This window comes from Homalodisca vitripennis, chromosome 8 (assembly GCF_021130785.1).
Source record: "Homalodisca vitripennis isolate AUS2020 chromosome 8, UT_GWSS_2.1, whole genome shotgun sequence".
Taxonomy (NCBI): Eukaryota; Metazoa; Arthropoda; class Insecta; order Hemiptera; family Cicadellidae; genus Homalodisca; species Homalodisca vitripennis.
In genome coordinates, this window is record NC_060214.1 from 13,833,040 (window position 1) to 13,960,709 (window position 127,670).

The following is a 127,670-nucleotide window of genomic DNA, read 5'->3' on the forward strand; positions in this document are numbered from 1 at the left end:
ACACTGGTATTATGAAGGATAAATGATAAATACAAATGAAGATAGTAAAATAAAGAGCAGTATTATGACAATGTTTTATCGTGTTTTTAATAATAACCAGACTATATTACAAAGATTACAAAATATTATCAAAACTGATTGACTTTTGCACTAACTGAGATATTTGCATTATTGCAACACTGTTATGCTCAAATAGCCATATCTTAAGGTTCTTGCAAGACTTTGCTAAGCTGTGGATAATTTTAAGATGCTGGTGCAATTTATCAAAACACTTGGGTCCAGCATACTGGAAGGAATGTCTTGGGGATAATTTAAATATCCGTTGTCGAGAAATTCTAATGTCATGAGGAATATTTGTGTTACCCCTATTGCCACTGCTTAAATAAAATAACCGCAGTACTTTGTACACGTACAAGTGTTTTATTCGTAAAATGTTCAAGAAGCAAAAAAGAGGAAATGAACTGTCCAGCATTCTTGTATGTAACATTTGATTGAAGAGTACACCACACTGGCGAGTATGGAATGTATCTGAGCATAAATAAAATATTTAAACACCTTTTATAAAGGAGAAGCCGATCCCCTTTTAAGCCTTACTCTGCCCGTCCTCATGGGCCACTGGCCTGTGCGAGGATCTTATCAAACAGAATAAGGGGGAGAGTCGATACAGTACAAGGGCGATGGTACTGATAAAAAGTGCAACGGTCACAGACAGAATTCGACCCTCCGCTATCTCTAACTCTGACTCAAAGTCCAACGTCTTAGACCGCTCGGCATCGGCACGCCCGAGTTTACAGGTTCAACAAATATTATGCGCATGATTTATAAATCTTTTTTGGGATTGTAAGAGGTTCTATCTCCTCCCCCCTCCACCCATAGATACGCACTGCGATCAAATTCGCCGTCAGGATTTTACAAATACGCAACTCTACAAACAGCTTTGACCGAAAAGGAATACAAAAGTTCTTCGAAGTTATGCAGGAACGCATCAAAGTCCCATCAAAGCCGAGCATAAGCTGATAATGTAACATACCCGGCAATACGGACGAGACTGTAACAGATTTTATGCGATGTACGCGTTATACCGTGATCCATTCCGTCATTCCGAGTCCAATTTTAGTGCACATCAGAGGAACGTTCCGTGTGGTCTGGACGGCATCGTTGATTGTAATAATCATCGTGTACACCGTGCATGATGCGACTTGTCGTGAACTCTTTTCCTTTCTCTCTGATCCTGTCTTGGTTTGGTCACATCTGGAAATTTTTAGTGAGAGATTTCATTTGATTACGATAAGAATCTTTATGTTGGTTCAGGTTTTTTAAGAACCGTAACTGTTGTAAACCGAATTTAGTGTTATTTCAAAGTCTTTTGTTGATATTCTTCTAAATCTGTCGGAACGGCGTGGTATTTCCTGGAACTCCCTCGTAGTAAATCTTGTTCTGTCCATTGCGTCCCTCCCCTTCATATTTTGCCGTTTACTACCGAATTGTCTTGACTTTTACTACCATTACCGCATCACCAATATCACGTTATGACTTTTACTACCACATTCGCCGACTTGTCTTCTATTCATTCGATACCATCCAGTGCATAAACATTGATATTGCAGTAAGAGTTTTCATCCTCTTCTTGGGTTTGGAAAGTTTTTCGTCGATATAGTGGTGGATACTCGAACACCCTGCATGGCGTGTGACTTGTTGGATTTTACATTTTTTGTTGCAAAAGTACAGTCTCTTCTTGGGAAAAACCTCTTGCAAAAACCTAATTTCCAAAAAAGAAATACTGGCTTCTTCAGAGTTTTTAAGGGATTTCTTCCTCATAACTCCCTTTCATCCTCAACTTTAATTGCTCATGATGGGTATAATCAATCAACGCAAAATTATTTACACAAATTAAAGAGTCGCACACTAGTGAGATTAGTGGATGAAGCACAAATTAAGACTTTGGATCGGATATGGGCTAAGAACGAAATATTTTTGCTCGTTTGTAAAATTTTACAGGGTCACAATTTTGCATTTCGTGTAAATTTAATGTATATTTTATTTCTTATAAATTTTTTCTGTGTAATTCTTAAAACCTAGAATGCCAAGTCGTAAGCGGGAATGAGATGGAACTCAATTAAATCGAAGGTTTCTTCGATGGGAATGATCAGTATGGATGATCGTATGCCACTGATCAGGATCAGGAATATTCCTACAGTTTAACCTAAGGCCGGTTTACACGCTCTAGTACGGTGAAACGATCTCATTGTACAGATTACATTTGTGGGAAAGATTCATTATACTCTGCCGTTTACACGCCACATGTCATTTCAAACCTTATATTTGAACTGAAACTCGATTTGCAACATCCTGTACCTAGTTGTGATTAATCGATCAGCACAAGGAAGTACTGTTGTAGTCTGTCTATGAGGTTTGTTTACCAAGAACAGTTTAGCGGAATGTACGGAACTCAAGAACTAGGTTACTATTCGGTGCGGGAACAGAGTGAAAGATGCAAATAGCAGTTTTGCGAAACAAAAAGACAAATTTAGAAAAGAAAATGCAACTGGATTTAGAGTAATATTTTGATGCAATATGCTGTTGTTTGTACCTATTATTGTGGGAGTATAAAGAAACAAAACAGGAAGCTTATAGTTTTTACAGACAGTAAACTTATTCCAGAATGGATTTCAACACGGCTTTTCACGGCTGAGAAACCTTATTCTTTCTTGTTTTGTCCGACGGATGACGCGTTTTTGCGTCCTACTGTTGAAGGTAAATGGTAACAGTAAGTTTATTGCCTTGTATAATTGGTCTCCATTGTATTAGGGGTCTAAATGCACCAGTTAGAGCAGCGCGTTTCCGGTAAACATTTGTGCCGATTCGGTCCACCAAGGCCGGATGTTTTAATCGCAGTTTTGTAAACAATCGTTTACGTTCATGTTTTAGTTTCTTTCAGTGTTCGTTCCGTGTTTCTGTGGTTTGTAATGTTCCAATTTTGTAAACTGCGCATTAAAAATAAAGCTCTTTGTATAAATATGAACTTGAATTTGGTATGTTTTGGTCATCTAAGATTTTGGTTTTTTAGGTGTATCTGCAAACTGGAGAATATATATTTATTTCTTTTTACATTATAATTTTAAGTGGATAAAATCATATGCATATAAATACGATAAAAAGTGAAAGTATAACAATGTAGATATTTTTTCAGTTGCTTTGTCTAAGAGCTTATTGAGCAAAATTTTATTTTACATCTCTCGGTGGAACGTAGCTGTGGTGGGAACGGTTGATTCAATGTGAATGTTGAGTTCAGCTCCAGTTCACCTTCCTCTTAGTGCAGCGTCTGGAATCTGACGCTGTCACAAATTTGACTCCTGGAATCTGGAGTCATGTTCGTCTGAAGAGATCCTAAAAAAGTCGGCGACGAAGATGCTCAAAAGGAACTCTTTACTTCGTTTCGAGATCAGACCTAGGAGTCAAGTCTGCGACAGCGTCAGATTTTAGACGCTGCACTAAGAGGAAGGTGAAGTAGAGCTAACCTCAACATACACATCGATTGGCAGGTAGTAGTATCAGTATTTATATATATATATATATATATATATATATATATATATATTATATATATATATATTCTCATCTCTAATTGTAGTTGAAATCAGGTCTTTGCCATATTTATATCATAAACTGGAATATCCAATCTTGCCATTTCTACCGTCAAAAGTTTCGGTAGCGTCTGCAACAAAGACGTCACGGACTAATGCGTCAGCTCATAAACCATAAGCCTCGACTCCACCTTATCTACTTGACGAATGAGATTTATCTGCGGTCCGTGTCACAATCGAGTCATCGGCTTAGTGTCATCTGTGGACTTCCTGCTCGGCGTTATCACCAACTATCGGGAAGGGCAGAGATCGTCACGTCAGGTCTAAGATTTTGGAAACGTTCGTGACTCTTCGATTTCCTAATGCCTCTGCTAATGCGCAAGGAGAATTCCCACTTATCATTTTCAGAATAGATTAGATCCCCAGTTGAAAACAAAATTTTCTTTTTGATATCCTTACTAAGGATGATCGCTGAACCTCTTTGAAAATAAATATTTACTGAAAATTAAAAATTATTGTTTAAGTTGGAATAAAAATGTTTTGCCCATTATAACAGTACAAGTCACGAGCATATCGTAAGCTAAATGGAGTCGCGAACACAGTATTGGACAGGTTTGCCAATCCTCCGAGGAGAGTGAAGGTTAGCATATACATGACTGGGTCTCCTTGACTCGAAAGACAATCCAGTTAATGTTATGATTCACTTTATTGTAAATAAGTTTATATCGTTCCATTGTTTTGTCGTGATCAAAATATCCTTTGCAGTGTTAAATTGTGATTCCCAATACTGTAAGTCGGTGTATGAAAGTTGACCTCAAGTCCACACTTTGTGTACAAGTTCCCGTCTCGTATTGTGATGCTTATAACAAGCCTCTCCAATTAGGTAGCTGCACAATACTGCAAAGTAAAGTCGGAAAATCTTTAAAAGGTAGTTATAGATTCATTCTTCGTGGGCCATTCGAATATACTGTACTTGTTATCTGCATTTAACATCGCTATATCATTTGCAATTTAAATTCCACGTACTTGTACTCACGTCAAGGGCTCACATTTTTAAAACTTTTTTATATTTGAGTGTAACACATTTACTATGGTGGACGCAGCTTACTACTATTCCTGCCGTCCTAAAGTTGGTAAATGACTCGTGTAGCAGTGAAGATGTCAGGTATTGTTTTCAGCTAGACTGCAAAAACAATTTAAGTAGGCTTACCATTTTGAGATTGTAGTAGATAACCTTTAAAGTAAATAAGGTTCATGATCCAAGACCCATAGGTCTGTGACAGGAATCACGATTTGGACTCTGAATTTGGGTTAAGATAATAAAAGGTCAAAATTGATATAATCTTGTTTTTATGATTTTTAGAGTGGTTTCCCGGGTGCTAGAAGGCACTAAATTGTCTGTTTGAGTTAAATTCACCCTACCGTTTACCCGAGCTTCTACCTTATGGCACTTTCCACCTCGTATTGTCCAGCCTGTACTTCTATGATGAATCCCTGAAATAGTCCGTACAAAAATGAAATCGGTCTAAAATTGAAAAGGTCTCTTTACGATAGATAAATCTCCGTTGTTGATTACGATGTGCGTGTTATCCGCAAATCTATGATAGTCTGGCGTTACACAAGTACAATTATGAAAGCGCTCGGATCGGTATCGCTACAGGTATTCGGCTAACGGGAAATAGGGAAAGTGTGAGACAATAGCGGACCCAGTAGTGCACCTTGTGGCACACCATTCCTCTACCGTTATGCGATGATAGCCGTCGTAGCTTCCGTCGCCAGGTGACGTGCTACCCCCCCCCCCCCCCGTCATTCTCATTAGACTCCAGCGGCTCCCACTGTGACGTTGCGCAAGCCGTCCACAATTAGCTTCCCTTCCGTGTAATAATGGCGTAATCGGCGTTAAATCCAATCCCGTCACAATCCAACGAGGCGCTCTGTCGGTGTCTGTGTTAATTGTCCTCCTGTTGCTGTCAATTCTCCTGTCGCTGTCCCGAGGACGTTCACCCGCGCGATAATTGAACGGCCAACTCCAAGTTGGGGATTGAAATCACGCACTGTCAGATTTCCTTATTCGGCCGTTTCAACTAGGAACACGGCGTTAGGATCTTCTGAGCACGCAGTTAAAGGGTTCCAGTGTTTGAAAGGAGCAATGTCAGGAAAACAACTAACACCCAATAAGTTTTAGACCACAGGCCCCATTTTAAGGGTCAATTGGTGGGATGGTTTCAACTACTGTATAGCGGTAGCTATCACCGATACAGGAGTGCAGGCAAGTACTTCACAGAATGTAACCGCCGGGGTTTCCACAAAAGAAGTCAGAGATCATCTGCAACAACTGTGGATACTCAATCCGCACGCTAGCTGCCAAAAGAATTGTTGTTCCTATACACCACCTGAGAATTTGTAAAACCTCTCCGATTCGGAAAGATACAAGGGCGATAATCGTTGGTTGAATCTGGAGTTTTATTAACATCAAGCTGAGTGAAGGTTGATGTAAAATTCAGAAAGATAGTTCGATTGTAAACAAATCAGCTCAGTGTTCTTATCTAGCGAATTACCACTACACTGTAAGGGAAACACAATCCTTTACAATATTGCACTTAACCTATTGAGTCTTAAATTCTTAAGATTCCAGTAAATTATAACAAAAGCTTCTGACACGTCACTTCGATTGGTCTGGCAGCTTTCGTATGCAATGTTTTACCATTACTTGACATTGTGTTTTCCAGAAGTTCTAGGAGTATGTTACCTGTGATTTGGATGGTATTGCATCTACTAAAGACTTCGTAGACCGTCTTTAGAACCTGTTTTTAGTATGTTCATTCCATTTCAATTGTCCGTCGAGGTACGGATAGTCCATGGTATCAAGTCCTGACTCCTAAATTAATCATAATTAGTAACTGTTTTAATTATTCTCTATTCTTTACTCAAAAGGAGAATTGTGGTCCTGTCCATTCAGCTCATCCTTGTTGGTTTGAATTGTACGCATAGTAGTCGAGTTAAGGTGCCAGAAGAATCTACTGGGTTATGGCATCATCACTAGATAACATTTGGGAATTCCGGAATATAACTACTTGTAGGATCTTTTACCGTAAACCGTACACTATGCGTATCTAAATTTAGTGCCAGAGAGGGATTCACATAGTTTGCTCTCTGATCTAGAGTAGATCTAGGTCAAGGCCAGGTCTGACTCATGTAAGCAGTTACCAGGTCTGCGTAAGCTATTTCGAAAGAGCGAACATGTTTATCGGCGATCGAAGAAGGAAATTTCTCCCACGTAACTGTGACGGTAGGATTTATCTTGCATATGGAGGTGACTCATGTCTATAAGACAAACATATGTGGATTTACAGCTGATGCAGGTTTTTACCACAACTGTTTTACATTGCTTTTATTATGTAGAAGGCACAACGCACAATGGTCATGCAAGGTCGCGAAGGATCATTGTTGTTTTTATATAATTTATTGTTTTAAGGATTTTGCTATAACAAATCGTAACTTCCGAAATATATTTTGACCAAAAACATAAATATAATAATTAAACTATGTACACTCTTATAATTAGAAAAATTATCAGAAATATTTCAGAATATGTAATATAATATTTAATATTTCCTTTTCTTTCTTGATGTACACTTCACATTTTTAAGTTAATATGTATTATTTGATTAATCCTATTACATGATCATATAATATAAGGTATAACAGCTTTTGCTTATCTAGGACTGTTAAAGTAGAGTATTAACTACCAACTTTATATAATACATTTTAGATTTTTATTTATTTTTTTTCTCGCTGACCTCATTACTTCTAAAAGAGATCAGTGTATTTTTCATATCATTGTTGAGTTAATTTACTTTTGTAAGTTTATAGGAAGTAAATAATTTATTCAGAATAACTTCCATTTTGAGGGCTGATATTTTTTTAAACCTAATTTCCATATACCGGAACCTCAAATCAGGCCTAGCCTTTGAGGCCCTACATTTTTTTATCTAACTGTAAAAATATGTGAAATTTAGTGATAATATTTTAGTTTTATTATATGTTGTATATTTCAATTTTAAATCAATATTTATGTTAACCATTTATAAATAGACGATTTGGGATATTTAGTCTATTTATTGTAATGTACAATATCCGATGTGTGTTTTATTGAGACTCTTAGCTTTGTGTTGTGTCGGAGTGAGAAAATAAATTCTTGCTTTCAATTGAATTGATTCGAGGGAACGATACAAATGGTTATAAAAGATTATAAAATTTCTGAGAAGAGCCGTCCGTCCATTTCCAAGAAGTCGTCGACGATAAAATACAGTTCAGCAATTCTCAGAATTTGTATAAATCAAACGCCGAATCACCCCCTAGATCCATCACGGTATTTGTAGAACCCTCCCCGGCTGGGAGAGTGTAAGGGGGGTGGGTCGGCAATCATCAATCTCCGAACTGAAGAGGGCAGCGGATCCGCCGTACGAAAGGGCGGGGATGAAATATAATCCAGCGGCAGCTCCTGTCGTGGGAAAGGACCTGGCGGCGCAGCGGGACCTGATCCTTGTGGACTTGTTTGTGCCCTCTTTATCTTAATTAGTTGCGCCCGGTTCGGGGAATTATTTTGACATAGATAATTTAGATCGTAATAAAGTAGTGTCGTCCATTTTCTGTCCTTTTGTCAAGTGTTTCAGGTTGAATATAGCCCGCATCATGGAACGGGCTGGATTTAAATTACTTTATTATATGTTCAATCTATTCAGCCTGACGTAGGGTTACCTAAAGATCAGCATCATTTAAAGACCAAGTTCAGGATTGCTTTAGTTGCTCAGGCTTTTGGAAGTGCCGATGGCCGAGCGGTCTAAGATGTTGGACTTTGAGTCTGAGTTAGAGACAGCGCAGGTTCGAATCCTGTCTGTGACCGTTGCACCTTTTATCAGTACCATCGGCCTTGTACTGTATCGACTCTCTCCCTTATTCTGTTTGATAAGATCCTCGCACAGGCCAGTGGCCCATGAGGACAGAATAAGGCCTAAACGGAGATCGGCTTCTCCTTAAAAAATGTAGTTTTTAAATTCAGACAAATTTCAACGGAGCGGTTTCACTCCATTTTACACGATTAAGAAACTGAGGGGAAAACGAGAGCAACACGATTGAATCGATTCAATTCTCGGTTTTATTGCACAAAAACAACATAAATTGCATCGCAGTCGTCATGACATTTACGAGTAAAAGCTAATATTTTGCATTCATCATTCATTACAGTGGCTTTCGTTCAGACCTACAGTTTTTCATTCACCCAAATTCTCATGCATTACATAATTTTCCCACTCTAATCACCTAATCAGTCAATTAGGCGGTCTCCCAGTCGTTTGCCATGAACTCGTCTGTACTATAAAGAGCTTCCGAGATCAACGCGGTTTTCAGACGAGTTAGGTGTTGTGGCATTTTTGATCGAATTTGGCAATTTGTTGACGACCTGGACTCCTGCCTGCGAAGGCAATCGTTCATAAGCCACCGTCCTGTGTCTTCCAGTACGGTAGTTATTCCTGCCTCTAGTGCCACAAGAGTGTACGTCACTACCTCTTATGACCTAGCATTTTGATTTGACAAAAAGATATGTTCCCAGAATATAGCGGCAGTGAAGCGTCAACAGTTTGAGATCTTCGAATACTCACCTGCACGACTCCAGTTGGAGTTTTCCAATTATTCTAACTGCTTTTTTCTGCAGGGTGAACATTCTATGAAATTGTATGTTTGCACTACCTCCCCAGAAGATCACTCCGTACGAGAGATGTGGGTAGATTATTCTATAATACGCAGTCATCAGTACCTGAATTGGGCAGTATCACTTGTAAACAAATCTTTATCCTCATGCGAACATATGTCGTCAATCTGAAAGTGGTTCAGTCAACTCCAAAGGAATTGTTGCATCATATTGTGGCGATAGATGAGGTTTGGATGGATCCATTACACGCCTGAAACAAAACAGCAATCAAGACAATTGAACACATCTCGAGAATGGACTCCAAAAAAGGGCGAAAAGAGTTCCATTCACTGGACAGGTGATGGCATCAGTGATTTGCGCCTCGAAAGTACTTCTCCTAATTGACCTCTTTCTTGAAAGTGAACCCCCATTATCGGTAAACACTACGCTTTTCTTTTAGACAAAATGAAGGCATCAATACTAAAGCAATAGTTAGGAATGGTAAAAAATTGTTTTCTTCATAGACCGCACCAAAGCATTCAATCAAACTGGATTGTCAAACTGGCCGACCTTCATGATTTATTCTAACTTCTCCAGATTTGGCATCCTCTGGTTTATCATATCGTCCCGAAACTTTGCAGGCAGTAAGAATATTTCTGTCGGATGAGGAGTTTGTACAGAGTGAAAAGATCTTTTGGAAGCCTGGAGAAAATTCGCGTTCACGAAGGAATCGCAAAGGTGAAGAAGAAACATCAGCAAAAGGCTACTTAATTTCAACAAATTATTCATCAAATATGCCTAGAATTCTTGAATACCCCTACATGCTGCAAAGTTGTTCACCATCATGGGAATAGAGGCAGGGACAACTTTCGAGGCCAACAACACAGAACAAATGCTTTCAGAAATTTGCCTTCTCAAGTTGGTGTCAGACTAATCAACAGTTTCCCTGAAGATATTAAACAAACAAAAAATTAAAAGCTCAGTTGAAAACTATTTTGTGTCAAAGGCATTTTACTCTGTTGACGAGTTTATGATGAATCGCTGGGACATTTAAGAGCATCATCACCATCACAAAATCGTATTGCCGGACCTGTAAACTGTAAGAGAGAAATTTGAATGAGGTCAGGTATGTTTGAGTGGGTAGTTGTCAGCGAGAATGGTTAGGTTAGATTAAGAACGGTTGTGATACAATGTTTGTATTGTCTTTTCACAATAAATGATATTATTATTATTAATAAGTTAAAAAATTCTACATCTTTGGAAGCCTATAAAGTGGAAACACTCCAATCTGAATTTTACTGTGCTCTTTAGCTTGTGAACGATGCTTCATTGATAATTTCACTACTGTTATAACAGAACTGCTTCTAGTATTCAATATAGTCGGAAAGGGGCAAATCGAATGTTTCCACTCAGATACATTTGTACATCCGCACTATGTAGGAAGTTGATTTTGCTGTTGAAGAAATTGTTCTGGATCTGTGTTAATCCGGGCGGTTGAAAATCGGCTCAATAAATAAATCGCAACGCACTGTTGTGTTTGGTCTGCCTGTGACGTCTACCACGTCAGTTGTACGTAAACGTTGCTATTGTTAACACAACAAACGTGATTTACTCGAGAAGTTGTGTTTACTTGAGCACTTATTTGTGTTTCACACTCAAGGTGGCTGTTAGCAGAAGGCTGGTGTATATCTCAACTGATGACGCAGGCCTTGGACACGCCGTTGGTCATGTGCTTGTTATGAGATCATGTGGAATCATTTAACAGTTCATGCAGTCATTTAATTACATTTGAACATGAATTCCAATCAGAATCAATCTGATTCATTTAGTTCGGAGTAGTTGAAAATGTTACAATGGCAATTTTAGTTCCTATCTTCATTCTAATAATATTTCTTCTAAATGTAACCGGACGTTTGGCTCATCAGGGCTAAATTATGAGACTCTGATCGGTCAATGTGAGTTGGCTGAGCGGTAGCGAAGCTTATCACTCAAGAGACTGGCAAAAATTCTTTTCTGACCGTCCATAGGATTTCTTGAGAGCAAATTGAGCAATAGACTTGTCTACGATAATTTTTCTCATATTTTGGTCCTTGTTTAATGCCAATAAAAGTGGCAGTTTTAGATCCAGAATAGTTTTCAGAAATGTATCTCTTATCTCAACGTCTCATGTTTATTTTTCTTTATTTAAGTCTACAAGACTATGGGTAATTTGGAAGTAGGCATAAACAGGAATTTGGGAGTTTTTCACAGATACATGGCATAATCATTGAACACAACGTTTCGAAAACTGGAATCTTTCCTCTTCTTCAGGTATCAAAAGCTGCACTTAAAACGTTTTTAACACCCGAAAAAAGGGACAGATTCAGTAGACGTAAATTTTTATAAAACATAGCGGAATGAATGTTAGACTATGTGTAAGGTGCATGTAACAGTCAAATGGAAGTTTTTACTATAACAAATGCTAATACAAATTTGTAAACAAGGGATAAAGCCTATTTGTAATATTTATTTTAGCCTAATCAGTACCTTATAAAGACACGTACGCTCTGCCCAGGGATGAAACTACGAGAGCCATTCAGAAACTAGATTACGTTTTTATATAAACAAAAAACGAAGTACAAGAAACAAATTGTATCATATACATTTGAATGTAACACTAAAATACTATGTTTTAACATAGTCTCGATACAAATTCAGGTACTTATCATAGCGAAGAAGTAGTTTTTAAATTCCAGCGTTATACAATTCTGCCGCCGGAGATTTCAACCAGGTAGTCTCACCCTCCCGCAGTTCCATGTCGTCATTAAAGCGCTGCGTCGCAAGGCAGGCCTCATGTCCCCCCACCCCCCCCCCCCCCCACCCCCCCCCCCCCCCACCCCCCCCCCCCCCCACCCCCCCCCCCCCCCACCCCCCCCCCCCCCCACCCCCCCCCCCCAGAGGACGGGCAGAATAAAGCTTAAAAGGGGATCGGCTTCTCCCTTAAAAAAAAAAACAAAAAAAATCACCTCTTACTATTTTATTATTGAGGAAAGTAAATTTTACTGTCTTGTAAATATTCAAAATATACAATGTAAATTTCTTAAATTCAGAAAATATCTGTTTAAAAACGGAATCGTCTTTTCTCAAATTAAATATAATCCTTAATACCCATTTTTGCTGCTACTATTTTGAATGTCTTCAGACAAATATGACTCCAGTTCTGGGAGTAAAGTCTTTGGCAGCGTCAGATGCATTAAGAGGAATGTGAACTGGAAGTAAACTCAACATTCACCTTTATTCAATCATTCCCCACCACAGCTCCACTATGCACAAAGAATTACTTTGCTTTTTTCATACTTTTTTTATTTTCATAGTATATAATAAAACTGTCTATTATCACACTAAAAATGACTCACCCTGTTCGAACTTGTCGCGTATGGTCTGCTCCAGTTTGACCCCCTGGCGCTCCAGTCCCTGCTGCTTGATCTCAATGTCGGCCAGTTCCTGGCGCACACTGGCCAGTGGCATCGGCTGTAACCGCCCGGCGCACCGGTACGGGTCTCGCTGGCGCCGGTCCCTTCTTGCGCTTCCACTGACCGTACATACTCTTGTGTGGCGTGTAGCTACTGATCGTCCCGATCGACGATGTTTCTGACACGACTGTTGGAACACCACAGACTGTATTACTAACAGTGCAATGTAGCCTACTGATACAATATTCAATATCTGCAGCCGAAGAAAGAAAACACAATTTTTACTTCCAACATTCAAAATTTCAGAATATTATGTATTTATTATAATTATTTGTAGTATAATAAATGTAATGAATTCCCTTAAACAGATAAATTTGTTGATGTTGTAAACACTGCAGTAGACGAGTTAAGCATTTAATTAACTCAATATATTTGCTCTGGAATTATATTTCTGAAACAGCTGTGAGCCAAAATCTCTTATTTTTTATATAATAATTTTTTTTAAAAAAACAAAATAAATATCCTTTCAGATTACTAATTATTTTGAAGTTTTTTCACTGTTTTTGGTTCAGTAGAAATACACAATTTGGAAGGCAGTGACGTATCAAACAAATACGTTACGGAAAAATATTTCCAAAACCTTTATTTTTGAAGACATTTACATGGTTTCTTTACTCTAATTGTGTGAAAATACGTATATTTTCTTACAACACTAATAGTGTTCTTAAAATATTTTGTTTACCCTAGTTTTTAACAACTAAATATAAAAATCTCAAAAAAAAAAAATACTAATACATTGAAAGAAAAAAAATGTTTCATTATTTACTTAAACATTTTTACTTTTATACATAATTCTAAGTAAAAAAAAAAAAAAAAAAAAAACCATTAAGATACTACTTATAGATGATTTTCACAAGTTGTTGTATGAGTGTGACAAAAGTTCCATTTTGGCTGGCCTTTTTATCAAGTAAACTGGATTTAATGGCTGAGGTGCTTAGAACTAACTAAATTTAAGGCCTGGCCCTCAAAGGGTTAAATAAAATCAAAACATTTTCATTTATTAATAACTATTAGTATTTCCACTTTTTTAGATTTATCATAACTAAAAAGGCTTTAATTACGTTCATCCAATACTTGATTACAAGAATAATGGAAATACATGAAATTAAACCTGAGATTAATGTGATAACTTGGAAATCGAGTGAATTCCACTGTGATCCTAAGGATGGTATAATTTAAGAACAGAACTTAATACGTACAATAAAATTGTTATATTCTGTTTTTGAAAAACTGCGGCATACGTATTAGCCTTACTTGAATTCTGCCTCTGACGGTTGAAGAACTGCTTGTCATCATGAGGGAGAGGGGAGGCTGGACGTGAGGTGGGGGGTGAGGAGGTGGGGAGTGGTGGAGGGGAGGGGGTTACAGTGCGAGGATGGTGAGGAGGGCGAGGCGCTGAGTACGACTTGCGGCTGCCAGGGGTTCCAAGGGTCTGAAACAAAGAATTATAAATTGAAAACATGAATTGTGTAAATTGAAATAATTGTATGCATATTATGAGGTAAGGCTACCATCTATCACCAATACGCATTTTCCAAGCAGGTTTGTTTGTGATAGTAGTAATATATTTAATTTAAATCACAATAATTGTACTGTGTTTAAAACGTCTACAAGGAGAAATTTTAATATTACAATATACAGAGATGTTGTGAAATAAACTTTTTGCAATTTAATTAATATCAAATCATGTATGAGACCTATATTAATTAAATTAAAAAATTGAATTATACCTAGCTCAGTTCAAGAGCCATCTAATAAAACATTACTAAATAAACCCATACAGAATGTAACCAAAGAATTATGGCACTGATGGCAGACAGACAGACAGACAGACTGCCCTTTAACCTTTCGACCCCAAAATCAATAAGATTTTTTCTTGTATCAAGAACATGAACTTAAATACAAAGTTTCAAGTGGCTACAAGTTAGAAAGAAAGATTGAAAGACAAATTGGCAATGATACGGCTATAGGAAGGCCATGTCAGGTTCTTATTCAAAGTATTATGTACGAGTATAGACCAATTAATTATATACTGATCTATATAATAATGAATTTTGAATGAAAAAAAAACACATTCTGCACAGGAGCAGGATAGTACAATTGGAAATTGTTATCAATGTGGTTTAATAGTCCTGAATATATTCTTATAAGAATTCATTAGACAAAATATTCCTTGTTAAATAGCACTAACAAAACGAAGAATCCACCTAAACTTTAGATGCATTTCCTTTGTTTTCAGAAATATAACAAACCACTTAATACGAACCTTACACAATGTTCTCCACATTCATATTTATCATAATATTTTTAAACAGTGAAGTAAATATTTCTCAGGCAAAACATGGTATAGTAGCCAATAAACTTATCTTGGAATCCCCTCAGGATCATGGTACAGGTTCGGAAAAGGTCCACACAAAATTTCTGACAGACGCAAAAACTTACATGCCAGTTGGGGGGTAGTGGAGCCGGCTTCTTCTTCCGGGAGGCGATGGAGGAGGAGGAGCCCAGACTGCCTGTGGCTGATCTCAGTCTGCGGGGCTGCGGACTCGGCTCTGGGCTGGGCTTGGGCGTTCGCAGCTTCCTGCAACAGTGGCCAACAATTAATTAATCATATTGATGTGGCTCAAACCAAGTTCGCTTACAGTATACGTTTTTAAACCTCTTAAAAGTGTTATTTTTGAGACCATCTGTTTCAACCGAAACTACTACAATAACAGTATTACGCTGCCACACAGGAGTATCCTGTGAAAATGCATTTAGCTAAATACATACAATATGATAAAAGTGTCCATATCTTGCTGCGTTAAACATTGTCATGTTTTATTTATGTACATATTGTTTGATGTGGACAAATTCTTGGAATTTATATACTATTACAAATCTCGGTTAGTTAGCTTAGATTGTAAAATAACTACTCAAACTGCAGTGAAATTATGTTTTAGTTTGCTATTTTGTTGTGAAGGTTCCATAGGACACTTAGAACAGAAACACAACCGGTCTGTTCATTTGTCTTTTCCTGTGTATGATAATCCTTAGAAAATTCACAACAATACAATGGTAGAAGTTAGTGTTGCTATTATATTATGTCTAACTTACTGATAAAACTGTGTCTTACAACAGAATTAGAAGAATGCAATTTAGAGAATAACCGAAATCAATGATTTTACCTTGGTTTCGGGATAGGTGTAGTGTTTTCTTCTTCTTCTTCTTCATCACCACTCCAAAAGGGATTCAGGTTGATTTTGGGAGCGGGTACTACCTTTCGGGCAGCAGGTTTTGGAACGTTCTCTTCTTTTCTCAGTGAACTATCCTCTTCTTCCTCTTCGTCAGATGAGCCAAAGGGATTCGTACTGGCTGGTTTTTCTTTTAACTCATTATTATCATCATCATCACCAAACGGATTCAGTTCTTCGGGGTAATCCTCGAGTGGTTTCTTCTTCTCTTCCTTTGGCATGACGAGTGCTCTGCTCACTTTCCTAGCTTGAGGGGTGGGAGGTTTGTGCTTGACAACCCTCTCTGATGGTGTCGGTACCTTCGGCTCACTGACATCTCTCTTCTCTTCACTTTCCAACATTTCACTAACACTTTCATCTTTCGCAATAACTGTTTCTCCTTTCTCATCACTTGAGTTGATCACATCTTCATTCTTAGCTTCAATCACGAGCTGCTCAATGTTGTGCGTCAAACTAGTGAATTCATCTACATTTTCCGTGATCTCATCTGGAGCATCCTTCAAACTCCCACTTTCAGCATGGCTTAATAGGCCTTCAGTTTCATTATTAACAGACTTAACCTCAACTTTTTCAGTCTCTTCTGGAATCGTGTCCGATCTAGTCTCTAATGTGTTATTTTCGATAGATTCCTTCGATTCTACCAGCTTGTTGTACTCGATTTCATCATCTGAATTGTTGATCACCTCATTCTTTGCCTGTACGACTGACAAGTCGCTGGAGCACGAGTTCGGCTCAAGATCACTGTCCACATCTAATTTCTGGACACTAACCACGTCTGCGTTTTCCGCCTCGACTATCCTCAAGTCCGTAGTTACGTTTAAACTAGAAAACCCGTCTTTCTCATCTACTTCGGTGGTCACAACTATACCATCCTCTTCTGGGGTATGGTGGGATATGACGAGCTTAGGCCTAGAACTATCACTTGAAGTGTGACTAACTGGATCCGAATCACATTGAAAATCACTTCCAATTTCAGTTTTATGACTAACAGAATCACTTTTCACAATTTCACGATTACTGGCGACCGTACCGCTGTCACCTTTCATGATCTTAGAATCACTTAACCTATGAGAACTGTTTCTGTTGAACTCAACAGGTCTTTTAGCGCTAAAGTTTAATTTATTTGGTTCCACTACAACGTCACTCTTTCCTCGTCCCGGCAGCTTCTCGTCGTCCGTGTGGCTGATGTTCTCGAACATCATACGCCGCAGGCCGACCAGTGACGCTGTCCGGGAGGTGGCCAGAGGAGGAGGTTCTGCTAGTCGGAGACCCAGTGGCGGGGGTGACGGTGACGGCAGTGGCGGGGGCTCCGGTTCGCTCGCCCCGGCCATCTCCTCGTCGGGGCAGGTCTCACAGCAGTAGGCTCCGTCCTGTGTCTCGTACCAGTTTCCCTGCGTGAGCTGCGCCGTGCACCGCGCACAACGGAAGCAAGTTCGGTGATAGAGGCGGCCGCCGACTAGCAATCGCTGGGCTAAGAAGACGGGAAGGCCACAAGCGAAACAAGGTTCCCGTCTTCTACCCTCCTGTGAACAGAAATAAAACAATTATTACGATATGAATACTTTGAGTATATGTTATAAACAAAATAACATCTAAGTCCTACAGGAAATTAGACAAAAATACCACGTCATCACAAGAATTGCTTAACTTTCACTAAAGATATTTTGAATTCATAAGCAGAACATATTTAATACTCAAAGTTCTTTCTATTCTATTGAAATGCAGCATACAAAACTCTTAAGCAATATTCATAGTTACATTAGTACTACTAATACGGTTATCCTAAGTTTTATACATATAAATATCATTGAAAATGCTAGTTATGCTTTTGTAACAAATGGAAGAACAATAGGAATTCTAGGTTTGTACTGCAAAATCCATTTTCACTCTGTTGAACAAAATAGAAATTAATTTGTAATTTTAATCTCTAGAATAAATCATTTAAAATTGCCTATCTGTTCAAATACATCACTTCTCTTACAATAAAAACATTAGAATTGTAACAAAATATTGGTTTTAAAAAGAACCCATTGATATAAGAATAGAAATAAAGAAATTGCAAAAATATGTAACAACAATGACTGCATCTGCACAAATAAACACTAATTATAACAATGAAAATCAAAATGAAGAAACCCTACAACAGTAATGGACACAGAACAAGAGAGAAGCTGCAGAGCTTGACAACAATAGATGAGCAGCAGACAGATGTAAAAAGAACAATGAGCTGAGCAAACACTATTATCACTACCACTGACCTTTGAACTGTTTCACAACAGTGTGAAGACAATAAAAAAGGTGACATTCACAAAGCAGTGGGAATTGAAGCAAAACTGAGACTGTCAGACAGTGGAGTGAGTCAGTAGATAAATATAAGGTGGACTGGGATGACAGAGGTATGCACCTGAGTGAGAGAGACAGAGACAGAGTTACCAACCTACTGACACTGACTAAGCAAAAACTGAGGCCCCACACACACACTCACTGAATGGCATCATGGCACTGGACTCTGAAACCTCCCAAGTGTGACTAAGAAACTCAATATCTCTCTGCGACCTTGGTTTCTTATCTAACCAAATTTCCTTTGAACTGACTGATAACATTCATAAACATGTCAGCAAAGCTCAGTCAAAATGAAAAATATTTAAATGTAACATCTCTTTAAATTAGTGAAAAAAAAAAAAAATTATAGTCAAAAATGTTTCAGGAGATTTTAAAATAGTTACTTTTTAAGTCGAAAAGAGTTTAAACATACTGTGACCAGACACAGAATTATCAATTCATAATAATCAAATTTGCATTCTTAGTGTAGAGATTGTTCTAGAGAATGTGATGTGAAAAATAACATTGATTTCTAGTAGTACTTTTAAGTGTATAAGATTTAAGATTATAACTGTCTTAATTTAAGCAAATTATTGATAGATTTGTACATGTTCAAAGTACAGTACAAAGTATTGAAGTATTAATTTTATGGCTGTTTTATAATTTAACAACATTATACATCTTTAATTCATGCATTTGACCTTGATGATGTTTGATAACTGACAATAATATTTTAAGTTCTGTTTATACCTTGACAGTGCCACCTGTTCTGCCAGCTGTGCTGGTTTAAAAGAACGTATACTTTGTGACAATAAAGAAATTGAATAATTACTGTATTTTTTACATAAAATTTTGTTTGCAAATTGTATAAAATCTGTTTCAGAAGGTTCCAGAAACTAATAAAATGAGATTTCTTCAATGTCTGTCTGTATGCATATAATATACAAGTAGATGTTAAGACTTACGAAGGAAGAAAATTTTGCTCGCATTTGGGCTGTATGTCTGTATGTATGACCTGCTAATACAACCAATCCATTTTTCATTTATAATTTTAAAAGTCATATTAATGAAACAAACTTTTACCCAGCAAATTCTGATATATTATTAAAGAAAATCACTACAATAACGTAAAGTTAATTTCCAATAAAAATATTTTTTTACAATTGAGTGTTGTATAATCAGTACCAACGAAAATGCATTGAACCCTTTTTTTGGAGGGGAGGGGTTTGGTTTAACATTTCTTGAGTAAAGATGGTGCTCCATGGGACTGAAATATCTTAAGTTAAAAAAAAAAAAAAAATAGGGTACTTAGATGTTAGTGATATTACCAGATATTTAAGCTTATGGGCTAAAAAATCCAATAGTAAATTCAATTTGTTTTGTTTTTATTGATATGACAATTACATTCACTTTTAAATTTAGATTTCACTACAGTTTCACATTTTAATTTTACTTTAAAAATATTTAAATATTCTTCTAGTAATTATATTCGTATTACAATATATGAGAATGTTACAAATGCATTGTTATTCTTTTGTCCTTGAAGTAAAATACATACCTATACATACGGACAGACATTTTTTTCTAAAAACCTTTTTTTAATAGAGTAGTCCCAAAACAGATGTTTCTACTAAAAATAAAACTTGGATTTAATCATAATTCTTCCCCTGAGGGGAGAAAGTAAAGACAACAATATACAGAAATGTAATACCTGTTCAAATCTTTAAATTTTTACAGCTCAATCAGTTGACACAACAATAATTTATTACATTTTAGCTGCATAATCCGGAAAATACCGGTTAAAAAACCAAATCACGTGCAACAAGTTTTCTAAGAAAACCTTATTACTTTTAATATTTACTTCAAGTGACTGATAAACTAAATACAGCGTTACCTCATCTTATTGTCGGATGTCGACAGCAGTGCGTTTAATAGTACCCATTATTTGTTATTAATTAAAAAATAAAATAATGTTTCATACAAAAAAGGCAGACCAATAAATACTAGTTAAATGGTTAGCAAGATTTTATCTATAAAAAACTGTGCTACACAAATTCAACGTCTGGTCACTTACAAGTGAAATGGTTCATACCAAACACACCTTCCTTGACTACGCACAGACAGTTCGGTACTGAACCGAAGTAGTAATGAAAGTGTTTTCTCATCGTGATAGATCTGAATAAAATGGAAAGTGAGGTGAGGTTGGTAATTGCTCTCATTAGACGATTGCAAGCTTCCCTGTAGCGTAATAATTGCCGACTGCCGGCATTCTTGATCAATTCGATAGATTTCAAAGTGGTGAAGCTTTACTTTTACGCCCGAAAAGCTATTCTCGATAACGACAATAGAAATTAATAGCACCTTAATTATTCGTGTCAGGTTATTGGAATTTATTGTGACATTCCAATATTGCGTTCGTTATTGTCATTTCAAAACAACTGTGGGCGTTCACAAGATTGTCGGTTTACAATAGTGGATTTATTATTCTGAATGTCATGATGACACAAAAAAAAAAAAAAAAAAAAAAAAAAAAAAAAAAAAAAAAAAAAAAAAAACAGAACTCAGCTGGGTAAGATATTTTATTTTAACACCCTTGTGATCAAGACTGTTACAGCAGTCACAACGAGGGTGGCACTGGTAAATAGGATGTTATTTGATCTTAATATACACACCAAGTTTTTTATACACAACTTCTTCATAATATTTTCAAATAGTTTTAATTAGTGCAATGTTTTTAAGCGTTTAACTGACTTATACGTGTTTATGACCAATGATATTTGTCTACAATTCAATGACATGTTGACCATTTAAAATTTTAACAAAATGTTCAGAACCCTATAAAATTCAGTTAGGAATTAGGTTTAATTCAGTTAAAATCTTTTTGACTTTCCTGTCTAAAGGTAATTAGGATTAAATAAAACAGCAAAGTTTTACTAAAAGTACAATTATTAAAGAAAAATATTAAGGCTCACTGCTGGCAATCAACACTTTCCTGAACTTCTATTGAGCATAACATAAAAACGAAAAATGTTTGTTTGCATTTTCGTTTATTCAACAAAATTGCTTGAATTAACCACGAGAACCTTCCAAGACGAGTTGTTTCTTGAACGTACAATTTTCAGACACTAACATGTCTTTTAGTACATGAAATTTAATCATAGATAAACTAATAAGCGCACCAGTTATATCACGTAAAGCACTTGTTGAATAAAACATTAGTTGGCCAACGCTCAATTCGACACTTATCCCAACCTTACGTAATATAGTTACCATAAAGCAACCAATGGATAAACTAAACTTCTAAAAGTTTTTATGACCTTTGAGCACAAAATTTAATAGTGTTCTTTCTTGAAACAAGGGAACATATGTACGAAGTTTCATGTCCTTCTTTCAAAAGTTATCACACAACTGGACAGTCAGACGATAGATTTTATAAAGGCTCGCTCGGGTTCTTAATAATTAGATGAAATTAATCCAATAAGAACAGAGGTGCTTTAATACTGTATCACCAAATTTAGAAACCACAAGAGTATGTAACGGTGGTAAATCTGTATGTAAAAACTTGTGGCTAGACTTCAGTAATTTGCTATTGTAGCAAAGACTTCTATGTTTGCATCAGCACATTCTTTAGAAACCTTCTTCTCGCTCCACTTCTCTTTAGGAAACTATTTATCCCAGTTACATATTGAACTGAATAAAATTGCTAATCATCCTAACTGATCATATGATTTTATGATCAAATTTTGGTAATTTCACTCTAATATTGAAATTTATCTCTGTGGTGAGTGTATATATATAATATATATTTATCATGAGGTTGAGTGGTGGAGAGGGCTTGACAGCCCTAACTCCGCCTCTTTAATAAAGGCATTTTCCATTACATTTCATATCACAAAATATTGTTCCAAACCGCATGGTGTAATAATTAATTTAATGTCACAAATTGCTGCCAGTCTACGAGCAAGTGTAGCAGTGAAAGTCAGGGAATGTGATCCTCTCACAAAATCAATAAAACAATTTATTATTGTTTCAGAATGGACAGTTGGCGATTCCAATTAAACTGGTTTACCCAAAGATTTAATTTCGCAAGAAAACTGTAACTTAAAATTGTATGCCATTTCCTTGTGAGCCATATCTTTGGGGGTGTAATTCTCCCCTCATAGTTTTACCATGTTTCATCCGGTCACATGAAGACATTTACTGTTCAACGCGGTATTGATAAGTAGTTTTTTTTTTTTCAATTATTGAAAGCTAGTCTATTTTTTCCATTGATATCTTCAGACTATCAGTATGTATTCACGAAAATACATTTTCAGTGCAGTATTTTAATATCGATTGATAATTATTGCTGAGTAGTATTAAGATCACCTGAATAAATTTGCTTTAATCATCAAATTTTTTTAATAGATGTTGGGTTCAAATAGGGTAAAACTCAAGTTATAACTGTATAATTTTGCTTTGATCATCAAAATCGTTTAAGTAGATGTTGTGTTCAAATAAGGTAAAACTCAAGCTATAACTGTATGAATTTGCTTTGATCATCAAAATCGTTTAAGTAGATGTTGCGTTCAAGGGTAAAACTCAAGCTATAACTTTATGAATATGTTTTGACCATCAAAATCGTTTAAGTAGATGTTGCGTTCAAATAGGGTAAAACTCAAGCTATAACTTTATCAATATGTTTTGATCATCAAAATCATTTAAGTAAATGTTGAGTTCAAATAGGGTAAAATTCAAGCTATAACTGCATAAATTTGTTTTGATTATTATGCCGTAATATTACATATCATAATATTGTTCCTTTTTTATTCTGTTGTCAGCTGTAATATTTTGCAAGAAGCATTCCTATAACAACCGCGTGTCATGCAAGTAGTTCTGGCATTTTCTACTGTCATCACTTCCTTGGTACTCTGTCATGAGTGTTTGCACCTTGATGACAGTGCAGACAGCTGTTGCATGTCACCCGTCCTGGAGTATTTTTAATGGTTTTATTCAACATAAAAACATACGATTAGCTTCGATTGCGTTATGATCACATGAACACAGATAGTGAAAATGCCTTGGTGCAAAATACATAAAAAATAACGGTTTGACAAAAAAAACACTAAAAAAATTATAAATCTAAACTCAAAAAATCTGTCTCCTTAAAAAAAAATTCAGCAAACAACATAGTAGAAAACCGTTAAGGGGTTAACTCTTGATACTCGGGGTGACAAAATCCCTAGGTACACCCCTGTATATAATAATAGTGTAGCCTTAGATGGAAGAGTTCAGTACAGAACCACGGCAATACTACACGGACTACGACTACTCACATGTGCACCGCTCGACAGTCCAATGGTGTGTGTTCTGCGGCAGGAAATTGACAGGAAGTGAGCCAATTGGCAGGAAACAGCTGATGGTAATGGTCAAATCAAGGTGATATGTCCTGAATACCCCAGCCTCATCATAAAGTCCACAGACCGGAAGGGTATGCATGAACTGATTCAATCATTGTTTTCACTTTGCCCCATACAAGGAAAGGTGAAACCAGTGCTCTTCGGTGAGCTGCTGGCCTTCGCAAATTGAAAAGTTCATTAGCTTTATTTATTTCCAGGTCAGCATATCACTTTGCCAACAGCTGTGTGAAGACAAAAACTAGTATATTTCACCGTATTTCAAAAATACAAGAGTTGAGAACCAGACATTGAATGATAATTTTAGAAATGGTAAAGATTGCGATCGATAGATTAAGCTCAATAATTTCTTTAGCCCTTTGTAAGGTTGCAAAAAAATAAATATGAAATGTCAAACACAGAATCTTTTGCTCTTAGAAGGAATTCGGAAGTGCTAGTATAGCTCCGTTATGAATTGTCCGAATAGAATAGGTAAATTTCCACTAAGCATGTGTCACATCACTGGAATAAAACATTTTAATTTTACACCAGAAAAACATTTAGATTTTTAGTTTTAGTAAGCAGATATCCTCTGTACATGGATCAATTGGCATGACCAATTTTTTTATACATTTGTGAATGTTACACTAGTGCATCAAAGAATGAAATATTTCCTTATAGATCATCTATTTGACAAAACAAAATGTGTGTGGCATAAAATTCCGTGACATTTACTTAATAAGTAGATTAAGAGATTTCAGTATCTACACAAACTAAATACAATAAAGTTGAGTTTTGAATTTGTGGAGATAATTTAGCAATTTTTAGTACCAACACTAATTTCTAATCTTAGCACTACGTAACCTTCAAGATAGCATTAAAAGACATGTATTTATTACTAAATCTATACAATTGTTATTTTAATATTCCCTGAGTATAATGCTGATTTTTTGAAAGAAATAAATACATCGTGTTATTGTGCTGTGCCTGCTCTCTAAAGATATGCAATTGGCACTACAGAGTTACAAGATGTTGCCTATCTACTCAGTGCAGGCAAACAATTAAATGTTTAATAATGCCAACAAATTGTGTCGAAAACAAAAACACCTGCTTTTTTAAGTAACAAAATATCTTAATACAAGTAAATGTAATGTGATAATATAAAACAGTGACAACCTATTGAATCAATATTCGACTTATCTTTTGTATAGCAGTATCGAATCAAATGATTGTAAGAAAATATGTTTATTTAAAATGTTGTAAAGCAGTCTATAGCTAGAATGAAATGTCTAGATCTCTTATAAACCCTCAGAAGTAACAATAGATTAAATATCATAACCAACACTGTCTAGAACCAAACCAACAATTAAAATTAATAAATATCAATAACATTTTTTTATGTCAATCGTGAATAGATCACAGATTAGAATTGTCAGTGCGAAATAGCTTGAGAGAAAATGTTTGAAAATAAAAGAAGTCAGACTCCATACATTAGTTTTTGTCTTTGGATTGAAGAGAATACTATAAATAACCAAAAATGAAATAATGATGGTGGATGAAATGATTAATTTTTACTGCTTGAATTATATTGGTTCTGATTCCGGGCCAATAATAGAACACGAAAGTAATACTTAATCCAACTCTACTTCTGCAAGGTTTACACCTCCACCTTGAAGTAAGAGAGAAACAGAAGTCAATAAAGTAGAAGGGAGCCCAACAAACACTCCAGGATCTCATTTAAATCTCATCAAGAGACGATGACTCATGACTCATGTGTCTTAGCGAAGGGGAGACACCTTGTGGAACAACCGGTTGTCAGCTGATACACTGCTGTAATGTGAGACAGATGTGACCTTGAGTAGGTACTAGCTGGTCAGCTGGAAACTATTTGGCAATCAGCTGATCAATTAATTAACACAACTTTTGTCAAAAAAAATTGTTTCAAGTTACACTTTACCTGTCTATAGATTCATGCATCCCAATACATGTTTTTAGTATATTTATGAACTGTAGTTTAAAAACGATCGGTTAGTTTGTCACAAGATGACAACAGACTGAATATTGCACCAATTTCATGGTAAGTTATGTATGCCAGCCATAATACCTGTACACACTGGTTTTATTGAGTCTGTTAATTGTAGAAAATTCAGTATCCTTCATTGGATAACTGTTTAGTAGCTTATTATAATATTTCTAAAGTTCAAATCCTCGCATGAAAAGTTTGTAATAATAATGAAAATAGTTGTAAATTTCATTTTCACGTTTAAGATGGAATTTCAATATTGTTTAAACCAGGATCCACAATATTTTTCATTTAAATTAGCTTGTGTAGGTCTACCCATTAATATTGAAAGATGCAGACAAATACTAAAGAGTTTTGTGATATTGGGCATATAGTTAGTAAATTCTAAGACAGTTCCTGTTTTTTTTTATCAATCCATTAATTAATGATAGTTTCCTCTTATATGCCTCTGAAATGCTATATGTAAGAATGACTTGAAAAATGTGCAGAATGAATAAAGTGAAAGATATGTAGGATGTAAAGGAGACAAAAGGAGAAGAAACAGATGAACTTCTAGGAGATAGGAATGTGGTGAAAGATGTGTAGGATGTATATGACATGAAAGATGTACAGAACGTAAGACAGAGATGAAACCTGTATAAGGTAAGAATGAGATAAAGGATTTGTAGAATGTAAGAATGAAATAGAAACAGAAATAAAAAATGTACGAATGATTAAAATATTGTTGTCAAAGTAGAATAAGTAGTTTTAACATGGATTGCTAATCAACTTGGCATTTGTCTCATTAAACTGACTAATTTAAAATGTTGACTCACATACCAGTTCTGCAGAGGACAAGAGACAGACAATAGTATTAATAATAAAATTAATCCCAGCATAGTTTTTACTGGACTCATTTTCCTTGTCCATTTTTAGAATAATAAAAGGTACATGGTACTTTGCTATTATATGAGACCACTATTTTTGAAAGAGTTTTTCTTACCTGAGACCTAGAAAGAACAGCCTTATTTTTACTTCTGTGAAAATTATATACCATTATGACGATTGGTTCTCTTTGTTTGCCTCTCAAAAGGAAGCGATGTCAGCAAGAAGTAGGCCACTCTGTCACTATTTACTATTTGTTATTAGGCCATATAAATAGATTTAGGTTAGGTTATCATAAATAAATTACTAGTAATACCAAAGTTAAAGATAATATCTATGAGCGCTCTCATGATCTGAGCTTGAAATTGGGTATTATCTCGAGGAAAAACATATCTTCTTTTGCCAAAAGTGTGGGGTAGCCAGGAGCACTTCAGATCGGCACTATCCCAACCTTAAATCACATCCCAGATCGTCCAACTTTTACAAAGTCACATCACGTTGGAAGATCTGGCACTTCTGGCGAAAAACAAAACAACATTCCTGGAGATGGTACCTAAATTCAGGCTCAGATCATGTAAACACTTGCTAACTTTTTATATTTATAATATGTATGTATTTATCTAATTATATACTCTAATAACAACAAATGGTGGATAAGGATAGAATGGTCTCCTTTTTTGGGAGGCAGAAAACAAAACTCATCATCATAATGACATGTAATTTTCAAAGTAAGTAAAATAAAACCTGTTCTTTCTAATAATTTACTTTTTTTATGTCCCAGGTGCGAAAAACTCTTCCAAATGTAACGACCTCCGGATATTACCAAAGTACGAATAAAACTAGACAAAGGTCCATACTGACCTTGAAGAAAAACCGCTGACCAATGGAGAGAATCATTGCTTCAGTCATAACCACTTGTGTATGATTCACCCACTATCGTCCCTATCTGGTCATGCGTTTCATTCGACAAAACCTAGACCCATTCAACTATGCCCATTGGTTTCGACTTCTTCATTGTATATTGGGTGAATACTATTGCAGTGAACAACAGATAATTTTAAAATGATCAGCCCATCTCAATTACCCTACTTACTCTAAAGTATCAAAAGGGCCGATTAAAAACATCATCCAGTTAATCTGAACTGATTTCTTAACTAAATCAACATCAGCATGGATTCTTATAAGATGTCAACCATTAAAATCTTTACTGCCCTAGTGGAATTTTTCACCAAAGAGACAAACAACACAAGGTTACCTCCTTCTGAACATCAGGTGGTACCTAACTAAATCAGTCATACATGAAATGACTCTTCATCGATTATCTTATAAGCAAATATGACTAATTCAACCGATTCCGGGGAAAAAATATTCAAATGATAGTGGCCTATAACAGTGAGATACAACAGAACCATTCTGTCCATAATAGTGAATGTACATTCAAAGAGTATTCATCCTTAAATTATATTCCAAAAGTTTTAAAACTTACAGTATGTCTCTTCAATAGATTACAATTAGTTCTTTGAGCATTATATAAAATTTTAACATCTACTAGAACATTTGCATTTTAAATAAATAATTTACCTAACTAAGTAAAATTGTGTAGTAATTTGTCAAAATCTAGACAAGGCCGCAAATCAGCATTGAACAATGAATTGGTTTGAATTTTACTGAGGTCTGGAGAGTTTATTAAAATTATGCTGATATTTTGAAACCAGCAACCCTTGAGAAAAACCTTTCTGGACTATACAGACATTGGAAATAACAACTCCAGCCAGCCTTGACTAGTGCTACGGTTATTTTCATCAAGAAAACATTCCATGTTGACTGAATGTGTAGCTCTATAAACAACAAAGAACACAACAGACTGTGGGAACTCATGTGAAAAGACATACACAAATTCTTATTAAGAAGAAACCTTCTTTAGTACAACTTTTTATCATGTGATAAGCCAATGATCCTCAGTGATAAGGTCTAGTGTTAAAATTTATAATTAAGTTAATAGTAAATTTGTGTTCAATTTATTAGTATATCTTGTTTAATCATACTGCACAAACAACAGCGTTTTAATACTTTAGTTGGTCCATAAAGTGATTAAATAAAGTTTATTTTTTCATTACCTTATGATAGAGATCAGCAAAATCAGCTCATAATTAAAGTTTTTCAATGCCCTAACCTCAAACTTTGTTATTGTTTTAATACAAGTAAATACACAAAAACACAGCTGTTTTTTTATATGTAAACTTGACAGTATAACTATGTTGACATATAAGGTTAAATTTTGTTTTCCGTTTGATAAAAACTGTTGTTCACCGCACGGAACAAAAGTGTCTTTAGGCGCTTAACTGTATTTCTGACCTCAGCTTCGTCTTTTTCATAAAATAAAATTGTGCATCAAAAACAACCACTTTTGATCCCAGTGATAAAAACCACCATTAAAGCTTGTTTATGTCCTCCTCCATAGACTAATGGTTATAGTCTCGGCTCTCTAACCGAGAGATCACGGGATCAAATCCCAGGGAGGTCCAAAAATGTAATAATTTAAACAAAAAAAAAAAACAGTGCACTTTGAAGCCGGTATAGCTGACAGCTGACGCTGAGGCTTAAATGAGAAAAAAAAGCTTGTTTATATACCATTATAGTTTGGTATGACTCAACAACATACTTCAAAAACTTACTGCGTTTACTCAATAATAAAATGTGCTACACTAAAAATAATTTCCAAAAATGTTACTATAATTATTTCCTGTGTTTTTTAAATATTTAATAATCGTAATGACCCAAGAACACAGAACAGAGTACGAAACTCTGTTGCAGACAGCCAATCGTTAAAAAAAAATGTCACCTAAAGAACGATTTCTAGTCCAGTCTGGTTGACATAACAACCTGTTGTTTAGTAGGGAATTTCATCGAAGGCAAGTGACACTTTATTCACTAATACCATATTAACTCAGAAAATGTTTTGATAACTATATGTTAATTTTACAATTATTCTGCAAATTGCACAGTACAACAGATGCTGTACTGTCTGAAGATTGGTCATTAGATATGTACAGACTCAATCAATTTTTAAAATAAATATCTTCTGGTTTTAATTAAAAGTCAACTGTTTTGAAATGACCGTTAAACGTCAATCACTTTTATGTGCTATAAATTTTAAAGATACAAAATGCTTTACAGTTTTTCTTTTAAAATTGTATACTTTTCAGTAGTCAAACAATGAAGAAAATAAAATCTGGATAAAATATCAATCATCTTTTTGAAATGGGACAGCTCTCATAATTGTGGAACAAAAAGTTCTATCGTAAAAGTGTTCAAGTTTAATACTGTTCTTTTGGAGCTAAAACCAAGATGGCCACATGTACAGCCCTTTTGTAATATATACAGGTTGTCCTGTAACTCTCTGGACAAAGGTATACCATGGTATTGCTCAGGTCAAGACAAACATATTTCATCATAATGTTATAAACAAGTGTCTCAGATGCTTAGTCTCCCATCTGTCTGTCTGTATGTGTGTTTTATAAAAAATTAATATCTTAAAAACTAATAAATTTAAAATCATACCAAATTTGGCTCAAATGTTTATGATAAAATATAGAAGTTACTAATAAAATATGAAATTATCTTTAGTATTTTCAAAATGGTGGCCATTAAACCTTTCAAACTTTGAATATCTTAAAAAACTGTAATTTTTCTCAAAAATTACAAGAATAACAGTTATTAGAGAATTTTATCACAAATCCAATCATAAAAAAAATATTTAAATCTAATAATAAGTACGGCCCACATTGAGAGCCGCCATTTATTCAGTTTTTGTATTTTGTCTATTTACTGAGAACCTCAATGTGGGCCATGTCTTGTCACAGTAAATCTGCTCTAAATCAATGCTATTTATTATGCAATTTAAATAATATTTGTGTCATTAGATTTTTGATAAAGCCCTCTAAAAACTGTTATTCCTATAATTCTTAAAATAATTGCAGGTTTTTAAGATATTCTAAGTTTAAAAGTTTTTATGGCCACCATTTTGAAAATACTAAGATAATTTCATGATCATTTTTTCAGTAACTGGCCTTGTTATTATAAACATGTTTGGCTTACAATTGGGTATTATTTAATTCATTAGTTTTTAAAATGTTATAAACTTTTTTATAAAAAAAATGCGTACAGACAGACAGATGGGAAATTTAGCATCGGAGACCCATGTTCATATGGTGAAATATGTTTGTCTTGACCTGAGCAATAACGTGGTATACCTTTGTCCAGAGAGTTACGGGACACCCTGTATAGAAATCATTCCCGTCTCAGATAATACAACAACTTGGATAAGGACTGTAAGTTTGAACGACTATGTTGAAATAAAATATTGACTGATTCACTGGAACATATTTATACGTAAGCGTAATGCTCACCCTGCATTGAGATGATGAACCATGCAGTGAATCACTACACTAATGTTGCAATGTTGAGTGAGCTGCATCTCTTATACTACAATGGAACTATCAGTTTGAGCAACCTCAAAGTTTCTCAATTAAGTAATATCATTTGAATAATAATTACCACACGGATCAACAAATTGTGGAAGAAAACAAATAAATTTGCTTGACATCTTTGTTTAACAAGAAATGAACAGGCATTCTGTGTTTCTATATGTATTTTATAATCACCGTTTAAGAAGTAAAAAAATCTTGTATTCTCTTTGTTGTAACAAATCAAATATTGAATTAGTTGAACACAGTTGTTATTTTGTACAAGCAGCGATAACGTTAATAAACGGAAGGGAACAATTTGATTATTACTCCGTAGCTAACTATCACAACTTAGGTGACATTTTGTATTTGCCAATTTGAATCGCAGTCCGTTCCCATTCATTTGTAACAGCACATCAACCTGAGCATATTTGCAAAACAGAACATTCCACAGTCTATTCGCAACTATCTACAAAAAGTGAGCAGATTTAAAATTTTATGACTCATATTTCTATTTCCTTATCTAGAAGATTTATGAGATGATAAAGAAGAGCGAGTCTACTGGCTGCCTCAGTTTTATTACACCACAAACTGCTTCTACAATGTTTATATAGTCTTTGGAACAACTGAATACTGAATAAATCTTGCAATAGATAAAACAAGAGCTTGAAATAAGAAAATCTTAGATAAGAAACTTAACAAGTGGTGTAAGTGGTTCTAAGCTTTGCCAATGCCTTGCACCAAACAGGTGCTAGCTTTGTTTACTTTGGCAAGTACTGGGAATTTTACACATACCGTTTATTTTTTTCCAGACGCCACAACAATATTTTTTGTAGCTATTGTTTGAGTTTGTTAATACTTTGTTATAGTTGACTACTTAAACGATACAGAAAGGCGAAAATGCAACATCTTAGCACTACTTTTCTTGGTAACTTACCAATTTTTTTAAAAATTTAATTTAAAATAAAGCTAATAATTTACTAAAAAAATAAGTGTATAAGAAAAAAGGTATTTAACATAAATAAATTTGTCTGATAATACTAAAACCCTTTTAAACTGCAGATCCATTTGCAGAAAAATAAACACAACTTTAAAAGTAAAATAGTTTATATCCATTAACATCTCTCAACTACATTATTGAATTACTAAACGTACAAGTAGACCACTACAGTTGGTTGCAATGTAATATCAAGCCAAAATCCAAATAACAAACCAGCTTATTGTTCTACAGTGACTAACAATACGTAACTCTACTTATCTGGATAAGAGAATACCGACAAAATCTAGAATTAAATCACATGCACAATCGGATAGAAAGAGATGAAGGGAAGAGACCAGACTGAGCCCACTACAGCGGGTGTTACTCACCAAGCGCAAACACAACAAAAGCGAGAAAACCAAGCAAACACAACACTGGAGGACGCGGGTACCTGGAGAAACGGTGGTGGAGAAGGGGGCGAAAGCGGGAAAGTGAAAAAGCCGGCGAAACAGTTGATAAAGAGAGGTGAAAAGCTGATTTTAGAAGGAAAGGCCGGCAAGGTGAACGGGCAAGCCATTGTGATCGAGCGGTTACTGAGCTATAAATACAGAGCGGAGTGGAGTGGAGTGGAGTGGAGAGAAGAGGAGACATGCACGGCGCAAGCTGACTGTTGTTACCTTCTAGCAGAATATTTCAGGTTTGTATTGGCCCATTAGGTCCAGGCTGTCCTCCTGGGGAAAAACACACCAGTTAGCGAACCATCTGACAGTCACACTTACCTTCAGAGACAAGCGAAAATTTGCTACACTACTACTGACAATCGGAGAGCTGAAATATTACAAAATGTCAAAAATTTACTACCGTTTTACAACACTGATTTCAATGTTATATAATACCATTAATCTTATTCTTGTTTGAATAATTTTTTTAACAGTGTAAAATATGAAATATAGTTTGTTTAAACAATTATAAAAGTACAATTATTCCAACTCGGTAAAATTTGTTAAAAACAACAAAAAGTTATTAACTTAACATTGTGTAATTAAAAAAATAATTTGTTATATACAACAGTTAACGGTTATACAACTTAATTAGTTTTAGTTGTAGTCAGTTTCGTTACTAACGTGCACACGACTGTTACACTCTTGTCAATTCATGCTTTAGGAAGTAAATTGTTAACTATTAGTGGATTAATACAATATAGGAAAAAACTGGTAAACATAATTCACATCATTTTACTAATCGATCATTATAATTTAAAACATTAATTATTTCCCTAAAAGCTGAAATAAATCTCAATCCATACAACTGTATAGAATTTTATTCAATTACATAATAATCTACACAAAATGCGGATTTTATCCACAAGTAACGCTTATCAAATACAAAAGAAACTAATTATTCAAGTACAGTGACTAATTCACAAACTAGTAATTATAATACTACAACTATGTTGTAAAACAAAACAGTAGCAAAAGCACTCTTCTATTTTTTAATAGTTTTCTCTACTTAATTTAATTAATATAAAACAAGAGTCCCATTTCTCATTTATATTCTTACGGTTTGAATTTGAAGCAAATTTATCTCTGACTGTTATTAACCTTTGGATCAGTTACTACAATTACAGGTTTCTCTCTGATTGTAACATTGAAACTTTTTCAAAATTACATGCAAAAGATACTATCTTAAAAATAACAAGTCTCAAAACCAAGCAAAAAACATTTCAAATATTTGTTCTACTCAAAAACACAATGTCAAATAAAATCGGGATACATTTACAGAAGGCCAGTCACTCACTGATAACAATACAATGGCCAAGCCAAATAAACAAAGCCTGTTTTTCAATCAAGTCAAGCATCTTCAATTGATTGCACTGCCTGTCTGGCCTTGTCAATACATGGCCTTCCTTGATCTGACAATCACTGAAATTGGCCTGTTTCTCTCATTGTTATTTTTCTCAATCATTGTAACTAAGTCCAGTCTGATAATGATGAAAATCTCTACTGGTTTTCAATACTACTCGCTATCTTTATTTTCAAATGAAATAACTTTTCATAATATTAAAATAAAATGAAATAACATTTTTCTTTGATACAAAGCTTGATGTTTAGGTTTACATTTATGCAGTGATTGGACACATAAATATATACAACTCAAAGATAAAGATTACTTGCATATTTATTTCAGGTTTTTCAACAGTGCCTTCAAATAATGTTAGCTACTCATTGGATCTGACCCTACAACTTAGGTTCAAAATACTTTAAAAAATTTAATGAATCAATATTTTAGTTAGAATCAAACATTAAATTTCAAAACTAATAACAATATATTTGTCAACAGAATGGCTGCAGTTGTTTCTACGATAATGATTTAATAGCATCTATTTCAATACTTCTTTGCTTTGATACTATGTGATCAATCAATGCCAGTGTCGGCCCAACTGTGCAAGGAGGCAATTTACGTACTTTACGATCTGTGACGTTGAGCAAACGTTTGTCTACGCTGCAGAGTCCTTGCACAGAATGTACGTAACTGCACGTAACAGTGCCACCCATAAATCCAATTAAAGGCCAGCTCTCACTGAGCCACATTAGTTTTGTTACTACAGATCTCATCAATCAGTTTGCAACCATTGCAGGCACTATCTAGATCAAGATCTGCTGCTCGAGTCATGTGACTTTCCCTAGTCAACTTGTTCATTATAAGTTTCCATGCCAGCAAAGGCACTAACTATTTGCACCCTATCCTCCACTAGATGTAAAATACCTGAACATATCTTGACTCGAAAAAACTATATTGTACAATTATAACTCCTTAACAATAACCGATTAAGTCAAAAAAATTAGGGATGTGAAAATTTTTAGGTAAAAACTATCTACAATAAAACAAAAGTAGCAGTGAAAGGCCAAATTCTTGAACGAGTAGAAAACATGTTGTAACATCTTCATTTTGTTTTATACCTCCCTCTGTTCTTCAGTGTTTCTACTTATCAGTTACAAGTGACATTATCTTTCACACCATCTTTCTATAACTATCATTTTCCCAGCTTATTTACAACTGTCCCCACTTATCAGATATAGACAGAACAGAAACATTACTAATCACCACGTTTGCTACGGTGTGAAATCCACTTTGATTCGATATTCCAGTAGTTTTATCAATAAAAATTTGATTTTCACTCCAAATATACTTTCTATTACAATAATTAATTGTAAATCTCACTTTCAAGCAAAAATAATAAATTTTGCAAAAGATGTTAACTCGCCACATCGCTTTAATACATAATTGTATCGCGTAGGCTATCCAACAACTATTGGGCTACATACATAATTTGTACAGGCCTGCCTAGATACAAACTAAACCAAAGACTAACAAGCAGATCACAGAAGGACAGCTGGATTGGAAAGCACATCAAGCAAAAAAAGCTGAAGGTTAGTATCACACTTGTTTTAGTCTAGGTTAGTAACACACTCCTACCCCTTCTTTCTCATTTAATACTTCTTGGGTGCTGTTCAGTTATACACCAATATATATAAAATAAGTTGAATTTTCAGTTTGTTTGAAACATCTGACTGAATATTTCATTTAATTCAGGCAACGCATTTTAACTATGACTGTCAAACAAAACTGCTTAGCGAATTTTAAGGTTAAAAACCTGTAATTCAACTGTTTACAGGTCATTTACACTGTGATGACCATATTATTGATTCATTAAGAATCATTTCTCACCTTAATGTTTTTATGTATCCTATTTCAATATGCATATTTAGACTTCAAATGTGAAATTCCTTTATTGTCCCTGGTAGATATAAAAATAACAGTGTTTACAGAACCTTTCTTAAATTTTTACACCATTAGTGCTCTGCTTTTAGGTTAGTTTGAATACATGTAAAAAGCAAATGTTGGCTGATGAAAGGTTAGAAGTTAGGGTATCTTCACACTACACAAAAAGCCACTGCACCTGCAGAAATATAACAACCCATAAGCAAGAACTATTTATTTTGAAAGAACTATATCTAAAAGCGCAAAACCCAATAGTCTTATTCCAGACTGTGTTGAGATTTTTCAGAGTTCTCTAATTTAAATATTTTAAACTCTTGCACTAATCCCCCTTTTAAAAATGTCCCTTACCGAGAAATAATATAAATAAACCTATATATATATATATATATATATATATATATATATATATATATATATATAGAGTTCCTTTTTTACATGGCTAGGGCCAAAACGAAAACTCAAAGCTGTGCTACGAATTAAAACATTCAAACAATTTATGATGAAATTATCAATAGAGAAAATGAGCACACCCGGTCGCCTAAAAACTCGGAATTATCCGTTGGAAAGGTTTATCACGATGTCCGCTAGAAAACTGTGATAGGCCTATTAGAGTGGGACAGAGGTAAATCGTAAAAGTAGCGACTAGTGGGACCTCTTTACAAACTGGTTCCAGTGGATTAAGTAGGCAGTGTGACTGGATAGGCGATAGATAGGCTCCTCCGGTGACCCTGATCCGGTGATAAACAATCGGATGGAGGATCAATCTGTCACACACGTCAACCAATCGATTGTTGTTGGAAGTCGGACAGCCCTGAAGGTGATAAGTGATAATTACAGAGCGAGTGCAGCGAGTGAGTGAGAGGCAGGCAGGTTGAGGTTGAATGACCTTGTGAAAGCTGCAGAATCAGCTGACCTACAAACGGCCAACAGGTGAGATGCTCATCAGCTGACTGTCAAGGCCACTAACCACTGCCAACTGAACATAACCTCAAACTGCCCGCTCTGCTCCGATGGCCTTCTAGATCTAAATAAAGATCTTTTATCTTCAGCAATTCTAGTCAATTATTTATGCTAATTTTATGGAAACCCATTGTTTTTCATTACTCTCTTAGTTTATATCTAGTATGTGAGTGTAAAACTTTGGAATCATTTTATACAAAAGTACCTACCAAATGGGAACAAACATTCCATGCTAAACTAAACCTTCTACATATTTTCTAATCCTCATATAGAAATGTGAGTATTGGTATGTAAATATTATATTACTCCATATTATTCTTCAGACAAATATTGTTTATTGAGTTTACTATTTTAATAAACTTCAAAACAAAAATATTTCTATGATTACAAAAGATAAAATACAACCTGAACCTAAATGAAATTTGAAATTGTTAGAGCCACACAAAGTAGAAATTAATATCCCAATTTTAAAGTTCAGGTAAATTACTGGTTTCTTATATTCATATTTCTTACACTACAAAAACTTCTCACAAATTTATAAAAGTTATTTTTTATGACATACCATAATTTTAAAACAGAGTTTAATTTCCCTACCATTAAAATATTTAATTCTACTTTTATTTTGAATTTGATCCAAAATTATGTGTAGTAATGATTGTGTATTTTCAACCAAGAAAAAGAATGAATGATTTTATAAAATGAGACTACTCACGACTTTTTACATATCATCAAATTATCATATAAAATATCAAAATTTAGAATATTCAGAACTGACTTAATAAGTTCGAGGTGGACATTTCACACAAGATTTCCTTCTATATATACAAAAAATACATAGTAAGTATTCTTGCTATTACGTTTAATTTTTGGTCAATTCCTGACAATAATGCGTTAAAAGATGATTCCACAATATAGCTCTAAAAATACCTTTTTAAATACGAGAGATTATTTAGTAAGTTTTAATAAGAACTTTTAATAATTGCCACTATTTAGGTAAACATTTAACTTGATATACTTAGTATACCATTTCCTTTGAAAGAAGTATTACAGTATAAGCATAAAGGTTATTTCCCCTAATATTTTATATAGATTAATCTGTTTGCAATTAAGACTACTTACAATAGCATACTCGGTCATTAGTTTAGTTTGTTGTTTACATAATAATTTACCATTCGCCACTGAGATATATGTCTTCAGATATCAAACTAATTATCATCGTTTGAATATTTCCATTGGAATATTTTAAACCTTTACTCGTTAACTCTATCTTATACATTTTGGCTTATTCTTCCTAGGATGAACGAACTTGTATAATCCTGGAGACAGTGATAGGTAGGTAATTTCCCGTCACATTGTTAAAGCCCGGTTCACAGCCTGTCACTGTTGTTGGCCAATCAGACCCTATGTTTCCACACAATGCCAATTGTGCCACTGTGAACTGGACTAATCTGGCTCCGGGACATTATGCGGAAACCTAATTAACAGTCTTTTCAATTGTTCCTCGATGACTCACCAACCATAGTACTACTGTACACATAGTATTGTTCCAGGCATGGGTGGATCTACAAGGGCACCGGTGGAGGGGGGACTCTAATTGTATATTATTATATGTAAGTTTTTTTCTCAGGAAAGGTAGATTAGGATTATCTTGAATAACATAATAAATACGATCTTTAAAAAATTGTTCACGCAAGATAAACAGTTTGTTTTCTAATTTCACATAAAGATTCTTTTTTCTAGCATTATTTAAGTATCATCATAAATGTTTTGAAGTAAATCCAATACACACAAAAATTCAGTCAATTTTCATAAGGAATATAGGGATATAAATAATTTTGTAATGTGAGGAAGAAACTCTCTATGAATTAAGCATAGCGGTTTAATTTTAAAACTTTCTTCGTTTTACTTTACTAACTAAGAACACATTATTGCATCCTAGCTAGTGAAATCTCACTAGTACACAAATAAACGGACTTTCCATTCAGAAAATTGATAACATTATGAAGAAATGTCATCGACACGTCACATGTTGATGCGACAGATTGCGGTACCGTCGCATCAGCATATGAGTGTCAATGTGACAGATCTAGGGTTTAATTGTAACACCTCCCAAACACACACACGTCTTATCGGCAAACCCACACCATAAAGCAGAGGTTAGTAACAAACGGTCTGAATTTCATCTCGCCTTACCTTGGGCGGGGGAGTGGAGACCGACGGAGACAGCACCAATGAGCAGTCTGTACTGTCGGGGGACCGCTTGATCGGTGATGAGGCTGTAAACACACCATCACACATTACAAATACTGAGACTATCAGCTAGTTTCGGTGGAGGTCGAAATAGGATGTTACCAAAAGGGTTAAAATATCAGAAATATCAGACAACTATGACATACTTAAAACTAACTGTCAGAAAGGTAAATAAATGTTAATAAATCAGCATCAGCAAACCTTACACTAAAGCCCTATTCTTTTCGGCACAGATTTACAAATAATGAGAAACCAAATACACTAAGAGTTTTTGATTTCAAGTACAAAGACACTGGTACACTAACTAGACAGGTTGTCAAGAGTTACTCTACTGATGTTCACAGCTTGGTGTGAAACTAACAGGTAACTCGTTGTGTGAATACAAAACAAGTTTCCTATCTCCATAATGGTACCGTGTTGCAAAAAAATTTGTTACCACATTTTGTGCAACGCCCAACTGGATATTTTGCGGCTTAAAGGGGTTACATTTTTTGTTTTCGATTTTGTAAGCTTCTTTTAATGTCTGATTATTTTTTATCATTGAAGAACCAACAGGTCCTTAAAATCGTGTCGCCTGCGTGATAATTCTTGATAGAAAAGTGCTATAAAATTGAAACTTGATACATAGAGGCGTATTGGGCTAACAAGGCAAAGAAGAACCCTATTGATTTTGAAATCAAAAGGTCAAGAGCAATTTTACATTGATCAGGGTAGAAGTTACAGTAAGTTCAGTAAACACTTTTGTTCAATTCTGTCAGATCCTTTGATCTTTCATTGTATCGGGTTATTAAAACTAAAAAAAGACAAACTTTATACGTTTTGCCAATTTATTTGGTAAGAATAGAAATGTTTTAAAGCCCCTAATGAAAATTTATACAGTATTATCTTGAAAGGTTAAAGTAAATTTAAATATTTCGCCGTCACATTCAATGTGACAAACAATACAATGTTTTCTCTCAATGAATGTCCCTAATAAGTGTTAGCTGCTACTGGCACCTATTTCTTGCACGTGACACGATAACGTGTTGCAACCACCGCGATGAACAGTTATAACACATGGATTTCTCCTTTCTATTTTCGAACCCGTCCACTTATAGTTCAAGTGGTGGTGGGCCATTGCTCGACTTGAGTTAAGCGTTGATTGACAATTAAGTGGCACTCCAGCACTAGTGGTTGTACTGGGGGCCACACCATCACTTTCCCTTCACCAGCACAGCCACTGCCACCGCCGCCACCGATTGTCGGTGAAAGTATTGGCCACATTTAACTTGTACTTTCTGCATTGTCCTGTGACTACTGTCACAAATGTAGAAAGGAGATTTCCTGCACTTTCCACCCGGCTACTGCTGGATCATGCACGGTGAGAATGAAGTGTGAAGTGTTCGCTCAACAAAGGTGTATCCTTGATTCCATCCGACGTGCAATATGCAATACTTCCCGTGATGTAACATTTCCCATGAATCAGCCGAATAAAACTATATTCCTTTCACATTCATGGTACGATTCAATTCTGACAATATTTTAGATCTCACAATTTTAACAAAGATTTACAGTTTACACTGGTTTTCCTGAATCCATCCAATCAGTTCAGGGTCACCCAGTATAATTTCTTATTGTGTAACCGCTGATTAACTTCTTTAAAAATAGCAAGCAGGAGAACAACAACAGAAATTGTTATGCAATGTGATGGCAATCCAATAAGAAAACAACAACAAATCAAGGCTTGGCAATGAATGGATGATCAAGTCCACTGGATTTGCAGTGCAAGAGAAATATTCTTCCTACTAGGTTACTTTACAAGTTGGGTTCGTCTCAGAATCTCTCTTTAACAAGTCTTAAGGATCTCCTAAGAAAATAGAAGATTGGATTTTGATTTGTGTCATTATCAGTTGTGTTACTTTAACTAAACATAATTTTTAATCTAAAAATAGTTTACTATTCTGTATTTATTACAAAATTCTGATGATTAGTAATATTATTAGATGAGCAGTGCAGTGTTCAATAGAAGAGGTGTCAAATAACGGTTTAATATATTTTATTACAAACTATTGGGAATGTACATAAACATATTGAAATAATATTATATAGAACACTTTTGAAATGAAAATTTAGCAACTTTAGAAAATTTCCTTAACTTCGCTAAAAATATAAATTTTAAACAATGAGATTGGCTGTGTTTTGATCAGAGAAAAAAGCATTTACATTATAGGTCTAATAGACAACTGTTCAGTGTTCACAGCAATTAAATAATAGTGAGTTCTATTATTGTTCCTAATTAGTAATCTCAGAGTGGAGTTCTGTTACTGTTCCTAATTACTACTCTCAGAGTGGAGTTCTGTTGCTGATCCTAATTACTAATCTCAGAGTGCTTGTACATTAGATTGACAGATTTTGACTATTTAAATGTAAAAAAGTATATTACAGGCTACTCTAGAATTGTATTTGGTGTGAAATGTTTGAGCAAATCCACATTTTTCAGGTTGCTGTACAGAATTTTCTTGTCTCAAACACGGCTACTAGGGGAAGTACGAGGAATATTTATAATAGAAGAATGACAACTACTTTCCAACACGTTTAACTGTTTGCTGCGGTGGACGCACTCAGCTACCTTGAGATCGTACGACTACGGGTGAGAGAGTTACAGCACTTAGTGAGTTACAATCGTTTGGAAATTCTCACGAAGAGGCTGCTTGCTGACAATGAGTACTAAAAGCAACAATCAGGCCAACTCACGGTGGGAGGCGAAGGTCTGGTAGAACTGCGACAGGTATGTGAGTATGGACAACCTGTCCGGGACTTCGTACTCGACCATGTCTTCGGCGTCGAGCAGCGCGGGGATCCCCAGGTGTCTCTCGGCCGTGCGGAACGCCAGCTCGTTGTTCCCGTAGATGTTGTTCTTCTTGAGGCTCGAGAAGTCTCTGGAAAAAAACGAGGGCAGTGGTCAATCGACAAGAAGCCGCAATAAAATCCATTCCACGTTATCGAGGAAGAGCGGACTGAGGGGGGAAGTGGAATAGTTGATATTCCACGAGTAGGAGTTGAATACTCTAGATTAGCATTGTAGAGGAGGAAGTGGTGGGCAAGCAAGTGGAACGAGCCGTCCTGTGGTGGTGTGTAAAAACGGTTCCTGGGTGGGAGGGCAGTCTCATCTTAGTCAGGTTCCCATCGTTCACTCTATCTCCGTTCCGCTAATTATCCAGGTTCGGGTGGCTGACTAATTGTCTAGGAGCGGAGAGCCAATTTGTATTGTATAGGCACACAGCCTGAGTGTTATCGACAGAGATATTTCCCTGGGAAAGAAAATGATCACCAGCCACGCTAAACAGGTGGAGGTCAAATTTGAGGGTTCAATGGATCTGGCGATTGCTTTTAAGTGTCTAAACAAAATATGATCCAAGAAAAAAAAACATAGTTTCATATTTTTAACCCTTTTGATACCTAGCAATTTTGACCCCCACCAAAACTAGCATGGCTGATCAGTTCTTTCTTAGGAAACGTATCTCAATCTATTTCAAGGTAAACTAAACTGTGTGCTTTATACAGTGCAAATTGGGTTTTTGGCTCTCAGACCTTAAGAGTTTCATAACTCTACCATGTCGGATTTACAGACATTCTACGTTAACCAGGTGAATAATTATGGTTTAGAGGTGCAGAGAATTTGGGTTCAGTAAGAGACCTTTCAAATTACCCCCCCCCCCCCCCCCCAAATATTCATTCGCATTTTCGGACACACACACACCTTACTTCCATTGTGATGAAAACCAATTATCTCGGAATTTATGAGTGCCGATGAATTGCTTATCTACTCGGTACCCCAACTTGCCCAACAAGGCAAATGTCAGCGCCCGGGCATTGTTTTACCACTGATAGAGACAATGGCGCGGTTTGACGCAATGCAACGCAACGGCCGTGATGGAGAAAGCCGTTTCAAGCTCGTAAAGGCAGCGCCTCTGGGATCAACACACGTACCACACACACCCTGGCTCGGGTCAGAATCAGAGGTGATGAACGTAACACGCCCATTGTTCTGCGGATTAGCAGATAACTGTCGGCAAACCCTTCACGAGTTCCGCAATCTATGATCCTAACCTCAAAATTGGAGAGCGTTATCGGAAACGTATTCTTCCACGATGGCTTGAGTTCCAACCGACCTTAAGTTTTTTTCCTATAAGAACAGCGTTAAACCTCATGCACTTATAAGCATTAAGGGAGATAGCTCGTTTTAAATAAATAATTAATACTCATCCAAACGTCTTTTTCTTTCTTTGTTGTTGTTGTAAAGTCCTATACTTTTTAAATATTTCAATGATGAAGTAGAAATAAATCGAGATTTGTTTCTGATTAACGAATAAAAATATGTGAAAAAAGCATTTGTACGCGTAGGAACTATACATTTAAAAAGAGATGTATCTCATTTTACTACGATTAAAAATAGGAACGTAACACTGCATGAAATTTAGGATTGTTCTTGAGTTACCTTTCCTTATTTCGGATACCTTTCCGTTAACTTTTAAGGTTAGGATCCGTGCTATCCATTTTTGAGGTTAGGGTAATACATTGCAGAAACACAAGCGGTTGGGACTGCACTCAAGATGGCCGCCAGAGTACAGTCGGTTCTAAACACTGAGTCTTCGACAATTTGTAAAAGGTCTGAAACACATTTACCAAAGGCGGAGGTACACCATTGACGTAACACAGGTTCTACGATAAGTAAAACCGTAACAGTACGAAGCAGATAAAGATCGAGGGGTACATTTCTCATAGTCACGATAAAACGAACGACCGTGTAATTCCTGAAATAACGAAACCGACCTGGCAGTGTTGGCACCGAGGTCGCCACCGAAACCAGCAGTTCGGTTCCGGTTGCGACGGCGAGGTAATGGCGCGAGGGAGCAGGTTGGTTGCGCCATCTGGCGCTTGGTTGCGCGGCGTTTAATTGCGCTCCGTAATTAACCGGAACCATAAATCCGCGGCCACAACAAACTTGTCACTTCGGTGCAACGATTAATGGCCGTACTTGGACACAGTCCGTACTTCGATGCGAAATAACCTAAATCTTGTTCACATTCGGGACTGCAGTATGGTCGGATAAGGAAAATGTCGGTTAAACGAAATTACGATTACAAAACCCCTAAGCTATAAAATACAATGAAACTATTGTTATTTATAGCCATTAATGTTCGTTTCATAATCACTACAACGCGTTTTCGTTGCACCCGTTCTTTGTATGAATCAATTGTAGGAGTACAAAATACAATAGACTACTACACTAACAAATGAGATTTACTCAACGACAAACCATAAGTAATAATGTGCACAAATAATTGTACTGCACAAGAGATAACGACCAGGTGCCTGTAGTGACTCGTTATCGAACTGAGTGCGGCTAAAAATAGATTTCCCGGAACGGCGGCGACGGATAAGCCAATGAACGGTTAATCCGAAAGCGGTTAAAAGGGAGCTTAATATAACGATGATTGTGGTAACAACCAATCGCTGACGACTGTATCGAAGGGGAGTGATCTCGGCGGTGACAAATTAGGAATCACACATATTTTTGACGTAGTCACAAGAACAATCCTTAATATCAACTGACTTCTATGGTCTCTTTTTCGCACTTTGTCAACGTCCATATCACTTCATTACTGACTCCCAAAGTCTTTCTCTGTATACTCCTGTTACGAATTTGAATCAACCCTAGTTCACACGACACGAAAGCAAAATTTTTACTCCATTGACTGCTAGTTTGTTTGCCACGAAAATTTGCCTTCACCTCCAGAATTTACCAATTCATAATAAATTCGTACCTCTCACACCTGAATAGCAAAAACTATGATTGACCTTAACAATCTAAACTTCTAGCCAAATTGATCGATTCAGTGAGGTGACGATGGGTTTTGTTATTTAACTCAACCTACAGATTCTTTAAAAAAAATGGTACCTAGTTAATGCTGATGAAGCCATTAAACTTTGTTCTGTTGGATGGAAGAGAAACAATTGCAAAATTGCACTTCTGTTGCATCCTCTCCGACCCCCAAAGAAGCGGAAGAGAAAGCGATCACCGATTTTCCCGGGCGACCGGTAAAAGACTGTAACTGTAGTCCGACATTGGAAGGTAGGCCCCGAGAAGAGGAACAATCGTCTGGAAAGTGATGCCAAACGTCTGCCCGAGCGACCTTGAACTGAGGTCAAATGGCCGACCTGCCCGCCACGGCTACAGCTGCAGGCTCCAAAGGTTCAGATCCCGGAACGAGAGGCAGAAATCCCCAACTAGATGAGTCAGGGACAGTCCCGTGATATTCGACCGCTAATCGGATTATTGTCATGTCTCTGAAACGGAATACACTTCTTCCAATTACTTTAACAATCTAAGACATCTCGTTTATTTACACTTCTTCTTCCGCAACTGCTCAGTGTTGGAATAAATTCGATACTCTTAATTTGCCGAAGTTGACCGTGAATCACACACGCACCCATTTGTTTGGTTACAACAAACATAACGGTGTCAAGAATGAATAACACTTATTCTACATAAATAAACTCACGTTGTTATGCAAACCAATAAAGTATCATACAACACATACGTCTCAATAATTTATAAATCTGCCGAGAATGTCAAAAATTCTCCGACGCTGTGATGGCATCAGCTTGAAAGCAACTTTTTTAATGTTCTTCCCAAAAGAACTTGGTTATTTTCAACCTCAACGTTCTCCAGCAGTGCATTGTAAAGCTTGGCACCGTTAAACGATGACGATTACGTTACTTTCTACGAAGGTTGCAATGACTTTTTGGAGGAATGAATTTGACAGATATTTTACGTACCTATCTGAAAACGTAAAAGCTGTGAACGTTGAAGATACTATGCTATTGAAAGAAAAGATTGCAGGAAGAAAGAATGCTACCTTCGGGAAGCTAAAAATAAACTTAGTCCATACGCAATCATGATCCTAAATCTCAACTGCACAGGTTAAAATGGGTATATTATTCCATAATATGCCGTAAAATTTACAACCAACTTTGACAACTCAGCCAGACGTTTTAAAACAGAAATTCCACTTCTTAGTACCTCACGAATACTGTCAATGTGCTTGCAGGATGAAATAAAACGTAAAACAATAAATATGCACGATTTCGTCGATTACACATTAACGACGTGCTCTTTTATTGAGCGATTGAGTAACTATGATAAAGAAAGGCCACCAGACGCTAGTCAACGTCTTCCAAGAATATCTCGTCACGACATTTGACGGATAAGAGAATTTAAGAACGGGTTCGTCATTCTGTCAGAGGGAAACGGATGATTACTTCTATTACAGTTTCTACCATCACCGACTAAGACCGCCGCGCCATATCGGAGGCGCGGGCAGCGATCGTCGATTGTGCAGGCCAGCGCACTGTGCGGCCGGCGGTGGGGGTCACAGACCCAAATATTGATCACGGCTTTATTTCAATCGGAACCGGTTTTAAAGTCGGGTAAAAATCTGTGAAAAACGTGAGAGCGGACCCCAAGGCCGCGTGACTCACAGAACTGGGTGGCCGGACGGTCGCTGCGACGTTGCCGGACCGTGCACGCGCAACGGGTGCAATCTGGCAACACTGCATCCCGCGGTTGGCACATTTATAGCACGATGGATATCTCTGTACGAGGCACATTAAGTTAGACGTACTGTCCAAGTACAACAATAACACCGATGTTTAGATCTCAACAAAATGTAGATCAAATCTTCGGTTCAAAAAACATCTGATGCACACAGACATATAAACCTCTGCGATAAAAAAGTGACGGGACTCGCAGCTACAGCTGCAACATATATCATTGTTGGTGTTCAATCTAGAACACAAAGAAAAGTCCATCAGAGAAAGTATATTTGGCCGAAAATACCTATTTTTGGGATGCTACAGTATTTACTATAAACAAAACGGAGATGATGGTTTTTGGCATCTTCAGTCTCATTAGAATGAAATGAATGATTGAATGAGCGGTCCAATTCGTTGAACTTTAGGTCTGAATTGGAGATAGCGCAGGTTTAAATCCTGTCTGTGACCGTTCCACTTTTTATCACTACAATCGACCTTGTACTGTATCGACTCTCCCCCTTGTTCTGTTTGATAAAATCTTCGCACAGGCCAGTGGCCCATGAGGACGAGCAGAATAAGGCTTAAAAGGGGATCGGCAAAGAACATATGTACCTTATATTTTTAACGTCTACCAATACGAATAGGAATACCACATCGCGTTTGTGCTGGATTTTGAGCTATACCAAGAATTTTGTGCTGCCCTCTCCTCCTTTGAATTATCTGAATCGACAGACAATTTACTTGTGATGACAGATAATTTGAACGACTTAAATTACAACTTGAAGAATGGAAATCGAAGGATCGTTCATCCCTACTACGAATGTCATGTGAGCAAATATTGTCATCAATATTTTCCGTATACTGCCCGATGTTCTTTTCTTCTCCACCTCCTGCTTTCGTTTGCGTAGCCGGCAAGGGAAGAGTATTGGTCGACCCCGTACACCATCGTTGTCAGCTCGTGCAGTAGATCCTCCGGGAGGACAAAAGAATTAGAGGATTGTACCTCCCAGTGTGTCCTGGGCGGCGGCGGCGGCGGCAGCGGCGCGCTGGCGTGTGATGATCGGGATCAGACAAACTGGTCCTGGCCGCGGGTGAGGTAACAGCCTGTAAGTGATGGGCTCGGGCTCTTCCAGTCAAGGTCAGTGGAGCAACCACCTCTGCCGCGGCCCGGCGAGAGGATCCTAGCTGCAGGTCTTCTGGAGAGAGCAAAGGAAACACTCCCACTCCTAGTAGCCGCGGTACACTCCAGCTGACAAGCTAGGACGAGGCTTTCCTACATGATAAGTAGCATAATGATTCCACAACTATATTTAAACTTCTAAACCAAAACTCTTTGTATATTCCTAGGTTGGGCGACGCGGACACCTATTCAAGGAGTTTAGAAAGATTTTTATTGACACCGATTTATACAGATTTTGTTGATCATGATATTTAAGGGCTCCTGATTTAAGGGCTCCGGAAACGTACTTTCAGTAAAAATGTTACTGAACCATCCAATAGAAAGGGTCAAAGAGTGGCTACTTTAAAAAAATTAAAGCATTCGGATCAAGTTGTCGAAAAACACAACTTGGGTGGAGGGAATTCGTAGGATTGGTTTAGGCGTAGAAGAGATGACAGGGATAAAAAATATGGATCTAATTTCCAAAAATGGCAACTGGAATTGATTTGAAGGAGAAGGAATGGAGGCACGGTTTTGTATTTGGGTGGGATAAATGGAACCGAACCGATTCCAGTAATTTGTTTCCACCTTGAGTCAAATCAGTGACCTGCAGGGCCGGGTACGATTTCTCAACTCCAGAATTACCACCGACCCTCACGGTACGTCATGACCGATCAATTCTCCCATCCGGTGGCGAACCGGGCGACAAAGAAAGGTCTCGGAGATGTCAAGGCAACAGCAGCAGGCAGCAGATTCGGCAGACAGAGTGAGCACTGGAGGAGATTCGGCATGCGCATTCAGCGATGGAGCGTCAGATTGGGGAAATAATGGGGGCCGATTTCACGGCAGTGGTATTGCCAGTGGCGCTGTCTCTACTGCGATATGGGTTAGAAGGTCGCCTGGTATGACACAATGTCACTTCTTCCTCCGAACTGGCGCATCCCGTAAAACAGCAAGAGTGGACAAAAAACATAACTACCCTAATAACAGCACTCGGGTTTGAAACGGTGATCTCTATCTCGCGAGAAGTGGGACGCTCCCAACAGCTCGGCGACACTCGACAATGGATTCCGGCACCTCACAGACAAAGAGCACAAGAGGCGGTATTGTCTTGTCGCCGCTAACAAAGAAGAGACCACGACTAATTCTGTGAACTGGCTTCTAATCTATGATCGTTCCAGTTATGCGCTTCTTTAGAGCAAGCCGCCGCCGCGCAGCCCAGTGCCGTGCGCAATCTTAATGAGTCAGTGAGGAGAGTACACTTGTCTATTGTTCACCCACGTGAGGGGCCACACCCCATACTCTAAGCGTACATCTTCAGTGGATTGTGTTCTGTAGAAGAGGGACACACCTGGAAAAACTGATTCACAGATGCCTAAAGACAGTTGCCAAGGATGGCACACTCTACATATGAGCCTGATACCTCATGTTCTTGTATAATGAATGCCCCGTACACCAACATTTTGAGAAATGTACGTCCTGGAAGGATAACAACAGTTCCTACACAAAAAACTTAATACAAGAAGCAATTTTCTCTACGGAATTTCAATGTACTTCTCTTGATTTTAGGCTCAACTCGTATTTTGGTCTGATTAGAAGAGTTCTACAACACAGTATTGGCTATTGCTAACATATTCAATCCATGTACTGCGGGCGACCATTGTAAAGTCACCATGTGTCACGTCCAGCAGTTGATACGTCCAAGAGCCTCTTAGAATACCTAGATCTTCATGAGTCTTAACCATTCCAACATCCAGCATTGAATACGTCCAATAGCCACATTGAATAGTACCTAGATCTTCATGAACTGTAACCATTCCAACATCCAGCAGTGGATACGTCCAAGAGCCACATTGAATATCTAGATCTTCATGAGTTGTAACCATTCCAACATCCAGCAGTGGATGCGTCCAAGAGCCACATTGAATATCTAGATCTTCATGAGTTGTAACCATTCCAACATCCAGCAGTGGATACGTCCAAGAGCCACATTGAATACCTAGATCTTCATGAGTTGTAACCATTCCAACATCCAGCAGTGGATACGTCCAAGAGCCACATTGAATATCTAGATCCTCATGAGTTGTAACCATTCCAGTATCCCCCGAGTCGTAAAACCCTCGGACTTCTTCAAGATCGCTCGGTTATCTCCACACCCATGGCCTGGTGGGCTGTCTAGCCGGGACCGCCACTGCAGAGTTCATTACGCCATTGTGTCGCGGAGTCCCGTTACCGGCAGATTACCCGCGCACTCGCGCCCGTTACACTCGTATACCGACCGGGACCGCTGCGCCGATTTGCGGTGCTCTGAGAAAATTTCATGCTTCAACCGTTTCTCAGTCTCATACAGTGTATTTAAGGATTATTTTACACTTGAGGATTATTGTTCCTGGTTGAGTTCATCCTAGCTCCCTGCATCAAGTGACATGTAAATACGCCGTCATACTTGAATAATTGATCTGACAGCTCCTGCTTAAAATCGCATCGTCTGTCTGCGCGATAACTCTTGATGGAAAGATCCTAGAGAAGTGAAACTTAGCACACAGGTACCTCTTAGTCCATTTGGAAGAAATCTACTGATTTTGGAGTAAGAAGACAAAAGTCAGCGGAAAGTTACAAATCCGTGAGAAAATTAGGTAGCCTATTACGGTAAAGACATTCCTACGATACTCCGGTAAATATAGAAATCAGTTTACTTTAGCTCGTTTACAGGTAACAATACACGCCAGACTTCTGTTCTGAGAACTGATCTAGTAGTACAATCTCAATTTGAACAATTCACCACATCACGTTCGTCTACGGATCATTAAAAAAAGATTACATTAAATCTGTTCAACTCTTTAGTTATATTTTGGAACGCAGGACACACCTGATCTTATCATTTAACAGGTAACCGCTGTAAGAATTACCAACATAAATGAACTATCACATGGACACATCAGACAGAAAGTAGTCGCTCTGGTTTATGTAATACCTTCACTCACTAGATTACCTGCATCACCTAGAATCAAGGAGATTGAAACCACCGAGGAGGGACCAATTCCAAATCTTTCCGGGGGGACTCACCGCAAAGTTTTCCCCTATCAAATAAAATCTCTTAGTTATTTCTGGTGGATTGACTCAATTGAATTGTCTAATTCTGAATGAAATTACTTCAAACGCGTGTTAAGAGGAATGGGAATTTAAACTAAAGAATACATTTGATTCAATACTACATTTAAATTATAGAATACCATACAATAATACTTAGGTATACAATTACCAGGACAATTAAGTGTTAGGTAATCCATCGAATTTAAAACTAGCTAATTCCGTTTTATCTTATTCTCTTCTAATAAATAGTCTTTATTGGTAAAAACGAACATCATGTGTTTATATTTCCAAAAAGGCAAGTTTCACTAAACAACGTAGCAGGGCAGATTTGTAAATATTTATTTTCAAGTTCATTGAATATCTATTGGGTTTCTTGTTCCTAGATTATTCATTCTTAAATCTATAGTGATTTTCGTTCCTGTGCTCATTAAATTGATGGTGTTATAAGCAATCTTAATGCCATCAACTCTTACTGAACGAAGAACTTACGACATTTAAGTGCACAAAGACTTTGCTAACTTTGTGTATTTACTAGATGAAGTTGTTTGGAATACCATAGGGATCATTACCCATTGTTGTTTCCTGTTTTTACATTTTCCAAAGACTACGACATTTAAGTCCACAAAGACTTGGCTAACTTTGTCTATTTACTAGATGAATTTGTTTGGAGTACCACAGGGATCATTACTGGGGCCAATATTGTTCCCTGTTTTTACATTTTCCAAAGAATACGACATTTAAGTGCACAAAGACTCAGCTAACTTTGTCTATTTACTAAACGAAGTTGTTTGGACTACCACAGGGATCATTACTGGGGCCAGTTTTGTTTCCTGTTTTTACAGTTTCCAGAGCAGCTGCGACAGACTCAGTCTGTTGCGCCCGTGTCTCTCCACTTCCAGCGGCAGGTGTTCGTGTCGGACTTTCCCCCGTTATTAATGTTTGTTTACGGCGCGGCCCGCTGAGCGTAACGACAAGACGCTGTAATACTCCAGGAGGCCGCCTCGCCCTCGTAGCCACAGACCGACACTACTACAGCCGGCAGGTGGTCCCTGGCATAGCGACCCGAGCTGTAACCCTACACCGTCTGTGGACGTTATGTATCCATCTTGTAATCAGCAACTTTTACTTATTGTTGTAGCTTTCTCTTTCTGATGTATGGGACAAACAATTCATCAACCCACAAGCCTTAAGAATATTCTGAGGTAAGAACGTAGCCAGGAAAAAACATTCTGGGGGGTCTAGACAACTGATATTTTCCCGTATTGGAGTAACACCCCATTTTGTTCCTTAAAAAGTTCTTGGCCCGTTTCTTTATTGAGAACGGATATTTAGCAGTACATGCCAGTAATTCTGAATTATTAAAATAATAACAATCGTTTACTGAAAAAGTTATTTAAAATTTGGGGGAACTCTTATACCCCCTCGCTGGCTAATACCTTGTTCTGAGGTCAAAGTAACCCTTTTGAATGTACTGTACGAATGAGAACAATACATCCAAGAAATGTTCATGAGTACTTGGAAAATTGTATCGAATACCAGTTTCGAATTATAAATCCACATAACTGAAGATTTCAATTATGACAAATGTTAAAATCAATTTAGACTATGCCATTTAAAAGCATTTTTTACAAAGTTTGGTACAAGTAAAGACAGTGAGGGGGAAAATATATTCTACTTCAATTCGGACTGTCTCTATTTTACAACCAAACTATAATCGACACAATCAGTTAGTTACAACAGCACAGTTTAGAGGGGATACAACCCATTAAATTCCAGTTCCATCAGAATCGTCTCCACTGAAGAAGTCATTCTACATTACAACATAATTGGGTTGTCTGACAGAGAACTACCATTATCACACAACCGCAGGATTAGGCTATTGGATATTCAATCAAAACTATAAATGCTGCACTACAGCCTTTTGAAGGACTGACAAGATCTGAGTATAGTAGTAACTGCAATACTTCATTCTATGGTTTTATTTTACCTTGAGCACTAGTTCCAATTCTACAGGCTCAATTTTTCGGGTGTAGAAGTCCTGTGACTGCGAATAACATCTGTTTACAGTGGATCGATTGCAGATGCTTTCATAAGAACTTAAGGTTGAGCTTGCAACACTATAGCAAACTCTGACCGCTAGGTCGCATGAACATCATCGTTTCCTGTTTTCTGCAATAAGCAGCTTGCCGGTCCATTCCACATTCACTCCACTACAAGTATCGGGAATTAGTTATCTGTCCCATCTCTTTCTCTCTCTCCCTCTCCCTCATTACGTAATATTAACGTGTTAAAAACAAGTTATTGGTGTTCCACATCCAGACCGAATTTCACTCTCAAAACCTTCTCTTCCCGAAGTCCAGTTCAAAGATTGTTGTTGAATCTTCTAAAGAGTTTCCATACACCTCAAATTCTTCGGTTTTTAGAGCTTTAAAAATAAAACACGAATGAAAACTTTGATATAACTACTCTTTTCTCAAATTGTGAATAGCCGTCAACTTTCCAGCGTAAGATTTATCGAAAAGTGTTAAGTATACAAAACTTATTACGCAATAATAATGTGTTTTTAAAAACTCATTATTGGTGCTCCATATCCAGACCGAGTTTCACTCTCAAAACCTACTCTTCCCGAAGTCCAGTTCAAAATTGTTGTTGAATCTTCTAAGGATTTCCATACACCTTAAATTCTTGTTAAGATAAAAGGCTTTCCCGGATCCGCTGAATCTTCTTCATTTTTTATTGGATATCCGCCAGTAACACAAACCTCAGTCATCGATAACCGTGTGCCCGGCCGGAAGAGGCACGTCTCCATCGCCTGCGGTTGCGGTCTCGACTACGGTCGCGGTCTCGACTCCGGTCGCAGTCGGTCTAGTTATCGGTTTATTATTTACGCCGCATCGGCGATGGTGTCGGTGATCACGTGATCGACCAGAGACCGCAGTTGCATCACCGGATACAGTGTCGGATCCGATTACCGAGCTGATTTACTTTCCCACAAGCCGGGGGAAAGTGATAGCCTACGACTTGTTATTGATGCGGATGGTACTTGTACATCTTCCACTCTGGGTTGGCAACTAAACACAGCCAGACTACTGAAGGTTCCAGTCGTTTACTAACAAAAAAACTGCAGTTATTGTAGTTAACTGAAGGCAAACGGAAAGTTCAGGAAATTCTTCAATATCAAAAAAGGTTCTGATCCAAAGAGAATTTGTTTGAAAAATGTATACTTACTTCGGCTACTGCAATCACTACTGAAAAGTTTTTATGAACTCATTTGGAGGATAAATACACCTTTATCTAATGTTTTGTCCCATACTTGTAGATAGATGCTTTCATAATAATTTAAGGTGTTCCATATCTAAACCGAGTTTTACTCTCCTACACCTTTCTTCCCGATGCCCAGTTCAAGATTGTAGTCGAATCTTTTAAAAAGTTCCCATATACATCAAATTCTTGTCTAGACAAAAGGCTTTCCTAGTTACGCTTAAGCTTCTTCTTTTGTTTTTGCTGGACCCAAGTAAATAAATCCGCCAGTAACACAAACCTCAGTCATCGATAACTCATCCACATTCTGACTTGTTACTTTTATTTCTGTTAAAGAATTAATGGGTTTCAAGATTTATTTCATTTAAGAGGACTGTACTGGCGACAATCTTAATTATCTCTTTAACGCCATTGTTACATTTCAATTTTTTACCACCCTTACTTTTAGTTGTACGATCATGGAAGATGTCTCATTTTCAAGGTAAGATTATTACGTATCTAAGCAATTTTTACCATTTTAGATATTTTAATTGGTTATTCAAAAAACAAATCTTACACGGTTTTGATTTGTCATTTTTTAAGAGAATCCAATCCCCTTTAAAGCCTTATTCTGCCCGTCCTCGTGGGCCACTGGCCTGTGTGAGGATCTAACCAAACAGAATAAGGGGGAGAGTCGATACAGTACAAGGTCGATGGTACTGATAAAAAGTGCAAGGGCTACAAACAGGATTCCAACCTGCGCTGTCTTTAACTCAGACCCAAAGCCCGGCACTCCCAAAATATATAAATATCTAAAAAATATAAATTATAAAAGGCAAACTGATACTCTATTGCATGCGGATTAATTACATCTTCAAAATAAGAAATCGCTCATAATTTTGACTGCAGGAAAACTGGTTTGTTGCCATTGTGGAGAACGCAGATTGTAATTTTTCTCTAGCCCTTCCAAGTTCACAAGTCCCTGAGTAAATGGATGGCTACAAGGAACTCAAGGAATGAAATACTCACATGAGGTCGGGTCTGAAGTGGTGGATGAGTGCACAGAACGCCAGCCCGTCTCTCCAGGAGGTGGTCATGTTCTCCACCTTGACCCCAGGGTAACCGTCTGTCACTCTCTTACACCATAGCTCCAGTGCTTTCATCCCTCTCTTCTCACCCATCGTGATCTTCTCGTTCTGAAACACACAAACTCTGTTATAAATCTGCCAACATAGCATATTCTCTAAATCTAATCCAATTTTTCTTATTTGCTTAAACGCACATTTTAGTGTTTTGGACTTCTCACGCAACCAAAGCACAGTTCTACAAAGAATGTTCTAGACTTATAAGGAGAAGTCCTGCAATTATTTCGTATAGCAATTTTATTAAAGACTACCTATGTTTAAAATTAAAGGCTATTAAATCCAGGGAGAACATTTAACTATAGGGCAAACCTTCTTAGATCTGCAGGGAAAGGCAATGACATTTTGAATTAACAGGAGTAGTAGGAATTTCATCAGAATGTTGAAAAATAATACAAATTAAGTGGACCATTTAAAAATGCTTATTTTACAATTCCCTTAAAGTTTACGTAAATCACGTTAAGGTACTGTGTCTTAACAACTTGTAACAAAGCGAGGCAAGACTCGAATTCTGTTTTTTAAACGTCGGCGTCTGCATCGAATGAACAGGTTAGATAAGGAATAGAAACCTACATGGTAGATGTCAACTCTGCGGAAGGATCTAGGTTTCTGGGTGGGCCTGGCCGAAAGAGAGTTGATCTTTTCAATGAATCCCAGGCTGTACAGCGCTTCTCCGGTATAACAGAAGAGCTTACCCTCATGACCCACTTGCGACCCGTTTCCTGCACCCCTCCTTCTACGGTAAACGTATGAAAGCATGGGAACTTGAAGAAGTCCTACTTGACTAAATGCAAGATAAAAAGCTCTCATTTTCCCAATGACTACTGCGAAGCTTACGATTACGGAGAGTTGTACTTGATCAATTATGAAGAAGTTCAAGAAGACCACCTTGTATAGATCAAACCGCATAGCTAGGTCAAAAGTCCTCTAGATGTCTTAAGCAATTACACATTATGTATCAATTGGAACCGGACCCAGCCACACACAAGATTTCATCGGACCATCAATTAGTGATAACAGGAGATCATTAATCTCACAATTGACGTGGTACCGGCGGTATGTTATTCAAAGATCTTATCGCGTTCTCTCGCACATTCAAGATTGCAAATCACACGTTACTACAATATTGTTTGACAGGCAAATTGAATCAACATTCCATTCTGAATAGATCGATTCAAATTGTTGACGTAAAGCGTGAACAAGACTGGTCCCAGGATAGACCTCTGAGGGACTCCATGAAATATTTTTTTAATTTTTTTCAAAAGGAGACCTTGGAGAACTGCTGAAGACGATACTCTGCTTTCTTTATTTAGTTTCCTTTGGAATAAACGGTGACAACATAAAGAACATGAACTCTTGTACTCTCCAACAAATTCATTACAGGATTATTCTTTCGAGGTTAAGAGGTGTAATAATCTATTTTACGATTTTTATTGAAAGATCCTTCCATACTCCGAAGATACTCGTATATAGTATTCTGCGTGTATACAGTAGTAGTAAAGAATGAACCATCTCGATCGCCATGACTAAAAATTATATTTTGAGCGTTAGTCCTGGCCTGTAAAAAGTGCTCATTCATTGATTTGCCTTTTTAACTAGTATTGCCATAATATTTCCACAAAAGATTAGCTAACTTTAAAATAACGAGACCGTTATAGGGTGCGTCATAAAGCAAGATACACGTGTAAGGGCGAAGGGACACGTTTTTACATAAGCTGCTGAGCGGTACTTAGCCGAAGGGTTGTTATCCTAGCCCTTCCAGCTAATGAGTGCAGCAAGCTGGAGGGTGCGAAGAAAACCTACAAGAACTTTGGTCCCCGTACCGGATTACCTAGGACATCAACCCCATTCTTACAACTGATCCACTACACGTGTACGTTCTGCTTGTATATACAGCTGTAGTGGTCTGTCCCTTTTCTATAGATCCTATCCCCAACTGATGATACTTAAAAACACAACATCTAGAACTCAATGATTCAATGTATTCTATTGACACATTCAAAATTTAAATTTATAAGTACTTTATACCTCTATTAGAATAGTTCGTAAGAGCTTAAGGACAGGAAAAGTTAGGGAGTAGAGTAAGGGTTTCCCATTTTGATGACGAGTTGCTGGTGGCATGACCAAGGAATATTCCCATTGGAAATTCCAGTCTAAATGGGAACTAATTAAAAATTTCAGTTTTTTACTATTCTTGAGTATACGCTCTTATCTGTACGTATTACAATAACCCAAAAAATGAATTTAAAAAAAATAAATTATTCAAATTACAAAACGTATCACAGAAAAGCAAACTAATAATAATGTCAAGAAAACAAAAAAAGGAGTTTAATAAATAATTTAACTTTTCCACAAACTTAGGAGAATGTTATTTATTCTTATTACACGAGGTTTAATTTAATAATGTAGGGGAAATAATAGTTTTTATTAGTAAACATAGTGTTTTAAGTTTTTTAAATTTGTATTTAACATTTTGGAACTTAACATTAATGTGTGAAGTTTCATATATATTTATATTTAATATTTTTAATAAAGAAAAGTTAAAAATATTAAAATTTCCATGGCAAAATGTAGTTAAACATCATACGTAGAATTTTGTTTTTGTAAGCCTTTGATAGATATTTTACGTACTAATTTCCAAGTTACAAGAAAAGTATATAAATAGTCTGTTTAATACCACTGATTACATAATATTTATTGATAACAGTTTTAGCAATACAGCTAACACGTTCCCAGTACGTTGGCGACATTTCTGCAATGGGCAAGTTTATGGGCATATGTGAGTCCAACATTGCTGGCATTGGCAACTGAAGATCTCCACAAAACTCATTGAGTTCTCAGAAATACAGATGAATACTTTGTTTAAGAATACTGAGCGGTACAGATCACACAAGTCTGTTATCAATAAATGATAGTGGGAAAATTCCGCACAGCAGTCATTTACACGTGATCCTGCACAATCAGACTACTTGTGCTCCACGCTTGAGAAAACGTGCAGATTGTGGTGACTAAATTTCGACACAAGAAATGTATATTGGCCAGCTGGCCATCAGTACAAATTAATCGAGAAAAGGGCCCCTTAGATTTCAGAGCATTTTACTTGAACAGTTGATATTGCCGGTTTCACTCCTTCCACGGTGCGTGTGCCCTGACGTTTCTCTGGGACTTTGCACAATGTGGCAACACAGCGGCTTGCAATCTTGTCCCGCCTCGCCTGTCAGATATATCCCATCTAGCGATGTCACACTATTAGAGAAAACCGCTAAATCGATGTATTTTACTACATTTGAAATATGGAAAGAAATAAAGTTATCTTTGAAAAAATTAAAAACTAATGTTTTTGACAGACAAGAATGTAGCCAGGTAAACATTTGTAGGGAGGGAGGGTCCAGACAACTGATATTTTCCCGTTGGGGACACACCCCGGAGTAAGGCCCCATATTGTTCCTTAAAAGATCTTGACCCGTTTTTGTATTTTTATTCTTTACTATTTATAATTTTAAAATTTTGGGAGGAGGGCCTCTTGGCTACGTCCATGTTGATAGATCCTCTTTCAATAATCAATTCACTTGGGGAGTCCAAGAAAAGACAGACCCACACTAGACAGTCTCCCCCACCTGACGAAGAGGATAGATTCCAATCCTCGAAACGTTGTGTTATAGAATTTGTAACATATAACGATGGCAAATGTCCGAAATCGTGTTATGCTCTTAAACCTCCCCTCGTCAATAGCAAACTTTAAACAAAAAAATACTTTTATTGCTTCAATTCATTTTCTAATTATGAAATAAAAACAATGTCAAACCTTAAAAATGTGCGGTGCCCGAAACAATCAAAGGTTAGCTGTTCAAAAGTGAATATTTTCAGCCATTCCTAGAAACTAGAGGTTGTCGGTGATGTACTGCGGCCAAGCAGACGCCAAACTGTATCGATGCAACTCCTCCATCTCGTTTGGCGCCCGACCCTGGCGCCATCCATCAACACCGCTCTTGGCTTCCGACATCCATTCGCAACACAGTTCCTGGTACTTTGGACATTTGTGTTGCGGAACTTCCACATTCCTGTGTTGGTTCTACAGTGTACTCCATTTGTCACAGTAAACACGAACGATTTCTCCAGTCATGACAAACTCTTTTGTGAAATATTCTGGCAATATTAGTAAAAAAAGACGAATCAGTGAATGAGCACTTTTTACAGGCCAGGAATAACGCTCAAAATATAATTTTTTGGCGATCGAGATGGTTCATTCTTTACTACTGTATACACGCAGAACACTATATAGCTTCGAAGTATGGAAGGACTCTTTCAATAAAAATCGTAAAATAGATTGTTACACCTCTTAACCTCGAAAGAATAATCCTGTAATGAATTTGTTGGAGAGTACAAGAGTTCATGTTCTTTATGTTGTCACCGTTTATTCCAAAGGAAACTAAATAAAGAAAGCACAGAGTATCGTCTTGATCAGTTCTTCAAGGTCTCCTTTTGAAAAAAATTAAAAAAAAAAAATTAAAAAATATTTATGGAGTCCCTCAGAGGTCTATTCTGGGACCAGTCTTGTTCACGCTTTACGTTAACAATTTGAATCGATCTATTCAGAATGGAATGTTGATTCAATTTGCCTGTCAAACAGATCGATCTGCATCCATCCGACCCTTCATAAAGGGGGGGGGGGAGTCTGACCCCACCGGGAAGTTTAATTTGGGAGGGACGACTTTCAAATTTTATCCCAACGCTCCCAAACACTAAAAAATACGCCTTTTAACAGAAAACTAATATTTTAGGATTTTATCGTGAACAATGTCAGTTATAGCCTATTGTCCAAACAATAAAAAATACGGGTCTTTTGAGTGGACAAAATGGTTGCGAAATGAAATGAAAAATATTTTCAAACTTCATTTTAACATAGGCAAAAGTTGGGGCTACGTGTTTTCGTCGTTATACAACATAAAAGCTGAAACTTATCACCCGGAAATGAGCTAAATTTTAATTTAACTTCCGTTATTGTATCTCTACTGGTTAGTCTGTATGTAAATTTCAAACTCGGGCACCTTAAATTTTTGATCCGACTTTCGCATGAGTTCGCTTTAGACTTCTTCCGTACATCTTGTCTGATGTAGCCCTTCCATAAATCAAAATTTCATGACGTTTCAGCGCATCGGGTTTTACCACACGCAAAATTCCGTCTATACGCGATGAACTATCCAGATTCTTACTCTCGAGATGCAGCGTACGACCTCGGTTTATGTATCACCATAAATACTTTTGAAGCCCCTGAATTTATTACTTCGATTTATCTACCATTACTCGATCAGTCACATCTGGTCGGTTTTTATGGTACGGTATATTTACTATCTTGGTTTATAACCGCTCAACCTACTTGGCTCGTTTTAAACGTTCATCTATTTATTACCTTATCTTGCACTTAGGTTGATTTGTTTTGTTTTATAGACCAATAAATCTATCGTATTACTCCTCTCAATATTCAACCTGTGCGCGGTTTTGCTCAACTATTCTATGTTCACCTCTGCACAATCTTCATTTATCGCTCGACTTTTTGTAACTTCATTTAAGACCTACTATCTCGTTTTTTTTCTTTTACGATGTATAAATTACCACGGTTTATAGGATACCTAATTTGTAATGCGATTACTCCGCTTTTACTTAACGATTTATTTATTACCGTACTCTATAATTATTGTTTCGGTTTATACTTTGATCTATTTAATACCTGACTGGTTTAATAGACTCCGGGCAGGTCAGAATGAACGCAAACTATTTGACTGCACAATACGTGTGGCGCGCACAAGAGAAGGCGGAAGACTGGGGAGAAAACACTGTCCAGCGTCGGTTTGTCCGGGCTTGTGCAGTGCGTTGACATAAGGTCACTTACACACCCTGTAACTTCGATATGGACCGAATTTGGCACGAATTTACCTCGTACATCAGTTATATATAAAACGGTCCATTTGGTTTTCACCGCGACCTTGCCGGCAGTAAACTGAGATAAAGTACAGCCTTGTCGTTTACGGCAAACAAATATTAACATAGCCACGAAACAAACACAGATATCAGGCTATCTCCAGGCTAAATAATTGTTTCGTAATAAAATATTCACATCAATTCAATTGTTAAGATTTTCATTAAAACGATAAAATTGTATTGAAGTATGTTTAATCTATATAAACTTGTGGAAAGAAATAAGAGGGAGCAAATATTTGCAAATTTGCGTTTTCAATCTGTACATAGAAATCTAATACGGACTGAAGGGGGAAAGTAATAGTGTTTGTTGTTAGTGGGATAATTACAATTAACTGGACTACGTGAAAGAAGCAAAACCATACGATTTTATTCCGCAAATACATTCTGTATGTTCCCCAAACATATTCCCTATATAAATACAGGAGCTTTAACAAGAGAGCTCATTATTTGGAAACAGTACTTCTCTACTGTTAACCAAATGAATGTTTGTTGTGCGAAAAAAAAACTCGATCCCATTAAACTGGACGTTGGCTAACGGATTGATTGGGTAATAAAACCGTCCATTGCCATCCCCAACAGGGGTCCACGATCAACCCCAGCTGCTGCCGGCCCTTCCCCTCCCAGAATTAAAAACAACACAAAAGACATCTCAACCCTATTTCATTTATTCTATCCAACAAGCCGTGTATAGAAAACTCGCTATGTTAATTTCACAGTGACGTTTCTAAAACTCTGCTGGATGAAATCCTCAAGGGCTTGAAATCCTCAGACAACACTTATTATCAGAAGAGTTGCTAAGGGACCACAAGTTTGAATATTAGACTGATCGTATATTAATAATTTTGAAACATTATCCTAACGCAATATTCGAAGAAGGGACGTCCGTATTGCAACCTAAGTACAACCCCAAAACCGAATCTGTCTTATTCGATTTTTAATACGGCTACTGCACTAACAACTACAATCGAATTTAACGATTACCTTGCGATTAACTAAACGACACAAATGAATACCGAAGGACTCTACGGAACTTACCGACAATCTTTACCGACTGTAATGTTTTTTTCGGATAGTGATTTACCCTGACTAGAACCGAGCTGCCCTTAAATTCCAAAATCCACAAAGTTCTTCCTTGGACCAAAAGGAACCTAGTCCTTACCGAACTGACAAATGTTTTTCCCAGATTAGTGATTTTCCCTAACTGGGAAATTGCTGCTTTTTCATTCCAAAATCCATAAAGATCTTCTTTGGACCAAAAGGAACCTAGTCCTTACCGAACTGACAAATGTTTTTCCCAGATTAGTGATTTTCCCTAACTGGGAAATTGCTGCCTTTTGATTCCAAAATCAATAAAGTTCTTTCTTGGACCAAAAGGAACCTAGTCCTTACCGAACTGACAAATTTTGTTCCCAGATTAGTGATTTTCCCTAACTGGGAAATTGCTGTCTTTTGATTCCAAAATCCATAAAGTTCTTCCTTAGACCAAGAGGAGCCTAGTCCTTATCGAATCGACTGTACTTTTTTCCCAGATTAATGGCCTAACCGGGATGGAACTTTGCTCATTTTCACCAAAATCAGTAAAGTACTTCTTTGGACCAAGAGGAACGTATGTACCAAATGTCTAGAGGTTTTCTACCGTAAGATGCATCATACATGGATAGATTCCAAGAAGGACCTGAGGGATGCTTAAAAACAAAGTAAAACTTTTAATGCTTACATAGTTTAAATATGCAGCAATTGTTATGGGATGGATACTTTAGTTTCCAATAAGTCAGACAGAGTGTTCAAGAAAACAAATTAATTAACAGTCCACTTAAAGTAACTAGCCCTAAAATTGATTTGAGACTAAAACAGTTACGTTGCGCAAATTATTCGAAGTACCTATGTTATAACATGAACTCGCCATACTGTTAATTAACCTATTATTTTTACATAAGACAGATGTGGTAAAACGCCCTTCAGTTTTCGCCATAAGAACAATGATAAGCCTCGTGTAGTATTTCGTAATATTATGAGATATGTCTCATTTTAAGACATAATCATACGCATCATTACTTAAGGGTATCCAATATTTTGAAAGAATATTCATAAAAAATCTCAAAATTTATAGAATTATTAAACAAGTATACAATTTACATAATAAAACATTGAAAAGCATTTGGATGCATACTAATTATATCTTAAAATTATACACTATGAGTAAATTAGTGTGTAAAAAAAAAACAAAACTTAAACAAAAACATGATACAGATTACTCGAGTAAAGTAAATTTACAGAAATCCCAGAGACACCCATTACTGACATGTTACGTTACACAAATGGGTAGATAAAGGTATCAACTTGTACCACTTGGTGTACAAACGTAATTAAACAGCACGAAAGCACCGGCTTGGTGCGGGCAAACCGCTATACACGTTATCCTGAATAAAATCAAAAGCACCGGTTTAATGCCCGTGGGAAGAGTACGGCATTGCTGCCAACCTTGCGGCATGTGTGGCATAATATGTACTCTCATTACAGTGTATGTGTGTGCAACTCGCAGTACAGTTTCTGCTGTTTAATAGACTGGACAAGACATCGAGGAGTAAAACTGCGCCTACCTTTTACTCCCCACTATCCGGTCGAAGTAAGAACCTGTTGTAGTAAAATTATGACCTTGAATTTTTTTCCCAATGAGAACAATATTAAATACGTTCTTATCTTTAGTCGTAGAAAGATGTGTCTCATTCTATATATATATATAATTAATTAGTACACATCCAAATGAAGCTTTTCATCAGCTTTTTTCGTTATTTTTATGGGTTATTCAGGAAAAATAAAAAATTTAATGTCCTTCATGGTTCAAGTATTTAAAAAAGTATACACTAAAAAAACAAACTAAAACATTTGCAGCGTGTTAATTGTAATTTTTTAAATGAGAATTCTCCCACAATGCTACGACTAAAATTAAGGGCGCTTCAACCATTTTCTCATTTGGGAAAACTCAAGATCATTTTACTATAGTCAGCTTAAAAAAGCTGAAAATTTACGCACAGAAATGGTGTCATAAAACAATAAGTGTCTCACTATTACCTACTAAACTAATACATTTAGTGTAGAACCTAGTCAATATTGTTAACTATTGACACACATTCTTTATTTTGTAATCAAACATGGTTCGATTCTTTCCGACTCCATAACAAATAATAATGTTGTCAAATCTACAGCAAATACATAATATATATGTGACAACAACATATTATATCAATTCTTTGTTTGAAGTTTATTTTTGAAGATGGAAGGATTGAGAAGGAAACAGGATTTTCTAGACATTTGCCATCGTTCAGTGATACAAAAAATCAGTAACACTACCTTTCGAGATCTGCAATCTGATCTCTTCTTCAGGTAAATAACTAACCTAACACATAATTAAAATAAACAAATCATACCAGAGCGTTGTGACACGCGTAAGTCAGGAATAACAACCACGATGTCGTGTGTCAACTTCAATAACTCTAAAACATGCACTTAATAAATGTTCTGGTATGATTTGTTTATTTTAACCTAGTTTGTAATTATTTGTCAGGTTAGTTGTGAACCTGAAGAAGAGATCAGATGGCTGATATCGAAACGTAGTATTACTGATTGTATTGTATCACTGAACGATGGCAAATGTCCGGAAAATCCTGTTTCAAACACCTTTGATAACCCTTAAATTAGGTCGAGGAACCCACTTATCAAAAATCCCACAAATCCAACCTACCACAACAATAATCCATTTTATAATTAATTATGATAATTTCAAGCTATTTATTTACAGTACACTTAGTCAACTTCCCCAAAACAAATTACATTGACAAGCCACTATGTAAATGAGAAACTGCATATAACCAACCTGTAGTATCAACTTGTGTGTATTGTTTTTAAATTTTACACTAATTTCGATGCTGACGATACAATTAAAATAAAAGTGGACTACTCGTTAAATAAATGCTTATATTTACGATATTCAACCACTCACTATTTCAATACTTCCAGGTAGTATTGGAACAAATCTATTCTTAAAATGTAGAATTGGAACATATCTACTTTAAACGGTAGAATTGGAAAAAATCTACTTTTAAAAGGTAGAATTGGAAGAAATATATTTTTAAAAAGGTAGAATTGGATGAAATATGCTTTTAAAAGGTAAAACTGGAACAAATTTATTTTTAAATTGTAGAATTGGAACAAATATTTTTTTTAAAGGTAGAATGGGAACAGATCTAAATTTTGTAAAGGCACGTTTTGTAATCGCAGTGGTAAATACAAAGTTCCGACTGCTACTTACGACGAAGAGACTTTTTCACAGGCTGTTGCAACGTCGGTTAATACACGATGTGGACGTCTCAGAATTTCCCAGCAGGAATAAACGAGTGGTGACAAATTAAAACCAAAAACGAGGAGGTCGGTCTACAAGTCCAAAACACCATCTGGCCGACTGTAAACAAACTGACCTGTCAGACGTGTGAACACTGCGAGTATCCAGGGGGATCCTTGAGGAGCGGCGGCTTGGTCACTGCGTATGTGGGACACGGCACTAACTGAGAGTTGAGTAGGGACGGCAGGACCACCGCGGGAGCCCCCCCCCTCCTGCCCCACCGCTGGAGATGGTGGGGGCAGTGGGGGGAGGGGCGCGGTCACCACAGAGCGGAGCGGACCTCCATTCACATCCACACGGAGGAGCAGAGGGCGAGCGGAGCGAACGAGGGAGATAAGATCGGAAGCAAAGCGGCAATGATAAACATGACCGAGGATTTAGTAAGAAGAATTAGTGTAGTATTTGAAAGAATAAAAGAACATACTGATAGAAAACGATTACAAAAACTGGATTTACTGTTCATCAAAAGCACTGAACCTTTCTTAATAATACCCTTGCAAATTAATTAATAACAAAGACAGATTTAGTTCGGCTTGAATTTTAAAAACAACATAAGCATGGCCGAGGATTTAGTAAGAAGAATTAGTGTAGTATTTGAAAGAAGAAAAGGACATACTGATGGAAAACAACAACAAAAACTGGGTTGACTGTTGAGCAAAAGCAAAATCAAAAAGCGCTGAACTTATCTTAAATGCCCTTACAATTAATAAGCAACAGAGATTTTGTTCGTCTCGAATCGACTGTTCAGCAAAAGCAAGGAAACCTATCTTAAGTACCCTTACAATTAATAAGCAAGAGAGATTTAGTTCGGCTCGAGTTTAAAAACAACAGTAATCTATGAAATTAAAGTAGCAATGGTATAAAAATATCTTTCGGTAATAATTTATATTATAGCATTTCAAATAGATACCAATACCCTACAGTATTGGTATCTATACCATTTTTTGTCTAGCAAGAACAATTTTCCTTATGTGCTGCGTGGATGACATTGTAATCGTTATTATTCACGCCCTAAGAATCATCATTTTGTGAATTAGAAAGAAAATAAGAACACAAAATTCTGATCACCGAACAAAGTGAACAATCGCAAAAGTATTGAAATTCATCTTTAAGTAGGTCACATGGACATAATTTTTATCAATGGATATAACTCAAAGAAGCAACAATAGACAGAACACTCAGATGAAGCCGCCGAGGGGGGGGGCGCTTACCACTGAGATAACACAATCTGAGGTCACAACAACCAACAATACTTTATCAATTGTTTCGGAAAACACGGCAAATAAACAAGTTCGACTAACTCAATAAGCATGTAACTAATAAAGTTATTGCTGATAAAACCAATGACAAGATACGCGTAATCTTAGGGCAAGGCCAGGCCACGTGACCTGTATCGAGCCTCACTAAATCTGTCAAGTCTATTATTAGCGGACCGTGAATATAAAACTGTTTTTACTGATAAGCAGGCTGTATCATAACAGCCGCTGAGGAAGCATCCTTCACAGAGTCGGCATCCTTCAGGAGGATCCGCTCTGTAGAATGTGTGATGAGCAGGAAGAAACTGCTGAGCACATGCTCTTTGATTGTCCTACAATAGTAAGGGAACGGTATGCCATCTTTGGTAGTTTGGATAAGGATGGTGAATTTTCCCCAGGAGGACCTGATAGGTTGTTTTCGGCGATTTATGGAACTGCTGAAATCATCGACTGGTAGGCCTCATGGTGTGCTTTGGGGTGCGCAAAAAACCCTTGAGGCTTAAGTGCATGGCAGTAGACCGCCCCATAGAAGAAGAAGAAGAGGGAAATGTGTGTGACAAAACGTGGTGCCAACATACAATTTAAAATTGTGGCCTTATTTCAACCTTTTATAAATTTGAACTCATCCTCCGATTCGGTTGGAAAGTTGTATGCTTTCCAAGGAAACCCATTTGCATGGAGGGTTAATTATAATCCATTCTAATACCCGTTAAAGGTACTGTAAACGGAGCACGGAGCATTTCCATATCCAGCAAACCTATCTAATTAGCATTTCCAATTTTATCTGACTGATCATCTTACCATGGTTGGTGAGGTACGGAAATAGGTTGACTCTGGTTAGAAAAATAGTTTTTTTCACTGGAGGCTTCCTAGTTTTTGACTAAGGTTTAAAAACACTTATCACAAAAATTCGGGGGAAACTTAAACCCAAAATTCGTTATTGTTGCTGACAATGTAAATTGCATAACAATCGTCAGTACATAAAATTACTATAACTAAATAAAATGTCATAAATCTAAAAGTTTTTATTAATTAATTATAAGAGAGAAGTTGAAGAGGTCTGACACCTCCAGCGTTCCAACAATGGACAAAGAGATATTGTTCACATAAAGCTGAAGCTCAATTCCAGGAACATCTCGGGTCTCGTGTCATCAAGGCGCGGTACTCGGAATACAGCAGACCCACATAACTTGTCATAATTGTACGGAACAATATGTGGAATGATAAACCACATGCTCGCTTCTGAGTGTCATTAATCCTTATAAAAATCTAGAAAAAGCATTTCGTAAAAGCAGTCGCTTGAACTAGTATTGGCAATTCTTTGGCAAACACATATAATAAAACTTACCTCAACGTTTCAGCCGTATCTACTTAATCATGAAATATGCTTTCGTACTTCCTAAAAAGTTGTTAAAGTGACCAGACGTGAATAAAAAGCATTTTGTATGTAGAAGGTATAAAGGTGTCCCGCTTTATAAAAGATATTGTTGAATGGATGACAGGTTATGTTTGAACAATAATCCCAAACTACATGTAAGGTTTTGATATCTAAACAAAGCATAATATTTTTCAGATATTATGGAGAACCGGGTTCCCAAAAAGGAATTTCTGAAGACATTGCCGTTAATATACATAGAGCAAAACAGAAATGTACGGGAATTTTGTTATTTCTTAGTGAAAAAAAAATTAAAGAAGCAAAGGTAGAATGGTCAACTTCCTTTACAGTTAAACATTTCTTTCGATGTTAAGTAATCTATGGAAGTTCTTGCTCTGAACACTTCTAGTATCTCTGTTGAGGGTTAAATTTTGTTGGAACTATCTCCGAAAATAAAAATAGTTTCTTCTCTCAATCCTTAGTAGCACTTTCAAAATTGTTCCAAACTTCATCACCAAAGTTTGCTATGATCCAAATAGTATTCCGTTTTAGCTTTGTTATTGGTTAAGTACAACACGGTATAAATCAGTAGTTCCACCAACTAGCAGTTTGTGCACATCTCTTCCTCTTCACTTTGTGAGAATCATAAACACCTAAAACATTGCTAGAAAAGAGCCAATTTCAAAAGATCAAGAATAAGCTTGTCTATTGAACACAACACAAAACAAATTTAAATTGTTATTAAAACTACATCGATTAATATTTACTGCCCAGCACTACCAGAGGACTGACTATTCATCTCAATCCTAGCAATGCCAGCAGTCAAATCTTTTACCTTAAGCAAATTCTTTGGCTTACACAAAATGCTATAAAAGTTTACCACACATCGCCTACAGAATACCAGCTCGGTTAAATCTAAATGCGATTTTATCATTTTCATCAAAACAATTAGGCTGTTGTGTCTTTGGTGGGCGAATTACATTGACCCTACCAAACGGCCCCTGCATTCCTACTACACTACCGTCTCGGCGACCGCCATAAAGCAAGTATCCAAAAACTTTAAATAGTGTACAATTTCATTTGAACTTAGTAGATTTACGGAATTTACTTTAAAAATTAAAATTCTTCAAATTCTCCAAAACTGGCCACAACAATAAAAACAAGGCTGTTATATTCCACAGAGTCCTCTACGTGGAGAAACTATCTCCAGATCGCCGGAAACAGGTACAGCCCGGCTTGTGAAGATGACTCTGATAAAACAAATGTTATAAAATAATCGTTCGAAGCAGATGTCCGTAATAAAGATGGAGTTGATATGATTCGCGCTACTACCTTGTACGTCATCGAGGTATACGACCTGTGAATCGTCAACATCTGGGGGCATTTGGTCAACATCTGATAAATTCAGAATGACCCAACCGAGACGAATTTCAAACCTTTAATGCTCACAGACCCAGCGTTTGGACACGATCTGGATGTTAGATTTGCATGTTTACGGAATACAGAAAGCATGCATGGCCTAAGCGTTTCCAGAGTGGAATTTTACTCAAAGCTTGTGAAATAGGTTTGGACAATATTTCCCCTTTTCCACTTTTGTTCCCTTTGGTTGGGTTGGAAAAAAGCAAAGATCTAATTAAGAACTTTCTGAGGAAATCCAGCAGATAAGTTGGCATTTCTAACAACGTCTTCTACATATCCACCTGAAATCTCTAAACATTTTAATTGTTGAAAAATCCAACAAAATGATCCTCCAAAACCCTCAGCAGTTCGAAAAACCCTTAGGAATGGAATCTCCCATCACTGAATGTGGAAGTGGTACCGGGAATCCTACCATACCTGTGTCTAATTCAGAATAGAGACAACATCTCATAAAGCTACAACAGATTCGTGGTTAGGGTATCCTCACATTTTAAAACTCAACCAGCTTAAAACCATCTACTTACCTGTCCGACAGTTTTAGCTTCTTATCCGATATAGGTGCTTCATATTCGAACACCTTCACGCAGGGGAGCTTCTTTGCTTCCTATTCCTATCTAAAATTCATCATTTTTTTAATAGGTTCACTCAACAATCTTGCCGATTGTTGAATTTGCTCCCTGGTCCCTCATCAATATTGCTAATTGTGGAATTCATCCCCTGGTTCATTCATAAATCTTGCCGATTGTAGAATTCGTTCCCTGGTTCACTTATCAATCTTGCCGATTGTGGAATTCGTTCCCTTGTTCACTCATCAATCTTGCCGATTGTGGAATTCGTCCCCTGTTCACTCATCAATCTTGGCGATTGTGGAATTCGTTCTCTGGTTCACTCATCAATCTTGCCGATTGTGGAATTCGTTCTCTGGTTCACTCATCAATCTTGCCGATTGTGGAATTCGTTCTCTGGTTCATTCATAAATCTTGCCGATTGTGGAATTCGTTCCCTGGTTCACTCATCCATCTTGCCGATTGTGGAATTCGCTCTCTGGTTCATTCATCAATCTTGCCGATTGTGCAATTCGTTCTCTGGTTCATTCATTGATCTTGCCGATTGTGGAATTCGCTCCCTGGCAATATCGGAAATACTGAGGCCTTCGAGGTGGTGGTGCAAGGTGGTGGCAACAGGCTGCGTAGGGGTGGTTGTTGTTAGGGGTCACTGGGGTGCACATGGGCAGGTGGCTTAAATGCTTTAATGAGTGAGATTTTACATTGTTATGTAGTGTAATAATTAATTGTAAGTATCAATTTGATTGTTTAACGCTTTCAATACATTTTGTTCTGCCTCAGTACTTATAGCTTTGTTTAAAATCATGTTTTACTTCTGTATTATGTTCTGCAGCTTGTAAGTAAATATTATTATCCCTGTTTATATATATTGTATATTATCTTTTGGTTGAGTGGTAAAGATGGGTAAACAGCCCTAACTCTGCCTCAAATAAAAAAGAAGCTTTTTTAATTTCATATTCCGGTAAGACAGACATGGGCCTGTAACGAGTTACGGTCATAAAGATCTCCAAGGCCATGTTTTACCACAAGTTCCAGCTAAAAGACAGCAGCAGGAGCGGTTGACAGACTGCTGCGACCAGCTTTACTACCGTCCAGTCTCCCTTACATGGCGATAGTTTCACTCACTTCCGACAGGAGGCGTTTCCGCTCTTCTCAATAAGGCAAATCCGCGTCTGCTCTCGGCTGACCTCCCACGGACATCTGTTCGGCCTGAGGTCCGAGGTCGAGGCTGCGCTGCCGGGACAATAGCGCCGACTTCCGACAGCCGATGGGCTGACGGTGCGGAGAAAAGCCTCCGGTGGAAATGTCAATCCCCCTGACAACGCTGACAGTTGTTTGCATTGTCCCGCAGAGGCTTTGTCGCATTTTCTCTCGCGATTTGATTGTAACCCCAAAAAAGCTATGCTTTATATCAATTCTCGTCGGATTCGTAGGATAATGGGTGGATTCGTTTATGGACGTTAACTCATTACTCTTTTAAAGAGCTGTCTATAGTAAAATGACCTTGAGTTTTCCTCATAAGAATAATGTTAAACCTCGTCCAGATGCACAGCCATCGAATAATGGGAGTCTCTTTAAGAATACTCTATGTTCATCAAAACGCTTTTGTTATTTATTTTATTTTTAATGTATATTTAGAAAAAAACCTCTTTGTTATGCTATGGGGCAAAAAACTGCATCAGGTTTAACATTGTTCTTTCTTACACGAATAAAACTCAGGCTCATTCTACTTCAGGCGGTTCTTGAAGAACAAAAAACAAGAACCTTGAGAAACTCTTTCATTGCACTTGGCCATAAAAGTACCTTTGCGCTGCTTATAGTATGACAAGTTTTTTAAGATGGATAAGGTAGGGACCGCTTCCTGTCGATAACCCCGTGTTACATCAGCCATGAGAGACAACAGGTACGAAAACCCTTTGACACCGAGGAGTTCAACAGTCTTTTACCCCACCAAATTTTTACCCCAATATTCCGACATTAGCGATTAGTGGTTTGCCACTCCTGGATACATTGGGTTGCGTGTGACGCATCGACTTTGCTGAACCAAGTGTAGCTTCTAGAAGTGAAACTTCCTTACGGTATCTTTAAAATCTTAACACGCTTCCATTTTGATCAGATAGGTCTGTTTTTGGACTCCAGAACTTAGCAGAATCAATATGGATACTGACAGATCGGGGACTTAAGATAAAGGCTGCAGCTAAGTATCGTTATTATATTTGATTTTTCACATCCACTTCAGAAGGCCTTCAACACCGAAAGAGGTACAACACGGCCGTGATGTATTACATAACTTCGAATATCCATAAAGGAACCCGATCGACTAAAACATTGTTATAAAATTACTTACACAACCCAAGCCAATTAAGTATCCGGACCGAGTACCGGAGCACGACCACGAAAGCACCGAAACCCCGTGAGACAGCGTAAATTTGTCGGTTCCACAAAATCGGGCCCAACAAGAGACCAATAGAGCTCACAATGGCCCTTTATACGTCTATTGTCACATTGTCTGGCGCACAATAAACAAAACAAATGAGGCTACAAAGGCCGACTGTGGAACAATGGCCGATAAATTCAATTATTGCTCACTGTCATCCGAGAATTTCAAACACCTCGTGTGCGACAGACAATTGCCGCTTACTTGTGTCGTAACACGTCACAGAAGGGTGGAAACGTGATGATGTCGCAGGGAGCATCCCGAAGGGACATGATCAAACGCTATTTACCAACAGGGATATGAAATTTCACATGGCTTACGCCAAACTGTACATAAATTATTTTCAGTAATTAATATTGAATTCTGTTGAAGGGTGGATCGACAGGTCTAAAGTGAACCTTCCTCGGTGTCCAAACCAATAGAAGCTTCAAGGTCACCAATGTCACATGGGTTTAATCAATTGGGGTGGTACATCTATAACAAATCTTAATCCTGTAATCACACGCAAAAAGCATTTTATTCGAGTCACCGCACGGAAAAAGAAACACGATTCTTCTTATCCAAATTTTTTCTTCCTCGGTGTTTTACGTCTAACATGAAGTACTTAACACCTTTTATGTATGAAGTAATTCATACGTTGCAGATAGCACTTGCAAATACAAACTGAGAAAGAGTTGTGAGTTTTTGTTCAAAAATCTGAAAACACTTCAGGTATTTAGTTTGTTACTGTTCAGGTTGTGTTGCTTAATGAAAAATAGTTAAGTGTATTTTTGCACTCTTGATTGTTTTTTATTAGACTCTGAACTACGCTTCTTTTTGTTGTTGCAAGAGGATTATGTTATCAATACCATAATTCATTTGCTGGAGCTTAATCTAACTATTACAACATTTTTATTTCATGTGCATACTTCATACTAACTAAAATTGGCATGTGTTTTTAACTTAATTTAATGTTGCTGCTCAACACGACTTATATTGTGATGTGAGAACTGGCTCCTCCGAACAGGCTCGCCTTGGAGGAATCGTACTTTGTTTGTCTCTTTTGATATAGAATAGTGTTCTGTTAACCATAAATTGTTCATATTCTTTGTTAGCTGCAATATGTGTCACGCACTGTAAATGATCTTTATCCTTTGTATTTGTTGTACATCCTGTTTATGAGATAAATAAAGTTCATAAAAAAGAAAAAAAGACCTTGAAGCTTCTATTGGTCTGAACATTACTATGGTCTAATGCGGAGGGTGGTGTAGCTCCCTTAGTGTTGAAGGGTGTTGCTAGTCTGGAGATGATGGAGTACTGTTCCCTGTATGGGTTGACTGATGAGCCTGAGGCATGACCTCCAATTCTTCAAAGGTGACATGACAGAGATTTTGTGCCCTAAAGCCCTCCTCATGGGACAACGAAAAGTAGCCAGTACGCAGCCAGCACCACCAACTTATCCACTCTGAACATCCTGCCACTTCGAAAGCAAGCGCAAAAGTCCTTTTAGGAAGTGCAATGGGAAATTCCTGAGCTTCTTGACCCAAGTAAAAAATTGGCAATTTGACTCAAATTGTGGTGCGCACTACTTGATGTACTAATCCAGAGTACCTGTCGTAACGGATCGGTTCTTCAGTTAACCGCCCACTTTCCCCAGCCGTCCACGATCAATAGGCTAGCAAGAAGAATTTCTTGATGCAGCTCCGCCGAAGCGAGAATCTCCACAGGGCTGAACAACGAGACGTCGTCGTCTCGATTTGTGGAGACGGCCAAGCAGTATTAACACTGCACCCTTCCGGCAGCACAATTTCCGTCCTCGTATTGCCCCGTTCTCCTCCTCCATTACGCCCATGATTCCCGCTCATTTCTCGCGCGCGCTGTAAGTGATACAATTTCAGTCGCCGATCCTCGCAAGCCCTCGTTTGACTTATGGTAAGTGGAAGTTGTTACCGAGGTGTCCAAAGTGGGAACTTTTACTTTGATAGGATTGCTCGCTTGCAGGGAGCAGAAATTGGATGATTGCTGTGGCCGCGATGGTGGCCGGACCGGCAGCCGTATAAACACTCCGGTCGTGATCGGGGCCGATCCACCGGCTGGAGAAATCTTAGAAAGCTGCCAGTTTTTGCGTCGATCCATTTTCTCCGCGGCGGCTGAACGCGTGTCACCGCGCCGCGGCGATAGGTCGGTAGATAGCCGGTCGAGAACCATTACCTTCTTTTCATTGTTGTCCCATTACACTGCACTGCGGGTTAAGGCCGCTACGACTGCGCTCTGTACGGCCATTATTCCGACCGGAAACCCCATTGGTGCCGTGATTGCTCTCCGGACCTTGGTTGATGTGACACTCATTCGAAGACTCCCGTTATATTTTCCTAGGCAGAAGGTTAAATCTTTCTGCTGTTGTACTTCACAATTTTCTGGAAATGTATATAGTACTTTATATTACACAATCCACCATGGTAGAGTATTGTTCACGTACAAACAAAATAAAATAAATCACCTTAAACTGCAAGTGACAGTGCGGTAAGTCTATCAAGCGCCTACAACTAATCAGCTGCAACCAGCAGTGCATGGGCAATGGCACGTCTAGTTCTCTTCCATCATGTTAAGCAAAACTTAAATATTTTTCTGAGCCGTTATTTGACTGGTACAAAAATAAAAATTGGAGGTACAAAATGGTACAAAATTGGTACAAAAATATGGTGTAGATTATTTTAATTTACGACAATTTTTTTTCAAAACGTAGACCCGTGAGCCGATTATTAATGGTTCATAAATTTTTTCAGTGATTGGTACAAAAAGGTACAAAAAAGTACAAAATTCTGACATAGTTTTAAAATGATTCGTGGTGGTCTGCTCACAGCTCTATACAGCTATCAATTACTCGACATGAAATCACAACTAAAGTTACAGCCGAATCGAATGTGGTGGTACAAATCGTAACCGCATAGCTCGTTGAACGTGTTAGCCATACGAGGTCCCCGATACTCCACTGTTCTGTTGGCATTTCGCAGGGCTGTGCACTAATTACAGCTTCCACCGCCGGAAAGACTACCAGCGTGGAACATGGTAATCACAGAGGCGGCGGACATCCTGCGCGTTGTTCTCTTGTGTTGCAAGAGTCCCCGCGGACTATTGTAGCTGCTTTGTAGCTCTTCTCTGTTGCACATCCTTGTGTTCATTCCCCTTCTTTCACTGGTAACTCCCACCCTTGCTTCAGTGGGAGTTCACTTTCAGAAAATAGGGGTGAAACTTAGTATTCGATTTTATATGGACCGGTACGATGGGTCCAAATGATCATTATGGAACATTTTCAAATTCAAGAGCCCAATGCCAAGCATTTGAACATCGTTTGGTTTACACTTGAGCTTCTCAGATCAACATCACAATGTTGGAAAGGATAACAAAGTAGAAAAGACAAGTCTAATAGTGAAAATTCATTTTTAGCTTCCTGGACCAGCGGAAATTGCCTCAGAAGAAGACTAACTTCATGGTCAATTTCGTTCTATTAACGTAACAGCTATCTCTAAAAATATTATTTTAAACGACGTTTGAAGGTTTTATTGAGTTAGCACCTACGATTTCTATGTCTAAACAGATAATTTGAATAAATTTTTAAAAAAATTGGTAGATTTTGAAATGATAAAGAAGACAGAATGTCTCATAATTGTTTATTTACTAAGCTATGAAGAAGACCATCAATTTTCAACGATTTTCAATTGTATGGATTGTTAGTTAACAACTTATGTTCCACGCGTAGTAATCAAGATAATACAACGCGCAATTTATCTATTTACGTAAGAAATTATTTACAGAAAGCCATTCGTATGTAAAATAAAGCAAAATAACAACGTTCCAAATGAAACAAAGCCAACGCCTAGACTTTTCCAGGGCGCTAGGACTTTGAAATCTCTTGAGGTTCTTCTGGTGAGGTGGTCAACTTATTGGACCTCGCTACTTCTCTTTCCTGCACTACGAGAAGACCTATCTATCTACCACCGACTGCTATTTCCGTCTATATCTTGGTCCGCGGGTTTGGAGCCAAACAAGGAAATGGCGAGGCTCAGCCGTATTGGGACATGCAAGGCCTCTCTCGCCACACATCCTCTTCCGGTCCCGCCACTTCAATCACTGTAAAGTTACAACTACGAGACAAATCACTCATCTTATCTGCATTTAACTTTGCAATGATCCAGCGACACTGTCCTCACTCTACTGTACGATCAATTACGGACGATTTTAGCGAACAAATTGTGTTTTAATGATAACAAGCAGCCGGGCGATATGCATTACAGCTTCGTTAGGAAAATATGATCAATTTATGATTACAATTGAAGAACCAAACAATAATAGTTCAAAACTTCTTCGAGTTCAAAAGTAAAGTACTAGATGTAAAACTTAAATCCTCTGACACACTTCCTGATCTTTATTTTATGTATTTTTGATCTGCTTCTCCATGCAAAAGAGATTTAAAATGAAGACGTAGTTCATAAATTGGTGTTTGGAACCTTTCTAATTATTTTTACTAGCATACAGTAGTACTAAGTACGCCCGCAATCTCTGGAACAATCTAATCTGTGGAAGCCCAGCCTATATTATCTCTTGGTTACTGTGTCAAGATTCTAGGCTCCTCTATAGTCATAGACCCCTCCAGCATTTACGACTTCATAGACAGATAAATGTTTGATCACTGACTCTTGCAACTCCAATTGGAAAATCGACATATGGTTCCAGAAGGCCTGTTGGAGCTGTTACCTGGTCACTAGCAACTTACAACTAGTGAGACACCCCAGAATCTCGAAGGGGGTTATCTCTGAAAGTTCAATTCCTGGAAACTCTAGGGATGGGGCAATTACGATTTTTCGGACGCATCTAAAATTGTTGTGATCTGGTACGGTTTCGCCTATTGGAGTAGTAATGACGTCAACATTTTCGGCCATTGGGATTTTAAAACTAATATCCACAAGAGTCTTTCAGCTTCTGGAAGGTCACTACAATTGGGCTTCTCTGTCACTGAAGGAATTTCTGACCTGTGTTTATTATTTTAACCTAATTTGTAAATTATGTAATATGTGTTAGGTTAGTTATTTACCTGAAGAAGAGATCAGATTGCAGATCTCGAAACGTAGTGTTACTGATTATTTTTGTCACTGAACAATGGAAAATGTCATGAACAATCCTGTTTTCTTCATAGAAATAAAAAGTTGCAATTTTACAACAATTATTTTTATAATATTTCGGCTGAGTACGTATGCCGGCTTTAAAAAAAAGTGTTCTAGAATAGTGTTTATTTCCGAACCATTGTGTAATAAACTACTGTTTTGTGTCTCGAAAGGTTTTCGAGATCAACATGTAAATCACATAAAAATATTTCATCTCAAGTAACCGGCGAAATGGGTTCTGAAACATTTATACTTTCATAATTCCGTTATTTATAAACCTAGAGGAAAAAATAACATGTGTTCTAAAATTGACCTTTTCCGAGTGAGCCGGAAGGACTTTTTAAATCCAATAAAGGCTTAAGAGATGAATACTAAAGTTGGCACACAACATGGTGGTTGTTATTCCTGACTTAGGAGTGTCACAACGTTCTGGTGTTATTTGTTTATTTTCACCTAGTTCGTAATTATGTGTTATGTTAGCCATTTACCTGAAGAAGAGATCAGATTGCAGATCTTGAAACGTAGTGTTACTGATTCACTGAACGATGGCTACTGTCTGAAACATATCCTGTTATCTTCACAATACTTTCATCGTCAAAAACAAACTTAAAACAAAGGAATCGTAAAGATCGCGAAATAAAAATTTTAACGAATTTCACATTTCTACGATTACTGTTTTATCTTGCCAACAAAGTCACCCCAACCTCGCAAGGACTACAGAATAGGTGTGTTGAAAACCATAAAGTAAAATCTTAGGTGTAAACGTCGCAACTAAATTGTTGCCCAAGCAACTTCATAACCGCGAAAGAAGTTCGATCCCGAGGTTCGTACCGTAGGGTAAATCAAGCAATCAAGCCCGACTATATACGCTACATAAAGTCCAGGTGGCGTGTAGCGGCCTCACCTGGGGGGCCTAGTGCGAGGCTCTAACCGGCAGAACACCTTTTGCCTTGAGGAAGGCCGCTGAAATATCGCGGAAACGTCGTCTATACTTATTGCATCTCTGCGGCATATTTTGCCCGTAATTGGCTATCAAGTACCGATTCACCAATCAGCGTATTTTAAAGCGCCGAACTGAATGGCTGGGCGCTTGGCGCCTACTTTGAATAAAACAGTTTGCAATATAATACATTTTTATTACACAGCACCGAGCGTACGTCAATGTGTGATATTCAAGACACCGCGCGCTGTTTTATAGGAGGGGAAATATCCCCCACCCCCTTCACCCCTGTTTCAAGCAACGTCGTTGGACTTTAATGCAAGTTAATTACTTACTGTATGTAATTCTTCAACTCGTTATTGCTGTCGTGGCCGATTTGCTTTACACGAACATTATAAACATTATAGTTACGCATATAATGAACATGTACTACCACAATCATAATTAATTAGGTTAGTGTATAACCATTACAGTAATTAAAAGTAGAGAATTGATTTATTGGTTAAACGACGAAGAAAAATACTAACGAGATTATCGGAATGTGAATGTGGAGTTCAGCTCCAGTTCACCTTCCTCTTGGTGCAGCGTCTGAAATCCTGGAATCTTGACGCTGTCGCAGTCTTGACAGCGGGATGGTCCAACCCTTCCCACCATGGCTATGTTATATGAAGTAAACTCGGTCGCTCCACCGTGCTTACAGATCGTGTCTAAAACATAGTAGTGCACCTGATATGACAATTAGAATACCTTTTCACCTAGATCACACTATATTTTGTAATCTGGATGTCTCTGATGTCGAAACTAATCAAAGAGTTCTTTTTGAGCTTCTTCGTCACCGACTTCTTTTGGATCTCTTTAGATGAACATGACTTTCTACCATAGCTACGTGTTGTGTAGACAACTCGGTTGCTGTGGCGTGCTTAGATATCGTGTCTAAAACATCGTTGCAGTTTAATTGCAATGATTTTAGGGAATTGACAAAAACTTTACGCAATTGAGGAACATGTTTATTTTGCCTACGTGCAGTCAGTCTTGCAGTATGGTATCCTGGCGTGGGGAGGGGTACCGCCAATCCTGGCCAATGTCTTAGAACCGCTCGCGGTCGCACAGAGGTCTCTCATCAAAACTGTACTCAAAAAAATCATAGGTATTCTACTAAAACTCTTTTCAACGAATTTCCAGTATTAAATGTGAGGCAGTTATATATAAAAAATTTATTATTATACATCAAAATCAATAAGATTGAAATTTTATCAGAAATACTATATAATGGCTATACAACAAGGCACAGGACTAACTACGGATTCATTACCCCTAAATTAAATCATGGTTCAAAACTTATTAACTCTTTTTATATTGCTCAAATCATCTTTAGAAACTTGCCAGAGGAATTAAAAATGGAGAGTGACAGTGTGGCTGTCTACAAACAGAGGGTGAGTCGATGGTTGTACCGCATTGGCTGGGAGGCTGCTGAGAGGTTGTTGCGTTCTCCTTATTTTTAACATAATTTTATTTTATTTTAGTATAATTACTAGTAACATGTCAGCATCGCATATTCTGATGGATACTCCAAACTTGATAATCTAATTATTTTAAATAGTACAAAGTTATTATATACTTTAAAATATAATTATAAGTTAACTTCTTTTTAATTATAAACCAACAATGTATATTTAATTAAGTACCATGTGTAAGAAGTTTTTTATTTTGTATTTTTTAGAATAATGTGTGCAACTGTTCCGTTGAACTCTCCCCGCTCACAGACTTACAGTCTTTGCGGGGATTATTCCTGTATTTTAATTTGTATTTCTAAAGTGTGCATTTGTTTAAGGAATAAATGTTGATTTGATTTGATTTTGATTTGATGTTATAAATGCCATAGCTCTGGCCCCATTTTCACATTAAAGGACTTTAACTCAATGATTTGGCTGAATGTAATTATTTTGATAAGGAACACTCTCAATGGTGAGAAAAATGCGCCACGAGAAGCAGCCCCTGCAGCTCTACTGTAGTCCTGGTTTTTCTTTAAATCGTTCGTAGCTCATGGAGTCGATACTCCTATAACCAACAGAGACGTGTCGTCAAATCCAGTACAAATTAAGCAAAAATTACATTCCTAACGCAAAGGTTTGGCATCCAATGAAAATCTGTACATCGTGAATTTTGAGTTCAACTCCAGTTCACCTTCCTCTTAGTGCAGCGTCTGGACTCATAATGCTCTCACAGAAATGCTCCTGGAATCTGGAGGCATGTCGCTTGAAGTGATCCAAAAATAGTTGGAGACAAAGAAGCCAAAAATGAATTCTGTACATAGTTTCGACATCAGAGACACCTACACTACCAAATATAGTGTAATCTAGGTAAAGATCACCATTCCACTGATTTCCTAATTAAACCATGACAGACCCTGTATACAACAGAAATGTCAACCCACATTGTGCTCGAACACTACCTGACCGGAGAGTGCGTTACCCAGAAGACACTGAAGATTTCACAGAAATGCCATCCCAGTAAACGGCCGAGGGAGCAACTCCACAATCACTCCCCACAAATGGACATCGGATAGACTAATGGCCAGTCGTAGTACAGTCCCGGATAGCTGACCCGACGTTTCCTCTGATTGTTGGTCTCGGACTCGCACCTGTGCAGGAAGTCTGCTGATTGCTGCTCACAGGAAGTCGTGCTGATAGTGTTATCACTTCCTGCGATTACTCCGCAGCCAATAGTCGGCGAACTGACATCACGTGACCCGCGGACCACAGTCTTCGGTGTTTATTGGCGGTGTACACAACTGGTATCGACAGATCTGCCTGCCTGAGAGGAACCCCCAGTACCCCATCTGAACTTTTCAAAACCACTCTGACCAGCGACATTCTTCATGAGATAACTGTAGTCCAAACAATCACCTCAATATAATTATTCCTCATCGTAAATGAAACAAAAATAAAATCTATGGACTTCAGAAAATTAAAAATGGTTATAGCTTAACTATTTCCTAACCACAAAGAGTGTCCATTATTTTGACGATCCAGACTATTGTCAAAAGCGGTGACATCTACATGTTCAGCTGTTAAATCTACTTAAATTCAACAAAATTTCAAAACCAAAACGAACCATAACCAGGTTGTAACAGTTAGTGGCAGAGCAGAGTCCTAAGTACAAATATCCCTTTCTGTTCTTTGTTTCTTTTTGACGATTGGAAGCATTGTGAAGGAAACAGGATTTTCCGGACATTTGCCATCGTTCAGGGATAAAAAAAAAATCAGTAACACTACGTTTCGAGATCTGCAATCTGGTCTCTTCTTCAGGTAAATAACTAACCTAACAAATAATTACAAAGTAGGTTAAAATAAACAAATCATACCAGGGCGTTGTGACATGATTAAGTCAGGAATCACAACCACCATGTTGTGTGTCAACTTCACTAACTCTAAAACATGAACTAAAAAAAAAATAAAAAAATTGTATCACTGAACAATGGTAAATGTCCGGAAAATCCTGTTTCCTTCACGATCCCTTTCTGGTCGTCCCAAGGCGAGCCCTCCGTACATGCCTGATAAAAAGTTCTTTTAGAAGCAAATTATAAAAAAAATGTTTATGAATTTCTCTCAGTTCCGCCTAATTGAGATTGTTAACGCATTGTGAAATTGTTCCCTTATGACAAAAACTAGGTACGTGATACAATTTTCGGACAAATCTTACTGCTGTATTTTGTAGCCTTGTGATGAATAAGAGGACATTTCTGACTACCAACACATCATACACTGACACAGAGAGTGAGTATTCGCTGATAGGTAAGATTAGATAAGGAATCATTTGTAGCCTGCAGATGAATCTTTCTACCACCACCAGTTCCTTATCGACTTCGAGAATTTTACTGACTGTACAATCCAAAGAGATCTTAGTTGAAGGAAATTAGTGCTGTGACCATTGACAGGTGAAGTGAAATGCATAATGAATAACTTTGTCCAAGAGGAGATTTTCATCAATTAACGCTGACTGCTGAAAGCTCCGAGGGTTTGAAGTATGTTACGACTGTTGAATTGTCCATAAAATGGGGTCAAATATTTAAGATATTATTCTTGCACTTACTTTCATTCTCATTCCAATTTCTTCACAAATCACGAATGAGTCTAAGAAAAGGATAAATAAAGTGTATTTGTAAATTTATCACTAACGAAGAGGAACACCTTTTTCAGAAAAAATATTACTTCATATTCCAGTACATTAGGGAAGCGACAATAAGAACCCTATACCTTTACGTGGAATGTGCACCACAGAGATTTCAGTCTACCCAATATTGACAGATTACTGGGGCGTGTTTACTCGTTGACTCAGGTGATATATACACCTGAGTGTGCCCAACCTTCAGACAGCAGGTGGCCGCACGGTCAAACGCGTCGGACTTAGGATCTGAGTTGGAGATTGGTCAGGTTCAGGTCTTGCCCGTGACCTTAGCACTTTTTATCAGTGATGTCGACCTTGTAGAGTATCGATTATACCCACCGATCTGTTGATAAGAGCCTCGTACAGACTAGTGGCGCATTAAAACGTCCAGAATAAGGCTCGCTTAATTTAATTTCTTTTGCTCTTTGCATTAAAACCGCAATAAGGAAAGTCTAATGTTGGCCCTGGATGTGAAAACGCAATATTGTAGCGTTTTTTAATCCAGATGAATAGCCTACTAATAATAGTTGTGGACTCCCTGAACACTGAGTACATTATAAAAACAATTAACTAAAGTATGTACCATTCCACAGATTAACGATATTTAATTTCACCAATCGTAACTAAGATCGTGACAAAGTGGACCGACAAATTACTAAACCTTACAAAATAATTATGTGGTCCAACTTCAAAAAGTCGTTTCAGGACTGTCTAAAACCCAAACGGCCCAATATTACTAAGAGGGTTCCATTCCCGACAAAATGAACCTCAAGCAACGTGACGTTTTAGTGGCCCAAGTTGGAGTGGTCCACTTTGACGAAGCCGGCCAAAATAATTTACGTAGTTCAGTGGAAATTGTCAACTAAGTGTGTACCATTCCACAGATTAACGATATTCAATTTCACCAATCGTAACTAGAATCGTGACAAAGTGGACCGTCAAACTACTGAGCCTTACAAAATAATTATGTGGTCCAATTTCAAAAAGTCGTTTCAGGACTGCCATGCTACTACGGGGGTTCCATTCCCGACAAAATGGACCTCAAGCAATGTGACGTTTTAGTGGCCCACATTTGGGGGTGGTCCACTTTGACGGGGTCGACCAAAATAATTGACGTGGTTCAGCTAAACACATGGGTGGCCCAAGTTGTCAACTGCTCATAAATCCTGGTTTACGATGTTACATACACGTCTTTATAGACGGCGAGGTGTTTTTCTTTTGAAAATACCAGCCGGTGGTCGGTTGCCAGTGGAGTTTTGCAACTCTCCACAGCCACCACCGACGCCACGGACTGTGAAGACGGACCCGAGATCGTGGAGGCCTTGCTACGAAGGACGTGACAATCCAGTTCGCCACGCTCTCGCCGACTTACCGACCAATCTCATCAAGTAATAACCTCCTGAAGAAGAGCACACCGAGATGGCGCTTCACGGCGGCTCTTGACTTTCGTGTCGTTGCCCCAGTTCAACCATCGGAGTCAATACAGTTTTTGTTCCCTTCCAATTAACCTTTCTCATGATTGAACTGTTATGCGATATCCACGCTGAAAGCGTCGCCATGGACTTGGACCATTTATCGGCCACCTAGATTTGACATTGGATACAAACAAGAAAGCACAAACTGGATCTGTTTTCAGCTTTCAAAATCACTATGGACCATGAAGAATGTGATAGAGAATATTCTTCAAATCGTTTTAACGCTGAGTTTAATATTAACTCTAAACAAATACTAAAGAGACGGTTTTAGTGTTATCCCATAAGAACGCCTGTTAAACCTAAAACCATATGCTCTTATTCTTGGTTGTAGAATAATGAATGCTGTCTCATATTTGAAGCAGTAAGACCGTGTATTTGCTTTATCTTCATTAGTAAGGATGATCCACGTTGGCCTGTACTCGTATGTTGGAAATGTATACCGAATAATACTTTTTCTTATAACAAATTTCATAGTACATATTACTTCACTCGCACTTAATCACAGCATTTTGTACCAGTATGTGGTAATAAGCTTTACAATTATGTACAGAACGGCGCAGCCTCGCACGTTTCTCCATAATTTCAATGAGTAACACTCTCAATACACTCTGTATTTTAGGGCGGTTAAAAATTTATGTTTAATTGCGTATGATTATGGTGGAGGAGGTTTTGCAACAGTTTTCGTCCTGCATCTATGTACGTAATCAGCTGACGTAAAACAAGCGATTTTTGTATCCCGTGATAAGATTGATAACTCCGCCAGATTTTATCGTGTTGAATGTTACTTTTCGACTTAATCACTATTAGCCATCTCTGGCCGCCTGTGGGAGAGAGACAGATAAGGAGATATATACAACAGTCTTATCTCTGGCCAAGGCGATAACTTAGTTTCCACTTCGATTGAAACTTTATCAATGCGAATACCTTATCTTCTAGTCTCAGCTATGCCGGCTTCGAAGTGCACTAGTTTCTTTATTATTATTACATTATTGGACCTCCACGGGATTTCAACCCGTGATCTCTCGGTTAGAGAGCCGAGACTATAACCATTAGTCTACGGAGGAGAACAATTCTTCTAGTTTATTATTAAGGAGCGTTAGTAGTCGTTCGTTGGCTAACTGTCTGAGGAAACTCTAAATAGAAAGATCCCAGAGATTTGAAAATCGGTACATAGGTTCCTCTTGGTCCATGGAAAAGCCATATTGATTTTGAAGTGTCAAAAGGTTAAAGGTCTATCTATCCATCTGTGCGATACCTCTTGATAAAAAGATCCCAGAGACTTGAAAATCGGCACATCGTTCCTCTTGGTCAAAGGAATAAGTCTATTAATTTTGGGGTTAAAAGATCAAAGGGCAGCTTGGTCAGACGTTGGGCTTAGCCAGAACACCCAGCCACCAATGTCAGTCAGCGTCATAACTCTGGAGTTCCTTTCACGGACACAACCTGAAACTTTCCACAAAAAGGAACATTTCGAGGTATTGATTACGGAAGAGGATACAGTGAGGACTCGCTTTACGTTCTCTTGTCGTACCGGTTTATGCAGCTCATGCAGTGAAATGATACCGTTATTCCAGATACCCGAGGACGAGTTGCCACATCGAATATGGTGCTGTCATCACACAAACGTACGTCCTTGGCGCGACGTCACTACTATATCGGCCCGGCTGACATTTACCCGTACACACACGTACGTTGTATCGTACAGCGGCTGGGAAGCGACTTGAGCAATAGCAGTATCGCCTCAGGAGCCCTGCACACGCTCGCTGTATATGGCATCTGGCTTGTTATCGACACGAGACCACTTCACTATATACGGAACTGATTATCGCTTTTATCCATTTATCCTGACAAACGTGTTTTACATGTGGTTACGTTTGTTCAGATCGGCGGACTAGAGGACAAGTTTATCTATCGTATGATTGGGGAGTGCCGATGGCCGAGCGGTCTAAGACGTTGGTTGGCCTTTAAATCCGAGTTAGAGATAGTGAGGGTTCAAATCTTATCTGTGAACGTAGCAATTTTTATCAGTACCATCGATCTTGTACTGTATCGACTCTTTCCCTAGTTCTGTTTGATAAGATCCTCGCACAGGCCGGTGGCCCATGAGGACAAACAGAATAAGTTACAAAGGAGATCGGCCTCTCCTTAAAAATTATTAGTTTCGTACAATTTATTACCGAATACGTATTTATTCAGGTTTAGTTGGGCATACGCCCATAAATTCGGACTTTTAAATATCTTACCAACAGCGTGGAGTGGAGTGACGCTAGAAAAAGATTAAAAGAAAATATAGTTATTCTTGTAATATGCTGCTTATTGTACATTCCAATACGTAAAATTAGTCTTTATTTTGCTTTATGTTTTACACTATTTGACATATTACTTTTTTGACATTCCTAACGTCGTTGCGTTAAAGTAAATGTATGTAGGAATTTGCAACTGCTACTTCTTGTAGGTAAGAGCAAGAGTAACAGTAACTTATACATAGTTACAATTATAGTGACAGTGTGTAAATATACTGTTTTAGAAGAGTCTCTGCAAACAACTAAATCTGAATGGATAACAGTATTTCGGACATTTGCCATCGTTATAGGTTATAAAAGGTATAACACAACGCTTTGACGATTGGAATCTATCTTCTTCGTCAGGTGAGGAGGCAATACAATATAAATACATACAAAAATAGCGAACAGAAAGAAGTAAAGAAGGGAAAGAAAGGGGTTCAAATATACCCAAAAGTTCCTTGGAGTTCAGTCCAGGCGTTGTCACTACATTGGGCAAAAGGAAGGGCAAACAAAACTTGTCTACGAAGGTCTTCAAAACTCAATAAATACCCAAAAGGTATTTTTGGATATGCCATTACCCTACTAATGGTAACGTAGTTGGCAGAGCGTTATTTAAAATTAAAAGAAAATCCAACCGAAATTTAAAATGTAGAAACACGAAACTGATGAGTTTTTTAGACCAGATTTCTGACCATTATCTTCGCAAGTAACATTTCATGTTTCCGTTTCTCTAGGAAACGTTTTACAAAATCACACGTCTCGTTCAATTACACGGACAGGATCACCTAGCGCGGAGAAATGTTCCCATCTTGGGTTTAATTAAACAGGAATAAATATACGCGCTCGATGAATATCTAAAGCAAATTGACTGTAAAAATAAATTAGCTCTGCGGCCACTTCTCGATTCCGCTGCAGTGTCATGACTACAACCCATCACCGCGCAATCTATTTGTCGAGCTTTCTACGAGCGTTGTAACACTCACGCCGGGAGAAACCTGCAGACGCCGCGACATTAAATCTTCGTCCCATGAAGATGGTAGTGAAATGTCTCATCATTTTACGCTATTAATTAAGGCACGCTCGGGCAGGACTGGTCACCTGTGTCCGTGGTCACGATTAGTCACCGGGAAAGCGCCAGTGGCTGTTCAATGACAGGTCGAGGTGTGTGGTCGGACATAAAATCACCCGGATATTTAACTAGGCTCTAATCCCATTCTTCCTCGAGGCTTTCGATCTCCACTGGGATGGCCAGAGAAGATTCTCGATCCAAGAGTCTAAAATTCCTGTTCCAAGTTCAGGACCCTCGTCAAAATTTAGGTAGTCGGAAGAAGCGAGTGCTCCCTGAGTTTTTCTTTTTCCAAAGAATTCCACTGGACTCTCCGGCCGATCTGCTGAAAAGGAAAAAATCTTTGATTTGGGTCCTTAGTTCGGCCGCCGTCCTAAGATAACCCCAAACGTTTTCTCTGTCTCTGACCGTGCACAATCAAGAGACCCACCATAACCTGATAGGAAAACATCAAACACGAAATTTCGAACAGCCTACTGCTTACAAATTCACTTAGGGTGTCGAATCCTGAGGCAGATGGGAAATATTTTGACAAAAATTGTAAGAAAGATGTAGGTCAGAGGAGCCAATATCACTCTAGCAAGGGCTTGCAAAAAGACATTCTCGCCGGCAACCCAACACTTCCTTAAGATGGCATGACGTCCTCCACACCCAGCCGGGACGATGACCTAAGAATTGCCCTTCCACAATGAGACCTTTCAATATCTGATGCTTCAGATCGGAGATCAAGTTGCCAAAGACTACCAAAAACTATTCTCAGCTCATATTCTCATGCTCATCAGTCAATCAAGACGATAAAACGAACGCTTAGATTATGCCTTGCTATCCAAGAAGATTTCCAAAGGAATCAAGGGTGAGAATTGAGATTGTCCACTTTATTATTTAAGTGTTGATATCTAGAAAACTGCACTGAACCATTTTCAATTGTCACCAATCAAATTTTTTTGTCGCCCACATGGACATCCCTTCGTCAGTTTGTCTTCCGCAGGAGGTTACGACATAATTATAGAAGTAAATATACCATCTTAGCCATATTTTAAATTGGACTTTAGACTACAAGATGATACATTTAGTAGTAAACAAGACCAACCGATTATCTCACACGAAGTTTTTGGAATTTTTCACAAAGCATTAGGGAACATTAAGCATTCCTAGGACAGTTCAAGATGACTTTGGGTGAAAAGACGGAAATCGTTTCAAAAGATTTGTCCTCGCGGATAGGATATTCCAATCGCAATTCTTTAAGAATCCTCTTTTGGAATCCGAAATAAAAACGAGCAATTATTACTACTGCTTGCGTCAGGGCTTGACCTTGTCGGCGGCCACGGTCCATCAACTCCCTTGCCAGAAGCCTGACGGTCAAGTGGGGTCAAGCGAGGCGGCCCCGGTGGCGGCGCTGGTGGGGGCGTCAATTGTCTGCGCCTAATTGGGTGAAACGGCCGAGTGACCGTTGAAACGACTTATTTGCTAAAACGACCGGCTTCACACTTACAGGACGAAAACGAGAACCGTCGTTTCGCAATGGTGGGCAGATGTCTTTGATTGGCGATTTGTTGGGGGCAGGCATGTGCATCGACTACCTGTACTGTGACGCAATAAACGAAAGTTTATCCGTACACAGGCACGGGCAGACGCTACGCCTACGTTCGCGTGACGCGGAAGTTACGTCACTTACGCCCGACGCTATAAGACGTACTCTGCGGGTAGTAAGAGCACACACACTACGTATAATAGCGGGAATGTAGTGTTTGTAGAATTTGCTACAGTGTGAGGTTACAACTGGTCTGGATAGATAACCCATTGGGCTTGCTACATCTAAGTCTGGTTTTGACACACTATTACATAATTATATTGCAAAAAAGATTTGTTCACATGATCAATAACTTAACTACCCGAGGTTCGTGCAGTGAATCCTTAAAGGAGCTCAAATTACTGACATTGTACGTGCATGAGACGAGCATGTTCTGTCGTTTTAGGTGTACGAGGCGCAGATTAGGAATGTCCATAGTTATAATACAAGAGCTGGGAAAAACTACAGAGTTGCTCAACAAAGGCTACAGATTCATGTCCAAATCCCATTTAAGATGGGTGTCAGATTTATATATTATTTACAAGAAAAAAATCAAAATCCTTCACAATTCAAGCAAAATCCAAAAAGGCGTATAAAGTATATTTCATAGCAAACGTACATTATTCCGTGGGTGAGTTCCTGGAATACAGTAACCAACGTTAAGTCAGAGCTATAAGATGTGGGCTCAGTTGATTTTAAAATGAGTGTAATTGTGAAATGTATCGAATACGTTTTATATTTTTGTACTTTTATCTTTTACTTACCTGAAATGTTTTATAAATTACGAATCATATTGGTAGGAAAAATTGGATTAGTGACGCATGCCATACAATTTTGTATAATTGTTAAATAAGGACAATAAGGAATTATTCAATTGAATATGTTTTATTGCGTATACACTTACACGTCATTGCAACCGTCAAACTAACATTTTGCATTCATTCACCGAATTTGAACATCATTCATACACACAATTTTTATGTTCACCCCTATTCGCATTCATTCATTCCGATTTTTTCCCACTCCTTGCCCCAACGTCAGTTAGCCAATCACTCAAACTTGAGTCATTAACCCGTCTATGCTGTAGAATGCTTTTGGAATCAACATGGATATTTTGGCGAGTTTCAAAATGCCTTTGCCAACGCAGCATTTTTTTATTGAATTTGGAAATTGGTTGACAAATTGAATTTTCATCTGAGAAGGCATATTATAAGCTACTGGTATGTGTCTCCCAGTTCAGCAGTTACCCCTGCCTCTATTCTTAAGAATGTATTCCGCTACCTTTTATAGGAAATAGTTTCAGATTTCTGAATGCTGGTCTGCACGACTCTCTAAGTTGCAGTTCTGAAATTATTCTAATGCCTTCTTTTTGAAGAATAAACATTCTAGAAAATTTTTTGATTAAACAACCTCCCCACAAAGCTATGCCATAGGATAGATATAGGCAGATTAGTCCATAATACGCCATCAGCACATGAGTTGGGCAGTATTTCGGATAATTGCCTCAGCAAAAAAAAAAACCTGAGGACAATTTTATTTTGCACGAAGCAATCCTATGTCAACCCTCAATCAAGGTGTATTAGAAGGAATTTTATAGAGTAGACTTCCTCAATCTCGTTTCGTCCAAGGCAAACTGTGCGACTAAAAGCCGAATGTGCTGCAGACAAAATTTAATAAAAGTTGATTTAATTAAATTTGTTTTGCAATCAAGATCATTGAAATGCTGAATGGTATTGTTGAGCTCAGTAAATGTCACGGTGTATTAACCATCTTTAGTCATTATAGTAGCAGTACTCTTCAGGCAGACGTGAATTATACAAAAAACGTAGCCAATAAAATTACAATCTTTTCTTAAGATTATAATCCCACAGCGGGGAAATTAAAAATTCTTAAGTTGGTATTAAAACCGCACGAACACTGCCCGGTAAGAACAGTTAATCGCTGCATTGTGTTCGCCATATCACAAGCTGAATATTCAACTTCGGTGTCCATAAATAAAACTGAGGTAAATACACAACCTTGAGGAACGCCGTAGCTTGGCTTGGCATGGCAGTGCGGGTATCCCCTGCCAGACCTTGGCATTTATCAACAATGCCGCTGCTGTCCGTGGCCGTGTTATTGCGGAATCATTACTAATATGTGAGTAACTCCTCAGGTGGTTTGCATTTATGGAACATTACACTTGGTCCAAACGTAACAACCAAGTGACTGGAACGTGACTGTACCACCACAATATTTTACACCGTGTAATTTATTCTTGGCGGCGTGAAATTACATACAACAAATGAGAAATACATTGTAATGTGTTCATTTCAGTATCTTTTTTTAAATAGCCTCTTATATAAAAACTACATAAATAACAAAAACGTGCAATATTGTATGTTGAGTTAGGTCCAGTTCACCATCCTCTTAGTGCAGCGTCTGGAATATGTAGGTTCGTCTGAAGAGATCCAACATGAGTTGATGACGTAGAAGGTTAAAACGAACAATTACATCGTTTCGACATCAGACACACCCACTAGACTACACAATATAAAAATATACTGTAATCTAGGTGAAGAGGTAATCATGTTGTTTCATCAGGTGCACAATTGAGTGTACTCTATAGATTACACTCTATTTTTTTCGTCTAGACGTCTCTGACGTTAGAACGATGAATGGAGTGCATTTTGAGCTTCTTTTTCACCGACTTCTTTTTCTCTTCAGACAAACATGAATCTAAATTCCAGGAGTCAAGTCTGTGACAGTGTCAGATTCTAGATAAAGGTGAACTGGAGCCAAACTCAGCATTCACGTTGAGTCAATACTTCAATCATATAGCTACGTTATGTGTAAAAATGAATTCGTTTTAAATGCTCGTGTTCAAATTTTTTTATTAAATTGTTATACCCGTTCAAAAAATAAAAATAAAAAAAAAATACTAAGGATTATAAAAAGACTAAGACGTTGTTATATTTTTCGTCCACCACTTTGCAGCCACATATAATAAAAAAAGTTTCGATTTTCACAAAAATTCTCAATTTAATATCCTCATAAAAGTCCATCAAGATACCGTTGAAAAACTTGGGAGTCCCAACATGGTGGGAAAAATGATCTCAATCAGTAGATAATCAAACCTAACCTCTTTGTGAGACCAAGGAATTTTTGTTTCCTCTGTGGCGGAATACACAATGTAACTTACTCCAACTGTTCAGCTAGTGGATTGGGGTCAGTTTCTAGGCGCCTTTTTACTGTCCTTTATGTCTCACTGTATAGAGTCTTCGAAAGGAATTTCAGCCTGCATCATGCAGAACCCTAGATTATGGACCCCTCCGGCAGAAGGTTCCATAATCCAGGGTTCAACACACACTGGCGACCCAACACAACAGCACAGCACCAGCAGCGCCATGATGGTTCGCGGACGTTGTTAAGCCTTTTTTGTTGCGAATTTCCAACCGTGTAACACTATATATTTGAGATTTCACCGCAAACATTTACTCGGTGCACGGTCCACCAAACAGAACCTGTTTTGCAAACTGCCGAACACTCACGTGGTACTTATGTTACGGTGTTCGGTTCACGAAAGGGTGCCCGGCTTTGCAGAACCCACGTTATAGTTGGTCCACTAAAGGATGTCACTACAAGTATCAATGTTCAAGTAAAATGTATATTTTTAACGTGAGAAGCCGATCCCCTTTTATGCCTTATTCTGCCCGTCCTCATGGGTCACTGGCCTATGCGAGGATCTTATCAAACAGATCAAGGGGAGAGTCGATACAGTACAAGGTCGATGGTACTGATAAAAGGTGCTACGGTCACAGACAGGATTTGAACTCGCGCTATCTCTAACTCAGACCCGAAGTCCAACGTCTTAGACCACTCAGCCATCAGCACTCCCAAATTATTTTTTCAACTTATTATGTTCCTTGTTCACTAAATGATTTTAAACATTTCGGGTTCTGTGCAACCACAGAAAACATGAAACTCTGAATTCCCACTAGAAACAAACTTCAGAGCGCGTTCCTACGGCCAGACCTAATAACTACCATTTACTGTATATAGTGCAACACTGGCAAGTTCTGTTCACTAGAATTAGTACTTCCCTCAGTGAGGCATCTAGATTGTTCTTATGACTTAAATTGACTTCGTAACACCCTGTATTTTTAGAAAAGCCAAACGTTGCATAAATTACTTTAAAATGAAGAAGCAGCAAATTTCAGTGGAATTGTGATTAACATCATGTACGTACTGGTTACTAAATATTAATGAATTGTATTTTACATTAGCGTAGCGTAGTATATACTAATACTTGTCATCAACGAGTATGTTTTTTGTAACTAACTTAATAGTTAGAATAGGTTGTCACTTATGACTGTTGCATAAACAATTCTTGGTTCCAAGTTTACATCATAACAGATTGTTCAATGCGTTGTTAGATTTTACATTGTGTTGTTATTACAGTTAATGGTTTCTTAAATAATAATTCCTCATTCCACACACATAATTCTACTCATTTTGTTCTAAAATCTATATAAGCGATACAAGGTACGAGTAAATCACATCACGTGTCGCATAACAGGTTTCGTTGAGGTTTAGTGCAAAGATTCAAGCATCGTATAGCTCATTTAATTCTTGAAATCGCACTCGGATAAATAGATATGTGGATATAATTTAGAAAAGAAATTGTCACGGAAAATAACCATAAGATAAATTTATATTTGGATTCATACACCATCATAGAACATTCTTCTCCATTGACTAATGAAGTTTCATGAAAGGCATACAAATACGAATTAATTCTCTTTCCAGATAACTTGCCACATAATATGATACATTAAAAGTTTTATTAATTAAGTTGTTTCATAGCAATGCTCAAATAATAACAGTTCCGGTGACTTAAGGAGGGTACTACAATGCAAGAGTGCACTGAAATAAAATGTTTTCACCAAATTTAAACATTGACTTTCCGCTCTATTATATTTTTCGTTTCACTGTCATATGTTCAAATCACACATGATTTGTATGAGGTTTATTAGCAAATTTATTTACTTTGCTACTTTGTCGTTGCCACCATGGCTACACACAATACTCGTGTAAATGCATTCGCAGACGCTCAGCCAAATCCCATAGTGTGACGTACACCGCATTATCTCCACTATTGGTCAAATGAAAATTAAGCTTCATGCGAAAATTTCATGTCTGTAAGTCATTATATATTCGAGATATCGTGCTTACATACAGGTAGAGAAATGAACATTTTCCCAGTTTCCTTTTTGCATACATAATATAAATTATTAATCATTCAAAACAAATTCCAATGTAATATGTGTAACAAAATGGATAGTTAGTTAAACCGCTAAAATTTAAATTTAGGTTTGAAAAATCTGTATAATGTTTGACTGTTAGTGATGTAAATGTAAAATTTGATTATGAATATATGATAAGTGCGATGCATTTCGTCTTGGTACATCAAACATTTGACTATAAACATTGCTGTAGGACTATAAATTCAACTGGTAACCATAAACTATTTTATGCCTGTAATCAATCAAGCATGGGCTCTCCTCTTGAACAATTCCAAAAATAGATAAAGCAGGGACGAGCGGTGGTAAACAAAGAAGCCTCTCAACGTTGTTTATCGCAGAATTGGGACAAGCGGCAGTTCCGTGCACCGCGTGATAGCTTATCAGAGCCGCTTATCAGCTGGCCTACTTGTTGGCTAAACAAACTGAAACACACTAGTAGTTGAGGTTATGGAAGCGCGCGCAGACACAAACAGGCGCTGTCTGTGACGCGCTGGCCGACACAGCTCTCGAGCTGAGATTCACCAGAGAGGGGTCTGAAAATAACGAAACCAGCTGGGCTGTCGAAAACAGCACTTAAAGGGAACCACCCGGCTGATTATAGAAGAGCAGAACCTATTACTTCACGTTAGATCTCAATCTCACTTGTATTACTATTGAGTAGCAGCCTTTTTGTTAAAAATAGTATATTTTTATGACACAGAAGATGCATAGTTTGAAAATAACTATTAACATATTTTGTAATTGGAAAGTTACACGGGGCACAACCATTCTGCGAGGTATTGTGAAACTTTGCAAAAAATAAGATATAACGTTTCGAGGATTGGAATCTATCCTCTTCGTCAGGTGGAGAAGGTATTAGTACATACAAAAATATGGAACAGAGGAAAAGAACAGAGGTTTTTTATTTACTAATACCTCCCCCACCTGACGAAGAGGATAGATTCCAATCCTCGAAACGTTGTGTTATACCTTTTGTAACTTATAACGATGACAAAAGTCCGAAATCCTGCCAAACCTTCCATCGCCAATAAAACACTTTAAACAAAGAATAAGAAGATTAATTCAAATTAAGCTCAAAGGAAAGTTAAGTTCGAAAACTTTGTTTTTGCACGACAACGCCCGACCTTACACGGCAAATCGGACTCGAGAATGCTTGCTTGGATGCTTTACTCGCAAGTGAGAGGTGTTTCCACATCCGCCTTACAATCCAGGGCCTTGCACCCAGCGACTACCACCTGTTTCCAACAATGGAGACCTGCCTTGCGACGCAGCGCTTTAATGACGACATGGAACTGCGGGAGGGTGAGACTATCTGGTTGAAATCTCCGGCGGCAGAATTGTATAATGCTGGATTTTAAAAACTACTTCTTCGCTATGATAAGTACCTGAATTTGTATCGAGACTATGTTAAAACATAGTATTTTAGTGTTACATTCAAATGTATATGATACAATTTGTTTCTTGTACTTCGTTTTTTGTTTATATAAAAACGTAATCTAGTTTCTGAATGGCTCTCGTAGTTTCATCCCTGGGCAGAGCGTACGTGTCTTTATAAGGTACTGATTAGGCTAAAATAAATATTACAAATAGGCTTTATCCCTTGTTTACAAATTTGTATTAGCATTTGTTATAGTAAAAACTTCCATTTGACTGTTACATGCACCTTTACACATAGTCTAACATTCATTCCGCTATGTTTTATAAAAATTACGTCTACTGAATCTGTCCCCTTTTTTCGGGTGTTAAAAACGTTTTAAGTGCATCTTTTGATACCTGAAGAAGAGGAAAGATTCCAGTTTTCGAAACGTTGTGTTCAATGATTATGCCATGTATCTGTGAAAAACTCCCAAATTCATGTTATATGCCTACTTCCAAATTACCCATAGTCTTGTAGACTTAAATAAAGAAAAATAAACATGAGACGTTGAGATAAGAGATACATTTCTGAAAACTATTCTGGATCTAAAACTGCCACTTTTATTGGCATTAAACAAGGACCAAAATATGAGAAAAATTATCGTAGACAAGTCTATTGCTCAATTTGCTCTCAAGAAATCCTATGGACGGTCAGAAAAGAATTTTTGCCAGTCTCTTGAGTGATAAGCTTCGCTACCGCTCAGCCAACTCACATTGACCGATCAGAGTCTCATAATTTAGCCCTGATGAGCCAAACGTCCGGTTACATTTAGAAGAAATATTATTAGAATGAAGGAACTAAAATTGCCATTGTAACATTTTCAACTACTCCGAACTAAATGAATCAGATTGATTCTGATTGGAATTCATGTTCAAATGTAATTAAATGACTGCATGAACTGTTAAATGATTCCACATGATCTCATAACAAGCACATGACCAACGGCGTGTCCAAGGCCTGCGTCATCAGTTGAGATATACACCAGCCTTCTGCTAACAGCCACCTTGAGTGTGAAACACAAATAAGTGCTCAAGTAAACACAACTTCTCGAGTAAATCACGTTTGTTGTGTTAACAATAGCAACGTTTACGTACAACTGACGTGGTAGACGTCACAGGCAGACCAAACACAACAGTGCGTTGCGATTTATTTATTGTGATGATTTTCAACCGCCCGGATTAACAAAGATCCAGAACAATTTCTTCAACAGCAAAATCAACTTCCTACATAGTGCGGATGTACAAATGTATCTGAGTGGAATCATTCGATTTGCCCCTTTCCGATTATACCGAATACTAGAAGCAGTTCTGTTATAACAGTAGTGAAATTATCAATGAAGCATCGTTCACAAGCTAAAGAGCACAGTAAAATTCAGATTGGAGTGTTTCCACTTTATAGGCTTCCAAAGATGTAGAATTTTTTAACTTATTAATAATAATAATATCATTTATTGTGAAAAGACAATACAAACATTGTATCACAACCGTTCTTAATCTAACCTAACCATTCTCGCTGACAACTACCCACTCAAACATACCTGACCTCATTCAAATTTCTCTCTTACAGTTTACAGGTCCGGCAATACGATTTTGTGATGGTGATGATGCTCATAAATGTCCCAGCGATTCATCATAAACTCGTCAACAGAGTAAAATGCCTTTGACACTAAATGGTTTTCAACTGAGCTTTTAATTTTTTGTTTGTTTAATATCTTCAGGGAAACTGTTGATTAGTCTGACACCAACTTGAGAAGGCAAATTTCTGAAAGCATTTGTTCTGTGTTGTTGGCCTCGAAAGTTGTCCCTGCCTCTATTCCCATGATGGTGAACAACTTTGCAGCATGTAGGGGTATTCAAGAATTCTAGGCATATTTGATGAATAATTTGTTGAAATTAAGTAGCCTTTTGCTGATGTTTCTTCTTCACCTTTGCGATTCCTTCGTGAACGCGAATTTTCTCGAGGCTTCCAAAAGATCTTTTCACTCTGTACAAACTCCTCATCCGACAGAAATATTCTTACTGCCTGCAAAGTTTCGGGACAATATGATAAACTAGAGGATGCCAAATCTGGAGAAGTTAGAATAAATCATGAAGGTCGGCCAGTTTGACAATCCAGTTTGATTGAATGCTTTGGTGCGGTCTATGAAGAAAACAATTTTTGACCATTCCTAACTATTGCTTTTGTATTGATGCCTTCATTTTGTCTAAAAGAAAAGCGAAGTGTTTACCGATAATGGGGGTTCACTTTCAAGAAAGAGGTCAATTAGGAGAAGTACTTTCGAGGCGCAAATCACTGATGCCATCACCTGTCCAGTGAATGGAACTCTTTTCGCCCTTTTTTGGAGTCCATTCTCGAGATGTGTTCAATTGTCTTGATTGCTGTTTTGTTTCAAGCGTGTAATGGATCCATCCAAACCTCATCTATCGCCACAATATGATGCAACAATTCCTTTGGAGTTGACTGAACCACTTTCAGATTGACGACATATGTTCGCATGTAGATAAAGATTTGTTTACAAGTGATACTGCCCAATTCAGGTACTGATGACTGCGTATTATAGAATAATCTACCCACATCTCTCGTACGGAGTGATCTTCTGGGGAGGTAGTGCAAACATACAATTTCATAGAATGTTCACCCTGCAGAAAAAAGCAGTTAGAATAATTGGAAAACTCCAACTGGAGTCGTGCAGGCCAGTATTCGAAGATCTCAAACTGTTGACGCTTCACTACCGCTATATTCTGGGAACATATCTTTTTGTCAAATCAAAATGCTAGGTCATAAGAGGTAGTGACGTAGACTCTTGTGGCACTAGAGGCAGGAATAACTACCGTACTGGAAGACACAGGACGGTGGCTTATGAACGATTGCCTTCGCAGGCAGGAGTCCAGGTCGTCAACAAATTGCCAAATTCGATCAAAAATGCCACACCACCTAACTCGTCTGAAAACCGCGTTGATCTCGGAAGCTCTTTATAGTACAGACGAGTTCATGGCAAACGATTGGGAGACCGCCTAATTGACTGATTAGGTGATTAGAGTGGGAAAATTATGTAATGCATGAGAATTTGGGGGAATGAAAAACTGTAGGTCTGAACGAAAGCCACTGTAATGAATGATGAATGCAAAATATTAGCTTTTACTCGTAAATGTCAGGAAGACTGCGATGCAATTTATGTTGTTTTTGTGCAATAAAACCGAGAATTGAATCGATTCAATCGTGTTGCTCTCGTTTTCCCCTCAGTTTCTTAATCGTGTAAAATGGAGTGAAACCGCTCCGTTGAAATTTGTCTGAATTTAAAAACTACATTTTTTAAGGAGAAGCCGATCTCCGTTTAGGCCTTATTCTGTCCTCATGGGCCACTGGCCTGTGCGAGGATCTTATCAAACAGAATAAGGGAGAGAGTCGATACAGTACAAGGCCGATGGTACTGATAAAAGGTGCAACGGTCACAGACAGGATTCGAACCTGCGCTGTCTCTAACTCAGACTCAAAGTCCAACATCTTAGACCGCTCGGCCATCGGCACTTCCAAAAGCCTGAGCAACTAAAGCAATCTTGAACTTGGTCTTTAAATGATGCTGATCTTTAGGTAACCCTACGTCAGGCTGAATAGATTGAACATATAATAAAGTAATTTAAATCCAGCCCGTTCCATGATGCGGGCTATATTCAACCTGAAACACTTGACAAAAGGACAGAAAATGGACGGCACTACTTTATTACGATCTAAATTATCTATGTCAAAATAATTCCCCGAACCGGGCGCAACTAATTAAGATAAAGAGGGCACAAACAAGTCCACAAGGATCAGGTCCCGCTGCGCCGCCAGGTCCTTTCCCACGACAGGAGCTGCCGCTGGATTATATTTCATCCCCGACCTTTCGTACGGCGGATCCGCTGCCCTCTTCAGTTCGGAGATTGATGATTGCCGACCCACCCCCCTTACACTCTCCCAGCCGGGGAGGGTTCTACAAATACCGTGATGGATCTAGGGGGTGATTCGGCGTTTGATTTATATAAATTCTGAGAATTGCTGAACTGTATTTTATCGTCGACGACTTCTTGGAAATGGACGGCTCTTCTCAGAAATTTTATAATCTTTTATAACCATTTGTATCGTTCCCTGGAATCAATTCAATTGAAAGCAAGAATTTATTTTCTCACTCCGACACAATACAAAGCTAAGAGTCTCAATAAAACACACATCGGATATTGTACATTACAATAAATAGACTAAATATCCCAAATCGTCTATTTATAAATGGTTAACATAAATATTGATTTAAAATTGAAATATACAACATATAATAAAACTAAAATATTATCACTAAATTTCACATATTTTTACAGTTAGAGGAAAAAAAATGTAGGGCCTCAAATGCTAAGCCTGATTTGAGGTTCCGGTATATGGAAATTAGGTTTAAAAAATATCAGCGCTCAAAATGGAAGTTATTCTGAATAAATTATTTACTTCCTATAAACTTACAAAAGTAAATTAACTCAACAATGATATGAAAAATACACTGATCTCTTTTAGAAGTAATGAGGTCAGCGAGAAAAAAATAAATAAAAATCTAAAATGTATTATATAAAGTTGGTAGTTAATACACTACTTTAACAGTCCTAGATAAGCAAAAGCTGTTATACCTTATATGATCATGTAATAGGATTAATCAAATAATACATATTAACTTAAAAATGTGAAGTGTACATCAAGAAAGAAAAGGAAATATTAAATATTATATTACATATTCTGAAAATTTTCTGATAATTTTTCTAATTATAAGAATGTACATAGTTTAATTATTATATTTATGTTTTTGGTCAAAATATATTTCGGAAGTTACGATTTGTTATAGCAAAATCCTTAAAACAATAAATTATATAAAAACAACAATGATCCTTCGCGACCTTGAATGACCATTGTGCGTTGTGCCTTCTACATAATAAAAACAAATGTAAAACAGTTGTGGTAAAAACCTGCATCAGCTGTAAATCCACATATGTTTGTCTCATAGACATGAGTCACCTCCATATGCAAGATAAATCCTACCGTCACAGTTACGTGGGAGAAATTTCCTTCTTCGATCGCCGATAAACATGTTCGCTCTTTCGAAATAACTTACGCAGACCTGGTAACTGCTTACATGAGTCAGACCTAACCTTGACCTAGATCTACTCTAGATCAGAGAGCAAACTATGTGAATCCCTCTCTGGCACTAAATTTAGATACGCATAGTGTACGGTTTACGGTAAAAGATCCTACAAGTAGTTATATTCCGGAATTCCCAAATGTTATCTAGTGATGATGCCATAACCCATTAGATTCTTCTGGCACCTTAACTCGACTGCTATGCGTACAATTCAAACCAACAAGGATGAGCTGAATGGACAGGACCACAATTCTCCTTTTGAGTAAAGAATAGAGAATAATTAAAACCAGTTACTAATTATGATTAATTTAGGAGTCAGGACTTGATACCATGGACTATCCGTACCTCGACGGACAATTGAAATGGAATGAACATACTAAAAACAGGTTCTAAAGACGGTCTACGAAGTCTTTAGTAGATGCAATACCATCCACATCAGAGGTGACATACTCCTAGAACTTCTGGAAAACACAATGTCAAGTAATGGTAAAACATTGCATACGAAAGCTGCCACGCCAATCTAAGTGACGTGTCAGAAGCTTTTGTTATAATTTACTGGAATCTTAAGAATTTAAGACTCAATAGGTTAAGTGTAATATTGTAAAGGATTGTGTTTCCCTTACAGTGTAGTGGTAATTCGCTAGATAAGAACACTGAGCTGATTTGTTTACAATCGAACTATCTTTCTGAATTTTACATCAACCTTCACTCAGCTTGATGTTAATAAAACTCCAGATTCAACCAACGATTGTATCTTTCCGAATCGGAGAGGTTTTAGAAATTCTCAGGTGGTGTATAGGAACAACAATTCTTTTGGCAGCTAGCGTGCGGATTGAGTATCCACAGTTGTTGCAGATGATCTCTGACTTCTTTTGTGGAAACCCCGGCGGTAACATTCTGTGAAGTGTCTGCACTCCTGTATCGGTGATAGCTACCGCTATACAGTAGTTGAAACCATCCCACCAATTGACCCTTAAAATGGGGCCTGTGGTCTAAAACTTATTGGGTGTTAGTTGTTTTCCTGACATTGCTCCTTTCAAACACTGGAACCCTTTAACTGCGTGCTCAGAAGATCCTAACGCCGTGTTCCTAGTTGAAACGGCCGAATAAGGAAATCTGACAGTGCGTGATTTCAATCCCCAACTTGGAGTTGGCCGTTCAATTATCGCGCGGGTGAACGTCCTCGGGACAGCGACAGGAGAATTGACAGCAACAGGAGGACAATTTAACACAGACACCGACAGAGCGCCTCGTTGGATTGTGACGGGATTGGATTTAACGCCGATTACGCCATTATTACACGGAAGGGAAGCTAATTGTGGACGGCTTGCGCAACGTCACAGTGGGAGCCGCTGGAGTCTAATGAGAATGACGGGGGGGGGGGGGGTAGCACGTCACCTGGCGACGGAAGCTACGACGGCTATCATCGCATAACGGTAGAGGAATGGTGTGCCACAAGGTGCACTACTGGGTCCGCTATTGTCTCACACTTTCCCTATTTCCCGTTAGCCGAATACCTGTAGCGATACCGATCCGAGCGCTTTCATAATTGTACTTGTGTAACGCCAGACTATCATAGATTTGCGGATAACACGCACATCGTAATCAACAACGGAGATTTATCTATCGTAAAGAGACCTTTTCAATTTTAGACCGATTTCATTTTTGTACGGACTTTTTCAGGGATTCATCATAGAAGTACAGGCTGGACAATACGAGGTGGAAAGTGCCATAAGGTAGAAGCTCGGGTAAACGGTAGGGTGAATTTAACTCAAACAGACAATTTAGTGCCTTCTAGCACCCGGGAAACCACTCTAAAAATCATAAAAACAAGATTATATCAATTTTGACCTTTTATTATCTTAACCCAAATCCAGAGTCCAAATCGTGATTCCTGTCACAGACCTATGGGTCTTGGATCATGAACCTTATTTACTTTAAAGGTTATCTACTACAATCTCAAAATGGTAAGCCTACTTAAATTGTTTTTGCAGTCTAGCTGAAAACAATACCTGACATCTTCACTGCTACACGAGTCATTTACCAACTTTAGGACGGCAGGAATAGTAGTAAGCTGCGTCCACCATAGTAAATGTGTTACACTCAAATATAAAAAAGTTTAAAATGTGAGCCCTTGACGTGAGTACAAGTACGTGGAATTTAAATTGCAAATGATATAGCGATGTTAAATGCAGATAACAAGTACAGTATATTCGAAGGACCCATGATGAATGAATCTATAACTACCTTTTTAAGATTTTCCGACTTTACTTTGCAGTATTGTGCAGCTACCTAATTGGAGAGGCTTGTTATAAGCATCACAATACGAGATGGGAACTTGTACACAAAGTGTGGACTTGAGGTCAACTTTCATACACCGACTTGTACAGTATTGGGAATCACAATTTAACACTGCAAAGGATATTTTGATCGCGACAAAACAATGGAACAATATAAACTTATTTACAATAAAGTGAATCATAACATTAACTGGATTGTCTTTCGAGTCAAGGAGACCCAGTCATGTATATGCTAACCTTCACTCTCCTCGGAGGATTGGCAAACCTGTCCAATACTGTGTTCGCGACTCCATTTACGATATGCTCGTGACTTATTCAGTACTGTTATAATGGGCAAAACATTTTTATTCCCAACTTAAACAATAATTTTTAATTTTCAGTAAATATTTATTTTCAAAGAGGTTCAGCGATCATCCTTAGTAAGGATATCAAAAAGAAAATTTTGTTTTCAACTGGGGATCTAATCTATTCTGAAAATGATAAGTGGGAATTCTCCTTGCGCATTAGCAGAGGCATTAGGAAATCGAAGTCACGAACGTTTCCAAAATCTTAGACCTGACGTGACGATCTCTGCCCTTCCCGATAGTTGGTGATAACGCCGAGCAGGAAGTCCACAGATGACACTAAGCCGATGACTCGATTGTGACACGGACCGCAGATAAATCTCATTCGTCAAGTAGATAAGGTGGAGTCGAGGCTTATGGTTTATGAGCTGACGCATTAGTCCGTGACGTCTTTGTTGCAGACGCTACCGAAACTTTTGACGGTAGAAATGGCAAGATTGGATATTCCAGTTTATGATATAAATATGGCAAAGACCTGATTTCAACTACAATTAGAGATGAGAATATTAAAAAAAAAAAAAACTGATACTACTCCCTGCCAATCGATGTGTATGTTGAGGTTAGCTCCAGTTCACCTTCCTCTTAGTGCAGCGTCTAAAATCTGACGCTGTCGCAGACTTGACTCCTAGGTCTGATCTCGAAACGAAGTAAAGAGTTCATTTTGAGCTTCTTCGTCGCCGACTTTTTTTAGGATCTCTTCAGACGAACATGACTCCAGATTCCAGGAGTCAAATTTGTGACAGCGTCAGATTCCAGACGCTGCACTAAGAGGAAGGTGAACTGGAGCTGAACTCAACATTCACATTGAATCAACCGTTCCCACCATAGCTACGTTCCACCGAGAGATGTAAAATAAAATTTTGCTCAATAAGCTCTTAGACAAAGCAACTGAAAATATCTACATTGTTATACTTTCACTCTCTATCGTATTTATATGCATATGATTTTATCCACTTAAAATTATAATGTAAAAAGAAAAAAATATATATATTCCAGTTTGCAGATACACCTAAAAAACCAAAATCTTAGATGACCAAAACATACCAAATTCAAGTTCATATTTATACAAAGAGCTTTATTTTTAATGCGCAGTTTACGAAATTGGAACATTACAAACCACAGAAACACGGAACGAACACTGAAAGAAACTTAAAAAAATGAGCGTAAACGATTGTTTACAAAACTGCGATTAAAACTTCCGGCCTTGGCGGACCGAATCGGCACAAATGTTTACCGGAAACGCGCTGCTCTAACTGGTGCATTTAGACCCCTAATACAATGGAGACCAATTATACAAGGCAATAAACTTACTGTTACCATTTACCGTCAACGGTAAACGGACTGTAGGTCCACGTCATAAAACTGCCGGAAGCATTTCTTACCTACTTCTTAAGGGGTGGACAGTAGGTCCACGGTCCCGGCCTGGGACCCACTGTCCGACTCACGGGTTTCTTTTGACGAGGGGTTGATAAGGGATCGTCGTACTCACACTGCAGCACTTGAATGGATGTTTCGAGATCTAAACTCTATATCTGCTAAATAATTTTCAGTACACTACATAAGACAGCTGCAAAAAGAATGAAACGAAATTATATACATAAAATAAAGTCAGGTTAGTTACGCAATTTCTAACTTAAGAATGTCTGTAACGATTATAGTGTCTACTGGTATATACAGTATTATACAAACGATGGTCCAATATAAGGAATAACTAGTACACACTTACTGTAGATGTTTATGATTCATTAGGACAATGCCAACCAAATTAATCATATAGTAATATAATACTATATGGAATTCGTTAAGATATAATCCATATTAGTAATCCACTTCATATGTGATAGCTTGAGTAAACTGTTGTTAATATTTGCTGCTTTAGCAGTACGCTGTGTGAATTTAGTGGAAGCATCACTGACCAAAATAAAGAATAAATGCAGGTAGAAAAACTAATGAACGGCCAGGTCAGTTTTGAAAAAGTAGGACAGTTAGTCCACGGGTGTCGGCGTGGACTAACTGTCCTACCCTGCAGAAAAGTGACGTCAGCCACCCTCGTCAAACTAGGCGTGGACCTACAGTCCTACAATCACCGTCAACAGTAGGACGCAAAAACGCGTCATCCGTCGGACAAGACAAGAATAAGGTTTCTCAGACGTGAAAAGCCGTGTTGAAATCCATTCTGGAATAAGTTTACTGTCTGTAAAGATTATTGACTTCCTTTCTTGTTTCTTGATAGTTTCGCCAATGTTACAATAATAGGTACAAACAACAGCATATTGCATCAAAACATTACTCTAAATCTAGTTGCATTTTCTTTTCTAAATTTGTCTTTTTGTTTCGCAAAACTGCTATTTGCATTTTTAACTCTGTTCCCGCACCGAATAGTAATCTAGTTCTTGAGTTCCGTACATTCCGCTAAACTGTTCTTGGTAAACAAACCTCATAGACAGACTACAACAGTACTTCCTTGTGCTGATCGATTACAACTAGGTACAGGATGTTGCAAATCGAGTTTCAGTTCAAATATAAGGTTTGAAATGACATGTGGCGTGTAAACGGCAGAGTATAATGAATCTTTCCCACAAATGTAATCTGTACAATGAGATCGTTTCACCGTACTAGAGCCTGTAAACCGGCCTTAGGTAAAATGTAGGAATATTCCTGATCCTGATCAGTGGCATACGATCATCCATACTGATCATTCCCATCGAAGAAACCTTCGATTTAATTGAGTTCCATCTCATTCCCGCTTACGACTTGGCATTCTAGGTTTTAAGAATTACACAGAAAAAATTTATAAGAAATAAAATATATACATTAAATTTACACGAAATACAAAATTGTGACCCTGTGAAATTTTACAAACGAGCAAAAATATTTCGTTCTTAGTCCATATCCGATCCAAAGTCTTAATTTGTGCTTCATCCACTAATCTTACTATATATATAGTGTGCGACTCTTTATTTGTGTAAATAATTTTGTGTTGATTGATTATACCCATCATGAGCAATTAAAGTTGAGGATGAAAGGGAGTTATGAGGAAGAAATCCCTTAAAAACTCTGAAGAAGCCAGTATTTCTTTTTTGGAAATTAGGTTTTTGCAAGAGGTTTTTTCCCAAGAAGAGACTGTACTTTTGCAACAAAAAATGTAAAATCCAACAAGTCACACGCCATGCAGGGTGTTCGAGTATCCACCACTATATCGACGAAAAACTTTCCAAACCCAAGAAGAGGATGAAAACTCTTACTGCAATATCAATGTTTATGCACTGGATAATATCGAATGAATCTAAGACAAGTCGGCGAATGTGGTAGTAAAAGTCATAATGTGATATTGGTGATGCGGTAATGGTAGTAAAAGTCAAGACAATTCGGTAGTAAACGGCAAAATATGAAGGGGAGGAACGCAATGGACAGAACAAGATTTACTACGAGGGAGTTCCAGGAAATACCACGCCGTTCCGACAGATTTAGAAGAATATCAACAAAAGACTTTGAAATAACACTAAATTCGGTTTACAACAGTTACGGTTCTTAAAAAACCTGAACCAACATAAAGATTCTTATCGTAATCAAATGAAATCTCTCACTAAAAATTTTCAGATGTGACCAAACCAAGACAGGATCAGAGGGAAAGGAAAAGAGTTCACGACAAGTCACATCATGCACGGTGTACACGATGATTATTACAATCAACGATGCCGTCCAGACCACACGGAACGTTCCTCTGATGTGCACTAAAATTGGACTCGGAATGAAGGAATGGATCACGGTATAACGCGTACATCCCATAAAATCTGTTACAGTCTCGTCCGTATTGCCGGGTATGTTACATTATCAGCTTATGCTCGGCTTTGATAGGACTTTGATGCGTTCCTGCATAACTTCGAAGAACTTTTGTATTCCTTTTCGGTCAAAGCTGTTTGTTGAGTTGCGTATTTGTAAAAGCATTACGGCGAATTTGATCGCAGTGCGTATCTATGGGTGGAGGGGGGGAGGAGATAGAACCTCTTAAAATCCCAAAAAAGATTTATAAATCGTGCGCATAATATTTATTGAACCTGTAAACTCGACCGTGCCGATGCCGAGCGGTTAAGACGTTGGACTTTGAGTCAGAGTTAGAGATAGCGGAGGGTCGAATCCTGTCTGTGACCGTTGCACTTTTTATCAGTACCATCGACCTTGTACTGTAACGACTCTCCCCTTTATTCTGTTTGATAAGATCCTCGCACAGGCCAGTGGCCCATGAGGACAGGCAGAGTAAGGCTTAAAATGGGATCGGCTTTTCTTTATAAACAGTTTTTTAAAATTTTTATTTATGCTCAGATACATTCAATACTCCCCGGTGTGGTGTGCTCTTCAATCAAATGTTACATACAAGAATGCTGGACAGTTCATTTCCCCTTTTTTGCTCCTTGAACATTTTACCCATACAACACTTGTACGTGTACAAAGTACTGTGGTTATTGTATTTAAGCAGTGGCCATAGGGGTAGCACAAATATTCCTCATGACATTAGGAGTTCTCGACAACGGATATTTAGATGGTCGATTTACTTAGGTCATTTGACTTGGAGTTGCTAGTCAAAACTCCGACGAGAGTGACGGCTACAACACAATCGGCTATCGACAACATCATAACCAACCACCCAAGTGTCGCAGTGTCTGTAGTGAATACAGCTATTTCTGACCACTACGGCCAAGAAGCCGTCATTAGTGGCGTACAATTAAAAAAGGGAGCCCAAAATTAAGCAAACAGTAAGAGACGTAAGGCCAGAAAATATTGCTCACCTCAAAACATCCCTTTCTAAAGAAAGATGGGATTTTCTAAATTCATTTCAACCCGTAGAGCAGCAATTTAAAGTGTTTAACGACACTCTAAATTTCCACATTAACATATGCTGCCCTACAAAAAAACGATCCATGTTTGCGAAAAAAATTAAAAAAAAAAACAACTGGATCACAGCAGGTATTTTGGTTTTTAGAGAGAAACTAAAATTCCTTTTCTGAAATGTACAAAAACACTTCAAACGAACAATTCAAAATTTTTTTCAAGAATTACAAAAAAATATACAGAAAAGTGATCCAAGCCGCAAAAGCATATGATGTCTCAAAATCAATTCTCCTCTTCCAAAAACGTTTGAAAAACAATTTGGGACATTCATTAAACAATAAAACAAAAGCTCACAAACAAATCAAAATTAAAATTGGGGATAGGCTTGTGGAGGATGAAACAGAGATTGCCAACCAGCTCAACGGCTTTTTTCGCATCCGTTGCTGGTGGGCGGGGTCCTCGGCCATCTGAACCTCAAGTATGCCCCCTCGCGAAGACAGAGCCCCATATCGTCAATGGCGTTGGCTCCTGTAATTGAGGATGAGCTTCATCGAATTATTCAGCAGCTCCCAGCCAAAAAAATCGAATGACCTCAATCTAATGTCCCTCCATGGCTCATAAAAAAATGCTGCAAGCATTTAGTGAGACCTTTAACTCAATTGGTAAACTATTCATTTCCAAACAGGAGTGTTCCCCTCTCTCCTGAAAATTGCTAAAGTTGTCCCAATTTTCAAGAAAGACGACGACCCAGCTTCAATCACCAACTATCGGCCTGTCTCAATTTTGCCAGTTCTGAGCAAAATTTTTGAAAAGCTTTTTCTTATAAGAATGCTTCAGTTTTTGGACGAACACAATCAGCTCTCCAGTGAACAATTTGGATTCAGGAAGAGCAAATCGACAACAGACGCAGTCGTGAGTCTTGTCGATATGATTGTAGAGGGGATTGAATGTCGTAACCACAGAATGGGTGTGTTCTTAGACCTGTCCAAAGCATTCGACTGCGTTGACCACGGTACACTGCTTGACAAACTTGAGTCTCGCGGTATTCGAGGTTTGCCTCTTAAATGGCTTACCTCGTTTCTAACTCACAGATCCCAGGTTGTCCAGATATCTAGTAAGTCGTCCAAAAAAATAGAACTGAGTTACGGAGTCCCTCAGGGATCCATCCTCAGTCCTGTGCTTTTCCTGCTTTAACGTCAACGATGTAAAATCATCGCTTCTGCATGCAAAATTAGTGCAGTTTGCCGATGATACGACTCTCTTTTTCAATGCAATATCAAATGAAGTTTTTGGAACAACAGGCTTTTGTTGACGTCAACAACTGTGTCCAATACTTCCACAGCCCTCAATCTTACAACAAACCCTTCAAAAACCAACGTTTTGAATATAGCCTTGCGCACCTGCGGGCAACCAGTGTGGGCTTGCTATTTTGTTAGATGACTCCACACTGGAAGAAGTCAGCTCTTCAAAATTCCTAGGAATGCACCTTAACCAAGGGCTGACTTGGAATGAGCATATTGACTATGTTTGCGCCAAAGTCTGCTCAGGTATTTTTGTTCTGAGATCTTTAGCCAAATACTGCCCGAGTCAGGTACTGATTACGGCGTATTATGGACTGATTTACCCCCATCTGGCCTACGGAGTGGTCCTTTGGGGAGCTTGCGCAAACACACAGTTTCAAAGAGCATTCAGACTCCAAAAAAAAAAGCAATTCGAATAATCGCCAAAATCAAATTTAGAGAGTTGTGCAGGGAAATCCTTCAAGAAATTGCAGCTGTTGACTCTGCCGTGCCTCTACATTTTGGAAACAACTTTGTTTTGTGTGAGTAATGCGCCTTAACCAGAGGCCAAGACATACACATGTATGAGACACGTGGTAGAGCAAACTACCGAACTGGGAGACACAGAACGGTGGTTATGAACGCCTGCCCTCGCAGGCGGGTGTTCATTTTCCTCAACAGACTGCCCAATTCAATTAAAGATACTCCAACGCCCAAGGCGTTAAAGACTCGCCTTAAACGCTTCTTGGTGTCACAAGCATTCTATAATGCACGTGAGTTTTTTGGCATTCGACTGGGAGACCGCCCAATTAGACAACTGACTCCGCTGTACTAAGTGGGTTGCATTGGCGATGTATGAAAGAGGCGTAACTGTGAAACTGTATGTGTGAGTGTGTATTGTTATATGAATGTCAGAAATTTATTTAAAGAACCATGACGTTTGCCATACAATGTAAGAATTGTCGATGCAATAAAAAAGATTTGATTTGAGATTACCCCAAAGACATTCCTTCCAGTATGCTGGACCCAAGTGTTTTGATAAATTATCCCAGCATCTTAAAGAAGCTTAAGCTGGCTACTTGAGCATGACAATTTGGAATTTTTTAAGAAAGTGTTGCAATATCTAATCAATCAGTTTTGATAATCTTTTGTAATCTTCGTAATATAGTCTGGTTATTATTAAAAACATGATAAAACATTGTCATAATACTGCTCTTTATTTTACTATCTTCATTTGTATTTATCATTTATCCTTCATAATACCAGTGTATATTTGTTAAAATTGACGACGCCGCTGAGCGAAATACTTTAGTTACTATATTATTGGACTCGACGTTTTGTCTATTTTCTTTTTGTGCATTTTTATTTTTTGAAATAGCTGCCACAAAACAGTGGCACTAAGACATTATTACAAGTACCTTGCTTAGATAAAAAAGGGAGAAGAAAACCATTATTTTCAATCACAACTCCCCTCACCCAAAGACCTAGGTACGGCACTGCACATAATTTGACATCTATTGACTTTTTATCTATTTGATTTTTGATTTTTTTCTAAATAGCTGCCACATCACTTGGTAATGTGGCAGTTTTCATTCCTAAGATATTATTACATGTACCTAGCTTGTATAAAAAAAACGGAGAAATAAATCATTATTTTCAATTCAAACCTCCCCTTCACCCCAAGAAATAGTTACGGCACTGCATATAATTTCATATCATTATTATTCCGCAAGTAATTAAAATCACAGTGGAATTGCAATATTTCAAACGTTCCTTACGTTTTTGACAGGTATACAGGCAATCGAACGCTTTGATATTCGGCGGGCTGTTTATTTCTACGGAAATCCAAACCGATTTATTCGCCGAGACGTGTTTTCAATATAAATTATAAAACACGAGTGGAACCAGTTCCACGCGAAATAGATACCGAACTGCGTATAATTCAAGTGCCGCACGACACGGCAGCGGATCACGAGAACGGTGGTAAGCGCCGTTAGGTAATACCGAGGATCACGACCACACGCGAAACTGCTATCTCCTGTTCCTGTCGGCAGACATAGGAATAGAATGCTTTGAACCACCAGTAGGTTCAGTTTGTCTAGATTATTTATCGTTGGCAAAATACGTTGGGAAATTGGAAATCTCTTTTGTGAATGTTGAGTTTTGCTCCCGTACAGTGTCTGACTTCTGTTGCTGTTGGCAGACATAGGAATAGGATGCATTCAACCACCAGTAGGTTCAGTCTGTCTAGGTTATTTATCGTTGGCAAAATACGTTGGGAAATTGGAAATCTCTTTTGTGAATGTTGAGTTTTGCTCCGGTACAGTGTCTGACTTCTGTTGCTGTTGGCAGACATAGGAATAGGATGCATTCAACCACCAGTAGGTTCAGTCTGTCTAGGTTAATTATCGTTGGCAAAATACGTTGGGAAATTGGAAATCTCTTTTGTGAATGTCGAGTTAAGCTCCTGTGCAGCGTCTGACTTCTGTTGCTGTTGGCAGACATAGGAATAGGATGCATTGAACCACCAGTAGGTTCCGTCTGTCTAGGTTATTTATCGTTGCCAAATTACGTTGGGAAATTCGAAATCTATTTTGTGAATGTCGAGTTAAGCTCCTGTGCAGCGTCTGACTTCTGTTGCTGTTGGCAGACATAGGAATAGGATGCATTGAACCACCAGTAGGTTCCGTCTGTCTAGGTTATTTATCGTTGCCAAATTACGTTGGGAAATTCGAAATCTATTTTGTGGAATGTCGAGTTAAGCTCCTGTGCAGCGTCTGACTCCTGTAGCTGTTGGCAGACATAGGAATAGGATGCATTGAACCACCAGTAGGTTCCGTCTGTCTAGGTTATTTATCGTTGCCAAATTTACGTTGGGAAATTCGAAATCTATTTTGTGTTAAGCTCCTGTGCAGCGTCTGACTTCTGTTGCTGTTGGCAGACATAGGAATAGGATGCATTGAACCACCAGTAGGTTCCGTCTGTCTAGGTTATTTATCGTTGCCAAATTACGTTGGGAAATTCGAAATCTATTTTGTGAATGTCGAGTTAAGCTCCTGTGCAGCGTCTGACTTCTGTTGCTGTTGGCAGACATAGGAATAGGATGCATTGAACCACCAGTAGGTTCCGTCTGTCTAGGTTATTTATCGTTGCCAAATTACGTTGGGAAATTCGAAATCTATTTTGTGAATGTCGAGTTAAGCTCCTGTGCAGCGTCTGACTTCTGTTGCTGTTGGCCAGACATAGGAATAGGATGCATTGAACCACCAGTAGGTTCCGTCTGTCTAGGTTTATTTTATCGTTGCCAAATTACGTTGGGAAAAATTCGAAATCTATTTTGTGAATGTCGAGTTAAGCTCCTGTGCAGCGTCTGACTTCTGTTGCTGTTGGCAGACATAGGAATAGGATGCATTGAACCACCAGTAGGTTCCGTCTGTCTAGGTTATTTATCGTTGCCAAATTACGTTGGGAAATTCGAAATCTATTTTTTGTGAATGTTGAGTTAGCTCCAGTGCAGCGTCTGACTCCTGTAGCTGTTGGCAGACATAGGAATAGGATGCATTGAACCACCAGTAGGTTCCGTCTGTCTAGGTTATTTATCGTTGCCAAATTACGTTGGGAAATTCGAAATCTATTTTGTGAATGTCGAGTTAAGCTCCTGTGCAGCGTCTGACTCCGGTAGCTGTTGGCAGGACATAGGAATAGGATGCATTGAACCACCAGTAGGTTCCGTCTGTCTAGGTTATTTATCGTTGCCAAATTACGTTGGGAATTCGAAATCTATTTTGTGTTAAGCTCCTGTGCAGCGTCCTGACTTCTGTTGCTGTTGGCAGACATAGGAATAGGATGCATTGAACCACCAGTAGGTTCCGTCTGTCTAGGTTATTTATCGTTGCCAAATTACGTTGGGAAATTCGAAATCTATTTTGTGAATGTCGAGTTTAAGCTCCTGTGCAGCGTCTGACTTCTGTTGCTGTTGGCAGACATAGGAATAGGATGCATTGAACCACCAGTAGGTTCCGTCTGTCTAGGTTATTTATCGTTGCCAAATTACGTTGGGAAATTCGAAATCTATTTTGTGAATGTCGAGTTAAGCTCCTGTGCAGCGTCTGACTTCTGTTGCTGTTGGCAGACATAGGAATAGGATGCATTGAACCAACAGTAGGTTCCGTCTGTCTAGGTTATTTATCGTTGCCAAATTACGTTGGGAAATTCGAAATCTATTTTGTGTTAAGCTCCTGTGCAGCGTCTGACTTCTGTTGCTTGTTGGCAGACATAGGAATAGGATGCATTGAACCACCAGTAGGTTCCGTCTGTCTAGGTTATTTTATCGTTGCCAAATTACGTTGGGAAATTCGAAATCTATTTTGTGTTAAGCTCCTGTGCAGCGTCTGACTTCTGTTGCTGTTGCTGTTGGCAGACATAGGAATAGGATGCATTGAAAACCACCAGTAGGTTCCGTCTGTCTAGGTTATTTATCGTTGCCAAATTACGTTGGGAAAATTCGAAATCTATTTTGTGAATGTCGAGTTAAGCTCCTGTGCAGCGTCTGACTTTGTTGCTGTTGGCAGACATAGGAATAGGATGCATTGAACCACCAGTAGGTTCCGTCTGTCTAGGTTATTTATCGTTGCCAAATTACGTTGGGAAATTCGAAATCTATTTTGTGAATGTCGAGTTAAGCTCCTGTGCAGCGTCTGACTTCTGTTGCTGTTGGCAGACATAGGAATAGGATGCATTGAACCACCAGTAGGTTCCGTCTGTCTAGGTTATTTATCGTTGCCAAATTACGTTGGGAAATTCGAAATCTATTTTGTGAATGTCGAGTTAAGCTCCTGTGCAGCGTCTGACTTCTGTTGCTGTTGGCAGACATAGGAATAGGATGCATTGAACCACCAGTAGGTTTAGACTGTCTTAGGTTATTTATCGGTGGCAAAGTACGTTGGGAAATTCGAAATCTCTTTTGTGAATGTTGAGTTAAGTTCCGGTGCAGCGTCTGACTTCTATTGCTGTCACAGACGTGACTCGACTTTGTGAATTGAAAATAATGATTTATTTCTCCTTTTTTTTATACAAGCAAGGTATAATGTCTTAGAAATAAAACTGCCACGTTATCAATTTATGTGGCAGCTATTTAGAGGTGTTCTCATTGTCTCATCAGGTGCACAATTGATGAGACAACGGAGATCACCTTTTCATCTAGATTACACTTGATTTTGTGGTGTGGGTGTGTCTCTGATGCTGAAACGATGAAAATTATTTGTTTTTGAGCTCCTTCCGGATCTCTTCAGACGCACAAAACTACTGATTCCAGGAGGGTGAACAACAGTCACATTGAATCAGCCTTTCCCACCACAGCTACATTAAGTGTTGAAATCTCTGGGTAACTTCGATCGTCCTGCAATTCGGCGGCAACCACAATACACAAACTTTAGTCTTCACCTTGCGGACTTTTTCTTCTCTGCTACAGTGGGCGACGATGGACTCAACGTCCTCTTAGGTGTTAGTCCTCAAAATCCTTGGTATGACACTTGGAATGTTGCATAACCGCTAGGAACTCATAAGATCCTGTTGTATCAGCAATTTCCCGATCAAAGTACAATTATTGATGAGACAATGAGAACACCTCTTCACCTAGATTACACTTGATTTGGTTTTGGACTCTTTTTGGATCCCCGGATTACTTCCAGGAAATAGTGGCTCAACTTTCACATTGAATCCACCTTTCCCACCACAGCTACATTATTTGTTGAAATCTCTTGGTAACTACGATCTTGCTTCGGCGGCAACTGCTATAGCCATGAAATTAAATGTCCATCCTGCGTGCTTTTTCTTGTCTGCTACATCCTTTTAGGTCTTGGTTTTCAACATCCCTTGTTTGACAAAGGGTTGCAAAACTGGTATCGATCAAAGAAGCTCGACCAGTGAATTGCTCGGGATCTAAATTCCCGTGACGTTAGAGTACAGTTGTCCACAAAGTACTTAAAGGCAAATACGCATGAGTTTAATTAACACACCCTTGTGTGAAATGATAAGGAGCATGTTTTATCTTCAGCTGAAGAACCAATTATGGCTCAAGACAGCTTGTCACTCAGTTCCGACAAGGGAAGGAAGAGTTTTTGGTCCTCAGCCGTCAACCAGACAGCCACAAACCAGACTTCCTTTGGGCAAAAAAAAAGGCATTTTACAAAACCAAACGAGTCCGATCCCGCATCACAGTGAGGGGGGCGGGCGGCTGCAGGTTCCAGGTTCGATTCCCGCCACCGGAAGTCACCTGTTGACGTTCCCAGGCTCACCCACAACTTCCGCTCACGGCTACCACATGGTGTAGGCGACGCGACTTCCTCCCCTCTCGTATCGGCAGATCAACTGGTGTGTATAATGAACACCGAGGATGCAGATCGACTTACTCCCAGGAAATCGTTCCGCTCTTTCAGAAGACAATGTAATAAATGAGCTTTTTCGTTTTGAATATTTTATATTTCCGTTATTATGAGAGGAAAAAGTCACCCTTTCAATTCCAGTACTTCGGGCCCTTTGACGCACTCGTTCCAGACCAAATCAAATCAGTTTTATTGTCGTATGACAGTTACATACAGTGACAAAGTCAAATTTCAGTAAAATGCCTCGTTAAAAGAACTATTAATAATAACATATATTAAAATATTTGGGTCTTTTTCGTTTAAGGACCAGCACCTTACAAACATACTATATCTGACTGACAGTGCATTTTCGTAGGGCAGTAATCCAGGTACTACTTCTAGTATAAACTCGTCTTTCTTATCAGTGATAAACGCGCGCCGCTTATCTTTTGCCTGTAATGAAACCTGCGTCAGTTCTGTCTGAGTTTTGTGTGTGTAAGCATGGTGAGTTGATCTGGGCTTGGACTTTGCATGCTCGAGTTAATTTTTTTCTAAAAGAGCAAACAGTGCAAAGCGCTGCGCAGCGGGCAAGCATCGCGTGATCCGAGTTTTGAATAGGCAAGCTAGGGTCTTTTGTGCTGGCCCTTAAACGAAAAAAGACCCAAATATTTTTAAGAACTAGCAATCATTAAATAACAAAGTATAAATGAGATGCGTTTTGATTCTGTAGACTAAAGTGGCTAAAATAGTAACGTTAAAACTTATATAAATATAGTTAAAAAAATACTCAATATAAAAGTAATTAATATAAAACAGTAATGAGACCAATATTAACGGCAGTATTTAACAATAAAATAAATTAAAACAACATAAAAATAACAACAATAATAATTAACGAATAAATTAATGTTAAAAGAGGCTTATGAATAAATATTGCTTATATATAAACAATGCTGGCTAGTCTGAACCCAACAACGTATCAAGACACATTTTAATGAATTAACAAAACAATAACAAACTATTAAATTAAAAGGATATATCTTGACATAATGTGGGAAGTCAGTCAAAGAATAAAATGGGTTCCTCAAGAGCCAGGCAATCAACTTCTTTTTAAATGTCTGCATGTTATACTTATTAATAAGATTACTAAACTTATTGTAAACTATCTCTGACATATTGTATGACTCATGAAAGTTTTGCTGAACCTACAATAACCAAATTATTTTCAGACAGATTATTTTCGCCTCTTATGTTATAACTATGAACATCTTCATTAAACATCAAAACAGGGGATTTTTTCAGAGCGTGCATAACAAGGTCAAGGATGTAGAGATTAACCAGAGTATTGATTCTAAGTTCTATGAAAATAGGTTTGCAGTGGTCAAGGGATTCAGCATTAGCAAGTATTCTGATGGCTTTTTTTTTGTAAAATTAATATTTCGTTTAAGATCGACAAAGGCCGAAAATGATGGTCGTCAGCTTTTACAAAACCAGCCGTGAGTATAAACAATTAAACCAAATTACATAACACACATGTATCAATGTCTCTACTATACTAAAAGAGGAGAACATTGTATGGACTCAACTTCGGTACATTGATATTATCTGGAGATCACTCTGTCCCTATCTACTATTTGGTTATTTGGCTATACTAGTAGGTAAATACTCGTACATACGAACGTACCATAAAAATTTAAAGTTAACATTTACAAGTGCCGACGTGATCTGACCTTGAATTTTGATACACGAGGGATGTTTTTTTTCTTTCGGCACAAGTGTGGGCCACCGAAGCCCGCACTGATGGCCAGGGGCATTTCCGATCGGTACTTTCCAGTCCTCAGATCACGTCCCAGATCGTCCAAGCGGCCTCCTATCAATATCCGGCACTAAAGACCTTCCTAAGAATCGATTTCACGGAAATCTATAGATTGCTTTTTAATTCAATGTATGAAAAGTAATTAAATTTACGGGCAATCGTGATGTGAACAAAAAACAAATTATTGGAGTGAAAAAAATTTCACCATGGTGCACTTTACATTCGTACCAGTACGATGGATAAACGATACAACCGTAGTATGTTAAATGGCAAAACATTAATACCTGAGAGGAGAAAAGTAAGAGAACATACAGATAATTTCCAGAAAGATTCATTTTTTAGAAATTACTTTAACTATTGCATAGATTGTACACATATTACAATCACTCATATGGCAACGCGTAACTTCTGTACTGCACGACCACATTTATTTGACAGAGAAAATCACTTAAAATATTTTATTTTTATGGCATTATACAGGGCAACTCTTTATCGAAGAAAATGCTTTCTCATTTTGTTACTAAACCGAGAACTTATTTTTCAGTGAGCATTTGTAATTAAAGCGTGTTATGCCCTTTTGAAAGTTAAAAATGTTTTAATGAGTTTACATTTCATTTTTATTTTTTCATATCAAACTTTAATTGAACCGTATGTAATTAATTTTTGTTTTTTAAGAAACTTAAAACCCGTGTAATAATTATTCTACCACTGTTACTGTCAGTTATGTGATGGGCCTTGGTAATTTTCTACGTTAGAAAAAATTTCATTTCAATTGTAACACAGACCAACTTTTTCGGACCAGATGTGTTAACACAACAATAACAAAGGACTCGGAACTAGCTCGGAGACAGTACAACAATTTCCTGTAAGGACGGCAAGATCGAAATAAAAATATCGATGCACGCGAGACCGAATGAAACGATGGAACCATTCAATGATAATCTGAGTGGCCAGATTCGAAAATAAGTGCATTTAAAGAAAGCCGTTGGAGGGAAGGGGGAAACACAAGTCATTGGTTAATAACAATGGGCCGACCACGTGTCTGACACAATAGAACGTAATACAACAGTTGTAATTCGGACCGTGTTGTATAATGCGCTACGGTCTTTCATAATACCAGTGTAATTACATGTGAAATGGAACGATTACGTGTTTTTATAGATTTAAGTATACAAACACAAACTTGAATTTAAAACAATGAATAATAACACTCCTTCCGGCTCAGTCAGAATAATTACGTAGATTTTGTGACAACTGAAATATTAATATGGTTCATTTTAAATATACACGATTCAAATTACATTTGAAAAACTTTTTTTAATTTTGAACGACCGCCATACTGGAACGAAATATCCTACCAAGTTACTGAATGAAGTCAGCCGAGAAAATAGTAACATCAATTATTTTTGTAATAACCTTGTTTCGGCATTTTATTCGCACATTCGAATCTATCGAAACTCATCGTAAATTAATCATTCTTATGGTATTTCAAGTAATCGATATCGATTAATTATAATTCATGTACTCGAAATCTTGTCTCTCTTTGTTTCTCTTCCCACTAGTGGCATGTGATTGTTTTTTAGCTTTGCTCCGAGTTTGGGAGGGGCGCGCTTCCGAGACCTTCTGTCTATTTTCGCTAACTCGGGAAAAAATTATGAAGGATATCTCTATTGGTGAAAAAAATAAGACCATAAACCCCTCCAGATGGCCTTCCTTTGTCCAGCGGCACGTCGCGTCGGCCGCCTTGGGCCTTAGCAGGATTTGGCCTTGCAATATTCATAAGACTGTGTTGAAGTGTGTAGATTTCGATATATTACATACATCCTTTTTGTGAAGCAAGTTCTATGTAACAACAATAACACAATAAAAGTGATAACCGTTTCGAGATGCACGGAAATTGCATTCGATACAACCATCGAATTGTTTTTATTTTCAGCGGCCGCACATTTTTTTTAACCAGCTGAACTTTAACATGTGAAATAGCTTCATGAGTGGTATGTTGTTTATTCTTTTATGACTTACGTTTTTTTTTATTAAATAATATAGTTTGAAAAAAATGAACTACGGTTTTCAATAATGTTTACTTAAGTAAATAAACGTTTTTTAAATAAAAACATTTCGTATCCTTATCTTCAACAGTTATTCTTTGGGCCTGGCTATACGATGTCTCATTATGTCTCTTCAATGGCGAAAATATTTTTATATTTTTCCTACCTTTAGAGTATTAAGTGTATTTTAAAACTTAGCTTTGACCAAATCCTTATTGAAACATTCAAAAAAAAAACGTTATTCCAATCGAAAATTACAAATTACAACATAATATGGTAAAAATTCTTTTTATTAATATAACAGGGTTGCTACAGGAGTCTAATAATGAAATTCCCTGACTTTTCCCTGATTTCCAGACCAAATTTTTCATTTTTCCCTGACTTTTTTCGACGCAATCCCCAGGGTTTTTGGCAATTAATGGGTGGAAAAAAAGCGTTGTTGAGGCTAACAGGGTGGCAAATATAAAAAAGCAAAAAATAAAGTGAACACAGTTTAATACGTCCAAAAAGATTGACTTAAATGATCTTTTACAACACAGAAGTAAAATATGCGCCGCGTCGTCTGCAGGCTTGGACTCGGCGCGGCGGCAGTAAGTTTATTTGTGTAAAGGGATTTTATATTTTTCCCTGACCAACGTCGAAATTTCCCTGACTTTTCCCTGACTTGAGACCGGATTCCCTGACTTTTCCTTGATTTCCAGTCCTGTTTTTTTCCCTGACTTTTCCCTGACTTCCCTGATTTCCCTGACCTGTAGCATCCCTGTATAATATTCCAGATATTATCATCAAGAAATTTAACAGAACTTAGGTAAATAAAAAGTGTTTCACAAAAGTTTAAATATACACGGATGTGTCCGTGGTAATGGTAGATGGTAAATCACTCCCACAGGATATCCCCGATGAGAAATAATGAATCCGAATCCTATAATCGAATAAACAGACGACACAAAGATGCGAAACCCGTTCACAAACGAGACGCTGCAGAATTTCCCCGACGCTCGTTCAGAATGATGTACAAGACAAAGCCGTGTGACGAAGACGCCGATATTAATTCCTCATCTCCTTCGTTTAATCAGGAATACAAACACGGCAAAGGTCAGTCGTGAGTGATCACGGCGCGGCCGCTTGCCACACCACACCATCAAGTAATTAGGTGGCAAAGTTCAAGGTGTCGCGCCTCTTCGGCAAATAGCATCTGAATGTATAATGCGCCTAGTCGCGCCCTCCTGCCCCAGGCGACAGCATCGCAAGTAAGTGCTGACGCAGTGCTGCTATCAGCCAGATGTACTGACGCAGCTGCTGCTATCAGCCTGAGGTGCTGACGCAGTCGCTGCTATCAGCCACAGGTGCTGACGCAGCCGCTTCTATCGGCCATAGGTGCTGACGCAGCCACTGATATCGGCCACAGGTGCTGACGCAGCCACTGATATCGGCCACAGGTGCTGAAGCAGTCGCCGCTGTCAGCCACAAGTGCTGCCGCAGTCACTGCTAACAGCAAGAGTTGCTGACGCAGCAGCTGCTATCAGTTAACGGTGCTGCTGATCAAGTGTGGAATATACTGCTTCAGATTGTATCAAATCTGTGTCAGAGTGAAGTCAGCCACAGCAGAACAGTCCAAAATCATAGAAAAGCTAGAAAACTGGAGGCTAGTACTAATTATTCAAAATTATTTTACTCGACCTACTGTAAGCTAAAAATAAACATAATTAGACTTAAGATATACTAGCCTCACCCAGCCGGTAGAACCTTCAGATTTAATTGTTCAAAACAGCTATTAGGCCCAAGCACGAAGATTGTGATCAACAAGTTGATTTTTTGTTTTAAGTTTGTTATTGACGATGGAAGTTTGAAAGGATAACACTATTCGGACATTTTCCACACTTTAGGTTATAAAAAGGTATACACCACGTTTCGAGTATTGGAATCTAACCTCTTCGTCAGGTGGGGAATCAATCCACTTCACCTATGGAAGACAGAGCTTGTTGTTTATACCATTTCACTACAATATAACCCACATATTATTATGGCACATAAATACTACCATTGCTGAGGCTACAATTCAAAATAAAAAAAAACCTTGCTTTGTACGAAACTACTGTAGGTTTTTATTATATAATTTAGCTTTGTAAGTCTACTATTTTATACATGAATTTATGTTGCAGTTGCAACAGATATACGTATTTCAGTGATTTATGTGAGTGCTGGACTCATTAATACAATACTGACAATTACGTAACTTTTAACAGTGATCGGGTTATTTTCTCAGAAACTAAATATTATTTCAAATCAAATAAAAAAATTACTTTATCAATCGATCGTTGCTCTGAACAAGCCGTTTTAGAACAACTCGTCATCCAAGTCTAATGGTAATTAATTCATATAGACTTTAAAAAGATGCCAAAATTGTTTTACCTTAACTTTGAAGACAGCCTCCTTTAGTGATTTTAGATCACAAGGGAGGGAGTTGTACAACTTGGGGGCAAAGTAAGAAAAGCTTCCCCAATCGAGCCTTACTCGAGGGATGTGAAGCTAATCATCCTGTCGGGTTCTGCGATCAGCAACCTCGCCCCGGTACAGGAGTCTCTCTCTCTACCAAGTGCCGCGGTTCCTGAAGAGACAGAGCGCGGTGTAGTAGGTAGCAGGTCTGCAGCCTGCATACGGTTTTCCATAGACAACGATCCTGCAGCCCTTCGATGGGCAGATAAGTAGTCGTACTTACGTGTAAATTGTAAAATACAACGGATAGCCGTGTTCTGTACTTTTTGAATTTTGTTAATACCTACCCTCGAAATGCTGTTATCGTATGTAGGATAAAAATAAAAAAAACACTGATAAAATAAAAAGATTGTGTCAGGCTGATCTTTGCTTTCTCTTGCAAAAACCAACCTGAGCCTGTACATCCATCTTAGCCTCCCAAGCGCACGCTGAGCAACTTAGATGACGTGGTCAGAAAAGCTGAGTTTACTGTCGAGTATAAACCCAAATGTTTTCATAGCGCCGGCAATAACGTAGCCAGGAAATAATTGGGGGGGGGGTCCATACAACAGATATTTTCCCGTAGTAGACATAGAATAAGGCCCCATTTTGTCCCTTAAAAAGGTCTCGGCCCGTTTCTTTGTTCAGAACGGTCTTTCAGCAGTACATATCAGTAATACTAAATTATTTAAATAATAATAATCGTTTACGAAAAACGTAAATTGAAACATTTAAAAATTGGGGGGGGTCCGGGCCCCCTGGACCCCATCGCTGTCTCGTCCTTGAGCGCCGGAACATTCTAGTGCTAGGTCTCCAAGCTTACACGCACGTTGTACTCCGTCATTCTCTGTCTAATGTTAGGGGGGTGCGATGTGAAGAACTGTGCATTTATCAGCATTAAGCTTGAGGCCATGCTTGACTGACCTCGTCTTTACGCTATCGATCAGAGTTTGCTCTCGCAATGGTCAAATCAGTTGAACTGGGTTCGTATCACAAATAAAGCTGGCAGTCATCTGCATATGCATGCACATTGCAGTGCTTCACACAATCGGTTAGTTCTGCTATGTACAGTGTAAACAGCACAGGACCCAGACATCCTCCCTGCGGCACCCCTTCGTAGTTTTGGAATAGGGGCTGAAACGTCAGTGCCCAGTTCTGTGACCTGAAACCTTGATTCCAAAACAAGACTGAAAACCAACCAACTGGCAGGGGCGGCGATCTATACTTGTCTTCCACTATTATTTGTGCTATTTGTATAATTAATCAAATAACAGGGTGGGGCAGGGAAGTATCCCTAACTTTGAAGGTAAATTAAAAAAAAACGAAAAAGTGTTAGAACAAAACTTTTATTGTGGCATCAAAATGGTACAGATGGAAGTTAATTCTTATTTTTTTTAAAACAATACATCATTCAAGTGACTGTCCCTCATTGTCAACCACACGGATCTAGTCTGGTTCTGAAGTTCTGCAATAACTCTGCGAAGCATTTGTTGTGGAATGCGGGGCAACTTCAACGCGAATTGCATCCTTCAAGTCTTGTAGGGTTCTGGGTCGATGTTTTTAACACTTTCACTCTTGAGGTATCCCCATAAAAAGTAATCACACGGAGTTAAATCCCGGCGAGCGCGCAGGCCATGGAATGTCACCATACCGGGGAGATTAATCGCCCGGGGAACATTTCCCTCAAAACCAGCCATCGGAATATCTAGCAGTATGGGCTGTGGCACCATCCTGCTGAAAACCACACTACTCCAAAATTAATTCTGTTGCAATTGTGGTGCAAGAAAATTGTTGGAGCATGTTTACATACCGCTCCGGAATTGATGGTAACACAACGATTGTCCTCCTCGAAGAAAATAAGGCCCAATTATGCCTTCACTGCTGATTGCACACCAAACAGTCACTTTTTCACTGTGTAGAGGCCTCTCATTGAACTACCCTAGGGTTTGCACCACTCCAATCATTAACGCATATTCTGCTTATTAACAAACTCCAGAAATGTGGAAGTGCGCTTCGTCACTAAACAAAACTCGTGCATCATGAGTCAAGTCAGCAACTAAAAGTTTCACATGCCTGTACTCGTTGTTGCCAGTCCCGTTGTGTGAGTTCTTGAACGATGACCATCTTGTATGGATGGAAGTGGAGTTCTTCGTGGAAAATACGGACGCACAGTGCGATTAGACAATGCAAGGGCGGATGCATGCTTGCGGGCAGAACGCTTAGGAGACTGCAAGATCGATCTTCTGACACGGTCAATGTTTTCTGGAGTTCGGCAGTTCTCCGAGCCCCAACTCTCTTTTTCACTACACTACCACATGCACGGAAGTTTTCCACCCACAACAAAATGGATTTGCGGTCAGGGAACAGGGTTGCGAGGGGGAATCCGATAACGAGTTCGCAGCGCACGCTGCATTGCAACAATAGACTTATTCTGAGAAAAATAACGTCTCGACAGCAAAAGCGCGTTGCTCATTCGACCAGGCCATGTCTACAAACTGACTAGCGCTACTATCGGCAAATTTCCGTGGCCACAGCGTCAGTCGAACCTACCCCTACTCCTCCAACATGTCCCCACTACTCACAATGCCACCTCGAAAGTAGGGATGTTTCCCTGCCCCACCCTGTATAAAATAAAACTGTACAATTTATTGTTCATAAATGTTGTATTATATTATTATAAGTAAAAGGAAGGATGCAGTAATATTAGTTCATAATGCAAATATATTTTAAACTAATACTGTACAGTTAAACAGTGCAGACACTAAGTCTAGACTTGTCTTACTTCCATTCCGTAATCCATTGTGCCCTGCCAAAAAAGTGGGGGAAAATCCTTTGCCCGTTAGTGCCTCCTACAAACATGTCATACCCATGATTAATGAACTTCAGAAAAAATATGTTTGTTTTACTACTTCAGTCCCAACTGAAAGGTTTTTTTGTGCTGAAGGTTCGGTCACCAATGATCATAGAAATTGATTAAAGCCAAAAACTTTAGTCATATTTTATCGGATACATCATAACGAATAAACATTAATCTTTATTGTTTATTAAATTAATTTATCAATTGAAATTTTTTCACAATTGTAAATTTTGTCAAATTTTAACATTTTTAATTTACTATTCCAAATTCTCCCAACACTTGGTACTACTAAATCAATGACGCGCTCACTATCAATAACTTGGTTGACGTTTGTTAGCTCCCATACATTACTGATAACTTGGTTGACGTTTGTTAGCTCCCCTAAACTACTAATAACTTGGCTGACGTATTGATTGGCTCGCCATAAACATAAATACCCCCCCCCCCCACCCCCCCCCCCCCCCACCCCCCCCCCCCCCCACCCCCCCCCCCCCCCACCCCCCCCCCCCCCCACCCCCCCCCCCCCCCACCCCCCCATTTACTCATATGTCATCAATGAAATACAGCATATTACACAATAAGTGCTCTTTGATGCCTCTATTCCTGAGGCCATTGTCTGCCTACATAAACACACACTTTTCCACGCACATTTACTGATGTTACTTATTATGTCTTTTTATATTTTAAATTTTGTTGTCTTATGGTTGTAATGAATTATTATTATACATTGTTTTGGTTTGTTGTATTTTGATTTATCTTTCTAAATTGAAAGAGCTTATTGTTGAATCTTGTTATCATTTCATAGTATATGACGCGTTTTTGTTTAAAATATTTAGTTACTTTTTTATTAGTAACCTGTTATTTGATTTTGTACTTTCATAGAATTAAATATTTCTTAGATTACCATATAAATTCTTCTGTAAGATGATTGGTGATATTTTTTGTTATTATTGCGTTGGGTTGTTGTTTATTAAGGAATCATGATTTTCCAGACATTTGCCATCGTTCAATGATACAATACAATCAGTAACACTACGTTTCGAGATCTGCAATCTGATATATTCTTTGAGTAAATAACTAACCTAACACATAATTATAAACTAACTTAAAATAAACAAATTATACCTGATCTTTGTGACACGCATGTCAGGAATCCCAACCACCATGATGTGTGTTAACTTCACTTTCACTAACTTTGAAAACAAAACACAAAACTATAATTATTAAAAATGAACTACAAAATACAGGTCACAATGGATCTGTATTCCAACAACCTGAATGACCAGAGGCAAATAGTAAATGGCAATCATCAAAGGAGGGACCAGGAGTGGGCCTTTTTATTATTGGTTCACACTAGGTGAACTTATTAAAACCATACTATGACACCGCATTCGTTTATTAAAATATAAAATCTGTTTGATACTGTTGGTTTTCTTTTTAATTCATTTTTCAAAATTGGCAACCAAAGCGGCCTAATCTTGATTGATGGTTTGTCTGCCAATTTAATACATGAAGCCTCGAATAATTTCTTTTTAAAGAAATGAGGTTCTCGATGTATTATTTTGGCTTCATCCCAATGAATATGATGGTCTTCAGACAAACAGTTATGTGCAAGTTTTGACTTTTCTGTTAGCCCCTTTCTTATATTTTCTTTGTGTTTCTTACGTAATGGTCTATTTTGTCTCACCTTTGTATTTCCTATTGCAACTAAATTTTATACTGTAAACATAGTTTTTAGAACCTGTGTGCAATTTTTTGGTTATGTTTGTACGAGAGATTGTTTAACAGTATCGAGTGTGTTTTAACGCGGTTCTAATGATACTTTCTACTCTTCTAATTTTCTCCGATAATTCCGGCACATAAGGGATTTACATAAACGCAGATTTATTACTATTCTGTTTTTATGACCCAGGAATAATTCGTATTGCTCCTTTGCTCTTATGTATTACTAATTGAGGATATCCATTGCGTCTAAGATCCGATTAAACTTTATTAAATTCCTCTTTTAATCCATCTTTATCTGAGCATAGGCTCTTTTCTCTATCAAATAATGAATATACCCCTCCTTCTTTGACTGATTTTTTATGGTTCAATTGAATTTTAATAGTTTCCTGTGTGTTTTTCTTTCGAAAAATCGTGGTCTTAAGGACATCCAAATACACAGACACAGATTA

General features: G+C 37.9%; 1 protein-coding gene across 2 annotated transcripts; it reads right to left on the reverse strand.

The window, feature by feature from the left end:
• Nucleotides 1-12,651: 12,651 nt before the first annotated feature.
• Nucleotides 12,652-65,855, reverse strand: LOC124367324 (MICAL-like protein 1). Of its 2 annotated transcripts, XM_046824054.1 has the most exons (8): nt 65,707-65,855; nt 55,140-55,306; nt 41,774-41,958; nt 38,984-39,066; nt 15,953-17,541; nt 15,228-15,366; nt 14,040-14,217; nt 12,652-12,912 (listed from the first exon to the last, which is right to left on the reverse strand). In XM_046824054.1, the coding sequence occupies exons 2-8, from the start codon at nt 55,289-55,291 to the stop codon at nt 12,740-12,742; spliced, it is 2,499 nt and encodes an 832-aa protein (XP_046680010.1). In that variant the 5' UTR covers nt 55,292-55,306; nt 65,707-65,855; the 3' UTR covers nt 12,652-12,739. The 2 variants fall into 2 exon arrangements, with proteins under 2 accessions (XP_046680010.1, XP_046680011.1); XM_046824055.1 differs by lacking the exons at nt 38,984-39,066; nt 41,774-41,958; nt 55,140-55,306; nt 65,707-65,855 and adding an exon at nt 32,499-32,651.
• Between the last annotated feature and the right edge of the window lie 61,815 nt (nt 65,856-127,670).

Coding starts and splice junctions, on each gene's coding strand:
- LOC124367324 (XM_046824054.1), bottom strand. CDS start 55,291: ATGGGTGAGAAGAGAGGGATGAAAGCACTGGAGCTATGGTGTAAGAGA. Junction 41,959..55,139: donor CACTTCAGACCCGACCTCAT/GTGAGTATTTCA, acceptor GTTTTTTTCCAG/AGACTTCTCGAGCCTCAAGA. Junction 17,542..38,983: donor TCTCCACTCCCCCGCCCAAG/GTAAGGCGAGAT, acceptor TTCTGTTCACAG/GAGGGTAGAAGACGGGAACC.